General features: G+C 43.1%; 4 protein-coding genes across 6 annotated transcripts; 3 read left to right on the top strand and 1 right to left on the bottom strand.

Moving 5' to 3' along the window:
* Positions 1 to 13,878: 13,878 nt before the first annotated feature.
* Positions 13,879 to 23,497, top strand: LOC106572118 (NSFL1 cofactor p47). 2 transcript variants are annotated; one of them, XM_014145971.2, is made up of 9 exons: positions 13,879 to 14,084; positions 14,810 to 14,916; positions 15,069 to 15,146; positions 20,762 to 20,927; positions 21,062 to 21,157; positions 21,283 to 21,392; positions 21,618 to 21,755; positions 22,374 to 22,544; positions 22,640 to 23,497. In XM_014145971.2, exons 1-9 carry the CDS (start codon positions 13,983 to 13,985, stop codon positions 22,800 to 22,802), a joined length of 1,131 nt encoding a protein of 376 aa, XP_014001446.1. In that variant the 5' UTR covers positions 13,879 to 13,982; the 3' UTR covers positions 22,803 to 23,497. The 2 variants fall into 2 exon arrangements, with proteins under 2 accessions (XP_014001446.1, XP_014001445.1); XM_014145970.2 differs by having other exon boundaries at positions 21,280 to 21,392.
* A 7,423-nt stretch (positions 23,498 to 30,920) lies between these two features.
* On the top strand, positions 30,921 to 38,735 carry fkb1a (FK506-binding protein 1A). Its single transcript, NM_001140014.1, is given in 5 exon segments — positions 30,921 to 31,015; positions 31,137 to 31,184; positions 33,017 to 33,129; positions 35,990 to 36,156; positions 36,312 to 38,735. Coding segments are annotated over 4 exon segments (327 nt in total). The 5' UTR covers positions 30,921 to 30,978; the 3' UTR covers positions 36,119 to 36,156; positions 36,312 to 38,735.
* A 1,979-nt stretch (positions 38,736 to 40,714) lies between these two features.
* On the top strand, positions 40,715 to 54,275 carry LOC106572119 (syntenin-1). The gene is made up of 9 exons (XM_014145972.2): positions 40,715 to 40,949; positions 45,517 to 45,568; positions 46,065 to 46,158; positions 48,111 to 48,211; positions 50,025 to 50,189; positions 51,574 to 51,749; positions 52,921 to 53,092; positions 53,188 to 53,279; positions 53,395 to 54,275. The coding sequence occupies exons 2-9, from the start codon at positions 45,518 to 45,520 to the stop codon at positions 53,447 to 53,449; spliced, it is 906 nt and encodes a 301-aa protein (XP_014001447.1). The 5' UTR covers positions 40,715 to 40,949; position 45,517; the 3' UTR covers positions 53,450 to 54,275.
* A 395-nt stretch (positions 54,276 to 54,670) lies between these two features.
* Positions 54,671 to 97,652, bottom strand: LOC106572120 (syntaphilin). 2 transcript variants are annotated; one of them, XM_045696062.1, is made up of 6 exons: positions 97,417 to 97,652; positions 67,577 to 67,714; positions 64,403 to 66,304; positions 62,418 to 62,528; positions 60,470 to 60,622; positions 54,671 to 60,088 (listed from the first exon to the last, which is right to left on the bottom strand). In XM_045696062.1, the coding sequence occupies exons 3-6, from the start codon at positions 64,480 to 64,482 to the stop codon at positions 58,357 to 58,359; spliced, it is 2,076 nt and encodes a 691-aa protein (XP_045552018.1). In that variant the 5' UTR covers positions 64,483 to 66,304; positions 67,577 to 67,714; positions 97,417 to 97,652; the 3' UTR covers positions 54,671 to 58,356. The 2 variants fall into 2 exon arrangements, with proteins under 2 accessions (XP_045552018.1, XP_014001449.1); XM_014145974.2 differs by having other exon boundaries at positions 64,403 to 64,522; positions 97,417 to 97,651.
* Between the last annotated feature and the right edge of the window lie 46,527 nt (positions 97,653 to 144,179).

The raw sequence follows: 144,179 nt of genomic DNA, 5'->3' as shown, positions 1-144,179 counted from the left end.
ATTGGTAAAGCTTGGTACATTACGACCCTGGACCTGACAAAAGGGTACTGGCAAATTCCTCTGACCCCCAGGGCCAAAGAAAAGACAGCCTTTGCAACCCCTGACGGTTTGTTTCAATACACCGTCATGCCATTTGGCCTACACGGGGCCCCAGCCACCTTTCAACGGCTCATGGACAAGGTCCTAAACCGCACCAAACATACGCCGCAGCTTATTTAGATGACGTGGGGATCTACAGCCCAGATTGGGAATCCCACTTACCCCGGGTACAGGCGGTGTTAGACGCCCTTAGAAAGGCCAAGTGTTATGTGGGGTTAGAGGAAACGGAGTATCTGGGATACACAGTGGGAAGAGGATTAATCAAACCCCAACGTAAGAAGGTGGAGGCAATTAGAGAATGGCCGAAACCAGTAAATAAGAAGCAGGATCGAGCCTTCCTAGGGCTGACCGGGTACTACCGGAAGTTCATCCCAAGTTATGCCACAGTGGCCGCCCCACTCACCGACATGACTAGAGCCAGAGGGCCAAACATGGTCAAGTGGGATGAAAGGGCCACCAAAGCATTTAGGACATTACAGGAGGCCCTCTGCTGTAATCCAGTGCTGGTGGTACCAGACTTTGAGAGAGAGTTTGTGGTTCAGACGGATGCTTCAGAGGTCGGCTTGGGAGCAGTGCTGTACCAAGAGGTAGAAGGGGTGGAACACCCCATCCTGTTTTTAAGCAGGAAGCTGGAACCACGGGAAACCAACTACTCAGTTGTTGAGAAAGAGGCGCTGGCAGTAAAGTGGGCTCTGGAAAGCCTGAAATACTACCTGCTGGGGCGCCACTTCACCCTCATCAGTGACCATGCACCACTCACCTGGATGCATAGGGCTAAAGAGAAGAACGCTCGGGTGATGCGGTGGTTTTTGAGTCTCCAACCGTTTCACTTTGACTTGAAACACAGAGCAGGAAAGGAAATGGGAAATGTGGATGGGTTATCCCGCATGCACGCATATTTTGCTGCGGTAGCCCGACCTAGTGGGTCGGATCTAGGGGGGGAGATGTGTGGCAAAGAAGGGGGTCGAGTGATAAATGGCAGATATGTGAGGGCAGAACTAATAAACGGGCTCTGCCCGATCACTAAAATGGCCACCCCGATCAGAACTACAGATCACAAAATGGGAGACTGCCAAAACTACAATTCCCAGAAGCAAGGGGAACCCTCAGAAGGTGGAGCCGACCCACAGATAAAAGGTCAAGAAAAACCAGGAAGAGAGAGAGAGGGCGGGAAGGATCTATGAACCATAGAGAAAGAGACAATCTACATTGGCTGGATTTACCGTGTACGAGCTGGACTGTTTTGGACTTACCTGTTGGCGTTTAGACCTGGACCTACCGAGAACCAGATTTGTGTACCGAACCCTGCTATCCTTGACCTTACCTGCGGCCTGAGTGGACCAGGACAGCGAAACCAACATACAGGTACTGTCATGTTCGAAATAACTTTCATTCTTGGCTGACAGTTTCCCACTTAATTTGTGACAAACGCTCCTAACTTTGAAGAGGTTTGCCACAGTGTATATATATATATATATATATTACACACACACAGCTGTGGCCAAAGGTTTTGAGAATTACACAAATATTAATTTCCAGAAAGTTTGCTGCTTCAGTGTCTTTAGATATTTTTGTCAGATGTTACTATGGAATACTGAAGTATAATTACAAGCATTTCATCAGTGTCAAAGGCTTTTATTGACAATGACATGAAGTTGATGGAAAGAGTCAATATTTGCAGTGTTGACCCTTCTTTTTCAAGACCTCTGCAATCCGCCCTGGCATGCCGTCAATTAACTTCTGGACCACATCCTGACTGATGGCAGCCCATTCTTGCATAATCAATGCTTGGAGTTTGTCAGAATTTGTGGGTTATTGTTTGTCCACCCGCCACCTGAGGATTGACCACAAGTTCTCAATGGGATTAAGGTCTGGGGAGTTTCCTGGCCATGGACCCAAAATATCGATGTTTTGTTCCCCGAGCCACTTAGTTATCACTTTTGCCTTATGGCAAGGTGCTCCATCATGCTGGAAAAGGCATTGTTCGTCATCAAACTGTTCCTGGATGATTGGGAGAAGTTGCTCTCGGAGGATGTGTTGGTACCATTCTTTATTCATGGCTGTGATCTTAGGCAAAATTGTGAGTGAGCCCACTCCCTTGGCTGAGAAGCAACCCCACACATGAATGTTCTCAGGATGCTTTACTGTTGGCATGACATAGGACTGATGGTAGCGCTCACCTTGTCTTCTCCGGACAAGCTTTTTTCCGGATGCCCCAAACAATCGGAAAGGGGATTCATCAGAGAAAATGACTTTACCCCAGTCCTCAGCAGTCCAATCCCTGTATCTTTTGCAGAATATCAGTCTGTCCCTGATGTTTTTCCTGGAGAGAAGTGGCTTCTTTGCTGCCCTTCTTGACACCAGGCCATCCTCCAAAAGTCTTCGCCTCACTGTGCGTGCAGATGCACTCACACCTGCCTGCTGCCTTTCCTGAGCAAGCTCTGTACTGGTGGTGCCCCGATTCCGCAGCTGAATCAACTTTAGGAGACGGTCCTTGCTGGACTTTCTTGGGCGCCCTGAAGCCTTGTTCACAACAATTGAACCACTCTCCTTGAAGTTCTTGATGATCCGATAAATGGTTGATTTAGGTGCAATCTTACTGGCAGCAATATCCTTGCCCTTTTTGTGCAAAGCAATGATGACGGAATGTGTTTCCTTGCAGTTAACACTGATTGACGAAGGAAGAACAATGATTCCAAGCACCACCCTCCTTTTAAAGCTTCCAGTCTGTTATTCGAACTCAATCAGCATGACAGAGTGATCTCCAGCCTTGTCCTCGTCAACACTCACACCTGTGTTAACTAGAGAATCACTGACATGATGTCAGCTGGTCCTTTTGTGGCAGGGCTGAAATGCAGTGGAAATGTTTTTGGGGGATTCAGTTCATTTGCATGGCAAAGAGGGACTTTGCAATTAATTGCAATTCATCTGATCACTCTTCATAACATTCTGGAGTATATGCAAATTGCCATCATACAAACTGAGGCAGCAGACTTTGTGAAAATTAATATTTGTGTCATTCTCAAAACTTTTGGCCACGACTGTATGTAAATTATAAATATATATATATATATATATATATATATATATATATATATATATATTACATTACCAAAAGGATATGGACATCTGCTCATCATTCCAAAATCATTGGCATTAATATGGAGTTGGTCCTGCCTTTGCTGCTACAATAGCCTCCACTCTTTTGGGAAGGATTTCCACTAGATGTTGGAAAATTACTGCGGGGACTTCTCTTCCATACAGCCACAAAAGCTTTAGTGAGGTTGGGCGATTAAGCCTGGCTCTCAGTTGGCGTTCCAATTCATCCCAAAGGTGTTGAGGGGTTGAGGTCAGGGGTCTGGGCAGACCAGTCATGTTATTCCACACCAATCTCGAAAAACCATTTCTGCATGGACATTGCTTCGTGCACGGCGGTATTGCAATGCTGTAACAAGAAAGGGCCTTGCCCAAACTGTTGACACAAAATTGGAAGCACAGAATTGTGTAGGATGACCTGAAATATTCTGCTTTTACAAAATGTTATGCTGTTTTCAAATGAAACACAATACCTTGCTCTTGTTAAAGCTTTTAGAATTTATTTGTTTTAGTGTTACGATTTCCCTTCAACTAGAACCTCGGCTCAAACCATGAAAAGCAGCCCAGACTATTATTCCTCCTCCACCAAACGTTACAGTCGGCATTATGCATTCAGGCAGGTAGCAGTCTTGTATGCGTCTGCTCGGCCATGGAAACCCATTTAATGAAGCTCCTGATGAACAGTTCTTGTGCTGACATTGCTTCCAGAGGCGGTTTGGAACTCTGTAGTGAATGTTGCAAACGAGCAGTCAATTCTTATGCGTCACGCGCCTAAGCACTCGGCGGTACCTTTCTGTGAGCTTGTGTGGCCTATCCCTTCACGGCTGAGCAGCTGTTGCTCCTAGATGTTTCCACTTCACAAAAACAGCACTTACAGTTGACTGGGGCAGCTCTAGCAGGGCACAAAATTGACAAACTGACTTGTTGGAAAGGTGGCATCCCATGACGGTGCCATGTCGAAAGCCACTGAGCTCTTCAGTAAGGCCATTCTACTGCCAATGTTTGTCTATGGAGATTGCATGGCTGTGTGGTCGATTTTTATACACCTGTCAGCAATGGTTGTGGCTGAAATAGCCCAATCCACTAAATGGATTCTTCGCCTGTCCCCATAGGATAACCTTTTTGTGTTCCAGGTAGAACTCTTTTGAGTTCCATGTAGGACCCTCTGTGGAAAGTGTTCTACCTGGAACCAAAAAGGGTTTTTCAAATGGTTCTCCTATGGAGACAGCCTATCTAGATAGCACCGTTTCTAGGAGGGACATTAATATTTAATTAGCCTCCGTATTTCCAGCATCAACAACCAACAGGACCACATCTGTTTCTCAGATATCGATCCAAGAAATGAATTATCCCAAAACAGAGCTATCAGACAGTAGCAGGAGGACACAGACACAGGTGAGCCTTGGGCCACACTATATCTGCTCTATATTCATAAGTTCAGCTCAATTATGTATTTTTTTTTGCCAGGGAAACTAAACAAAAACGCAAGACAGACATCATTGCTATGTGGCCCAGATGAACTATCATCACTGCTTTTCCATACAGACCCCTCCCCCACACGCATATCAGCACACAGCCAGTTAGACACTAAAGACAGCCAAATGTCAGCTGAGATCTAGGGCATTGGCTTGGGCAAGGGAGTGCTCAAGGCTTTGTAGCACCAATTGACTCCCTTTGTTTCCGAACATGGTTAAATAATTATGTTTTTCTGAGATGCCACTATGAATCCAGATGAGCATATTAGGCGATTATTTTGAGGGGGGAGGGTGTGTAAACTATAATGCATTTTAAATACAGAACAATTGAACCAGAAATGCACATGAACCAATTAAGGGCAGCAGACTAAATATTGTACATGTAAACTGCTCTTTATACGGTTTAATTTGTCCAGTAACACAATTCATACAATTCTGAATAATTGGAAGGAAATTCAATTCGAGGATAATATGTTTTTTAGAACAGCATTGATTTTCTGTGTCTAACATATCATTGTGGTTTTTTGCCATCTCTTCCACCGTAAATCACCATGTTTAATTAAACTTTACAGGGCAGTGATGGAAGGCCAGTGTGTCCTTCAGGAACAATGGTGTGTGCCTAGTGCTTGACCTTCCCTGCTGTTGGAGGGAGCAGAATGTGAAATGAACACTGTGACTTGGTGTTAAATCTGGGCTGAGTGTCTCAGATTTATCGCTGTCTGACTGGAATGGAATGGATCCTCTTATCCCCTCAAACACTTAAAACCGCCCAGAGGGCCTGGATCGGCTGTTTCTCATTGTCTGTTAATCAAATCATGAGGAGACATAGAACTAGCTAAAGTCAAGGGGTACATTGTCCTTATGGCCCTATAACCTTAGAACAAGAGATGATATGGTTGGAATCTCTTTAAAGAGCCATTCTATGTGGTCTAGTTCTGCTAACCAGGATATACAGGAGGACATGTTATATCCTGCTGCCATGGAGATGAGAATAGAACAGACCTCCTCTCAGGTGTGAGATTGTGTTGATGTCGTGTTTGGTGTGAAGATAGACTGTTGTGCATCCCTACTATCCTAGATGTGGGGAGACGCATGGACGGACGGAAGGAAGAACAGACGGGTAGGTTAGTTAAGTAGACTCTGGAAAAATGGTTCCAAAAGGGTTCTTCAGCTGTCCCCAAAAAGAGAACCCTTTGGGGTTTCATGTAGAATCCTGTGTTGAAAGGGTTTTACATGGACCGAAAACGGTTCTACCTGGAACCAAACGGGTTCTTGTACCTTGAACCCAAAAAGGTTTTTAAAGGGTTCTCCTATGGGGACAGCCGAAGAACCCTTTTAGGTTCTAGATAGCACCTTTTTTTCTAAGAGTGTAGAGTAGTTTGGTAGGTAGGTAGATAGATAGATAGGAGAGGGAGTGAGGGAGGAAGATAAGAAAGAGACTGCGTGTGGATGGAGGGGTGCCATTGCATGCAGTTTTGACTCCAGCACATCTCCAGCGCCTTAGTTGGCTCCTTCCTGTTGATACCACACCAGCTCTGTCTGAGCACGTGCAGCAGCACAATACCATGTTAAAACCCAGGGAATAACTTGGGGGACAAGCCCTTCTGTATTTAGGTAATTAGAGCTGAAGATTTACATCACAGTAATTTCAGAGGATGCTAGTGTTTTTGCTTTCCCTACCACATATCTTTCCTCACTCACTGCCGAAGCAAACTCGTTGGACAATGGTGATTCAGACTAGGGTTATGTGTTCCACAAAGCAGTGTAGTTCTGTGTCCTGGTAGTAGTGACCTGATACAGAGACACGCTCCATTTCACCAGAGACTTCTACCAGATCTAACAAGAACAGTTTTTCAGCTGACCTTTAGGTGAAAGTTACAGTAACAAGCTTCAGAGCCTTGACCCCAGCAGCATATCTAAGCCATTGGGCTACCGTTCCACCCAGGAGGGGACTGGAGGAAGATATATAATGACCTTATCTGCATACAGCCACACACATGGGGGATGCACAACAAGGATGGAGAGGGATTCAGAATGAGAGATGAAAATTATTAAACACAAATTCAACCACAGTGGATAAATTGTTCTGGGCAGACAGACATACTTTTTCATATGCTTGAATCATACTCGACGGCTGTAACAATATTCAGTGGTGGAAAAAGTACCCAATTAGTCATACTTGATTAAAAGTAAAGATACCTTAATAGAAAATGTCTCAAGTAAAAGTGAAAGTCACCCAGTAAAATTACTACTTGAGCAAAAGTCAAAAAGTATTTGGTTTTAAATATACTTAAGTATCAAAAGTAAATGTAATTGATAAAATGTACTTAAGTATCAAAAGTATAAATCATTTCAAATTCCTTATATTAAGCAAACCAGACGGCACGACTTTATTGTTTTTATAATTTACGGATAGCCAGGGGAACACTCTAACTGTCACGACTTCTGCCGAAGTCGGTTCCTCTCTTTGTTTGGGAGGTGTTCGGCGGTCGACGTCACCGGTCTTCTAGCCATCGCCGATCCATTTTACATTTGTTTTGTCTTGTTTTCCCACACACCTGGTTTTCATTCCCTCATTACGTGTTGTGTATTTAACCCTCTGTTCCCCCCATGTTTTTGTGTGGTATTGTTTGTTTGTAAGTGCTTGAGCACATGTTGACTGGTCGGGTTTTGTACCCAAGTTGTTATTTTTTTGATGCCGTTGGTTTTGGAATTAAACTGCTCCGGCTATTACCTAGTTCTGCTCTCCTGCATCTGAATACCCTGCCACCAGTTACGCACCCCTTACACTAACACTCAGACATAATTTACAAACAAAGCATTTGTCTTTAGTGAGTCTGCCAGATCAGAGGCAGTAGGGATGACCAGGTGATGTTCTCTTGATAAGTGCGCGAATTGGACCATTTTCCTGTCCTGCTAAGCATTCAAAATTTACTTTTGGGTGTCAGGGAAAATGTTTGGAGTAAAAAGTACATTATTTTCTTTAGGAATGTAGTGAAGTAAAATTAGAAGTTGTCCCCCTAAAAATATTGTAAAGTACAAATACCAAAAAAACTACTTAAGTAGTACTTCAAAGTATTTTTGACTTAAGTACTTTACACCACTGACAATGTTTTTATGTTTCTGAAACAAATCCTATGTGCCCCTCAGGTCATAAGGTCACCACTTTTCCATCAACTGGCAAGTAGGGTGTGGAAGGAAGAGAGAGGGAGGGAGAGAGGAAAGAGGGGCTGGTCTTAAACTGTCAGGAGTCATAAAGGACGCAACGGTTATTTTACGACATGGTGCTATTGCCTGAGGTGGGAATTGAGAGCAGGGTAATTTCACCACTCCTTTTTTGTGAGTGTTGTCTCTTTTTTTTTGCGAGTGTGTCACACTTTTTTTCTCTGGTTTATGGTGCTTGGCAGATGCCCGTATCAACTCCAACAAGCTACTCATGCTGTTTTTAATGTTACTTAATTACATTATACTACCAAAATCAAAGGTTGTACAATCGCCTTACTGTTAATCAGGAATATAAACCCAACCACTGATAATGGTATTTGCTTCCATGTCTGCCTTTGCTACAGTCTCACTGATCTCAAGGCGATCTTCTATATAAACCAATTTATTAAATGAAAAATTCTACAGTGTACATTGTTGTCTTATTCTTGAGTGATAGGTCTATGAATCCTTATGTCTCAGGGGTCTGGAGCTCACTCTCTTGCTCTGTATCTATGCACTGTTGCCTCATTGTTCAGACCCTGGGCAATAAGAAAAACTGAGGCGGGAAAAACAAAAAAAATGTCGTCACTGAAACCACTCCTGAAATGTTAAATAGTTATTTCTGTATGCAAAACAACTTAATCAGTCTGTGTCTCTCTCTCTCTGTGTGTGTACACGTGCGTGTGTTTGTGCATACAGTATGTTGAGGGACGGCGGCTGAGAGGTACTTGGTGACAGCAAGGATTTTTTCCATTTAATTAGCCTTGAAGATCAAACGGCTACCAGCACATTAAAAATCCATCTTTTTATTTCCCTCCAGAAACAATTAAGAAGCTCCCTATCTAAAGCCTGCTTAGCCACGCTGTCTGGCTCCCTGTGGGTGCTCCGTGATGTTACAGATTTGTAATTTAGCAGACACTCTTATTCAGTGACTTACAGGAGCAATTAGGGTTAAGTGCCTTGCTCAAGGACACATCGACAGATTTACACTACACTACATTTACATTACACTGCACAGGTCACGTATTACATGTCTGGAACATAGATGTTTGGGAACAAAGGTGAGCTATATCAAAAATTAGATATTTTTTCTTTAGAATGTTGGTTTAGAATAATCGTTTTCAGAAACAGGGATCTGTGGTGACGTGATAGATTTTCTTTGTGTACATTACATTTCACACAGAGGAATTTCAGTCCAGAGCTAACTTATGGCTGCTGGAGTAGGTAGACAACCATGACAGGTGTCATCAGTGTGCGCTTGTGAGGAGTCACAGAGCATCTCCCTTAGAAAGAGAGTATGGATGTACAATACCTTTTTTTTTTTTTTTACTGAAGACCAGCTATTGAAGCTGCAAACGGTATTTCCAATGTGAGGTAGCAGGTGCTCCCGGTCTAAACCAATTTTTATATTTTGTTGCCATCTAGTGGCGCATTATGACAATGAATTAGTCTAATTATGTGCGGCACATCAGTTTGATTCTAGGTGAACTGGAGGCATAACTCCAGGAATCAAGGAACCAGAATTTATTATATTTATTTATTAGTGAAAACATTGATATATTGAGTATGCTAATCGTTTTGATAAGCTAGTCTTAATTAAATAGTTAAAATGCTCTTTGAAATCTTAACATAAACAAAAATGCCCTGGCCAAGCTGTTTTCACACCTGAGCAAAAGGAAACAGGAAAATAAGTATTTCTCATGGCCTCACAGTGAAAGCATTATGGTCAATTCATGAATCTACACTGAGTATACAAAACATTAAGAACACCTGCTCTTTCCATGACAAAGCCTTCAACTGGATTCACCTGGTCAGTCTATGATCCCTTATTAATGTCACTAGTTAAATCCACTTCAATCACCGTTCAGTGGCAATAATAATAAATTCTGCACAAATTAGTCATAAAATTGTATCTGATCTTCATCTTAGTCACAACAGTAGACAAACACAGTGTGCGTAAACTAATAACGCATACAGTTGAAGTCGGAAGTTTACATACACCTTAGCCAAATACATTTAAACTCAGTTTTTCACAATTCCTGACATTTAATCCTAGTAAAAATTCCCTGTCTTAGGTCAGTTAGGATCACCACTTTATTTTAAGAATGTGAAATGCCAGAATAATAGTAGAGAGAATGATTTTATTTCAGCTTTTATTTATTTCATCACATTCACAGTGGGTCAGAAGTTTACATACACGCAATTAGTATTTGGTAGCAATGCCTTTAAATTGTTTAACTTGGGTCAAATGATTCAGGTAGCCTTCCACAAGCTTCCCACAATAAGTTGAGTGAATTTTGGCCCATTCCTCCTGACAGAGCTGGTGTAACTGAGTCAGGTTTGTAGGCCTCCTTGCTCGCACGTGCTTTTTCAGTTCTGCCCACAAATATTCTATAGGATTGAGGTCAGGGCTTTGTGATGGCCACTCCAATACCTTGACTTTGTTGTCCTTAAGCCATTTTGCCACAACTTTGGAAGTATGCTTGGGGTCATTGTCCATTTGGAAGACCCATTTGCAACCAAGCTTTAACTTCCTGACTGATGTCTTGAGATGTTGCTTCAATACATCCACATAATTTTCCTTCCTCGTGTTGCAATCTACAGTGGGGCAAAAAAGTATTTAGTCAGCCACCAATTGTGCAAGTTCTCCCACTTAAAAAGATGAGAGAGGCCTGTAATTTTCATCATAGGTACACGCCAACTATTTTGTGAAGTGCACCAGTCCCTCCTGCAGCAAAGCACACCCACAACATGATGCTGTCACCCCCGTGCTTCACGATTGGGATGGTGTTCTTCGGCTTGCAAGCCTCACAATTTTTCCTCCAAATATAACGATGGTCAATATGACCAAACCGTTCTATTTTTGTTTCATCAGACCAGAGGACATTTCTCCAAAAAGTACGATCTTTGTCCCCATGTGCAGTTGCAAACCGTATTCTGGCTATTTTTATGGCGGTTTTGGAGCAGTGGCTTCTTCCTTGCTGAGTGGCCTTTCAGGTTATGTTGATATAGGACTCATTTTACTGTGGATATAGATACTTTTGTACCTGTTTCCTCCAGCATCTTCACAAGGTCCTTTGCTGTTATTCTGAGATTGATTTGCACTTTTCGCACCAAAGTACGTTCATCTCTAGGAGACAGAACGCGTCTCCTTTCTGAGCTGTATGACGGCTGCGTGGTCCCATGGTGTTTATACTTGCGTACTATTGTTTGTACAGATGAATGTGGTACCTTCAGGCATTTGGAAATTGCTCCCAAGGATGAACCAGACATGTGGAGGTCTACAATTTTTTTTTCTGAGGTCTTGGCTGATTTCTTTTGATTTTCCCATGATGTCAAGCAAAGAGGCACTAAGTTTAAATGTAGGCCTTGAAATACATCCACAGGTACACCTCCAATTGACTCAAATGATGTCAATTAGCCTATCAGACGCTTCTAAAGCCACGACAACATTTTCCGGAATTTTCCAAGCTGTTTAAAGGCACAGTCAACTTAGCTTATGTAAACTTCTGACCCACTGGAATTGTGATACAGTGAATTATAAGTGAAATAATCTGTCTACAAACAATTGTTGGAAAAATTACTTGTCATGCACAAGTAGATGTCCTAACCGACTTGCCAAAACTATAGTTTGTTAACAAGAAATTTGTGGAGTGGTTGAAAAACTAGTTTTAATGACTCCAACCTATGTGTATGTAAACTTCCTACTTCAACTGTACATTATTGTATTTTTCTTGCCAATATTGAATACATCATTTAAACATTCACAGTTTAGGTTGGAAAAAGTATGTGATCCCCTAGGCTAATGAATTTTCCAAAAGCTAATTGGAGTCAAATCAATGAGACGAGATTGGAGATGTTGGTTAGAGCTGCCCTGCCCTCTTAAAATCACTCACAAAATGTGAGTTTTCTATTCACACGAAGCATTCCCTGATGTGAACCATGCCTTGAACAAAAGAGATCTCAGAAGACCTAAGATTAAGAATTGTTGATTTGCATAAAGTTGGAAAGGGATACAAAAGTATCTATAAAAGCCTTGATGTTCATCAGTCCACGGTAAGACAAATTGTGTATAAATGGATAAAGTTCAGCACTGTTGCTACTCTCCCTAGGAATGGCCGTCCTGCAAAGATGACTGCAAATGCACAGTGCAGAATGCTCAATGAGGTTAAGAAGAATCCTAGAGTGTCAGCTAAAGACTTACAGAAATCTCTGGAACATGCTAACATCCCTCTTGACGAGTCTACGATGCGTAAAACACTAAACAAAAATGGTGTTCATGGAAGGACACCCCGGAAGAAGCCACTGCTGTCCAAAAAAAACATTGCTGCACGTCCGAAGTTCACAACGACCCAAAACACAGAAGTAAATCAACAACAGAATGGCTTCAACAGAAGAAAATACACCTTCTGGAGTGGCCCAGTCAGAGTCTTGACCTCAACCCAATTTTAAAATGCTGTGGCATGATCTCGAGAGCGGTTCGCACCAGACATCGTAAGAATATCGCTGAACAGAAACAGTTTTGTAAAGATGAACGGTCCAAAATTCCTCCTGACCGTTGTGCAGGTCTGATCCACAACTACAGAAAATGTTTGGTTGAGTTTATTGCAGCCAAAGGAGGGTCAACCAGCAAAGGAGGGTTCACAAACCTTTTCCACCCTACACTGTGAATGTTTACACAGTGTGTTCATAAAGACATGAAAATTTATAATTGTGTGCGTTATTAGTTTAAGCAGACTGTGCTTGTCTATTGTTGTGACTTAGATGACAATCAGATCAAATAACCAATTTATGCAGAAATCCAGGTAATTCCAAAGGGTTCATCTACTTTTTCTTGCCACTGTAGATGAAGGGGAGGAGACAGGTAAAAACAGGATTTTTAAGCCTTGAGACAATTGAGACATGGATTATGTATTGAGGCTGTTCTGATTGGGGAGGTGCAACTCAATATTAGGAAGATGTTCCTAATGTTTGGCATACTCAGTGCTCAGTGTATATACTAGATGGTTAGTGTTTAAATGCCTTCTTTATAGAGAGAAATAGTGAAGGCTTATTTTTGTACGGACTAACTCTGCCATGGTTCTTTGGACAAAGCCTATGGGAAAGTAAATGGAGTTTTGTAGGGTTTTTGGATAAATGCTGAAAATAAGGTCTGTGGTAAAAAGGGCTTAGGAGATCCGATACATTTTCATCTATGAACATCTTCATCAGCTAACGTCAGTTTTTGTGAATTTTGAAGCATTTATGTAATAAAAAGAAACACCAAGCACATAAAAGGCGTCATAATTCATAAAGGTCACGCTAACTGACTGATATTATCTTATAAAACAAAACATATAAGATCTCCTAAGCCTGTGTTAAACTCAGACCTTATTTTCGGCGTTTATCCCCATTTATTTTCCGCATAGGAATGGCTAAACAAAACAGAGGTAACTAATTTCTGTTTTTTAGGACTATAAACTGGCGCGCTCTATTCTTGACGAAGAAACAATTAAAATCGAAATTGTATCAGATAGCCTAGGGGAATTCTTGATGAATATAACTTATAAATGCCCAAAAAGTATTTAATAGTAGAACTGATATACCCATCAGAACCCAAAATGTAAGCTTGTTTTGATTGTAAACAAACACCAATATAGATTTAAAAATGTTGATCCCATTCATGGACTGTCTATGAATTTGAGAGTGGTTACACTGCTCCAGTCCAATCCCTCAGCTGTTTAGAAAAACGTTTTTGATTATTCAAATCCCATATTGTCCATTTGTTAATAAGGCAGAAAATACCGGTATATTTGTTATGGTAATACTAGCCTCTACCAGGCTTTCTTCACCTCATCTTTGTGAGTGAGGCCTGGAAGCAGTAACTATGGTAATAGCCTACAGATAATTCCGTTTTAGATATAAATGTCAAATCTATGTGAAATATTATTCCTCCAAATAAAATGTATTAACTTTGTCAGGAAAATACAACACGTCATAAACATTGTTCACATGTAGGCCTGTTTGCCTTACCCTCCTGTAGCCTACTGCATTTTGCTGAGATAGGAACCAAGTTGGTAGGTGTTTCCTCAATTGGAGTCGGAACAGTCATTGAATGGGCATATCAAAATGGCGGACCAAGAATCGTCGGTGAGGGAGTTCGTTGCTGTTACTGATGTTGATGAAGAGAGGGCCCGTTTTTTCTTGGAGTCTGCCGGTTGGGATTTGCAGGTACATGCTGATCACATCGACCTACCAGTTGTACTACATGTGATATTTGAAGTTAACTCACAACAACATACGAATGGCAGTGTCTAGTTAGCTAGCTAACACTTACTAGCAGGCTAGCTATCGTACTAGTTTCTGCTGGCGATTTGTGCAAGTCACTCTTTCTCACAACAATAGATCGAGTGACCATTGCGGTCATATTCCCTGGTATCTAGTTATATCTACCAATCAGTTTCACACAGATACCAATGTTTTACTACCACTGTCTAGTAGCGAGTTTAATGTTAACCCGCTAACAAATCCGTTTCATTTATGAATGGCTCACTGCGTTCAAGCTAACTAACGTTATCTGGCTAGCTAGCAGATTAGCTAGGTGGCTAATTTAGCTAACTATTGTAACTAACGCGTTAGCTAACTATCCGATTGTCAGATATTATGGTCCAGCAGTAAGCTAACTTCATAACTACCTAACAATATTTTCCAAATAGTCACTGAGATGATGGCTAATGTATCAGATGTTTCCCATCCTAACGTTAATTGCTAGCATGTATAGTATGTAGAACATCCTCCTCAGCTAACTGCTAGTAGGTAGCTACTTCTTAATTAGGCAAGTTCACAATTAAGCTCTAACTAGCCAACGTTAGATAGCTAGTAATCAGCTTTAGACTATGACTAGACATTGAGATCTTGATGTTTGAATGACATGGCATCTTGGTCTATTTCCTTAGCTTGCCCTGGCCAGTTTCTTTGAAGATGGTGCTGAGGATGACATAGTGACACTACCTCAGCCAGAGAGTGGTGGATCCTCTGTGCCTCGTTCCACAGGGCCTGGCAGGTACATAGCTAACTGTACCATTAAAACAGGATGCCCATGTCCTTTCAGTGTTGCCTTTGTCATCTTTTTTAATTATTATTCTATGAAACATTTCATGTTACATGATTAATGTTTGACCCTATTGTCATTCATTGTTATTTTGTTATGTAAAGGAGTGAAAATAGAGTGACCTCCTTCAGGGATATGATGCACGAGGAAGAAGATGACAGTGACGAGGAGGAAGGGGAAAGGTAAGTCTCTTTACTTCTATGACTTTAGGGTGTATGCATTTCACATTGCATGTAGGCCTAGGCTATGTGTATTTTGGACAGAGTGTAGGGTGCCTCCAGAATGTACCAAAACTATTTTGGTTTCTCTATTCAGTTCTCTCTAGGCTGGTATTGCTTTCTGCCGCATCAACAGATTCTGCTGGGTGGGAGTGGGTCCCTGTGTTACTTGTCAACAGTAGCTGTATATTTACCATCACAAACCGATGCTGGCACTAAGACCGCACTCAATGAGCTGTATAGGGCCATAAGCAAACGAGAGAGTGCACATCCAGAGACGCCACTTCTAGTGGCTAGTGATTTTAATGCAGGGAAACTGAAATCCGTCTTACCTCATTTTTACCAGCATGTCAACTGTGCAGCTAGAGGTGAAAAACTCTAGATCATCTTTACTCCACACACAAACGCATACAAAGCTCTCCCCACCCTCCCTTTGGCAAATCTGACCATAACTCTTATCCTGATTTCGGCTTACAAGCAAAAACTCAACCAGGAAGTACCAGTGACGAGCTCAATACGGAGATGATCCGATGAAGTGGATGCTAAGCCACAGGACTGTTTCAGGACACACCAGTCACTGCCTTCATTAAGCTGTTTGGCGCAGGCATGCTGCTAGCGACCCACCTTGACAACATCCTGTGAAATTGCAGAGCGCCAAATTCAAATGACAGAAATAGTAATAATAAACATTAATGAAAATACAAGTGTTATACATCGGTTAAAAGATTAACTTCTTGTTAATCCAGCCGCTTTGTCAGATTTCAAAAAGGCTTAAAGGCCTAAGCATAACATGTGATTATCTGAGGACAGCGCCCTGCACACAAAAGCATACAAACATTTTCCAACCAAGCAGAGGAGTCACGAAAGTCAAAAATAGCAATAAAATAAATCACTTACCTTTGAAGATCTTCATCTGGTTGCAATCACAAGGGTCCCAGGAACACAATAAATGGTTGTTTTGATCAATAAAGTACTTCTTTATATTCCAAAAACTCTGTTTTGTTGGCGTGTTTTGTTAAGTACTCCACTGGCTCAAAGGCGGTCAAAACATGCAGACGAGTACATCCTAATAGTATCGGTAAAGTTCGTCGAAACATGTCATGATGTTTATAACTAATCCTCAAGGTGTCAATTATCTAAATAATCAATAATATTTCAACCGGACAATAGCGTATTCAATAGATAGGAAAAAGAACGAAGTACTGCATGCTTCCCCGGTCCCCTGACCAAAAATGTATTTTTCTTCATAGTTTTTCAGAAAACAAGCCTGAAACCATGTCTAAAGACTGTTGACATCTGGTGGAAGCCATGGGAACTGCAATCTGGGCCCTAACCAATTACATAGTCAATAGGCATTCAATGGAAAACCACTCGCATCAAAAAAATCCCACTTCCTGGATGGATTTTCCTTGGGTTTTCACCTGCCATATCAGTTCTATTATACTCACAGACATTATTTTAAGTTTCAGAGTGTTTTCTATCCAATGCTACCAAGTATATGCATATCCTAGCTTCTGGGCCTGAGTAACAGGCAGTTTACTTTGGGCATGTCATTCATCTGAATTTCCGAATACTGCCCCCTGTCACTAAAAAGTTAAGTGCATCAACGATGTCATCCCCACAGTGACCGCATGTACATATCCCATCCAGAAGCCATGGATTACAGGCAACATCTGCACTGAGCTGAAGGCTAGAGCTGCCACTTTCAAGGAGCAGGACACTAATCCGGACACTTATCAAATAAATCTCGCTACGACCTCTGAGCCGTCAATACAGGACTAAGCTCGAATCCTACTACACCGGCTCTGATGCTTGTCAGATGGGGCAGGGCTTGCAAACTATCATTGATTACAAAGGGAAACCCAGCCGCGAGCTGCCCAGTGACGCAAGCATACCAGACGAGCTAAGTTTCTTCTATGCTCGCTTCGAGGAAAGCAACACTGAACCATTCATGAAAGCACCAGCTGTTCCGGATGACTGATCTCACTCTCTATAGCTGATGTAAGTAAGACCTTTAAACAGTTTAACATATACAAAGGCCGCGGGGGCAGATGGATTACCAGGACGTGAATTTGGACCTTTCGCTGACCTGCAAGTGTCTAAACTGACATTATGAACCTCTGCCTGACCCAGTATGTAATACCTACATGTTTCAAGCAGACCACTATAGTCCCTGTGCCAAAGTTCGCCAAGGTAACCTGTCAAAATGACTCTCGGGACGTAGCACTAGCATCTGTAGCCATGAAATGCTTTAAAAGGCTGGTCATGGCTCACATCAACAACGACATCCCAGACACCCTGGACCCACTCCAATTTGCATACCACCCCAACAGATCCACAGATGATGCATTCTCTAATGCACATGCACTCCACACTTCCCTCTCACACCTGGACAAGAGGAACACCTACAATGCATTCTGAAAGTATTCAGACCCCTTGACCTTTTACACATTTTTCTACGTTACTGACTTATTCTAAACTGGATGAAATAAATATGTTTCCTCGTCAATCTACACACTATCCCATAATGACAAAGCAAAAACAGGGTTTTCAATATTTTAGCAAATCTTTAAAAAAAACAAAAAAATACATTTACATAAGTATTCAGACCATCCTTGAGATGTTTCTACATCTTGACTGGAGCCCACCTGTGGTAAATTAATTTGATTGGACATGATTTGGAAAGGCACACACCTGTCTATATAAGGTCCCACAGCTGACAGTGCATGTCAGAGCAAAACCCGAGGCATGAGGTTGAAGGAATTGTCCCTAGAGCTCCGAGACAGGATTGTGTCGAGGCACAGATCTGAGGAAGGGTACCAAAACATTTCTGCAGCATTGAAGATCCCCAAGAACACAGTGGTCGCCATCATTCTTAAATGGAAGAAGTTTGGAACCAACAAGATTCTTACTAGAGCTGGCCACCCGGCCAAACTGAGCAATCGGGGGAGAAGGGCCTTGGTCAGGGAGCAGTGGCAGTTCTAGACCATTTCAACTGGGGGCCAGCTGGGGCCAGTTACATTAGATGTTATTGTTGTCATATCGTTTTCTTCACTGCAATGCAGGCATTAGCAGGCAAAAGACCATGTTCATAATCATCATCGTTGCCACTGTCTAATAACGGATGTAAAAAAAGAACAATAACACATTTTTTCTATGTAAAAATGATTTCATACTGCACATTTAGGGGGGCCACAAGGGGGTCCAAAATTGTTGTCACAGGGTCACTGCCAACCCCCCCCCCCGAACTGCTAGTGTCAGGGAGGTGACCAAGAACCCGATGGTCACTCTGACAGAGCTCCAGAGTTCCTCTGTGGAGATGGGAGAACCTTCCAGAAGGACAAACATCTCTGCAGCACTCCACCAATCAGGCCTTTATGGTAGAGTGGCCAGACGGAAGCCACTCCTCAGTAAAAGGCACATGACAGCCCACTTGGAGTTTTCCAAAAGGCAACTAAAAAACTCTCAGGTCATGAGAAACAAGATTCTCTGTTCTGATTAAACCACTGTTGAACTCTTTGGCCTGAATGCTAAGCATCACGTCTGGAGGAAACCTGGCACCATCCCTACGGTGAAGCATGGTGGTGGCAGCATCATGCTGTGGGGATGTTTTTCAGGGACTGGGAGACTAGTCAGGATTGAGGGAAAGATGAACGGTGCAAAGTACAGAGAAATCCTTGATGAAAACCTGCTCCAGAGAGCTCAGGACCTCAGACTGGGGCAAAGGTTCACCTTCCAACAGGACAACGACCCTAAGCACACAGCCAAGACAACGCAGGAATGGCTTCGGGACAAGTCTCTGAATGTCCTTGAGTGGCCCAGCCAGAGCCCAGACTTGAACCCGATCAATTATCTCTGAGACCTGAAAAATAGCTGTGCAGGAATGCTCCCCAATGAACCTGACAGAGCTTGAGAGGATCTGCAGAAAAGAATGGGAGAAACTCCTCAAATACAGGTGTGCCAAGCTTGTAGCGTCATACCCTAAAATACTTGGCTGTAATTGCTGCCAAAGGTGCTAAAACAAAGTACTGAGTAAAGGGTCTGAATACTTATATAAATGTGATGTTTAAGTGTTTTATTCTTAATAAATTTGCAACCCTTTTGCTTTGTTCTTTTTTGGGTATTGTGTGTAGATGGGGGGGGGGGGAACAATTTAATCAATTTTAGAATAAGGCTGCAACTTAACAATGTGGAAAAAGTCAAGGGGTCTGAATAGTTCCCCAATGCACTGTATGTGAGAATGATGTGCATTGACTAGCTCAGCATTCAACACTTCATTACTAAGCTCAGGACCCTGGGACTGAACACCTCCCTCTGCAACTGGATCCTAGACTTCCTGATGGGCCGCCCCCAGCTGGTGAGGGTAGTTAACTACACATCCGCAACACTGACCCCTCAGGGGTGTGTGCTTAGTCTCCTCCTGTACTCCCTGTTCACCCACGACTGCATGGCCGTGCACAACTCCCAACACCACCATTAAGTTTGCTGACGATACGATAGTGGTTGGCCTGATCACCGACAACGATGAGACAGCCTATAGAGAGGAGGTCGGTGACCTGGCAGTGTGGTGCCAGGACAACAACTTCTCCCTCAAAGTCAGCAAGACGAAGCTGATCGTGGACTACAGAAAACGGAGTTCCGAGCACGCCCCCATCGGCGGGGCTGTAGTGGAGTGTGTCGAGAGCATAAAGTTCCTCGGTGTTCGCATCACTAAGGAATTATCATGGTCCACACACACCAACAGTTGTGAAGAAGGCCTGACAATGTCGCTTTCCCCTCAGGAGGCTGAAAAGATTAGGCATAAGCCCTCAGATCCTCAAAGTTATACAGCTGCACCATTTGAGAGCATCTTGACTGGCTGCATCACCGCTTGGAATGGCAACTGCTCGGCATCCGACCGCAAGGCGCTACATAGTCTAGTGCGTATGGCCCAGTACGTCACTGGGACTGAGCTATCTGCCATCCAGGACCTCTATGCCAGGCAGCGTCAGAGGAAGACTCTAAAAACTGTCAGACTCCAGACACCCAAGTCATAGACTGTTCTCTCTGCTACTAAGTCTGGAACCAACAGGATCCTGAGCAGCTTCAACCCCCAAGCCATAAGACTGCTAACTAAGACTGCTAGTTAGTCTGGGTTAACTAATTATTATTATTATTTTTATTGGTTAACTATTTAGCTATCTGCATTGACCCTATTTGCATTAACTCTTTTGACTCATCACATACGCTGCTGCTACTGTTTGTCTATACCGTTGCCTTGTCACTTTATCCCTACCAATATGTACCTCGTATCCCTGCACTTTAACTTGGTACAGGTACCCCGTGTATATAGCCAAGTTATCGTTACTCATTCACTCATCATCTTATAATATATTTTTTATTGCTCTCTGATTTGTTGGGAAGGGCCCATAAGTAAGCTTTTCACTGTTAGTCTACATCTGTTGCTTTTGAAGCATGTGACAAATAAGATTTGATTTATTTGAATCACAGCACTGATGTTGTAACCAGAGGCTGCCTCTTGGACAAGATCCAAAATTCTGATTGTGTTGTATCCACATTCTTCCTTTGCTTCCCTCTAGGTTCTTTGCTGGGGGTTCTGAACGCAGTGGGCAGCAGATTGTGGGCCCCCCCAAGAAGAAGAGCTCTAATGAGGTGGTGGAGGACCTCTTCAAGGGGGCTAAGGAGCATGGGGCCGTACCTGTGGAGAAGGCTGGGAGAGGCCCAGGAGAGCCTAGTCGAGCCAGGGTAAGAAAAGCTTCTCAGTAATTGTGTCCTGCACCTATGTGTTATTATCCCTGTGTTTTGGAATTGACCTTAAATCAGAGGTAATGGTGTATAATGTTTTGCTTACTCTTTTTCTCCTCTAACCCTCCCTCTAGCCGTTCATTGGCGGTGGCTACCGGCTTGGTGCAGCGCCTGAGGAGGAGCCTGTTTATGTGGCTGGAGAGAGAAGAGCTGCTAACAGCCAGCAGGATGTTAGTGTTTGACAGTGAATTTATTTTAATAGATATTTTGTATTGCTAGTATAAATTTGATCTCGGAAGAGTACATTTACTTTAGTATACTTGATGTAGCCTATTTTCTTTACTACGTGCTGAAGGTGCATGTAGTCCTGAAGCTGTGGAAGACAGGTTTCAGCCTGGGCGACGGTGAACTCAGAAACTACAGTGATCCTGGCAATGCCATTTTCCTGGAGTCCATCCGTAGGGGGTGAGTACACTGTCCATACTGTCTGCTTGTCATACTGTTTATATGCTTGACTGCATGTCACGCATATAATGTCACATGTTTCTAAATCCATTTACTAAGTTAGAAATTAATTTATGGCATACACATTCTGCTCAGCACTGGACAGCTGGGGGACACATGTCTCTCCTGAAGTCTGTTTCCTCATTGCTGAAGCATTGTCATAATATAAGTCATTCCTCCTTTCAGGGAAATTCCTTTGGAGTTGAGACAGCGCTCCCGGGGGGGTCAGGTCAACTTGGATATGGAGGACCATCGGGATGAGGACTTCTCGAAACCCAAGGTTACCTTCAAGGCATTCGGCGGGGAAGGACAGAAACTGGGCAGGTGAGCTTGATCTATTCTGAAAGAATGCATCACCTAGAACAGTGTTTCCTAACTCAGGTCCTCCAGTACCCCCAACAGTACATATAACTTGTGGCCCCCGACAAGCACACCTGATTCTACTTGTCAATTAATCATCAAGCCCTTGGCAAGTTGAATCAGGTGTTTTTGTCTGGGGCTACAACAAAAATGTGTGCTGTTGGGGGTACTGGAGGACCAAAGTTGGGAAATACTGTTCTAGAAGGGTAATGTAAATTGTATCGACTCGCCTGTCTGTCCACCTGCATGGAAGAAATAACCTGCTTTTCATCACTAGTTTTTAGATTTGGTTACAGACCAAATATTCTCAGATTAAATGCTTCTACACCTGCATTGCTTGCTGTTTGGGGTTTTAGGCTGGGTTTCTGTACAGCACTTTGTGACATCAGCTGATGTAAGAAGGGCTTCATAAATAAATGTGATTGATTGAATAGGGTGGCTGTTACACCTTATTACCACAAGGGGGTAGAAAAGTAAATTATGGCACAATGTGATATAGTATTTCATTACCTTTTTTGATGATTTCTAGATATGTAACTGTCAAATACAGTAATCACAATAAATGTCTCTTTTCTGCCTCAGTGCCACCCCTGAACTGGTGTCTGCTCCACGTATGGGGGACCAGGACCAGGTAGCCAGTGAGGCCCAGGCCATCGCCTCTGTGAACCTGGACGCCTCCCAGCCTGTGACCAACATCCAGATCAGACTGGCCGACGGGGGAAGACTGGTGCAGAAGTTCAACCACACTCACAGGTCAGTTTTGGAGCCATTAAGCTCTACATCGCCTTACTCCCACCATTACAAACAACATATAAAATATTCTTATCTATCATTTCTCTTGTCAACAGGGTGTCGGACGTGCGTCAGTTTGTGGTGGGAGCTCGACCTTTAATGGCCGCGACGGAGTTTGTGCTCATAACAACCTTCCCCAACAAGGAGCTGACTGACGAGAGCCAGACGCTGCGGGATGCCAACCTGCTCAACGCAGTCATCGTGCAGCGGCTAAAGTGATGGAGCCCCCTGGTGGCCTGGCTAGTTCACAGCTCTTTGATCCCCCTGAGGGACGAGACACCATGGACTTATGGACTTCTAATTCCTTTTTTTTCTTCTATAGTGATACGTTTTCCCTCTTCAGCAGTTTGAGGGGTAAATGTGGGGAACGGATAGGGCTTCAAAGAAAGGCAGAAGAAACAGTGGATTTGGTGGTAAAAGCTTTTTAGAAAGTATTAGGTGAACACGCACAGTAACAATAAAGCTTTCTTAAGTTTCAGAGATTGCTTTAGATGTTCATAATACTGTCATTCATATTGTTCATCACTTTCTATCTTCCACTTATCTCTCCTTTGGCTCAACTGTTGCCTTTTAATTTGGCTTTTTCCACACAAGTTGCCATCAGGTCAACCCAACCGCAAATGTACCCAATGTATCCCAGTAGCCTTGTGCTCCCATCATATTCAGAATCTCAACAAAGCATCAAAACAGTCCCAACACTAAGGCATTTTGATGCGTAACATGTAATGGCTAGATTGCTTTACTATCAAACTAATGATTGAACAGAAACTCACTTTATAACTTGTAGACAATGGGTTTTAGGGGCAGGTTGATCTCACTGATCTCTACGCAGCCTTGAACAAAAACAGGACAGTTGGAATGATTGTTTGGACCTCTGGAAGGTAATTCAATAAATTTGTTTGATGTATATGGAATTCCTAGTCTTGCTATTTTCTATTATGAAGAGTTATGGAACATATGATTACTTTGATTACATATGATAATTTCAAATTGTTATTAAATCCATTCTTGAAGAAAAATGGTGCTTTGTTTTTCAGCAAGGCAGTCTGATGATATGCTAATGTAATGTAGATGGTTCATTGACCCGTGACTGCGAAATTGGTAACTGTAAGTTGGGTTAGCTCCCCAAGCAAATGGCTTTTACTCAGCGGGCTAACGGTCTTGGGGTATGCTTGAGACCTAGGTTTGAACCATAGCCTAGTCAATCAAACTAATCTGCTGGAATATGGAATGCTGTTTGTCTATCACTATATTATAGTGCTTTAACAGAGTAGGGTCATTAAAACGTTTATTTTTTTACATTTCCAATTTAGGACATTTAAATTAGTTTTTTTTAAACTAGTGTGCAGTTGTACAAACCAGGGGAGGCTCTTCAGAGGAAGGGGAGAACCATCCTAGTCAATAGATAGAACTAATCGGACTATATTCACGTCATCAAATAGCCGATTAAAAAACAGCATTGCAGTTTTGTAGCATTCCACTACCATTCCGTCCAAAAAATAATCTAACATGAATCATGTAGCAGATATAGGATATGGTAGAGTGTGTGGCCTTTTCTGTAGCTGACAGGTCAGAGATAAAATGTATGATAATGTAACGTTAATGACAAACTTTTTACATCGTGCAGGTTTCTTCGATCAAATAGCCTAACCTAAATGGCGCTGTATCAAATAAAAAATATGGTAATGTAACAGTTAAAATACTTTGAATTTCACCAGGTTCATATATTAATATAGCATGTTGATTTGTTATGTATGCCTGCATCCTGGGAATATGGGAGTGTGTACTCACGTTTTGCCCTGCGTGCTCAAATCATTTTGATGCACTATGAAAGGTGGGCCCGCTTTTTCTGTCTTCAGAAAATGTTGATTCCTTTTATGCGCGAAGTCATACACTGTGTTTTGTTCATGAATAATGTTGTATGTTTAGAGGTTACTCATAAGTAGAAGTAATTGTACTTTTTGGGGATATTAACATTATGAATTCAACATGTGGTTACTAGCTAGCTATGGTATTGTTTGAACGATGGCTAGCTCCTCGACTGATCCCAGTCCTTTGTATTTGTGCGTCTGTGGTGGAAAGTGGCGGCGATTCGCAGAACATATTTGTGCTCTACAAATGTTTTGTCTTTTCTTTTGGATGCAGAGAGTGAGTTCTGAGTCATTAAAACAACCTGATCTCCGAAGTCCACGTCTATAGTGTCAATCAACCATACAGAACGCAGAGGTGCAGTACACCACCGGTTACACTGACATGTTAACAAACAACATATCCTAAAAACAGGACAGGTCAAAGTAAAATGGACAATATACAGCGGCGACCCGCCATTCAGGGCAGGTGGGGCAGAGACAGTTTTTTGTTGTTGCATGTTAGTTTGGCATTAATATGTGTCACAGATTGCAAACAAATGTAAAAAAATAAATAATAGTCATTGAATTAATAAAGCCATGGTCTCTTTTTTGCTTTCTTGAGTAAGGCAGCTCCAAAATGCAGGTTCTTCCGCAGAAAATACGTGTGTAGGGGTTGGTAATGTTCTTTAGTTGCGCCGTGATTGGCTCAGTGTTCTGTCGCTCATGGGGACACGAGTGAGCTCAAATTCAAGCCCCTTGGGTGCCATTCCAAGAAGGATCAAGGTCATTGTCAACAGCTAAAATGAAGTCAAATCACATATCTACAGCAGCTTTGATTGGACTGTCAACATCATACTATCAACATCTTAGGTAGCAAGCTAGCAGTCATCATCATGAATCAAGTTGACAATCTATTGGCAAATCCTTTTTAATCCTTGTCATATGAAGAGAAATTATAGATAAAACGTATCAGTGCTTATCGGCCATTGGACATAAACATTGCAGAAGTTGGAAATGGCAAATTTAACAATGAGCGGTTTGGAAGGAATCAGTGGCTAACTGCAAGCTTTGCAAAGCAATCACTAGCCTGCTATTCAGTGGAGTGGATATGTGGTCCAAGTCTGGGTTAAATGGGTCTCTTTTCCAAGTTTAAAAGGATAAACATGCAAAATTGGCCATGCTGTCATTCCAGCATATCTTCTTCCGCTTTCAAAACAACTGGAAACTCTGAACTGGGAAATCTCAGACTTCAGTGAGTTCCACGAAAACTGGGAACTCGGGGGGGAAAAAATGAGCTCCGACTAGGAAAATACGTTTTGAACGGTCATCCAACTCGGAATTCCAAGTCGGGAACTCTGGCCTCTTTCTGGAGCTCCGACCTGAAGATCACTAACGTCATGATTCGACCCTGTTTTTTTCAAGAGTTCTCAGTTGTCTTGAAAGCACCATAAACTTAGAGAATGCCACACTTTGATGGCAAAGTTTGCCCACGAAGGACCACCGCGCCACATTCCTGTTCAAGTGAACACAGCACAACAAGGTGAGTCCAAAAATGTATTGTATGCTGCTGCATAAATGATGCAATATGCCAGGGAGATATGTATACTGTAGCTAAGAAAGTAATACTAAGTGTATGTTGTAGAGGTCGGCTGATTAATCGGCATGGCCGATTTCAAGGTTTCATAATCGGTAATCGGCATTTTTGGACGCCGATTATGGCCGATTACAATGCATTCCACGAGGAAACTGCGTGGCAGGCTGATCACCTGTACTGCAAGTGCAGCAAGGAGCCAAGGTAAGTTGCTAGCTAATGATTTAACAAAAGCGCATTTGCGTGAAAAAAACACAATCGTTGCACGAATGTACCTAACCATAAACATCAATGCCTTTCTTAAAATCAATACACACAAGTATATATATTTTTAAACCTGCATATTTAGTTAAAAGAAATTCATGTTAGCAATATTAAAACTTCTTAAAGCTAGGGGGCAGTATTTTGATGTCCGGATGAAAAGCGTGCCCAAAGTAAACTGCCTGTTACTCAGGCCCAGGAGCTAGGATATGCATATAATTGGTAGATTTGGATAGAAAACACAAAAGTTTCAAAAACTGTTAAGATAATGTCTGTGAGTATAACAGAACTGGCGAAACCCCGAGGACAAACCATCTAGGGGGAAAAAAATTGAGGTCATAGGATTTCCTAATTGGTTTCTATGGGAAACCCTATTTATGAGGAACCTGGTTGCAGTTCCTATGGCTTCCACTAGATGTCAACAGTCTTTAGAAATTGGTCGATGTTTTTCTTTTGAGAAATGAAGAAGTAGTGCTATTCATTCCATGTGTCACTGAAGGTCCCTACTATTTTGGTGCGCGTAAACAGGAACGCGGTCCGTGTTATTTTTCTTCGGTATTGGAAACAGATTATCCCGTCTTAAATTTTATCGGTTATTTACATTTTAGCATACCTGAGGTTGGATTAGGAACGTTGTTTGAAATGTTTGGACCAAGTTTACAGGTAACTTATTAGATACTTTGTAGTCATGTTGGGCGAGTTGGAACCGGTGTATTTCTGAATCAAACGCGCCAAATAAATGGACATTTTGGGGATATAAAGAAGGAATTTATTGAACAAAACGACCATTCATTGTGTCACTGAGACATTTGGGATTTCAAAAAGAAGATCTTCAAAGGTAAGGCATTTATTATATCGTTATTTCTGACTTTTGTGTCGCACCTGCCTGGTTGAAAAATGATTTTCATGTTTTTGTATGCGGGGCGATGTCCTCAGATAATCGCATGGTCTGCTTTCGCCATAAAGCCTTTTTGAAATCTGACACAGCGGCTGGATTAACAAGAAGTTAAGCTTTATTTTGATGTATTACACTTATATTTTCGTGAATGTTGAATATTGATTTTCCTGTAGTTTGAATTTGGCGCTCTGCAATTTCACTAGATGTTGTCAAATCGATCCCGCTAAAGAGATTGGCGCGTGAAGGAATCACTAAGAGGTTTTAACTAGGGAAATTATGTCGCTTCTTTTGCGTTCATTGCATGCGGAGTCAGGGTATATGCAACAGTTTGGGCCGCCTGGCTCGTTGCAAACTAATTTCCCAGAATTTTACATAATTATGACATAACATTGAAGGTTGTGCAATGTAACAGCAATATTTAGACAGGGTTGCCGCCCGTTCGATAAAATACGGAACGGTTCCGTATTTCACTGAAAGAATAAAAGTTTTGTTTTTGAAATGATAGTTTCCGGATTTGACCATATTAATGACCAACGGCGTGTATTTTTATGTTTTATTATAATTAAGTTTATGATTTGATAGAGCAGTCTGACTGAGCGGTGGTAGGCGGCAGCAGGCTCGTAAGCATTCATTCAAACTTTACTGTGTTTGCCAGAAGCTCTTAGCAATGCTTGCTTCACAGCGCTGTTTATGACTTCAAGCCTATCAACTCCTGAAATTAGGCTGGCAATACTAAAGTGCCTATTAGAACATCCAATAGTCAAAGGTATATGAAATACAAATGGTATAGAGAGAAATAGTCGACCCGTCATAATTCCTATAATAACTACAACCTAAAACTTCTTAACTGGGAATATTGAAGAACTGTGAGTATGAACCACCAGCTTTCATATGTTCTCATGTTCTGAGCAAGGAACTTAAACGTTAGCTTTTTTACATGGCACATATTGCACTTTTACTTTCTTCTCCAACACTGTGTTTTTCCATTATTTAAACCAAATTGAGCATGTTTCATTATTTATTTGAGACTAAATAGATTTTATTGATGTATTATATTAAGTTAAAATAAGTGTTCATTGTTTATTCAGTATTGCTGTAATTGTCATTATTGCAAATATATATATATATTTTTTTATATATATTTTTTATGTATATAAAAATCGTCCCGATTATCTGCTTTTTTTGGTCCTCCAATAATCGGTATTGGCGTTAAAAAATCAATCGGTCGACCTCTAGTATGTTGTGTAGTAAGCTGTTAGTAGCTCATGTGCCTCACCCTAATAATTTGGTCCCTTTTCTCCTTATTCTAGAGAAATGTCATCAAATATTGTAAGAGCTTTCATTGTCTGCTTATATGCCACCTTTATTTATTCTACGGTTCTGACTTGGTGAACAGGGAGAATACTGTAAGAACGGCCCATTTTCTGAATTCTGTTGTACATTTCAAAAGTGATGAAAAAATAGTTAGATTGACTACATCTTTCCTAGCTCGCTTCTTATCCGCTCGTCGTCCACTTATGCTATAGTTTGTACATCTCAATTGTCAGTAGAAGCACATTTGTTTAAGCAAGTCAGCCATATCAGATATGTTTTTTTAAAAGGCAGTAAATGAGGCTTAATAAACTGTTTCGCTGCCAAACAAGGCTCTGCTGATAGCCAGGTGTGACAGTGGTAAGGTGTTGAGACTCTGCTGTTGGGACAGCTTTATGTAGGCCCTAACAGTTTGTGTGCACCGTTTGTCACTGGTATAGTCCAATTCATGTATTGTTTAGTGTTGTGTAGTGGCTTTGCTGGCATGCATCTAAAACATAGATTTTTTTTTTAGTTTGCCCCACCAAGATTTACATGCTAAAATCGCCACTGGCAATATGAAATGGACATGCGCTGTTCTAATTTTCGGGACTGTTAGCAGACTCAGACATTTTGTTCTGGTCACCAATTTTCATAATTTTACATAGGACTATTTGAGCCAATCATTATAAAAAATACTTGAGTTAAGTAGATGCTAAAATGCATTTTTTTTATCTTCGAAAATACCACCCAGCTGCTGTAGGCTAATATTAACAAAAGGTCAAGGTCACAGTGATTGAACATGTTCAGTAGGGCCCATATACCCTTACATATTGCTGTAGATGCTGAAATATGCTGCATTTTCTACCTTATAATTATAAGCATTTTGATTGAAATTGGTTCAGTGTGTACTGAGGGACATTGGGTTGAGGGATCATAGGGTTGAGGGAACACAGGGTTGAGGGAACACAGGGCTGAGGGAACACAGGGTTGAGGAAAGATAGGGTTGAGGGAAGATAGGGCTAAGGAAACAGGGTTTAGGGAACACAGGGTTGAGGGAACACAGGGCTGAGGGAACAGGGTTTAGGGAACACAGGGCTGAGGGAACATGTTTGAGGGAACATAGGGCTCAGGGAACACAGGGCTCAGAGAACATGTTTGAGGGAACATAGGGCTGAGGGAACACAGGGTTGAGGGAACACAGGGTTGAGGGAACACAGGGCTGAGAGAACATGTTTGAGGGAACATAGGGCTGAGGGAGCACAGGGTTGAGGGAACATAGGGCTGAGGGAACACAGGGTTGAGGGAACATAGGGCTGAGGGAACACAGGGTTGAGGGAACATAGGGCTGAGGGAACACAGGGCTCAGAGAACATGTTTGAGGGAACATAGGGCTGAGGGAGCACAGGGTTGAGGGAACATAGGGCTGAGGGAACACAGGGTTGAGGGAACATAGGGCTAAGGGAACACAGGGTTGAGGGAACTGTTAAAGATGCGACAGTTCGTTTCTGGTATCAGAACAAAATAGTCAGCACTTAGTAACTTCTGATTTAACTGTACTTTAATTAATGCAAACACGTGTGTGGTAAATGGGTGGTTCGTATACGGTCTCTCTGTGACACCTCGCAGGGCAGACAGAAGAAGAGGGCGTCACATTCTATTGTTCTCTCTTTTATACTCTGACAGAGATAGTTCCCGCTCAATGCTGGCCTGTCAGAGGGAGGAGGAGCGTGGTTTAAACTTGCTCCTCCTATCGTCGGCGTGCAGGCTGGTCCCAGCCTCGTGACGCACTTCCTGTTGCCGGTTGTAGTTCTTCTTGTCTTCACCAGTTGATTTATCCGTAGTTTATGTACTTAGCATAGCTTCCCCAGTATATTATATAAGTTATGCATACAATTAGCCAGTTCAACCCTAACAGAACATAGGGCTGAGGGACCACAGGGCTGAGGGACCACAGGGCTGAGGGATAACAGGGTTGAGGGAACACAGGGCCGAGGGAACACAGGGCCGAGGGAACACAGAGCTGAGGGAACATATCTTTGCATGTGTGTGTGTTTTCTTATCAAACTTTTTTCTATGATGTCAACACCACTGTAATCACTGTTGTGTACCAAATGTAAAGACCTAAGAGTAATATGTTTGCATGCTTTTAATAAACCATTTATTTTCAAAGAGATCAAGTTCAACATTTTATTTGAAGTGTTTTAACCTAGTTTACAGGTCTACTGTAGGGATTCTAGTGTGGGAGGCTGATGCGTTAGATATACTTTTATAAAGAATACATGGGGAAGATAAAAATTACAAACAGATCAAAGAAAAAACACGAAAGCCATTGTATGTTGTGTGCAAAAAGCGCGCTCAAAATGTGACGAGACCCCCCACTTTTCCGCCGTAACGGCTACGTTCAGATCACATGGTAGATGCCGCTGCACGGTGACAGTTATGAACAGCAACTGAAGTAGCAGATTGCGATAGGCGAGTTTCTTGATAGGGTGTAACGAACAAATGGGGGTCGAAATTGAAACAATAACCCCTGGCGATGGTAAAATGTTTTTATTCATATCTTCGCTTCAGATTTATGATGGATTTCCGTTCTTTCAAATTAATTAATCATCGTCTTCTCAACCGTTATCCTGTTTTTCTATGCGCTTTTTCTTCCACAGGAAGGACTTTCCCTAAAAAAGGACAGACGTGTGTCGTGCATTATGTTGGTGAGTTTGGGAGATTTTCTGAGACGTATGCATGCACCTCTGCAAATTCCAATCGTTTCTTTGATTCATTCATACTTTTGATAGGCCGCATGTTGTATCAGTAGCCTTGGCGAATGGATGTATTTTTGGCTCAGCCTCCATTGGCTGTGTAGGAATACTATAATTTTTTATTTCAATGGAATTCCATTAGGATGCAATTGCAAGTACAGCTGTAGCTGGCCACCCATCCATGTGTTGCATTACAGCTTTCTGTACATGGAAGCTGCTTCCTTGTATTGGAATGCAGTTATAGGAACGAGAAGTCTCGACCACTTTGTTACGTTGTTGCTGCCTGTCACCATCGGTGGTTATAGTATGGTAAAATAATGTAATGTGTCTGTCATGAATGCCTTCAGACGTCGGCCGCCGCAGAGTTAAATCCGAGACAGACAAGACAGAGACAGACAAGACGTTGAGGGATTTAAACCTTGTCTGATTTCCTGCCTTTGTTGAAGTTGGATAGAACGGATCATCGTTGTCTGGAGTGACTCGTTTCGTTTTAATTGTTTACTAATTAGTTTAATGGTACAATTTAACAAACCCAATAGGATAATAGCTACAGGCGTTGGTTTATTTTTTTGTTCAGTTAGATTGACATTGCTACTTTACATGTTCTCATACGATTGAGACTATTCAATTGGCAGCTGATATTGTAACACAAATGGGATTATGTAATTTTGACATTATACTCGGATTTTTTTTTCTTTCTGCCCACCTCAGACAGCTGCGTGACTATTTCTGAAATCCTTGGAATCCCTTCTACTGACCTGATTAGATCAGTTTGTCAGTCGCATGTACAGGGTTGCACATGTATTTTTTATTTAACTAAATCAAATCAAGTTTTATTTGTCACATGCACATGGTTAGCAGATGTTAATGCGAGGGTAGCGAAATGCTTGTGCTTCTAGTTCCGACCATGCAGTAATATCTAACAAGTAATCTAACAATTTCACAACAACTACCTTATACACACAAGTGTAAAGGAATGAATATGTACATAAAAATATATATGAATGAGCGATGGCCGAACGGCAAAGGCAAGATGCAGTAGATGGTATAGAGTACAGTATATACAGATGAGTAGTGTAGGGTATGTAAGCATTATATAAAGTGGCATAGTTTAAAGTGACACATTTATTACATCCAATTTTTTTATTATTAAAGTGGCTAGAGATTGAGTCAGTATGTTGGCAGCAGCCACTCAATGTTAGTGATGGCTGTTTAACAGTCTGATGGCCTTGAGATAGAAGCTGTTTTTCAGTTTCTCGGTCCCAGCTTTGATGCACCTGTACTGACCTCGCCTTCTGGATGATAGCGGGGTGAACAGGCAGTGGCTCGGGTGGTTATTTACAATGACGGCCTACCCTGGCCAAACCTGGAAGACGCTGAGCCAATTGTGCACCGCCATATGGGACTCCCAATCACGGCCTGATGTGATACAGCCTGGATTTGAACCAGGGACTGTAGTGATGCCTCTTGCACTGAGATGCAGTGCCCAGAGACCGCTGCGCCACTCGGGAGCATGTAATTGCAGGGTACGGTGACATTTGAAAGAAAAGAGAAATTAATAAAAAAAAACATTTACAACTGTAACAATGATAGATGTCCATTGGGGGACAGTATTTGTATGTCTGCTTAAGCTCAAGTTCATTTCGGTTTTAGTACAGGAATTGCACCCCCAGTTCAGTCCTGACGTTATTGCTTTAAAACGTAATAGACAGACCTTCTCTGTTACAGTCTATAAAAATAAATCCTTTCTGCTCTGTTCTCATTTTCTCCTCCTTCCTGGTCAGGCTCCCTGACGGATGGACGCAAGTTTGACTCCTCTCGTGACAATGACAAGCCCTTTAGGTTTAAAATAGGAAAACAGGAAGTGATCCGTGGCTGGGAAGAGGGAGTTGTGCAGGTGGGTGTACTGTGCAGATGTCTCTGGTGTCTGTCTGCCTCTAATTTTAGGAAGTACATGAGAAGGGTTTTGTGTTGAAATGACCACATATCCTTGTAACTGAGAGGTTTCCATTTAGACATACTGTAACACAGAAAATCCAATATGTATATGTATTTGTAATGCAGTCACTTAGTGCCTTCAGAAAGTATTCACACCCCTTAGCTTTTTCCACATTTTATGTTACAAGGTGGGATTAAAATGTATTTAATTGTCATTATCTGTCAATGATCTACACACTACTCTGTCAAAGTGAAAAATGTAGCATTTTGTAAAAAAATAAAACACAATCTTGATTTTACATAAGTATTCAACCCCCTGATATACATATTAGAATCACCTTTGGCAGTGATTACAGCTGTCAGTCTTTCTGGGTAAGTCTAAGAGTTTTGCACACCTGGATTGTACAATATTTGCACATTTTATTATTTTTAAAATGTCAAGATCTGTCAAATTGGTTGTTGATCATTGCTAGACAACCATTTTCAGGTCTTGACATAGATTTTCAATCAAAACTGTAACTCGGCCACTCAGGAACATTCACTGTCTTGGTAAGCAACTCCAGTGTAGATTTGGCCTTGTGTTTTAGGTTATTGTCCTGCTGAAAAGTTAATTAATCTCCCAGTGTCTGGTGGAAAGCGGACCGAACCAGGTTTTCCTCTAGGATTTTGCCTGTGCTTAAAAACTCCCCAGTCCATAACGATTACAATCATACCCATAACATGATGTGGCCACTACTATGCTTGAAAAAAATGGAGAGTGATAGTAATGTATTTGATTTGCCCCAAACATAACAGTTTGTATTCAGGACAAAAAGTGAATTGCTTTGCCAAATATTTTTTGTAGTTTTACTTTAGTGCCTTGTTGCAAACAGGATGCATGTTTTGTCATATTTTTTTTTGTACAGGCTTCATTATTTTTACCCTGTCATTTTAGGATAGTAGTTTGGAGTAACTAGAATGTTGATCCATCCTCAGGAGAACTATTACATCCATTAAAATCGAACTGTTTGTTTTAAAGTCCCCATTTGCCTCATTGTGAAATCCCTGAGGGGTTTCCTTCCTCTCCGGCAACTGAGTTAGGAAGGACGCCTGTATATTTGTAGTGACTGGGTGTACATCCAAAGTGTAATTAATAACTTAACTATGCTCAAAGGGATATTTGTTTGCTTTTTTTAACCATCTACCAATAGGTGCTCTTTGCGAGGCATTGGAAAACCTCCCTGGTCTTTATGTTTGAAATTCACTGCTTGACTGAGGGACCTTACAGATAATTGTATGTGTGGGGTACAGAGATAAGGTAGGCATTCAAAATTCATGATAAACACTTTTACACAGCGACTCCATGCAAATTATGTCACTTGTTAATAAGCAAGTTTTTACTTTTGAACTTATTTAGGCTTGCCATAACAAAGGGGTTGAATACTTATTTCAGGTTTTCATTTTTAATACATTTGTAAACATTTCTAGAAACACAACTCCACTTTGACATTATGGGGTATTGTGTGTGTGGGCTCAGTGACAAAAAAAAATCGTAATCCATTTTAAATTCCGGCGGTAACGCAATGTGGAAAATGTCAAGGGGTGTGAATAGTTTCTGAAGGTACTGTATATGATACCCTCAGTCAAGGCTATCCAGAGGAAACACATTTCAAATTGCTTGATGAATTTAACTGTTCCAGGTACAGCCTTCCATTTCTGTAGGAAGATAGTTTTCATGCATAACAGTGGTGTAAAGTACTTAAGTAAACATACTTGAAAGTACTACTTAAGTAGTTTTTTTGGGGGGGTATCTTTGTTACTATTTATATTTTTGACAACTTCACTTTCTTCATTACATTCCTAAAATAAAAAATAAACGTTTTTTTCCTCCATACATTTGACACCCAAAAGTACTTGTTACATTTTGAATGCTTAGCAGGATAGGAAAATGGTCAAATTCACGCACTCATCAAGAGAACATCCCTCTGATCTGACGGACTCAAACACACATGCTTCGTTTTGTAAATTATATTGGAGTGTGCCCCTGGCTATTTGTAAATAATATAAATAAAATGGTGCTGCCTGGTTTGCTTAATATAAGGAATTTGAAGTGATTTATGTTTTTGATACTCAACTACAGTATATTTTAGCAATTACATTTACTTTTGATACTTAAGTATATTTTAAAACAAATACTTTTACTGGGAGACTAACTTTTACTTGATTCATTTCTATTAAGGTACTTTTACTCAAGTATGACAATTGGGTACTTTTTCCACCACTGATACATAGTGTTATCTGAACAAATGACATGCTTGGTGGGGTCTATAAAACACTGAAGTAGTTTCATGCGCCATGGGGCAGTGCACACAGTCTGCCCTCTGTTTTACAGCCATGTGATGTATAGCTGCAACAGATTTAAAAGGGAGATATGTGCAACAGGAGGGAGAGACTGAGACCTTGCGTACCTTAAAGCATTTAATCTGGGCTTTTGACAGGAAGTTGATTAGGGCAACAGATTCAGACGTACCCTTATTAGTCTTCGTTTTGTGGGCTAGGTATTCTCCCAGCTAATGGCACTCTTCCACAAGAGCCTTTGGCATTTTCATCAGAGTCACCACACTTACAGCATGACAAACACCTCCCACACACAATCTTCTGTTTAGTATTCAAACAGTGAGCATCTGGGCTTGGGTGAATAGCTGCTAAAGTCCGACCAAAAAGTGATGCATAATTAATAAGATTTGAGCAAAAAAGTTGTCAACAGTGTCAATGAATGTTTCTCTCAAAAATGAACCATAGCTTATCTCTGCCTATGTCCTCTCTCCCTGGTTCTGAAGATGAGTGTCGGTCAGAGGGCCAGGCTGACCTGCTCGCCTGACTTTGCTTACGGGGAGAAGGGCCACCCGGGGATCATCCCACCCAACGCCACCCTCCTCTTTGATGTTGAGCTACTAAGCCTTGAATGAAGCATCCCCACTATCTCTTTTCTTTATTTAAAAAAATTGTAAGTACTTTTTGAAGATTTTCAAATTGTTATGTTATTCTCAGTCGAGGTAATAGTACAAATGCATCTAGTATACAGGACTGAACCACGCAAACGTCTGGTATGGTTTTAGCAATGGTTTCAATCTAATTCCTTTCTCCTCTTTGTCTTTGCAGGTCACTTCCTACCTTGGAAACATATAGAGAAGATAGGAGAGTCTACACTTGATTCTATAAGAGGCTTGAGTCTATAGTTTAAACACTTTGGTCAATATTTTATCCATGTATACAAAATCGGTGTTTTTGTCAGTAGCTAGGTTTCCATCCAATTGGTGACAGAGTTTCATGCGAATATTCTAAAATCTACATTTACTCACCAGAGATGTGTGATGACGTAGTGCACATAATTACTGTTGCAGTTAATTTCCCAGATACCATTTTTTTTTTTAAAGAAAAAAATGGGTTTCCATGCATTTTTAACTCTAATGATGTTTTTTTCACAAATGTTGTATTATAGCAAATGTGCCCACTCTGGTATTGGCACATGTGCTCTAGCCAACAGTTCACAGATACAGTGTGGGTATAGCCTACAAAAGAGATAGATTATATGTATATATTTTTCAAACGGCAGCCAAGCATCGATCATCATGTCACCAGAATAAGACCCTCAATATTTATTGAAAGGAGCATCAAGCTAATCACCGTGCACTTTCACCACCCTGTGAAGTTCATTATGACTGATTTTATTTGTAGCCTAATACACTGCATGCTTTCCCGAGTCGTAGTGGGAAGACCACGCAACATATCATCACGTGACTTCGAGATGATAGTTATCAATATTTGCGCATAAAAGCACTTCCATCGCCATTTCTCGCATAATACATTTTACCGACACATAAAGATCCCACCTTGTGTAGCGTATTTTGTTTTGTCGACATTTGGAAAGTTCACAGAAAAATTAACTGTTTCCACCAGGCCTGTGACATTTTCTAACCGACATAAAAAGGTTGGATGGAAACCTGGTTACTTACTCAGTTATTTTTTTCTTTCAATTCACACTCTTAAACACCTATGGGCCATAACCTTAAAAATCTTGATGTTCTTAGTCTTGTGCTTTATTTTGCTTTGTTTCTCAAATTATTGGTTGTGCATGGTTATGAGTAATACAAAATACCAATGAAATATTAACAGCGACATTCATCTGTTTGTAAGAGTACCTATCACTAACATGGAGGGCTGGTGCTTGAGTAAATCTTAATGGGAAAATGCACTCAAACAATATTTTAAAAAAAAAATTTTTTTTTAGTCCATTGTTGATTCAGTCCCAAAAATGTTTTGCATGTCAAGTTTCAAGATATTGGACTTTCAAGAAATAAAGTGTCACCGGCCATATCATGATTATGAAAATGCTTAGATTTGTTTATGAGTGGATTTTCTATTTTTTTAACTGAGGAACAAAATTAAAAGAATATGAAAAGCACATATTTGCATCCACATCTCTCCCAGCTGAAAGTAGAACAAATATGAATTGATTTGGTTTAGTGTAATGTTGAGTGGCGTAAGTGTAGTAAATAAGTGTAGTATTGAGTTGTGGGATACCTAAAATAAGAACTTTTTTGATACATCATTTATCCAGACCTTTCATAGTGATATTCTTTCATTTTGATTGTTCATTTTATTAGAAGCTAGTGAGCGTTCTGCACAGAGGAACTAGTACAGTAGAAAATTGTTGTATCCTATGTGCCTCTCTTTATCAGACACACAACCACAAACTAGCCCGGTCTGCATGTTAATAATATCCTGATCTATAGGTGTTAATGCTTTGCATCTGAATCAGTTTTTCTTTCCAAGTCAAATCTTTAACCCCATTGAGAGCTTTTAAACATATTATTAGTGCAAAGATGGGGGAACTGTATTGATCCAGTTCTCGGGTGCATGCAGTTCGAAGAGAAACCTCTTAGTTTACTTAGCAGTGGATATGATCAATTGCAGCTAGTGCAAGTTAACAAACATGTAACTAGATGGTTATCATCTACAACATTGCAGATGTCATCTGGAGGCTTGAATACCGAGTCAGCGAGGCAAGGTAAAATATCACAAATAGAGCTAGATAAAGACAGAAGTATAATATACTTCTTAAACAGCTATAACCATCAGTCTTGTATGTTTTTCATGGTCATCACTCACTCGCTGTTAAGTTTTCCAAGGTCCCGACATCGGCATTAGCAATTCTCCTAGGGGTTTTTTTACGTCGGGAAAGTGACTTTGATGGTAAACAGAAAATGGCTCTGTAGTATACTCTCATTAGTTGGAGTAGTGATGATGCTTTTCTTAGAAGTGAAATGCCTGAATTTTGGGGTTGTGGAATCGATTGTAACCTCCCCCACCTTATTTTGTTTCTCAACTTGCCATTATATTTTTCAGGTGCCATCTTAATTGGCATCTGAATTACTTATACTGTACCTGTAATGTAAAGTAATTATTTTGTCAGTGTCATTAGTAAGACTGACCACACTGCCTAAATGAAATGCTGTGTTGTTGTAGTCCAGTGACAGAGGCATCCATGTTTTGTATCACATTAAATAAAGCCTGTTGAAATAATGTTAAATTTATAATGCAGGGAGCACTTTTTCAGATGCTGGCCATCATTGTTCTTGATGTTACAGCTTTCTAGGTGTGGCACAAACGGTCCTCCTATGTATTGTCTATTTGTGTGCCGAGTTACATACGCAGGCAAAACCAATGATGAAATTAAAAGAAATGTGCTGTTGCAATAGTTCTCTCTAAGCTGCTTTGGGAAAAACTATATATATTTTTCCCTTTAGGTCTCTGTGACGTCAATGGTAGGGCATAGAGGGATATTGGGTATCTGGTTGTCAGAAAAAGTGGGACATTGGTGGTAGACTATACTGTTGCGCTGATATTTGTGGGTATATGGGTATGCATACATTTGATTTATCCTGAGTCAATTAATGGATTATCTAGCATCAAGGATAAAACAATTTTAAAGTATCAGTGTTGAATTAGTCTGTTTAGCTATAGAAGCCAAATCTGTGGAATAGCTAAACCTTAAGAATGACCATTCATGTTCATATAGATTAGAACAGGGGTATTCAACTCTTACCCTACGAGGTCTAGAGCCTGATGGTTTTCTGTCCTACCTGATAATTAATTGCACCCATCTAGTGTGCCAGGTCGAAATCAGTCCCTGATTAGAGAGAGACAATGCAAACAAGCAGTGGCACTGGCTTCAAGGTCCAGAGTTGAGTTTGAGTGGATTAAAATATACAGGTAACTTCCAAAATAAAGGAAACACTTGAGTAAATGAGGGAAACAAGGTATATTGAAAGTAGGTGCTTCCACACAGGTGTGGTTGCTGAGTTAATTACGCAATTAACATCCCATCATGCTTAGGGTCATGTATAAAAATGCCCAGTTGCCCATTATTTTGGTTACCATGGCTAAAAGAGAGGTGCGTGTGGATCTTAACCCAATTGAACATTTATGGTATATTCTGGAGCAGTGCCTAAAACAGTGTTTTCCATCAACAAAACACCAAATTATGGAATTTCCTGTGGAAGAATGGCGTCACATCCCTCCAATACCGTTACAGACAGACTGGTGTCTCCTGGTGGCCCAATGCTCTATTAAGGCACTTTATGTTGCTGTTTCCTTTATTTTGGCAGTTACCTGTTTATGAACTATCCGTCATAGCAAGCCTACGGCTACACAGGCAGCCCAATTCTGATCTTTTGCCCAATTACTGGCAACATTTCTGATCTGATTGGTCAAAAGACCAATTATTGGCAAAATATGAGAATTAGACTGCCTGTGTAAACGCAGCCATAGAGGAGTGGCATTTTTCCGCTCTGCACTACTCAATTGTCATACTTGAGTAAAATTAAAGATACCTTAATATAAAATTACTAAAGTGAAAGTCATCCAGTAAAATACTACTTGAGTAAAAGTATACTATCTGGTTTTAAATGTACTTAAGTGGCATACTTGAGTAAAAGTAAATACTATACATCAAATTCCTTATATTAAGCAAACCAGACGGCACAATGTTCTAGTTTTTTTTATTTTACGGACAGCCAACACTCAGACATAATTGACAAACGCAGTATTTGTGTAAAGTGAGTCCGCCAGATTGGAGGCAGTAGGGATGACAATGTGTTATATTGATATGTGTGTGAATTGGACCATATTGCTGTCCTGCCTAAGCGTTCGAAATGCAAAATGTACTTTTGGGTGTCAGGGAAAAGACATGGGTGTAAAAAGTATATATATTCTTTAGTAATATAGTGGAGTAAAAGTTAATGTTGCCAAAAATATAAATAGTAAAGTACAGATCCCCCCAAAAACTACTTAAGTAGTACTTCAATGTATTTTTGCTTAACCACTGATTACTAGCCTATGCCCATATTTTTCACCCATTTATAGTTCTTGTCTGAGCTAACTAAATGCACATATTCTGTCTATAACCACACCAGATTTGTCAATTTCAATATGCTGTACTTGCAAAGATATTCATTTTACATGCATTATGTAGCTAGCTATGCGTTGAGGAAGTAATAATCTTGTGACAAAGTGAACAGCAACTGCTAGGCGGTCATTGGTTTACGTCACAAGTGATTGACTTGCGTTTCTCGACCAGGAAATTAGCGGTGAGGTGACTCAGACTATCACTCCATAGCTCAGTAATATCACTTCTCAGCAGCAGTGGTGTCGTCCAAAGTACGAAGCAGAAAAGGAGAAGTGTATTGGAACTATAGTCGGAGATTTTCTAATATATTGACAACCAAAACTTTTAAGGTGAGTTAATATTTCCAACCACATCTCCCGTTAGCTAGCGTATCTAATTTAGCTAGCTAATGTAAGGTTAATTTTAATCGAATTTAAGTCATGAATAAGGTGTAATATAGCTAGCTACCTATCTAACTTTACCTGTTATCGAAGCAAGGTTGTGATTGGTGAAGCCACGTTAGTGTTCACTAGCGATGTGTTAGCCAAGGTTAGACGAACAAAGAATGTTGTCTTGATACGTTGATTTAGCTAGCTGTCAAACCTAGCTAGTTACTACTAGTTATCGTTTAGCCACGACTTTGTTTTCTTAGCTGATTAAGTCCTATAGTTTAGCTAGCATATAACAGTTAGCTAACTAACCACGTTTGCTAACTAGCTAGCTAATATATGTGCCGTCCATATGGTGTCAAATTGTTAGTCATATTAAGTAATGCTATTAAAGTTAGCCTAGACAGTGAAGTAGCTAACTAGCTAGCTAACAAACTATATAACTAGCTAGTTAGCTAACGATAACTGTCGTTGTTTACAGCTGTTCAACTCAATGTTTCATACCCCTGACTCACGATATTATCTGATTTCTTGACACATTCTGGAGAATGTAAAGTGTCACACTAGAGATCTGTGTAGCGTTATCACTTAAATGTTAAATGTTATCAGCTGTAACCTAGCTCCAGAGCCATATATTTAACGTTAAGAGAGTTAGGCCAAATTTTAGAATGTTGAATATTGTTCAAGTTCTAGACATTCAGTTGCATAGCATTGTTTAAATATTCCCCATGTGATGTTAATGGGGAGCTAACATGGTTGCCATAGAATGTTGAAATGTATCATCCAGAAACTGCATTGGCCCAACTCTAAATACATACCCATACATACCCATATATTACAGGGATCTAACTAGAGCTAGCTGTAACCAGGCTTAGGAAAATGTGGTTAATAATAGGTTCAAGTTTGACAATGTCAACCTTAATTTTTAGAATAATATCAGTCAACCTCTAGACACTGATCAGCACTGAAACAGGTTTATTAATATGTTTATGGTATAGTGCAGTAGGACTTTGAAGAAGATTTTGAATGGGCAGCTAGGCCTATATCTTAAACAACTTGGTATATACTGGTTGAAAAAGAGGGTGAGTGCTGCCATAGTGGTGCACTGGACATAACACAGTTCAAACATAAGTTATAACAGACCTTGTGATCATTGTCATAGTTTTCCTCCTCCCCCACCATCCCTGCTCTCTCTAGCCATGATTACCACAGCTCCCTTTCTCAACTATGTCAATAGACCAGAATACGTTGCCAAGGGGATACCATTCCTCGTGTATCTTGCCAATTTCTTCAGGCTCAAGGAAGTGCTGAAATGTGCCCCTCTGTTTGTTGCTGCTGATGGACATATTGGGGTAGTGGCTAGACCAAAAGCCAGTTTACAAAAATGGATGTTGGTATTTCCTACATAGCGACGGAAGTTGCATCACTCATGATATTTTTGTCAGAAACACATTGTTCAAGACACACACCTTGTGTCCCTATTTGAGTCTTAAAGTTAGTCTATTCTTGATAAGTAATTCCACCCACATCAGTCCTAAAAAAAAAAACCTTGTAGTTCCTAGTTGAGGATGAAAGTAATGTTATTTTCCAAGCTTACCCGGGAATAACCCAGCCCATGTTTCTGAATGGTGAAGGAGATAAAAGGAACAGTTAAAATGAAAACCTGGAAAGTGCCTTGGTGCTCAATGACATAATGGAGTGTTTGTCTCCCTGGTCTGTGAATGGGATGCGTAGTGTAGTCTGGGCCTGAGCGGGAAGTTTCTCAGTAATGTGATTGTGGTCGGCATGTTTAGATTGGCTCAGGGATTGTGCTGAATGTTCACATTATTGTGCTTAGTTTTATCCGTATTACTGTGTAGTAGTGTCAACTAGTTAGTAGGGCTATGTCTTTTCACAAGTGTGTGGTTGTTTTGTATGATGGTCTTTTAGCGGAACAAGGATTTGGTTGTATTCATTTGGCAGTGTTATGCATGTAGGAGTAAGTGTAATTTGCATCAATGTTGTGGGATAGGGTTTATACACGTGTAGGAGTGTTTTTTTTCCTTCTAAGTAAGCTGTGTGTTGTATAGTTTTTTTCATTTAGTCGTGTGTGTGTGATCTGTGGTCATGGTAAGTGTATCATTGTTCCTATTTCCTGTTCCTAGCATACAGCAGATCTTGTGATCTTTTCACAAAAGATGGTATCACTGTCAGTAATAGAAAAGTGACAAAGGAACAGCACTTTTTGGACTTTTCCTTTCTCAACCATATTCTAAAAAATAAGTTGTTCAATGTACGCATACACCAACACCTTCATCAGAAAAGCACAATAGTGAATCAATCAAATGTATTTATGAAGCCCTTTTTACATCAGCTGATGTCACAAAATGCTTTACAGAAACCCAGCCTAAAACCCCAAACAGCAAGCAATGCCGGTGTAGAAGCACGGTGGCTAGGAAAAACTCCCTAGAAAGGCTGGAACCTAGGAAGAAACCTAGAGAGGAACCAGGCTACGAGGGGGGGCCAGTCTTCTTCTGGCTGTGCCAGGTGGAGATTATAACAGAATATGGCCAAGATGTTCAAATGTTCTTAGATGACCAGCAGGGTCAAATAATTATCAGTGGTTGTAGAGGGTGCAACAGGTCAGCACCTCAGGAGTAAATGTCTGTTGCTTTTCATAGCCGATCATTCAGAGTATCTCTACCGCTCCTGCTGTCTCTAGACAAGGTAGCACGTCCGGTGAACAGGTCAGGGTTCCATAGCCGAAGGCTGAACAGTTGAAACTGGAGCAGCAGCACGACCAGGTGGACTGGGACAGCAAGGAGTCATCAGGCCAGGTACTCCTGAGGCATGGTCCTAGGGCTCAGGTCCTCAGAGAGAGTGAGAGAATACTTTAATTCACACAGGACACCGGATAAGACAGGAGAAATACTGCAGATATGACAGACTGACCCTAGCCCCCCCCCCGACACAAACTATTGCAGCATAAATACTGGAGGCTGAGACTGGAGGGGTCGGAAGACACTTGTTCGAATCCAGGCTGTATCACATCAGGCCGTGATTGGGAGTCCCATAGGGCGTCGCACAATTGGTCCAGCGTTAAGCCTTTGTCCGTAAAGGCAAGGTGTGTGTGTTGAATTGCATGATGATTAGTCATTCATAAGTGACAGGGCTCACACTCTTGGGCATGGTATCTACTTTAAACTCAGGTTTTGAGTTTCTGCTGTGCCCTGTGCTACAGCTGATCTCTATTTACTCTGTATACTGAAAGTGTGTTCTCAGTTGTGATGTCATTCCCTCTTTCTCTGTTTTTCATGTCCCACCTTTCCCTTTCTTTCTAATGAGTGTAATATAAGTGAGCTCTTAGTTGCTCATTACCTCTGGCTGTACCACTTCCAGTGAAAGGGAATTTGCAATGTCATCCTGTTCCCCTTGCTATTCAATTAGGCCTAGATCTATTAGTTTTGCTCTGTCTTCCTCAGCCATGTGATGGTAGTTTTCCATGATCATTTCTGTGTTTTTTGTTTTCCAGCTTTGAGAGCGCAAGTACTTGTCTTTATTCACACTCAGTATGTTGCATCACAGACCATACATATCAGGCCAGTCATACCAAGCAGATACCACAACAAGCTTCCTCATATTTTTTCAGTGTTTGCTAATAGGTTTCAGTTTACCTTTCTTGGTTTTAGTACGGTTGCTATCAACTTTTTTTTTTATGCCCGTCAATGTTTTTTTCTTGATAGTAGACGACCAAAGATCAAACGCGGCTCATTGAGATATTTTGGCTGTGTGCTCGTTCAGTGGGGACAAAGCAGAAAGCAGGTTGAGGCTTGCATAACATGTGTTTATAACCAATGAAGTGCCTGAGGGATGGCTGTGTGTGAACGATGACACATTCTGCCTGCTGTGTATGTTTTGACTGTAAGCTTTAGCCTTAGCCTATAGGCTACAGTCAGTTTGTAAATGGTTAGTTCTAGAACTAGCCCAGCCTATGTGGATAAGGGTTTCTCTGACTTGTTTGTTTGGTCTTGTAGGCTGTGAGGTTTCTGACCACCCACCTACTCCTTAGCCTACATCACATCTTTCTGTTGCCATTAGCTACCTTTCTCTTTCATCTCACAATAATGAAAGGATGTGCAATGATAAATGGATGAAGGAAGGAAGGGTGCTGGATGGGCAGAAACGGATCATGGTGGATTAGTGGTGAAACACTTAATTGAAAAACAGGAATCTCATTAAGAGCTTTATGGTTCTGGAGTCCCAATGCCATTCCATGTCTGTCACATGGTCAGAGCTGTGTATGGTCACGGTCTATCGACAGACAGACCAACTGCTGTGCCCTCCAACATGCTGTCTGTGTGGTCGAGACTCCATCGGGCTGTTATCTCAAATACGCTTTCCCCCTCTGCACCTGTCCTCACCCTAAATTTCAGCTATTGATTCTCATCAAAGGTTAGCAGTTGATGGGTGAGATCCCATTTGTATTGATGCAGTTTTTACTCCTCACATGCCAACACTTAAACGGTTTCTTTTGTTTTTTCCCCCACAGAATGTCGCTGTATCCATCTCTCGAGGATCTTAAGGTGGACAAGGTCATGAAGGTAAGGCAAACCAAGTATCAGACAGAATATTCAACCATTTTGAAGTAGGCTATTCTGAGCTCCTCTCAGCTGATCAAGTACTCTTCCTGATAACAGTGAAGCTAGCAAAAACCAAAATAAACATTTAAATGAAATCGGCCTTGCTCTTTGTTAAAAAGAGAGGAAGACAAATTGGAGCAGTACTCTGAAGCTTACGCCAAAGTGTTCTAGGGTCCATTACACTCTCTAGTGACGTTTTGTCTTCCAAATAAATGTTGTAATGGATAAAAGTCCAGCTGCATATTATTGTAAGGTGTGACAACGTTATTACCTTTCCTGTTTTTTCACTTCCAAGAAGAATGAAGTGGCTGTTCTTACAAAGATTTGTATGTGCTAGCTTAATGGTATTTTGTGTGTGTATATAGATACCTGGGAGAGAAGTCCTCTTATACTGTAAGAGTTGTATTGAGTTTCAGTATGACAACTTAATACACTGCTCTACTGTCTTTCTCCCTAGGCCCAAGCTCAATTTGCCCATACCACTGCTACCCCAGCCATCGCTGAGGGGACCTACCAGCCACAGGCTGCTGGCCTGGGGATGCCATCAACAAGTAGGTCCCTGGCTCTGTGAGGCCTGTATCACATGTTAAAGATCACATAGCATATTTTATAGATTCCCTGTTCGTTGCCTTCCTGCAGACCAGGACCCGTATTCACAAAGCATCTCAGAGTAGGAGTGCTTATTTAGCATCTGTTTTGTCTTTTCAATCATAATAAGAGCGGGACTTGATCCTAGATCAGCACTCGGAGATGCTTTGTGAACACGGGCCCTGATCTCTCACTTTCTCTCTACTCTTCATTTTGTCACTTGGTTTCCCCTCTCCATCTTTGTCTCTGTTGGCGGTCTTCCCTGAATCAGTCTATTCTTAGAGGGTAAATTCCTGCCTGCTCTATCGTGTTTTGTGGTATTGAGGGGAGATAGATAAATGCATAGAGAAAGGATGGGAGTGAGATGGGATCTTGGGCCTACCAGGGGAGTGAATGTCATTTCCCTCAGCTCCTACTCCGTGGCTCTCACTCTCCTCTCAGCCTCAGGGTCTTTGAGTGAGGGTGAAATGGGCAGGGAGACCACAGTGAGCACTCCCTCAATGCACGGAGTCCGATTGGGGGAGGAGGATGCAGAAGTACAAGATAAAAGGAAACTAGAAGATGGACAAGGGGGCCCAGGGGGAGGAAAATGTGTTTCTGCTCTTTTTCCACTTGTTCTCCTCTTTCACTCTTGCTCTCTCTCTCCAGTTCTCTCTCAGGATGGGATGTCCTCTGGGCTTTTGTTTTCTTCCAGTGGAGCTAGTTTAGGGTTGCCATGGAGAAGGCTGGCCTAGCAGCAGGGCTGAGGAGGGGGAAGGGGTGTTTTTTTCTTAGGCCTGAAGGGGACAGACCGGAAAGAAGGTGAAGGAAATGGCCCTGGCATAATCACTGGACTACAGCTCCCACTCCTGCCCCCCCTCTTCCCCTCCCTCTTCATAGGAAGAGGTTGTAATGATGCGTGTAGGCGGTGGTTGGGTGAATCACTGTCTGCAAATCCTTCTCACATACAGCATCTGTGGTCCGAGTGGGTGGTGGTCTCTGTGTGTCAATCATGTGTTCCTTTGCTTGAACCAAAAATAGTGCCCTATAGCCAGTATGACTTTTGTTTATTGCTTGTGTACTGTTTGACTGTCTCTGTCTTATCATATCAGTCTACCATGTCTTTGCATCTGTGTACCTTTTGCATGCATGTCCTTTTCCTTTCCACCCTTCCCACTGTGCTCTGTGTGTGGGTTTGACATAGCACAGGTCTCCTGTTCACTAGGCAAGTGCAATACTCTGAGGGCAAGAGCCAAAACATGTTGGTTTTACTTAATAAATAAGAATTTTTATTAATTTACTTCCATTGTCCTCCAAGAGTTGCTGAATCTCCTCTCTACTTCTCCTCTATTCATGCACCTTGTTTGGAGAGAGAGAGGGAGGTAGCGGCAGTGCGGGCACTCCAGCCCAGCCTGCTCCTGCCAGAAAAGTGGAACAGGGAAACAGCCTTTTCTTTCAGAGCCATGAAGAGAGGGAGTCATGTCAGGAAATGATAGCTGTGCTAAAGCACAGCAGCCAGGATATTAGTAGCATTCCTCCAGAGCAGCTCAAGACTAACCCTGCTCTAGTGGTCAGTGTGACTGTGAATACAACCTATGATGTACTCCCCTGGACCCCACCCATCACAATGTATGAGCGTTCAATGCGTCTTATTGCTCATTATGTAAATATTGTAACACACACCGACTGAAGAGACATACAGTAATGTTTTTTGTCAGTATTATGTTCTGATTTGTTGACTTCTGAATATCGCATGTTTATTTTAAGCGGATAGTCAATGCAAAATGTATATTTGAGTCAAATTCCCCTGACGTTGAGTTGTCTGAAGGCACATAAGGACAAAATCCACATTAATCCATTGTTTACTTTTGCCACAGCCAGGAGTCATAATTAGCATCGTCCGAATGCATTATTGTATTCATGTGTTCTCTTCTAGCCCTGTACCCTAACCTGGAGGATCTGGGAGAGTACATGGGCCTGAGCCTCAACAGTGATGAGGTGCAGAGGAACATGGCCCTGTTGCCCATGGCAGACAATGTAAGTGTTGTGGGTAGTTTTAATCCACCAAGCACTACGAGAGAGAGCCCGCCTCTTGTTGGTGTATGTCAGATGGTGTGTTTGTGTGAAGGATGTCAGTGGTGATCTAAGTCAGAAGTGTTTTCTCCTCATTGGCTGAGTGAGGGTTAAGAGGAGTTGTCTGTGGATGCCTGAATATTTTGTAAGGTCTATATCTATTGCTTCTATCTGATGCTTAGATGTCAGACAGAAGACCTCAGTGCCATCAGGCCAGCTCACACAACACATCCTGTTAGTCTCTAGTGAAGACAGCACGGTCCTGACTGAAGCTTCCTCCGCGTCACAGAATAGGTTGCATTCAAAAGGGTATTCGGAAGTGCAGCTAGTAATTCAACGGATGTAGTTAGTAAATGCAAACCACAAGGCTTCAACAAGAGCTGTATGGTACGATTTCCCCCCCCCCTTACATATTTTGTCAAGAGTTGTACAAGAATGAGACGTGTAGCCTAGTTTTTTGGGGAGATGAGGGGGAGGCAGGAGGGACATTGATTTTGAAGGCGCTATGAGGCTGAGTCATAGACTCTTTAGAAACCAGAGTGCTGTGTAGCACTGTGTTCCAAGAGCACCACTGACTCACTCAGCAGCAGCCTGGAGTGTGAGTGGGTGTATGTGAGGCCTCTGCTCCCCCTCAGTGTGTAGGCCAGTGTGTGTGAGCTCTCATAATGCCCTGTATTATGTCCACTCACATTTAGTTCTCTCATTCACTTTAGAACACCAAAAAGAAGATTCAAGAAAATGCCAAATAAACAATGCAGATTTAGTCTTCTAACATATGAGTGAGAGAACAAAAAGTAATGTCAAAAGCAGGTCTTATCATCTTTATTAAATTCTAGGTGGTCTAAGCCTCCTGGCTTAGCAAGTGGAAGTTTTCCAGGTGATGCTGGGAATTGAATCTACACTGAACAAAAATATAAATGCAACATGTTAAGTGTTTGTCCCATGTTTCGTGAGCTGAATAAAAGAGCCCCAAAATGTTCCATATGCACACCAAGCTTATTTCTCTCAAATGTTGTGCACAACATTTACATTGAGTTTACCTCCCTGTTAATTAGCATTTCTCCTTGGCCAAGATAATCCATCCACTTGACAGGTGTGGCATATCAACAAGCAGATTAAAATGCATGATTATTACACAGGTGCACCTTGTGCTGGGGACAATAAAAGGCCACTCTAAAATGTTTTTTCACACAACACAATGCTACAGATGTCTCAAGTTTTGAGGGAGAGTGCAATTGGCATGCTGACTGGAGGAATGTCCACCAGAGCTGTTGCCAGAGAATTTCATGTTAATTTCTCTACCAACGTCGTTTTAGAGAATTTGGCACCATGTCCAACCGGCCTCAGACCACAACCGCAGACCACGTGTATGGCGTTGTGTGGGCGAGCGATTTGCTGATGTCAACGTTGTGAACAGAATTCCCCATGGTGGCGGTGACTGTTTTTCTGATCAACTCCCCTACCTTGTTTTTGTAAGGTATCTGTGATCAACAGATGCATATCTGTATTCCCAGTCATGTGAAATCCATAGATTAGGGCCTAATTAATTTATTTCAATTGACAGATTTTCTTACATGAACTCTAACTCAGTAAAATCGTGTAAATTTGTTGGGTTGCGTTTTTATATTTTTGTTCAGTATACCTCCTCCCATGGACATTCCATTCCATCTCCAACTGCTTATTAATGTAGCATTCAATTCCACCCCTGCCATCTCTCTTCCAATCTCTGCCCTCTCTCTCAATTTTATCTGCCCGTCTCTTTCCCCTCCCTCTACAGCAGGTGGCAGTGCCCTCAGGCATGGGCATCGGTGGCATGGTGAGTCCTGTGACTGGGTCAGACGTGGGGATCAGGAGGGCAGAGATCCGACCCGGCCTGCGTGAGATCATCCTCTGTAAGGACCAGGATAAGAAGGTCGGCCTGAGGCTGAGGGCCATCGACAATGTGAGTCATCATGATAGCCTTACTTACCACAACACTAAAGCTTAGGGTTATCTATCCTCAGGCCAGTCTATATCTGGGGCGCAGGCACTTGTTCTAAAGAAACTTAAATCCCCCCCCTAAAGCATCGCTGAATATTTATTAAATAAGCAGTCTAGCCTATATAAATGTACAGTGCATTTGGAAAGTATTCAGACCCTTTGACTTTGTCCACATTTTGTTACGATACAGCCTTATTCTAAAATGTATTAAATTGTTTTCTTCCCTCATCAATCTACACACAATACCCCATAATGACAAAGCAAAAACAGGTTTTTAGAAAATATTTACGTAAGTATTCACACCCTTTACTCAGTACTTTGTTGGAGTAGCTTTGGCAGTGATTACAGCCTCAAGTCTTCTTGGGTATGACGCTACAAGCTTGGCACACCTATATTTGGGGAGTTTCTCCCAAAGAGTTCAATCTTGGTTTCATCAGACCAGAGAATCTTGTTTATCATGGTCTTAGAGTCCTTTAGGTGCCTTTTGGCAAACTCCAAGCGGGCTGTCATGTTCCTTTTACTGAGGAGTGGCTTACGTTTGGCCACTCTCATAAAGGCCTGATTGGTGGAGTGCTGCAGATGGTTGTCCTTCTGGAAGGTTCTCCCATCTCCACAGAGGAGCTCTGTTAGAGTGACCATCTGATTCTTGGTCACCTCCCTGACCAAGGCCCTTCTCGCCCGATTGCTCAGTTTGACTGGGCGGCCAGCTCTAGGAAGAGTCTTGGTGGTTCCAAACTTCTTCCATTTAAGAATGATGAAGGCCACTGTGTTCTTGGGGACCTTCAATGCTGCAGAATTCTTTTGGTACCCTTCCCCAGATCTGTGCCTCGACACAATTCCTTTGACCTCATGGCTTTGTTTTTTCTCTGACAAGGCACTGTCAACTGTGGGACCTTACATTGACAGGTGTGTGCCTTTCCAAATCATGTCCAATCATTTGAATTTACCACAGGTGGACTTCAATCAAATTGTAGAAACATCTCAAGGATGATCAATGGAAACAGGATGCACCTGAGCTCAATTTCGAGTTTCATAGCAAATGGTCTGAATACAAATGTATTTTTGATTTATTTTAAATACATTTGCTAAAATGTCTAAACCGGTTTTCGCTTTGTCAGGATGGGATATTGTGTATAGATTGAGGGAATTTTTATTTAATACATTTTTGATTAAGGCTGTAACGTAACAAAATGTGAATAAAGGGAAGGGGTCTGAATTCTTTACGAATGCGCTGTATCTAATTTCCACTGCAGACCTAAGGGGAATCTGTTATTCCAGCAGGGGAGACTATGCAGTGTGTTCATGATGACTCCAGTGGAACATGTTGTATTTCCTCTCCTCCTCAGGGCGTGTTTATCCAGTTGGTTCAAGCCAACTCCCCGGCCGCCCTGGGGGGTCTGCGCTTCGGGGACCAGGTCCTCCAGATCAATGGGCAGAACTGTGCTGGCTGGAGCCTGGACAAGGCCCACAAAGTCCTGAAGGCTGCGGCCGAGACCCGCATCGAGCTCATCGTCCGGGACAGGTAAGGAGATGAAGCAGCACATGTTGCACTTAGATGTAGACGGAGGGAAAGTGTCAGTAACATGCATGTCAGTCTCTCTTGGGTCAAAGTTGAGATATTGACTGCATCACTATTGGTCTTTGTGCATAGTATTGATGTGTTGAAGGTACCGAACTGTCTGTTCAATCAGTTGGCACACAGTTTGAACACTCATCGGTACAACACAAGGCATGCAACCAGAGGTGTCTTCACAGTCCCCAGGTCTGTATTAACTACATGGAACTCTCTGCCACCCCGGGTAACTCAATCTAGCAATAAAACCAGTAAAAAAAAGAAAACGGATAAAAGAACACCTTACTGCACAAAGTGGACTGTGAAGAGACATCTTGTATTATAATTTGCACTGTACTATGTATTAGACCTAGATATTGTGTGTATGTACTGATATGCAGGCTATGTGTGACGTTTTAAATGTATGTATTTCAGTCCTTGACTAATAATGTTCTGCACTAAGTATTATGTCATGTTTCATGGAAGAAGAAAGAGTAGCAGCGGCTAATGGGGATCCTAATAAATACCAAATGAATGACGACCAACATTTTTTATCAATCAAATGTATTTTATAAAGCCCTTTTTACATCAGCAGTTGACACAAAGTGCTTTACAGATACTCGGTCTGAACACCGAAACAGCAGCACAATGACTAGGAACAACTCCCTAGAAAGCAGGAATCAAGGCAGACCTCCAGAGAGGAACCAGTGTAGTCCAGTTTGATCAGTTTCCTGGATTATATCATGGGGTTTTGCTGTTTATCAGTATGTCTGGCCATTAGGGGGAATGCTAAAAGATGAGGAGATGGAGTGTAAAATGTCCTTAGTTGCTCTATGAAAATCTGACTGTAGCTCTGGCTCCTCCTGCTGGACATATCACCACACTTGATGTACTTTTTTGCTGTTAGGCTAATTTGTATGCAGTTTCTCAAAAGATCATTCTGATCAAAGGACATGGTAAAAAAAAAACAGGCCAAAAGTCTAAAGCAGGAAAATAAAAGAATGGGCCTTGATAGAAAAGCAGCTTTAGGCCACTACCAACCCTAATTCATTTGAGAGATTTTAGGAGGAAGTGGACTGCACTACTATTAAGTGCCCTTCATTGAGCACCTAATTTGTCTTTGTTTGTGGTCTGACTTCAGGCCGTTCCAGCGTACTATCACCATGCACAAAGACAGCTCGGGTCACGTTGGGTTCATCTTCAAGTCGGGCAACATCACTTCGCTGGTCAAGGATGGTTCGGCCGCTCGCAATGGCCTTCTGACCGACCACTACATCTGTGAGATCAACGGCCAGAATGTTATCGGCCTCAAGGTGAGTTTTGACTTGTAACTGTTGACGGAGACTTCTCCGTAACGATGAATGTGTCAAAATTGTCTAATGTATGCTAATACTCTGTTTATGTGCAGGACGCTCAGATCAAGGACATCCTGACCACCTCCCCTACAGCCATGACCATCACCATCATGCCCAAGTTCATCTACGAACACATGATCAAGAGGTAACCAGTCAGGAGCTGAGTGTCTAAGGAATAGCATTACACTGTTTCCTCCGATCAGTAACGCTGGTAAAATACTTAGTCATTTAGATTAATAGAATGTGTTTAATGTTTTTAGAATGTCCAGCGGTCTCCTGCGATCAGCCATGGACCACTCTGTGCCAGAGGTGTGAGGACCAGAACGTGACCACGTTCTCCTGCTGGATGCCTACAATGTCCAGAGTTCCCATTGGGCCCCTAAATGTCCAATGGGGTTCTTTCTCTTTCTAAAAAACCTCTTGTATCACAATCACCTTCATTGTAACAATAGTTATTCAATGTAGTTCCTTTTCTACTTCATCCCTCTGTCTATATTTACATTTCATCTTTTTATATAATTCTTGTAGTCAAGTATTACATTATGTATGTGGCATTGCATTGAGTACACCTTTTATTTTAAAGACATGAATGTTACCACGAGTCCAGAGCTTCCTCAAATATAGCATGGAAATGGATCATTGGCTCGAACTTTCACCCTTTTTGTCAAAATGCTGTAAAAGCCAATGACCCCCATGGTTGTTGATCATAACCCTGTTCCCCTATGCAGCTGGGATATTACGCTGGGCGGATCCACTAAGTGCACTTTCCACTTCCTGTTAGAGGTAGTCTTTCCTCTAACCATTTCAGTGTTTTGTTATTGTTCAAGTGGAGTCAAAATGAACTAGGAAATATGTCAACAAGTATGGAGAAGTTAACTCTGGGAATTGATTTGTTTAATGCACAAAGTAATCAACAAAAGAAAACGCATCTAGGGTTCAATCATGTTTAGTGCATATGTTCCGTGATTGATGTGCACGGCGAGGCTGAAAGCGCGGAGTTTCTCTGAATGTTTGGTTGCGTTGTTTTTGTAATCTTTGATAAATCACACAGCCTTCATTCTGAATGCTAGAATCTAAAAGTTTATATACAAAATAACTGTAAAACAAATAAATAATCCTTCTGTTCATTCATTCTGCTATATCAGTGTGTGTGCCCTCCCTTTACTCACAGAGGATATATCCTTCACCATATCAACTGTCTACTCTAGTTTAGAACACTCATCTGGATTATTGGAGGGATTAAATCACTTAATTGTACAAAGGCCAACTTAATAACCAGCCATAGTGCTTAGGTAATCTTGGCAGTATTGCTCTAAAGTATGGATGGACTCGGGCCACATTCCTTCATATCAGGTTTCATACTTTCTCAACAGGTGACATTATGCTTTAAAGGCTGCCAGAACACAATAGTGGAATGCCCATGAGACTCAACAAAAACCTGAAACTCATTTTATGACAATTTGGTTAAATTACCTCCATTTAGTGAAAACATTTGAAAGTACTTGATGGATAATTGAACAGAGACACAAAAAGGAGTCAGTTTTACATCATGCGGTTTAATATGGGGGCTTTTGGTTTTGCTTTATACAGTATGGTGGGAGTGAAAATGCATCTGTACTCATGAACAGTGATGACTGCACTGTACACACTATTGCCATTAAGATAATTGATCTATAGCTATTAATAATGATGGCTACTTGATCCCCCATACAAGGCATTTAGGAGGGAAAATGTCCTTCAGGTAAAAATGTCTCTGATATAGATCCCTTTACATACAACAAATAATCTGACAATTAGACAAAGGAAAAACAAAAAATATGATACTGCACATTCAATACAATACCCTCAAAGAGAAAACGTCATGATTTCCACCAAGATTGTACTGTATATCCCAGAGAAACCCACACAATATCACATGACTATATCCTCACACATCCCACATTAATGCACATGTACTGTACACTGACAACCTATCTCAGACCAACAATACAGTGCACCAGGTCTCCTTGGACTGAATGTATAAAAAACAATATTTCTGAGGTACTAATATCACATTCCAATCACATTGTAAAATAAAGATGAGTGACATGGATGTAGGATACAGTAACAACCCTGTTAAAACACTGCTTTCCAAACAAAACACTCTAGACTACCGCTTTATCAACATTAAGTGCTATATATATATAGCAATGACCTACAGGTATGTCCAAATGCGAGGTCCAATGACCTACAGGTATCTCCTAACGTCAGCGCCAATGACCTATAGATATGTCCTAACGTAAGCTCCAATGACCTACAGATATGTCCTAACGTAAGCTCCAATGACCTACAGGTATGTCCTAACGTAAGCTCCAATGACCTACAGGTATGTCCTAACGTAAGCTCCAATGACCTACAGGTATGTCCTAACGTAAGCTCCAATGACCTACAGATATGTCCTAACGTAAGCTCCAATGACCTACAGATATGTCCTAACGTAAGCTCCAATGACCTACAGGTATGTCCTAACGTAAGCTCCAATGACCTACAGGTATGTCCTAACGTAAGCTCCAATGACCTATAGGTATGTCCTAACGTAAGCTCCAATGACCTATAGATATGTCCTAATGTAAGCTCCAATGACCTACAGGTATGTCCAAACGCAAAGTCCAATGACTCCCAATGTGATTTGGGTAGTTCTTTTGAGCTATAAATAAACCCATCACCCTGATCATCTTTGTTGATGCTTAAAGCATTTCACACAAAAACGGTACACTGTGGGGAAAGGGAATTATCCCAAAATAAAATGTCAAAGGACAGATACACTTTAACGTCATAGCAGTGCATTATCAAATCAAGCATCTGGTGGTGCGATGGAGAGAGCTGGGCTTGTTAAAGTACTATGGTGGCAAGACCAGAACATCAGAAATCTAATTATGCTTCAAAACTCAGGAAAATACGAAGACGTGGGGCAATAACAAGCAATTAGCAGACGGTAACTACAACATAAGCATGACCCGTTAGCCTTTAGTAATTCACTTAACACCACAGACACACACATTACTGTTAAGCTTGATTTGTTGTGCGTAGAGGTACATAATGAAGGGGTGTTGTTTTACTGTTAAAACACCAATGAAATTGCTTGACAAATACAAAATAGTCCAGTACAGGTTTAACAAGCCCACAATGGCTTTGTTTACACAGGTAGCCAAATTCTGATAAATTGCCACTAATTTGTAATTTGACCAAACAGATCAGATGTTTTTCCAATTATTGGCCAAAACATCAGAAATAGTCTGCCACAAACACTCCGGGGGGGGGTTGCGGAGACTTCAGGTGAGTCATCTATAAATGCATATCAATATGAGTATCATTCACACTATTTTCATCATTGTGTTTCTGCTAGAGACATTCTCAAACACATTCACCTTACAGGAAGGAGTATGGCTTTTAATTTAAAAATGCAGAGGCTTCCTCACCACTTACACCAAGCAGGTTTTACAAACGGCAGGGGGACCATTCACAGGTCACGATGATGAAACATGAAGGGGACGAACTACAGCAACGCACAATATCAAGACACATTAGAAATTCCAACAGGGTTGTGGAAAGTGTTAAAATCTAAAGCACATGACAACAGTGAAAGGTGTGTAAGACAACTCCAAGCATTTCATTAATTCACCAGTCAATCTATTTTGTCAGTGCTGCTCGTGTGTTTCACTATTCATAGGTGCTGGAAGTCATCGTGAAGAGGTTAAATGAGCAAAAACACGCACAGAAGGGATTGTCAAGCAGCAGAAATGAAGAGGAATAGAGAAACAACACCACAAATGCACATTCCAGAAAGCAGCAAAACATTTTGAGAAGGATATTCCCTATGGCTAAAACACTGTGCACAGGAAAATAAAGTTATGGACGGAAGGCAACAGTTTTCAGTGTTCAAAGGAAAATGGCACCTTTACTTTGAAACATATTCCATTATACAGCTATATCTGTTAGAAAGTATATTGAACACAAAAAACCCTCAGAAGCAAAACTGTGGCCGCTTTCGACTTTGGAAACACACAAACTTGACTTCAAGTAATTGCTTAACCTCATAAAGTGAATAATAGTGCAAAACATTGTTAATACATTACTAAAGAAATAAGATCTATCCTGTTTCTTCTCTAAAGAACTCAATATACTTCAACTCAAAGGACTGTTCTTGTTGGTTGCATCACAATCTTGTGGACATCAGTTAGCCCTTGTTTGGCTCATAAATCGCTAACAAAGACTTATATTAAAACATTACAGTACAGTCTGCTTGCTCAGTCTTTCAACTATTTCACATCAATGACTTTACATCTATTACAGTCCAAAACAATAAGACACTCAGATTCTTCCAACTCAGGCATAACACTGCAAACACCCCAATAACAACAAATTGCCATCACAATCCTCAAAGTCCATAATCCCTTCCCTATTGTTGAAAGAAAAATAAACTTAGTTTCAATTATTATATCTCTATTTGCTTCCTTCTTGAGATGTTTCTGGTTCATGGATCTGGAATGACTAACTCTTGGACAATGGACATGGACTTAATGCTACAAGAGTGATTGTTAATCTAGGACACCAGTGACAGGAAGCAGAAATGTACAGCAGCAGCTTGCCTGGTACCTTTAGGGGGCAACTGCCATGTGTCAAGACTCCAGTCATTCACTCGTAAATGAGCATACCAACGTCTGCACAACCATGGCTACGATTGCCTCCAGACATCTAGGTGCTTTGGCTACACAACGCAATACAACACAGAGAAGAACACGCATGCTGCACACTCACAACACACATGTCGTGTGATCACACACATACTTACACACGAGTCAAAATGGAACTGGACCAATAAAGAGAGCCACAGTGACGGACAGACCTTTCAGTCTCCCTGCACACAAGAGAGAGTGGTTACAATCACCATCAGTCACACTCAGGTCATTCAGTATCCATTGAATCGTTCAGTTCCACCATTTCGTGTCAGTTCACCACATCCTGGTGTCCCTTCTCAGTCTAGCAGAAGAGGTGGAAGAGGCCACCACCGGAGAGGGTTATACGGTTTGCTGGGGCTGTCCTGTCTTCAGAATAATTTATTCAAAATCATTGCTCCCCTCTTTTCTTTACCCAGTACTTCAGGTGGAGGACAAACCCAGGACCCAGGACCAGAGAGGGTAGTGCTGTGTGTGTGCAGTTCCCAGGGTGTCATGGGGCCTTTCTCAGATCTCTGTGCCCCCCATGGCTCCCCCACCCGTGCCCACGGGGTAGTGCCTGACTCCCCCGCCCCTGCGCAGGGAGGAGAGGGCCACTGTGCAGCAGCCACGCAGCAGTGAGCCAAAGTGGTAAATTGGCAGTCCATCGCGCCGTGCTCCCTGGCACAGCCATGCCACCGTGGGCACCACGGGCACTGCCACTGCCAGCAGGTCCACCAGGAAGTGGCGGCTCCAGTAGCTCTTCACTGCGGGTCCAGACTCAGAAGAGGTAGACTCCTCTGCTCCCCCTACTGCTCCCTGAACCTCAGCCTCTTCATCATCATCAACCTCCACCACTGTCACCCCAGCTATCTCCTGTAGTGAGCTGCTCCTGGGCTGGGAGGTGTGGGGCCGCTCCTCCACCTCCACTGACCTCACCTCCTCAATCTCTCTCTGATTCTTCACCTCCAAAACCTCCTCCCTCTGATTATATAGATCTAACTCCCTGACCTCCCCTGGCTTCCCATCCCCCACCAACCCCAGCACCTTTACCTCCTCCTGCTTACACAACTGTACCAACCCCACCTCCTCCTCCTCCTGCTGCTTGCCTACCTCTACCATCCCCACTGCGCCCTCCCCCACTACCTCTATATGCCTCTCCAACTCTCCCACCATCTTCCCATCCTCCTTCACTGATAGGGAGGCCATATCCACTGCACAGGAGACAGAGGCAGAGCAGGGTAAAGGAGTACCAGGAGCGGGCTCAGCTGTTGTAGCTGTGAGGGTTGTCATGGTGACTGACGTCATGGTAACCGAGTCCAGGTCCTCTCCCTCGTCTGAGACCCAGGTGGAGGTGGGGCTGCAGGCCTGAGAGCGGAAGGTGCGCTCGGCGATGGTGTCCAGGTCAGAGGCGTAGCCCAACCCCACCGGGACGGGGCAGCTCTCTGTCTGGACGGCCTGCTCCCTGAGGTGGTGCAGGTAAAGGTGGTGGTGGGACAGACAGGAGTGGTTGGTGCTGCCCGCCCCACCCATGGCACAGCGCAGGGGCACCACCCTGTCCTGCCCGGTGCACAGCTTCTCGTAGGTGGAGGAGTGTGGCAGGTGGGAGTAGGTGCTGAGCAGTGAGGCTGTCTCCTCAGATAGGAATGCTGCCTCCAGGAGTAAGTCTGCCCTGTGACTGCTTGCTGCACTGTGACTGCGACTCTCCCCACAGCACACAAAGCCGCTGTCATGGTTCTCCTCCCCTGACAGGCCATTCCCGTTCTTATCCCCCAGCGCATTGTCGCTCAGCTTGGTGTAGGTAGAACTATGGGTCAGAGAACGGGCGGGGGAGCCGTCACAGGACCCACACAGACTCTTGGAGCCACCCCCTCCAGTCCCTGATGCAGCGGGACTACTCCCAGGCCATGATCCCGCAGTCCCAGGCCTCCCAGCCCGAGAACCCCCTGCCACTCCTCTTGCTGCAGCAGCCTCCTGCTCCTTGGCCACCCCGTTCTGAGCCAGCTCCATGCTGAGCAGCAGGGTCTCCAGCTTGTGGTTCTGGACGTTGATGTCCTGGAAGTATTTCTGGACACCGGTGTCGGTGGAGTCACTGGAGCTGAGGTTGGTGCGCACTACGTCCACCACTTCCTTGAGCTGCTGGATCTCCCTGCGCGCCTCTTTCAGAGCCAGCTGGGCCTCCACGCGGTGACACTCCTCTTCAACCCAGTCCTCCTGCATCCGACACAGCTGGGTCTTCAACGCATCGATCTCAGAGTCCCTGAGACAGACAGAGGAGAAGGAGGAACGAGTGAACAAGGGAGGTTGAGAGAGACGGAGGGAGTGAACAAGGGAGGTTTAAAAGAGAGAGATTTAGTAATAATGTTTAGCGATTTAGTAATTTGCCTCCAAAAAATGATGTTTAAATATCAACATAATTACAAAATGAAAGAGTTATGAGGGTCATTTGATGGAAATGGGGTAGCAATTGACATTCAAATCTATATTTCAAAAGCGCATAACATTTCCAAAACAAAAAATGCTCAAATGTAAATGTACTTGTTTGAACGAGACCAGAGTAAATGTGAAAATGTAATGGTCCAAGTCAAGATCTTCCTTTTGGCTAGAGAATCACACCAGTCTGTCCTTCTGTGTGTCTCACCTGTCCTGCAGCCTGTCGACTGACTCCTTGAGGCGGGCCCGCAGGTGCCTGATACACACCTCCTTCTGCTGCAGGGGTGTGAGGTACTGCTCTGGGGGAGGGGGGCGGATGCCATGGTTATCTGTACATGAGGCGTATGCCTTCATGTGACGCCTTGGAGAGAGAGAGAGAGAGAGAGAGCGGAAACAGGAGAAACAAAGATCTATTGAAATCCATTATCTTCTATAAGCTTCATTATAAGACATTATTAAAACCCCTTACACTCGTTGGAATTGGCCTATATGGATAGCGATAAATTGAAATGTTTCTTACAGAAGAAATATGGAAAGCATTTGCATACCCATGGTAGCAATTAAAAAGGGAACAGTTTAGAGATTACGGGAAAATGATTAGACTAAATGTGAGGAGACAACAGTTCATCTAACACAAGACTGAATCCAAACATTACACTGTTGATTTTATTAGCATTTTACATTTACTGTACTTTTCACCACATTTGTTGATAATGAAATCTGAAAATACTTTGGGGGTCAGTACAACATAAACCCTTGCCATTTTTTGTCTTGAGTGACAGGACTAACTGGCGTCTCCAAGTGACCACACACCTCTCCAAAATGTGCACAGTTCTCAAGTAATTTCAATGCACTTTTATGACTCAAAGAAGAATCTTCAACTACAGTGGGGAGAACAAGTATTTGATACACTGCCGATTCTGCAGGTTTTCCTACTTACAAAGCATGTAGAGGTCTGTAATTTTTATCATAGGTACACTTCAACTGTGGGAGACGGAATCTAAAACAACAATCCAGCCCGGCAGGATGCTCTCGATTGTGCATCTGTAAAGGTTTGTGAGTGTTTTTGGTGACAAGCCGAATTTCTTCAGCCTCCTGAGGTTGAAGAGACGCTGCTGCGCCTTCTTCATCACGCTGTCTGTGTGGGTGGACCATTTCAGTTTGTCCGTGATGTGTACGCCGAGGAACTTAAAACTTTCCACCTTCTCCACTACTGTCCCATCGAGATACGATCTTACAGTGTTAGGTTTTCACAAGGCAATTAAGAGAAGCGGATCATAATTTTGGTGCAAATAGAATAGAGTCATGAGTGTATTCAGATGCGTGGTCCACGGCAGATTTTGTTCACAATACAACAAACACAGGCTCATTGTGTTCAGGACAACCCAGGGTATAACGCCATGTCACCTTGTAACTGTACATCAAACATAGTTATCATAAACGTTGACACCGGATACGACGTGAGTCTTATGATATGTAAATGTGAAGTGCACATTTGGGCTCATGTGTGTTTAGCTTGCTTGTAGGACATCAGAGGTATTTATTATAATCTTCAACATCTCATCTTTCAAAATACAGAGAGTCCTCGTAATTTACACCTTCTCTCAGTCAGACAACAAACATTTTTCAGAAGTTGCCCAATTAGCGGGAGGGATGGGGGCAACTCCTTGTCGTGCTCAAGTTCAGAACGGCTGTCAGTCAAAACCCTTACAGAGCTGTGAAGCGGAGACCCTGAGCTCTGATGTCATGTATAGCCACTGCGTTCCAATTTAGGCGCTGATCAGTGTCAAGGGCTATGGCTCATACATTCTTCTAACAAGTTATAAGACCTTTAAAAACATGTCCTTATAATACAAAACATAACACTTTGTAGGCTACTTTGCAGTAGGCACTCATTCTCCCATGTTGGAGAATGATACCAACATGGGGCATAGCAGGCTAGCCATAGGGTTCTATTCAATCTGTATCGCTGAAGAAATGTAAAGGTAAGTTCCTATTAAGCGGAAATCGGCAGTGTTTATCTTGAATGCAGTCTCAGCTAATGCGGGAACATTGCCTTTAAATTTCAATCACCCTGGGACGCTGAATTTCCTCGATACGGATTGAATAGAGCCCTTAGTCTTATAGATTGATGGGGTAGCCAATTTCTGTCTTACCCCTTGGTGGGGCTGCAATCACTGCCCTTGCAGGAGCCAGAGTTGGTGCTGCTGCTGCTGAGAGAGGCGTTGCCATAGGGATCTCTGTTGCTGACTGGGGCAGCTGTCCTTCTGTACCAGAGTGAGAGGGACTGTTAATACATCAGGCAATATAGACAGACAGAGTACTATTAACTGACATTATCAAACACCAGAACAAATCCTGCCTCAATAAAACTCAACCAACATTAAATCATGCCCAAAACTCACCCACAAACATGCCCACTAAAAAACACAGACTCAAAACATGCCAAGACAGACACATACATTAAAAGGCCATGATGAAGGAGGACATATAGTATGCTCTGTAACACAGATGATATTACATGATGGCTCAAAGATGCCATGCACTTTGAGTAGATGAAAGCTGTCAAGAAAACCAAAAGCCAAGACAAAGTAGAACTTCAATCATGTCTGCAACGCCTATCAATAAATGAGAATGCCAAAAGTGAAAGGTTACTCCCAGCCAACAACAGATCAGCTTGCATGTGATGGTTTAGAAAGTACCTGGATTCAATCTACATGCCATGGACTTTGTACCATAACGCTCTAACATCCCACATCTAGTGATGCTCAACAACAGAACAAGTTATCAAAAGTTCCAATTAAGACTTTAAAAAGCATATTGAATGACAATATACATTTGTCATTCAATAAATTGGCATTAAGACTAAATACAAGCTCTGTCAGGTTGGATGGGGAGCGTCGCTGCACAGCTATTTTCAGGTCTCTCCAGAGACGTTCGATCGGGTTCAAGTCTGGGATCTGACCGGGCCATTCAGAGACTTGTCCCGAAGCCCCTCCTGCGTTGTCTTGGCTGTGTGCTTAGGGTTGTTGTCCTGTTGGAAGGTGAACCTTTGCTTCAGAGCAGGTTTTCATCAAGGATTTCTTTGTACTTTGCTCGGTTCATCTTTCCATCGATCCTAACTTGTCTCCCAGTCCCTGCTGCTGAAAACCATCCCCACAGTATGATGCAGCCACCACCATGCTTTACCGTAGTGACGGTGCCAGGTTTCCTCCAGATGTGACGCTTGGCATTCAGGCCGAAGAGTTCAATCTTGGTTTCATCAGACCAGAGAATCTTGTTTGTCATGGTCTGAGAGTCCTTTAGGTACCTTTTGGCAAACTCCTGTCATGTGCCTTTTACTGAGGACTAGCTTTCTTCTGGCCACTACCATAAAGGCCTGATTTGTGGAATGCTGCAGAGATGGTCATCCTTCTGGATGGTTCTCTCATCTCCACAGAGCTCTGTCAGAGTAACCCTTGGCCCTTCTCCCCCGATTGCTCAGTTTGGCCGAGCGGCCAGCTCTAGGAAGAGTCTTGGTGGTTCCAAACTTCTTCCATTTAAGAATGATGGAGGCCACTTTGTTCTTGGGGACCTTCAATGCTGCAGAATTATTTTGGTACCCTTCCCCAGATCTGTGCCTCCACGCAATCCTGTCTCGGAGCTCTACTGACAATTCCTTCGACCTCATGACTTGGTTTTTGCTCTGACATGCACTGTCAACTGTGAGACCTTCTATAGACAGGTGTGTGCCTTTCCAAATCATGTCCAATTAATTGAATTTACCACAGGTGGACTCCAATCAAGTTGTAGAAACATCTCAAGGATGATCAATGGAAACAGGATGCACTTGAGCTCAATTCCCAGTCTCATAGCAAAAGTTCTGAATAAGGTATTTCTGTTTTTATTTATTTTTTATAAATTTGCAAACATTTCTGAAAACCTGTTTTCGCTGTGTCATTATGGGGTATTGTGTGTAGATTGATGAGGGAAAAAACTATTAAATCCATTCTAGAATAAGTCTAACGTAACAAAATGTAGAAAAAGGGAAGGGGTCTGAATACTTTCTGAATGCACTGCACATGCCTAGGGAACGAAGTCAGAGAGATACAACAACAAAAAATTGACGGAGTGAGAGGGATAAAGGGAGAGTTGTGCTAACCGAGAGTGCCGCTCCGGAGACTTGGTAGTGAGATATCCTCGATCCGTTGGGCGCATTGAAACCATATAGTCTGTCTCCATTGGAATGTAGTCTAGCTCTATGAACCTGCAATAGTCAAACCTAACCAAAGACAACAAGCTATTATAGTGAGGAGATAGTGATGTCTGTCAGACTGAGATTCAGGCTAGAACCCAGTGACAAACATCAATAGTACTTAGGGCTTATACCCTGTGGTGGCCAAATACATCAACAATGGTCATCATGGGGTAAGTAAAGTGAGTACCTATCTAGTTTGATAGTGAGACTGTTTAAAGTAAAATAAAGACCGTAGCCTGGATTGTTTAGAGCAGAAACACTGGCTAATGATGAATGAGAAATTAATTTAGAATGAAATGGATTAAAGTATTACTTCTCCTTAAAAACGGGCTCATTAGAACTTAATCCTTGGCTCTGGGAGATTCCTCTACACTGATGTGTGTAAATACAGCTTTGTTCTTTAATGAGAGAGAGCATAGGCATATTACAACTACTAACGAGACATGAACTTGCCCTGTCGAGGTCTGCTATAGGCAAACAGGGCATCTGAAGATGACTTCATCTAAACATTATTCTCCTAAACAAAGAAATGATTAAACCATGATTAAGATGCTGACATGTGGACCAGACACATTTCTGCCTTCTTACCCTGCCCCCCTACTGTCCCCCTCAGGACGAAAGGTGAGCAGTGGCATCAGAGACCACACCAAAAAATATACACAATTACAGCCTGCAATCTGGGGAAATTCCTACCTCACATAACCCTTAACAAAAACAACATCAGAGCAAGAAACCCCAAAAAGTCAGCAGAATTAACAATTGGGAAAAGAAGAAAACAAAAGAAAGTAGAATGAAATTCTGTTGAAATCATATTCATGTAGTTTCTACATTTTATTAGTGAAGGAATGGGGAAGGGGCACTGTGATGGGCAACTCCTGTCCTGTACTAGTGTTACTGTTGTCAAATTGGTACATTTACTAATGACAGGCAATTAAACAAAGCAATCAAATTCTGGCAGTTATCCAGGAGGACAGTAGTGTTGCCCAATCAATGGCTTCCAGACTGGGTGGGAGGAGATAAGCAGTGCCAAACAGATAGAACCAGCTGTTGGAAGCAGTTTTATTTTAGGAAGGGTTATGTCAGGTTATGACAAAGGCCAACAGCATACAAACAGAAAACGGTCAAGCTGAGAAATGCAGCGGAAGCAAGCCTGGAAAGAAAGGTCTAGAAAATGTAAAATGTGTGGGCTAAATAAGGTTCGGCACAATTTCAGTCCATCATTACATCTCTTCTCCTTTGAGATGGACCCTGGTGTGAAAGTGCCTGATGTGGGGCAAGCTGGTGTTATGATGTGTACGCAGGCTGTGCTGACGCTGTGTGAGGAATAGTCCTGTACAGAGTGGTTGCAAGAAGTGAGAGGAGAATGTGGTGGGACAGAGAGACTGCTCTTATAAACTACCACACAATAACTACGGTCCGGTTTGAAGATGGTTTGAGAGATCGTCCAGCGTGACTGACCAGCCAGCACTACTACTTTAACAGCTGTACTCTTCAGTAAATGCACTGTTAAATCAGTCAATCACCTCATCAAGCTATTGGCTATAATATTGGCATATGTCAGTGTACCACCAATTCTGTTTGGTGCATCTGGAGGGTTTATCAGTGAATGTCAAAGATCAATGGATCTCTGTCTGTGCCGGTCTGTCCAGCTATGACTACGGCACATGAGCATGCTCTCTGGGACAGTATAACTGAAGGGTGTCTCACGCAGGGGGCGCGGGCACGGGTACAGGCACGGGCGAGGAGGAGGACGACAGCATTTGCTGCAAGCGCCGTTTGGGCTGCAGAGCCTTCAGAGGGTTGAATCTAGGTAGAGAGACGACAGAAAGGACCAGAGCTGGGTTCTATCTTTGCTCCAGTTTTCCAAGCCGGCTGTAGCTAGGACATTGGACATGAGTAATTCATTGCAGTGAAATACAGTATCAACGTAAAGACAACTTTAAATAGACAGAGTGCAAGTTCACAATATAGTTGCAGTGTGTTAAATAAACGGAGATCCAATCATTCACTCCCTTTATAGCAACTCTTACCATAATCCCAACACACCACTGCATTCATTTTAGCTGACAAAGCAGTTACATGGTCAAACCAACCATGTTGGAAAAAAAGAGAGAAAAGCAAAGCTCTAAAGTGCTGACGCGACTGTGACGAGAGAGAGAGAGAGAGAGAGAGAGAGAGAGACAGAGAGAGAGAGAGAAAATTGTCCTGTAACCGCTTATGGAGCTCAGCAGCTGATGGGACTGAAGCAAAACTGAGCCTCAGCTCACCCAGGAGATTGTGAGCCCCTGTAGCAATAAAGACAAACACAAGTTCACACACAGCATTCAATACTCAGCGAGACATCACATCATTAAACATGTTCTCTGGGAGGGACATACCCACATTCTTCACCCCTGACCATTTCTTGTGGCTGATGATAAGAAGAGAAAATGGATGAGGTAGAGAGAACAACAGAGAGATGCGAGAGAGAGAGAGAGAGAGAGAGAGAGAGAGAGGTTGACTGAAAAAGTTAAAAGGAGAAGGATTTAGAGCAAAATAGGGCTGTTCAATAGAAACGGGAGATTAGTAAAATGGAGTACGAGGGATTTTAAAAGGACGAGTCAAAAATAAATGAGGGTGTACTTATATAAGAGATGGGGTTAAGTGGAGAACATGAGAGTGTGAAGGTAATCTAAAAAGAAGATGAAAGGAGAGCGATAGAGGATGAATTAGAAAAATTAGGACAGACTGGTTGAATCAACATTGTTCCCACATCATTTCAATTATGTTTTTTACTGTCACATACACCGCATAGGTGCAGTGAAACGTGTTGTTTTACAGGGTCAGTCGTAGAAGTACGGCACCCCGGGTGCAAATTAGGGTTAAGTGCCTTGCTCAAGGACACATCAGCAGATTCTTAATCTTGGCGGCTTGGGGATTCGAACCAGTGACCTTTCAGGTTATTGGCCCAACGCACTAACCGCTAGGCTACCTGCCACCCACGTTGAACCAACGTGGAAAAGACGTTGAATTGACGTCTGCGCCCAGTGGGGAGAGAGTAGGAGTTTCAGATGTGTAGGTGTGTATGCAGTGCTGTACCTGCGTGAGCCCAACGCAGACCTCTGGGTGGAAGGCGCAGGGGCAGACATGGAGCCAGACAGCCTCTCTCGCCCTCTCTTTTCGTATTTCTCTGTCTCTCTCTCACTCTGCAGCTTCAGCTCTGCAGTGACAGCCAGCCTGAGAGAGGAAAACAGACAAATGAACACAGTGAGTTCTATACAAGCACACAAACAGGCACCGACTCGGTGGCACTGTGGACCAGGCATGACACACTGTTCTGAACCGACAAAACATGCAATTGTTTTCAAGTATGAATAAGTCAGTGAGGTCACACACACACACACACACATATTTTGTTTTTCTATCCTCGTGGGGACCTAAAATTAATTTCCATTCAAAATCCTATTTTCCCTAAGCCCTCCCCTAATTCTAACCCCTAAACTTAAAATAGCCTTTGTCCTCATGGGAATGTGGGAAATGTCGACACGAGGAAGAATTTTCTTTGTTTTACTATCCTTGTGGGTAGTAAATCTCACACACACACACACACACACACACACACACACACACACACACACACACACACACACACACACACACACACACACACACACACACACACACACACACACACACACACACACACACACACTTTTGCTGACTTCCTTGGTGATAACTATAGATGTTTCAGCTTCGTGCTTTGTGCTGACTAGCTGGCAGGAGCCAGGGATGGCACATATCTGGGATCAGCCCAGCCAGACAGAGCACCAGGGAGAGTCAGCCAATCACCACTTACTAGTCTGGCCACAGGCCTGAGACGGTAGAGAGCAGTGTTTGTGCTTCAACAGCAAATGGTTTATGGATTTGATTCAGTGATAAATAACAATCTAAGTCAGGCAAGCCCTGCGACTGTCGTTGCGGTCTATCGATACGACCTAATTAACATGCTATCAAAGCTCAAGTTGAAATATATTGCAATGTTGCGCAAATGCCGATTGCAAAATAAGATATGGGTCTCAATGTCAACAATGTGCCAAGTATGTCTATTCCTCATAATCTCTTGGCCATGCACAGTCAGTGGAGATAAGCAGTGATGATTGAGAGACACATACCTGATTGGGGAGGTAGAAAGGGAGAGATCAGCAGCAGGTATGATAACAGAGGTAGATGAGGAGAGACAGAGAGAGGGGGAGAGTACATGAAGGGAAAGAGGGGATTAATCCCATTAATCATAGAACACAGGATTTAGTGAGTTCAGGAGCCAAGTATGCACCATAAGCCTGGCCCCTAAATCTCCCTCAGGCTTCTCCATAAACCCACCCATCCTTCTGTCTGTGTGGGCACAGAGCTACCTCTCATTATTGGTCTTGACCTCCTCCTCCTCATCTGTCATCCCCTCTCCTAAAATACACTCCCATATAGTTATTCCTTTACTTTTCCTCTGTCCCTCTGCCCTGTGTTTCTGATCATGAAAAAGGACCCTACCGTTATGTGAGCAAAGCCAGTCCTTCAGACTCTCAAAGACAATGCTACACTGTACACACTGTAGTTTATGTTGTCCCCATTTCCTCTGTCCTTGCCTGACAGGGTTGGGCAGTAGTGTACTGTTTGTCCCAACCCTGCAGTGTAGGGTGAGTAACCATGTTGAATCACCCCTCAGCAGCCAGCCAGCCAGCTGGCCAGACAGACGCCCACTCAGCCTGCAATGCTATATATTTATTTATTATTATTATTTTTATTTTACCTTTATTTAACTAGGCAAGTCATATAGACAGACAGACAAAGAGTCAGCCAGCCAGCCACCCAGAGAGACAGACAGCCTGAGACAGATACCCACTCAGTCTCCACTGCTACAGACAGACAGACAGACAGACAGACAGACAGACAGACAGACAGACAGACAGACAGACAGACAGACAGACAGACAGACAGACAGACAGACAGACAGACAGACAGACAGACAGACAGACAGACACCTGTCTCATTGCTACAGAGAGACAGCTATAGAGAGACAGCTACAGAGAGACAGAGAGCCTGCTACAGAGAGACAAGGAGACTGCTACAGAGAGACAAGGAGACTGCTACAGAGAGACAGAGAGACTGCTACAGAGAGACAGAGAGACTGCTACAGAGAGACAGAGAGACTGCTACAGAGAGACAGAGAGACTGCTACAGAGAGACAGAGACAGCTACAGAGAGACAGAGAGACTGCTACAGAGAGACAAGGAGACTGCTACAGAGAGACAGAGAGACTGCTACAGAGAGACTGAGAGACTGCTACAGAGAGACAGAGAGACAGCTACAGAGAGACAGAGAGACTGCTACAGAGAGACAAGGAGACTGCTACAGAGAGACAGAGAGACTGCTACAAAGAGACTGAGAGACTGCTACAGAGAGACAGAGAGACTGCTACAGAGAGACTGCTACAGAGAGACAGAGAGACTGCTACAGAGAGACAGAGAGACTGCTACAGATAGACAGAGAGACTGCTACAGATAGACAGAGAGACAGAGAGACTGCTACAGAGAGACAGAGAGACTGCTACAGAGAGACAGAGAGACGGCTACAGAGACTGAAAGACAGAGAGACTGCTACAGAGAGACTGCTACAGAGAGACTGCTACAGAGAGACAAGGAGACTGCTACAGAGAGACAGAGAGACTGCTACAGAGAGACAGAGAGACTGCTACAGAGAGACAGAGAGACTGCTACAGAGAGACTGCTACAGAGAGACAGCGAGACAAGGAGACTGCTACAGAGAGACAGAGAGACTGCTACAGAGAGACAAGGAGACTGCTACAGAGAGACAGAGAGACTGCTACAGAGAGACAGAGAGACTGCTACAGAGAGACAGAGAGACTTCTAGAGAGACTGAAAGACAGAGAGACTGCTACAGAGAGACTTCTACAGAGAGACTGCTACAGAGAGACAAGGAGACTGCTACAGAGAGACAGAGAGACTGCTACACAGAGACAGAGAGACTGCTACACAGAGACAGAGAGACTGCTACAGAGAGACAGAGAGACTGCTACAGATAGACAGAGAGACTGCTACAGAGAGACAGAGAGACTGCTACAGAGAGACAAGGAGACTGCTACAGAGAGACAGAGAGACTGCTACAGAGAGACTGAAAGACAGAGAGACTGCTACAGAGAGACTGCTACAGAGAGACAGAGAGACAAGGAGACTGCTACAGAGAGACTGAAAGACAGAGAGACTGCTACAGAGAGACAGAGAGACTGCTACAGAGAGACAGAGAGACTGCTACAGAGAGACAGAGAGCCTGCTACAGAGAGACAGAGAGACTGCTACAGAGAGACTGAAAGACAGAGAGACTGCTACAGAGAGACTGAGAGACTGCTACAGAGAGACAGAGAGCCTGCTACAGAGAGACAGAGAGCCTGCTACAGAGAGACAGAGAGCCTGCTACAGAGAGACAGAGAGACTGCTACAGAGAGACTGAAAGACAGAGAGACTGCTACAGAGAGACTGCTACAGAGAGACAGAGAGACTGATACAGAGAGACAAGGAGACTGCTACAGAGAGACAGAGAGACTGCTACAGAGAGACAGAGAGACTTCTAGAGAGACTGAAAGACAGAGAGACTGCTACAGAGAGACTGCTACAGAGAGACTGCTACAGAGAGACAAGGAGACTGCTACAGAGAGACAGAGAGACTGCTACACAGAGACAGAGAGACTGCTACACAGAGACAGAGAGACTGCTACACAGAGACAGAGAGACTGCTACAGAGAGACAGAGAGACTGCTACAGATAGACAGAGAGACTGCTACAGAGAGACAGAGAGACTGCTACAGAGAGACAAGGAGACTGCTACAGAGAGACAGAGAGACTGCTACAGAGAGACTGAAAGACAGAGAGACTGCTACAGAGAGACAGAGAGACTGCTACAGAGAGACTGAAAGACAGAGAGACTGCTACAGAGAGACAGAGAGACTGCTACAGAGAGACTGCTACAGAGAGACAGAGAGACTGCTACAGAGAGACTGAAAGACAGAGAGACTGCTACAGAGAGACAGAGAGACTGCTACAGAGAGACAGAGAGCCTGCTACAGAGAGACAGAGAGACTGCTACAGAGAGACTGAAAGACAGAGAGACTGCTACAGAGAGACTGAGAGACTGCTACAGAGAGACAGAGAGCCTGCTACAGAGAGACAGAGAGCCTGCTACAGAGAGACAGAGAGCCTGCTACAGAGAGACAGAGAGACTGCTACAGAGAGACTGAAAGACAGAGAGACTGCTACAGAGAGACTGCTACAGAGAGACAGAGAGCCTGCTACAGAGAGACAGAGAGACTGCTACAGAGAGACTGAAAGACAGAGAGACTGCTACAGAGAGACTGAGAGACTGCTACAGAGAGACAGAGAGCCTGCTACAGAGAGACAGAGAGCCTGCTACAGAGAGACAGAGAGCCTGCTACAGAGAGACAGAGAGACTGCTACAGAGAGACTGAAAGACAGAGAGACTGCTACAGAGAGACTGCTACAGAGAGACAGAGAGACTGCTACAGAGAGACAAGGAGACTGATACAGAGAGACAAGGAGACTGCTACAGAGAGACAGAGAGACTGCTACAGAGAGACAGAGAGACTTCTAGAGAGACTGAAAGACAGAGAGACTGCTACAGAGAGACTGCTACAGAGAGACTGCTACAGAGAGACAAGGAGACTGCTACAGAGAGACAGAGAGACTGCAACACAGAGACAGAGAGACTGCTACACAGAGACAGAGAGACTGCTACAGAGAGACAGAGAGACTGCTACAGATAGACAGAGAGACTGCTACAGAGAGACAGAGAGACTGCTACAGAGAGACAAGGAGACTGCTACAGAGAGACAGAGAGACTGCTACAGAGAGACTGAAAGACAGAGAGACTGCTACAGAGAGACAGAGAGACTGCTACAGAGAGACTGAAAGACAGAGAGACTGCTACAGAGAGACAGAGAGACTGCTACAGAGAGACTGCTACAGAGAGACAGAGAGACTGCTACAGAGAGACTGAAAGACAGAGAGACTGCTACAGAGAGACAGAGAGACTGCTACAGAGAGACTGAAAGACAGAGAGACTGCTACAGAGAGACTGCTACAGAGAGACAGAGAGACAAGGAGACTGCTACAGAGAGACTGAAAGACAGAGAGACTGCTACAGAGAGACAGAGAGACTGCTACAGAGAGACAGAGAGACTGCTACAGAGAGACAGAGAGCCTGCTACAGAGAGACAGAGAGACTGCTACAGAGAGACTGAAAGACAGAGAGACTGCTACAGAGAGACTGAGAGACTGCTACAGAGAGACAGAGAGCCTGCTACAGAGAGACAGAGAGCCTGCTACAGAGAGACAGAGAGCCTGCTACAGAGAGACAGAGAGACTGCTACAGAGAGACTGAAAGACAGAGAGACTGCTACAGAGAGACTGCTACAGAGAGACAGAGAGACTGCTACAGAGAGACAAGGAGACTGATACAGAGAGACAAGGAGACTGCTACAGAGAGACTGAGAGACTGCTACAGAGAGACTGAGAGACAAGGAGACTGCTACAGAGAGACAAGGAGACTGCTACAGAGAGACAGAGAGACAAGGAGACTGCTACAGAGAGACAAGGAGACTGCTACAGAGAGAGACCCAGCTGGTTATCACCTCACCTCATCACTCATAATTCATCTTCACCCACAGGGTGTGACGTAGCATGGTTAAAACAGCTGTTAACTCTTATGAATACAGTTAATACACACATAGGAGAGCAGCACGCAACATAGAAAGAAGATAACAATTTCACCTACGCCGCTGCCAAATCTGGCACTTTCCTCAAACAGTGCAGTTACGCAAACATTTCTATTACATTTTAGTCTTTCAGGGGCGGCAGGTAGCCTAGTGGTTAGAGTGTTGGGCCAGTAACCGGAAGGTTGCTAGATCTAATCCCCGAGCTGACAAGGTAAAGAGCTGTCGTTCTGCCCCTGAACAAGGCAGTTAACCCAGTGTTCCTAGGCCGTCATTATAAATATGAATTTGTTCTTAACTGACTTGCCTAGTCAAAAAAAATGTACAACTTTTTTGCAGACGCTCTTTTCCAACTTACAGGAGCAATTAGGGTTAAGTGCCATGCTCAAGGGCACAGCGACAGATTTTTCACCTAGTTGACTCGGGGATTCGGACTAGTGACCTTTTGGTTACTGGCCTAATGCTCTGATGTGATGCATTTGAATTATCTGTTGCACCAAGCATTGATCTAACAAGGTCCTTGTATCACACGTTAATTATGTGGCATTCAATACAGAACTACAAATCGCTATTTCATCCATTCATTTGTTGTTTAAAGAGTAGCCCTATAAAAGTAAAGCTGATATGAAAACAACAGACAAACAACAATCCCACAATCAAAGATCGTAGAAACAAAGGAAGAAATGAATCAGTGCCACGCAGCAGGAAGACACACCTGTGTCCATGATAGCTTTCCTGTTAATGGCTGTCACTAAGCAACATCAAGCCCTCTGGGCAATCAAGGCCTTCTGATGCGGAACACAGGGGAACATGATTAAATACGGAAATAAACAAACACTCTTACCTAACACACGCACACACACAAAATAATAGGGCAAAGATAACAATAGGAACTCTGTGGAATGTTTCCAGACACTGGAAAAGCCTTTCCTGTCCTCTTCCTCTCTGATACAGCCTAGACCTATCCCTGGTTTGACAGGAGCAGGTAGACAGGGAGGGAGGCAGAGGCAATATTTCCTACTACAGATGTAGGAAATTAAACACTTGTGTATTTGAGGTTTTAAAAAAGGCTTATGAAGTTTGTAATTTCCACTTTGAAATTTCAGACTTGATTTTCCTTTACATTTTTCGTACCAACCCCTAAAAAATGTCAATTACTTATAATCCACATAATAGTTAACATTTCCTGTTGCTGCAGGATTCATTTCCTGCTGTAGCAAACTGGCTCAAACTAAGATCCTACACTACTTGACCAAAAGTATGTGGACACCTTCTTGTCGAACATCTCATTCCAAAATCATGGGCATTAACATGGACTTGGTCTACCCTTTGCTGCTATAAAAGCCCAGTCTTCTGGCTTTCCACTAGATGTTGGAACATTGCTGCGGGGACTTGCTTCCATTCAGCCACTAGATCATTAGGGAGGATGGGCACTGATGTTGGGCAATTAGGTCTGGCTGGCAGTCAGCGTTCCAATTCATCCCAAAGGTGTTCGATGGGGTTGAGGTCAGGCCTCTGTGCAGGCCAATCAAGTTCTTCCACACCGATCTTGATAAATTATTTTTGTATGGACTTCAAGTCAAATCAAATTTTATTGGTCACATACACATGGTTAGCAGATGTTAATGCGAGTGTAGCGAAATGCTTGTGCTTCTAAAGTAGTTCCGACCATGCAGTAATATCTAACAAGTAATCAAACAATTTCACAACAACTACCTTACACACACAAGTGTAAAGGAATGAATAAGAATATGTACATATAAATATATGGATGAGCGATGGCCGAACGGCATAGGCAAGATGCAGTAGATGGTATAGAGTACAGTATATACATATGAGATGAGTAATGTAGGGTATGTAAACATTATATAAAGTGACATTGTTTAAAGTGACTAGTGATACATTTATTACATCCATTTTTTTATTATTAAAGTGGCTAGAGATTTGAGTCAGTATGTTGGCAGCAGCCACTCAATGTTAGTGATGGCTGTTTAACAGTCTGATGGCCTTGAGATAGAAGCTGTTCTTCAGTCTCTCGGTCCCAGTTTTGATGCATCTGTACTGACCTCGCCTTCTGGATGATATCGGGGTGAACAGGCAGTGGATCGGGTGGTTGTTGTCCTTGATGATCTTTTTGGCCTTCCTGTGACATCGGGTGGTGTAGGTGTCCTGGAGGGCAGGTAGTTTGCCCCCGGTGATGTGTTGTGCACACCACACTACCCTCTGGAGAGCCTTACGGTTGTGGGCGGAGCAGTTGCCGTACCAGGCATTGATACAGCCTGACAGGATGCTCTCGATTGTGCATCTGTAAAATTTCTTCAGCCTCCTGAGGTTGAAGAGGCGCTGTTGCGCCTTCTTCACCACGCTGTCTGTGTGGGTGGACCATTTCAGTTTGTCCGTGATGTATACGCTGAGGAACTTAAAACTTTCCATCTTCTCCACTACTGTCCCGTCGATGTGGATAGAGGGGTGCTCCCTCTGCTGTTTCCTGAAGTCCACGATCATCTCCTTTGTTTTGTTGACGTTGAGTGTGAGGTTATTTTCCTGACGCCACACTCCGAGGGCCCTCACCTCCTCCCTGTAGGCTGTCTCGTCGTTGTTGGTAATCAAGCCTACCACTGTAGCGTCATCTGCAAACTTGATGATGGATTTGGAGGTGTGCATGGACACGCAGTTATGGGTAAACAGGGAATACAGGAGAGGGCTGAGAACGCACCCGGTGATGAGGATCAGCTGGGTCGAGATGTTTTTTCCTACCCTATGCTGAGCTGTAGTCGATGAACAGCATTCTTACGTAGGTATTCCTCTTGTGCAGATGGGTAGGGCAGTGTGCAGTTTGACCGCGTCATCTGTGGACCTATTGGGGCGGTAAGCAAATTGGAGTGGGTCTAGGGTGTCAGGTAGGGTGGAGGTGATATGATCCTTGACTAGTCTCTCAAAGCACTTCATGATGACGGAAGTGAGTGCTACGGGGCGATAGTCGTTTAGCTCAGTTACCTTAGCTTTCTTGGGAACAGGAACAATGGTGGACCTCTTGAAGCACGTGGGAACAGCAGACTGGGATAGGGATTGATTGAATATGTCCGTAAACACACCAGCAAGCTGGTCTGCGCATGCTCTGAGGATGCAGCTTGGGATGCCGTCTGGGCTGGCAGCCTTGCGAGGGTTAACACTTTTAAATGTTTTACTCACGTTGGCTGCGGTGAAGGAGAGCCCGCAGGTTTTGGTAGCGGGCCGTGTCGGTGGCACTGTATTGTCCTCAAAGCGAGCAAAGAAGTTGTTTAGTTTGTCTGGGAGCAAGACATCAGGGTCCGCGACAGGGCTGGTTTTCTTTTTGTAGTCCGTGATTGACTGTAGACCCTGCCACATATCTCTCATGTCTGAGCCGTTGAATTACAACTCTACTTTCTCTCTATACTGACGCTTAGCTTGTTTGATTGCCTTGCGGAGGGAATAGCTACACTGTTTGTATTCGGTCATGTTTCCGGTCGCCTTGCTCTGATTAAAAGCAGGGCTTTCAGTTTTGCGTGAATACTGCCATTAACTTTTTATGGATAGGGGGCAGTATTTTCACGGCCGGATAAAAAACGTACCTGATTTCATCTGATTATTACTCCTGCCCAGAAACTAGAATATGCATATAATTATTAGCTTTGGATAGAAAACACTCCAAAGTTTCTAAAACTGTTTGAATGGTGTCTGTGAGTATAACAGAACTCATTTGGCAGGCCAAAACCTGAGAAGATTCCAAACAGGAAGCGCCCTCTCTGCCCATTTCTTGGCCTTCTTTGTTATCTCTATCCAAAACAGGGGATCTCTGCTGTAACGTGACATTTTCTAACGCTCCCATAGGCTCTCAGAAGGCGCCAGAACGTTGAATGATGACTTTGCAGGCCATGGCTGAAAAACAGTAGCGCATTTGGTAAGTGGTCGATCTGAGAACAATGAGACTGGGGCGCGCGTGCACGAGACGACTCCATGTTTTCATTTTCAGTCTTTGAACGAAAACAACGACTACCGGTCGGAATATTATCGCTTTTTTACGAGAAAAATCGCATAAAAATTGATTTTAAATAGCGTTTGACATGCTTCGAAGTACGATAATGGAATATTTTGATTTTTTTTGTCACGAAACGCGCCGGGCGCGTCACCCTTCGTTACCCTTCGGATAGTGTCTTGAACGCACAACAAAACGCCGCTATTTGGATATAACTATGGATTATTTGGAACCAAAGCAACATTTGTTATTGAAGTAGAAGTCCTGGGAGTGCATTCTGACGAAGAACAGCAAAGGTAATCCAATTTTTCTTATAGTAAATCTGAGTTTGGTGAGTACCAAACTTGGTGGGTGTCAAAATAGCTAGCCCGTGATGGCGAGCTATCTACTCAGAATATTGCAAAATGTGCTTTCACCGAAAAGCTATTTTAAAATCTGACACCGCGATTGCATAAAGGAGTTCTGTATCTATAATTCTTAAAATAATTGTTATGTTTTTTGTGAACGTTTATCGTGAGTAATTTAGTAAATTCACCGGAAGTTTTCGGTGGGAATGCTAGTTCTGAATGTCACATGCTAATGTAAAAAGCTGTTTTTTGATATAAATATGAACTTCATTGAACAAAACATGCATGTATTGTATAACATAATGTCCTAGGAGTGTCATCTGATGAAGATCATCAAAGGTTAGTGCTGCATTTAGCTGTGGTTTTGTTTTTTGTGCCATTATATGCTAGCTTGAAAATGGGTGTCTGATTATTTCTGGCTGGGTACTCTGCTGACATAATCTAATGTTTTGCTTTTGCTGTAAAGCCTTTTTGAAATCGGACAGTGTGGTTAGATAAAGGAGAGTCTTGTCTTTAAAATGGTGTAAAATAGTCACATGTTTGAAAAGATGTTCGAGGACTTTGTATTTCGCGCCACGCCCATCATTGGATATTGGAGCAGGTGTTCCGCTAGCGGAACGTCTAGATGTAAGAGGTTAATCCACGGTTTCTGGTTAGGGAAGGTTTTAATAGTTGCCGTGGGTACAACATCACCGATGCACTTGCTAATAAACTCGCTCACCGAATCAGCGTATACATCAATATTGTTGTCTGACCCTATCCGGAACAAATCCCATTCCACGTGATCGAAGCAATCTTGAAGCGTGGATTGAACAGACCTGAGCACGGGTATTTCCTGTTTTAGTTTCAGTCTATAGGCTGGGAGCAATAAAATGGAGTTGTGGTCAGATTTCCCGAAAGGAGGTGGAGGGAGGGCTTTGTATGAGTAACAATGATCCAGAATTTTGCCAGCCCGGGTCGCGCATTTGATATGCTAATAAAATTTAGGGAGCCTATGTGGTTTCCAGTTTACATAGAATCCAATGAAGTTCTTTCAGGACCGTCGAGGTGTCTGCTTGGGGGGGGGGGGGTAATATACACGACTGTGATTATAATTGAAGAGAATGCTCTTGGTAGATAATGCGGTCGGCATTTGATTGTAAGGAATTCTAGGTCAGGTGAACAAAAGGACTTGAGTTCCTGTATGTTGTTATGATCACACCATGACTCATTAATCATAAGGCATACACCCACGCCCTTCTTCTTACCAGAGAGATATTTGTTTCTGTAGGCGTGATGCGTGAAGAAACCAGGTGGCTGTACCAACTCTGATAACATATCCAAAGTGAGCCATGTTTACGTGAAACAGAGAATGTTACAATCTCTGATGTCTCTCTGGAAGGCAACCTTTGCTCGGATTTCGTCTACCTTGTTGTCAAGAGACTGGACATTGGCGATTAGTATACTCGGGAGCGATGGGCGATGTGCCCGTCTACGGAGCCTGACCAGAAGCCTGACCCCTTCTGCGGCGCCGTTGTTTTGGGTCGCCTGCTGGGGTCCGATCCATTGTCCTGGGTGGTGGACCAAACAGAGGATCCGCTTCGGGAAAGTTGTATTCCTGGTCGTAATGTTGGTAAGTTGACGTTGCTCCTCCCGGCTGTATGTAATAAGACTTATGATTTCCTGGGGTAACAGTGTAAGAAATAATACATAAAAAAAGAAAATACCGCATAGTTTCCTAAGAATGCGAAGCGAGGCGGCCATCTCTGTCGGCGCTGGACAATGCCCCCATGAAGGCTTTGTGCATGGGGGCATTGTCATGCTGAATCAGGAAAGGGCCTGCCCCAATCTGTTGCTACAAAGTTGCTAGCACAGAATCGTCTACAATGTCATTGCATAATGTAGCGTTAATATTTCCCGTCACTGGAACTGAGGGGCCTAGACCGAAAAAGAAAATCAGCCCCTGACCATTATTCCTCCTCCACCAAACTTTACAGTTGGTAAAGATTCATCACGCCAGAGAATGCGTTTCCACTGCTCCAGAGTCCAATGGCGGCAAGCTTTACACCACTCCAGCCGAAGCTGTGCATTGCGCATGGTAATCTTAGGCTTGTGTGCGGCTGCTTGGCCATGGAAACCCATTTCATTAAGCTCCTGACGAACAATTATTGTGCTGACGTTGCTTTCAGAGGCAGTTTGTGACTCGGTAGTGACGATTGCAACAAACAGACAATTTTTACGTGCTTCAGCACTCTGCGGTCACGTTCTGTGAGCTTGTGTGGCCTACCTCTTCGCGGTTGAGCCGTTGTTGCTCCTAGACGTTTCCACTTCACAATAAGTTACAGTTGACCGGAGTAGCTCTAGCATGGCAAACATTTGACAAACTGACTTGTTGGGAAGATGGCATCCTATGATGGTGCCACACAATGTTCCCTCAAATCTTTTGCATTGCTGAGCACATTTCAGGTCTGCTGAGTGCAAACTTGAGCGTTGTGAAAATTCTGTGCAACTTCAGGTGTGCGTTTACTGTGAACACTGAGGCTGTACCCACTTTTAGTTAGTTTTGACAGTGGTCAAGTTGGCTACTGTGGCTATTTGATCATAATGTAGGTCTACCAGATTGGCCTACCATCAAAAACAATGGAGAAAATGCATCCCAGAAAATTTTAACATGGAAATAGCTGTTCTATTGTGCAGCCTACAGTAGTAGCCAATGTGTGGTGTTCAATGGAGGCCTACATTCCATTAGCCTTTTATAAAAAAACATGCAGGGCTTGACATTAACCTGTTCATCCACTTGTCCTTCAGACAAGGAGGTGACTGGAAATGTTGTTGTGCTGTTTGATGCAAGAAACCACTTTACAAAATAAAATGCATCATTATTCCCATACTATTATTACAGAGAATCCGAAAAATGATTCTACCCTCTGCCTATTGGTCACTTAGCTTATTCAAGCCTGTCTCAAAATACAACACTGCCCCTTTAAAGACAAAAAAAGCTCTTTACCTGACTCACTTTTCAAAGATATCTAGAAATACACACGTTTTGTGCCCTTGTAAGAAGCAATCACTCCCCTATTGCTGACTACAAATTGTCTATAACTGGGCTAATAACTCACTAGCAAAGAATATGAACAAATGTGCACATCGCTACATGTAGCTCTAGCTTTGATCTCAAAACAAGCGCATCTCCTCACGATCGCTCATGCTGTAAACACAGTCCAGTTCAAAGTGAAGGACATAGATCCATATATGGCAATTGTCTAGTTGAATATACAGTAGGCCTACTTCAGCTCTGATTGGTTATGGTGCACCGGTCTATGTAGAGTACGGGTCTGAGTCGTGCCTGTCAATGCAATAGAATCCTAATCCGATGCGTTCTGTCTTTAACAAAATCTCTTGCATAGTTAGTTTTGCATACTAAGTCTGGCATTGTTTGTTTTGTTTCAGTATTTTACATTGAAAGTGGATAATATTGTGTTGATTCGATCACAATTCCCACAGTAAAGGGAAATGTTGATTGTGTTGACGAACGGGGAAAACTCTAGAAATTGAGTGAAATTAAATCTCGTGCTTCTCTGCGCAAGCTGATATTTCTTCTGCATGGCAGTCCAGCACGCGTGCAGTTTAGAGGGAACATTGGTGCCACGTTGAAAGTCACTGAGCTCTTCAGCAAGGCTATTCTACTGCCAATGTTTGTCTATGGAGATTGCATGACTGTGCGCTCAATTTTATACACCTGTCAGCAACGGGTGTGGCTGAAACAGCTGAATCCACTCATTTGAAGGGGTGTCCACATACTTAAAAAAAATATATATTGTGTATATCTGTATGTACATCACAAGGCATTCATACAGGATTTATTAAGCCCTATTATATAACGCCATCCCCAGCCAAAGGTACGGGCAGCATCAGACAGGTACAGCAGCACGCAAGCAGCTTCAAAGCTGATGAAAGTGACAATGACGTACCGCAATTTCATGAGGTTCCCCTGCAAGGTACCATGAGGTCCCCCCAATAATTCTACATATTTTGCCATGGGGCAAAGATAAAATATTGCCGTTTTAAAGCTAATTTCCTGTAATTCTAAAATTTTTGCCATGGCTTATGAAGTGTTCATATGCTATCCGGGGGGGGAGAGCCCCCCAAACCTTGGTATGATACACAAGTGGACAGAGACATGTTGACAGAGGGGGAAGAGAGGGAGAAATGGAGGGCAGAGATGGAGTGTGAGCGAGGGAGGAAGCTAGACAGAGAAGTAGGGAAAACCTTAATCTACCATCAAGCCTCATATGCGTATCTATCCTTCTCATGTCTAGTATCTGTAGTGACCGCCAGTATAAATTTGCACCTTCGTGGGAGTCACAGTAAAAGCTCTTTACATCCTTGATGGAATCTAACACCTTGGACACACACACACCCCATGGTTATGTTTATCACGCACACACCGGTACAGTCGCACATGAACACACTGTCACATCTCAGCATGGTCTCTCGCTCACATACACTCGGGAAACAGAATGTCCTTGCTCTCTCAAGGAAAGGTGACCTTGACTATTCTCATATACACCCAGGAATTCCATGTACAGGACACTGTAGCATGTGTTAAAGGAAGAAAGATAAGAGAGTGTGTCTTTCCTGCGTCACTCACTAGTATGTATGTTGTACATCAAGTGAGAGTCTGAGAAGTGTGTTAGAATTGTGTGCTGCTGAGCATACAAACATGCGTATATTAATGTATTTGAACAAGAAACAGTGAAAAGCTCTGAGATTCTGACTCACAACTTACATTACAGCCTATGGTTGGGACAGAGACACAGAATGAGTCACACCGGTTCAGTGACAGTGTAAGTGGTGCGTAACCGGTGGCAGGGAAGTCAGTCGCAGGAGAGCAGAACTAAGTAATAGCCGAAGCAGTTTAATAGCAAAACCAACGGCATAAAGAGTAACAAGACATGGGTACAAAACCCGTCGCGCACCAGTCAACATGTGCACAAGCACTTACAAATAAACAATACCACACAAAGACATGGGGGGGGGGGGGGGGGAGAGAACAGAGGGTTAAATACACAACACGTAATGAGGGAATGAAAACCAGGCGTGTGGGAAAACAAGACAAAACCAATGGAAAATGAAAAATGGATCGGCGATGGCTAGAAGACCGGTGACGTCGACCGCCGAACACCGCCCGAACAAGGAGAGGAACCGACTTCGGTAGAAGTCGTGACAGACAGTAATAATGTCCCTGGGCACACACACACTTTCTCAATCACTGTCTAAATACTCATAATCATTCTTTTAAGAATATGAGTCTGGTATTTATGAACCTGTATGAATTTACTTTAATAAATGTAGTTTTACAGGGGCAGTGCACATTAAATCAACATTACTGTAAATGTGCCAGTTTTAAACCAGTCAGAATTGAGCATGGCTGTTTTCTGAATATTTGAGCAGTGGTGGCTACAACAAATGCTGTGGAATAGGTTATTTGCATATTAGGCCCAACGGTTGATCTGACAGTTTTTCTGCATAGCCATGGAATCTCTAAAGCAGTTTGTATACAGTGCCTTCAGAAAGTATTCACAGCCTTGACTTTTTAAGCATTTTTTGTGTTACAGCCTGAATTTATACCCCATAAAAAGTGTAATTATGTATTTTTTATTTTTTTTATGAAAAGCTGAAATGTCTCAAGTCAATAAGTATTCAACCCCTTTGTTATGGCAAGCCTAAATATGTTCAGGAATAAACATTTTGCTTAACAAGTCACATAATAACTTACATGGATTCACTCTGTGTGCAATAATAGTGTTTAAGATTATTTTTGAATGACTACCTCATCTCTGTACCCCACACATACAATTGTCTGTAATGTCCCTCAGTTGAGCAGTGAATTTCAAACACAGATTCAACCACAAAGATCTGAGAGGTTTTCCAATGCCTCACAAAGAAGGGCACCTCTATTGGTGGATGGGTAAAATAAAATAAAAAGTAGACATTGAATATTCTTTTGCGCAAAGTGAAGTTATTAATTACACTTTGGATAGTGTATCAATACACCCAGTTACTACAAAGATACAGGCGTCCTTCCTAACTCAGTTGCCAGAGAGGAAAGAAACCGCTCAGGGATTTCACCGTGAGACCAATGGTGACTTTAAAACAGTTGTTACAGAGTTTAATGGCTGTCATAGGAGAAAACTGAGGATGGTTCAACAACATTGTAGTTACTCCACAATGCTAACCTAGTTGAAGGAAGCCTGTACAGAATACAAATATTTCAAAACATGCACCCTGTTTGAGTACCACTGTTCATATTTTCAATCATGGTGGTGGCTGCATCATATTATGGGTATGCTTGTAATTGTTAAGGACTGGGGAGTTTTTCCAGGATAAACAATAAACGTAATGGAGGTAAGCATAGACAAAATCCTAGAGGAAAACCTGGTTCAGTCTGCTTTCCACCAGACACTGGGAGATTAATTCATCTTTCAGCAGGACAATAACATAAAACACAAGGCCAAATCTATACTGCAGTTGCTTAATAACAAGACAACATTGAATGTTCCTGAGTGGCCGAGTTACAGTTTAGACTTAAATCTACTTGGAAATCTATGGCAAAGACCTGAAAATGTTTGTCTAGCAATGATCAAAAACCAATTTGACAGAGCTTGAAGAATTTTGAAAAAATGTAAATGTGGCACAATCCAGGTGTGCAAAGCTCTTAGAGACTTACCCAGAAAGACTCACAGCTGTAATCACTGCCAAAGGTGAATACTTATGTAAATGAGATATTTCTGTATTTCATTTTCAATACATTTGCTAACATTTCTAAAAACATATTTTCACTTATGGGGTATTGTGTGTAGATGGGTCAGAAAAAAATGATATTTAATCCATGTTGAATGCAGTCAAAATGTGAAATAAGTCAAGGGGTATGAATACTATGACGGCACTGTATCTTGTAACAGTAGCTCTACAACAGTATGTACAGTATCCAAGGCCCTAGACGTCCTCCCATTCCCCATGAACAACACAGTGGAATAATTATCCACTGAGTTAGTTAAATAATAGATATATGAGTCTGTTGGTTTGCAGCAGCTTATGACTCACACTTTCTTATCAGGCCAGCCCGCTCAGTCAGAAGCTAGGGAAATGGCCCCATGCACTCACAACCTCAGCCCAGAACTGCTCATAACGCGACAAATACTAACATTATTATAACACTGACAAAATTGATAAATGTGTGCGAGGAGAGTATACTCCTAACCAAATGATCAAAACAACTTTAAGAAGGACCCCCATCTCCTCTAGAATCCTACAGGCAAGGTTCAGCACAGACAATATGACTGCACAGGACACAACAGCTCCAAAGCAGTACTTGTAACTGGTTCCAGGTAGCCTTTCCCTGTATGCCCAATGAAAAACATAGTTTTTAATTCTCCATAAATTGTGCTCCAAAAGGGTTAACAAATGATCTAAATTATGATTTCTTAACTAAATATTAAAATTAACATTAAGAACATTTCGTTTTTGATTTACATGATGACCACCAAAAGGCAACTATATCCTCTATAGATACGAAAGTAAATCCAAGCACTTGTTCAGTTTACCTTCTTAGGTAGAACTTAAACATGTGTCTAAGGCAGTAGATAAGAATGCAGAAGTGTTTGTGTTGAAGCACCACAAGCACACTAATAAACAAGAAGGGCTGAATGAAGTCAATCTTGAAACTGCAACGTCGACAACTTCACAAACTATGCAGCTGAAATGCAGTAAGATGCAGTTTGTAATGTCACCACTAGATAGCAGCGTCTGTATTTAACGGTGTTATTTTTGTATCAAGGATGAGTCAGTGTTTACTTTGGCGCCAGTCCAGTGTTCGCACAAAAGTAGCACAGATTGCTAGCTCGCTAGCTAGCCTAACTATCTTGCTGGCTAGCTTGTCAGATAACGTTGACTAAGTAAGCATGTGATCAGGACAGGGCTGCTTGCTTGCTGAAGTGTACTTTTGATTATTTACTTGTTCAAATATGCTGTCGCTGGCTGTGGCAAGCTACTCACCGTCAAACCACCATGACCACTCTCTCACGCCGTGACTTACGGGCTGAATGTTACTCAATAAGCAGCTCGTTGATCGCCCTACTCAGGCAATCATTGAACAAAAATGAAATGGCACCGCTTTATCTGTGAAGGATCTGTGAGGCTTCTTTCACAAGATGGGTCCACAGGCAAAGGCTGTGCCATCTAGAGGAGGACAAAGGTAACACTTAGATATTGTACTAGGCCTAGGGGCCTGAAAGGGTCACAGAGGCATCTATAATTACCTCACTAATGACAATACCATCAGTACCATTATCATAGTCATTAACCACTCATAACCAGGCCAAAGACCTAGTTTCGGCACCACAACTGCGACATCAGTGCTTTATCTGTGAAATAAAATATTTCAGTGAGAGGCTAATATCAGCCGATAATATTGGTCAACCGATTTATCGGTCGGCCTCTAGACAGGACAACATTTCATTACCAAGAATCTCAAAATCCTGCCTAGTCACTGCACTGCAGAGCAGCTTACAGCAGCAGAGCTCTGTCCATTTAATCAATCAGTCCGACTATCCACATAATCCTGCGAAAGAGTGTAGCGAGAGAAGGAGAGGGAAGGGGGGATACAGAAGCAGAGCACTGCATCTGCCACAACACTAAGCAGTGAGGATCTGTGAGGCTTCTTTCACAAGATGGGTCCACATGCAAAGGCTGTGCCATCTAGAGGAGGACAAAGGTAACAAATAGATATTGTACTAGGCCTAGGGGCCTGAAAGGGTCACAGAGGCATCTATAATTACCTCACTAATGACAATACCATCAGTACCGTTATCATAGTCATTAACCATTCATAACCAGGCCAAAGACCTTGTTTCGGGACAACCTCAACTGCGACAACATCACCATCATCAAAATCATTATCGTCATTATGACCTTTCATGTCAGAAAACTGCAGCATCATCTCCACTGTCCCAGGCAGTGGAGGTGTCCTTAACAGAGGGCCTTTACCCCGGAGTGTGAGGGAGGAGAGGTTGAGGAGAGGGGAAGGGAAGGCATGCTGGATATCACATGTCAGGAGCCAGCACCCTTCCCTCTCCCCTCCTGAGATGCAGCAAGAGCACCTCCACTTTAGCTACCCGACGAGCTAAACACCTTCTTCGCCGTCTTTGTGGAAAACAGAGCCGCCGACATGGGCGCCCGAGGCTCATGAGGACTGTGCGCTCTCGTTCTCCGTAGCCGACCTAAGAAAGAGTATTAACCCTCGCAAGGCTGCCGGCCCAGATGGCATCCCAAGCTGTGTCCTCAGAGCATGTGCAGACCAGCTGGCTGGAGTGTTTAGGGACATATTCAATCTCTCCATATGTCTGTTGTCCCCACTTGCTTCAAGATGTCCACCACTCTTCCTGGACCCACGAAAGCGAAGGGAACTGAACTAAATGACTATCGCCCCATAGCACTTACTTCTGTCATCACGAAACACTTTAAGAGGCTAGTTAAAGACCATATCACCTCTACCTTACCTGATAGCCTATTCACATATCGCCCCAACAGATCCTAGGATGACACAATCGCAGTTACACTGCATACTGCCCTATCCAACCTACGTAAGAATGCTGTTCATTGACTACAGCTCAGCCTTCAACACCATAGTGCCCTTCAAGCTCATCACTAAGCTCAGGGCCCTGGGTCCGAACCCCTCACCTGTGCAACTAGATCCTGGACTTCCTGACGGGCTGACCTCAAGTGGTGAAGGTAGGCAACAACACCTCCGCCACACTGATCCTCAACAAGGGTGCGTGCTCAGCCCTGTCCAGTACTCCCTGTTCACCCATGACTGCGTGACCACCCACGTCTCCAAATTCCAACTCAATCATCAAGGTTGCTGACGTCACAACAGAGATAGGCCTGATTACCAACAACTACAAGACAGCCTACAAGTTTTACGTTGTTCATTTCACGTGGACAAGTAAAGTGAAATACCTTTCTTGCAAGCTGAAAAATCCAACAATGCAGTAATCAATATAGTACTAAAATAAAACATCAGCTAGAACAAAAACACACAAGAAATACAAATAAGTAGAACATGAGAAGTAAGTAAGCTATATACAGGGTCAGTACCAATATCATATTAACAATGTGCAGGGATACTCGAGTGATGGAGGTAGATATGTATGGGGTAAGGTCACAGGGATACTGGAGTGATGGAGGTAGATATGTATAGGGGTAAGGGGACAGGGATACTAGAGTGATGGAGGTAGATATGTATAGGGGTAAGGTCACAGGGATACTGGAGTGATAGAGGTAGATATGTATAGGGGTAAGGTCACAGGGATACTGGAGTGATGGAGGTAGATATGTATGGGGTAAGGTCACAGGGATACTGGAGTGATGGAGGTAGATATGTATAGGGGTAAGGTCACAGGGATACTGGAGTGATAGAGGTAGATATGTATAGGGGTAAGGTGACAGGGATACTGGAGTGATAGAGGTAGATATGTATAGGGGTAAGGTGACAGGGATACTGGAGTGATGGAGGTAGATATGTATAGGGGTAAGGTCACAGGGATACTAGAGTGATGGAGGTAGATATGTATAGGGGTAAGGTCACAGGGATACTGGAGTGATAGAGGTAGATATGTATAGGGGTAAGGTGACAGGGATACTGGAGTGATAGAGGTAGATATGTATAGGGGTAAGGTGACAGGGATACTGGAGTGATGGAGGTAGATATGTATAGGGGTAAGGTGACAGGGATACTGGAGTGATGGAGGTAGATATGTATAGGGGTAAGGTGACTAGGTACCAGGGTATATGATACACAGAGTAGCAGTAATGTATATGATGATTGTATGTGAGCGTGCGTGTGTGTAGAGTCAGTATAAATGTGTGTGCATGTTAAGTGTGTATGAACAAATTAAGTGAGCGAGTGAGTGAGTGAGTATGTGAGTGAGTGTGTGTGTGTGTTGGAGTGTCAGTGTGTGTGTGTTGGAGTGTCAGTGTGTGTGAGTGTGTGGAGTCCTGTGAGTGTGCATTGAGACAGTGCAAAAATAAAAATACAATACAATACAGGGAGGAGGTGAGAGCCGTGTTGGAGTGGTGCCAGGAAAATAGCCTCTCCCTTAACATCAACCAAACGAAGAAGCTGATCGTGGACTACAGGAGACAGCAGAGAGAGCATGCCCCCATCCACATTGACGGGGCTGCAGTGGAGAGAGTCAAAAGCTTCAAGCTCTTTGGCGTGCACATCACTGACAACCTGAAATAGTCCCACAGTGCCTCTTAGACCTCCGGAGGCTCAAGAAATTTGTCTTGGCTCCTAAGAACCTCACAAACGTCTACAGATGCAATATCGAACGCATCCTGTTGGTACGGCAATTGCACCGTCCGCAACCGCAGGGCTCTCCAGAGGGTGATGTGGTCAGTCTAACGCATCAACGGGGGCACACTGCCCGCCCTCCAGGACTTCTACAGCACCCGGTGTCACAGGATGGCCAAGAAGATCATCAAGGACCTCATCAACACAAGCCACGGTTTGTTCACCCCGCTACCATCTAGAAGGCGGAGACAGTACAGGTGCATCAAAGCTGAGAAACAGCTTCTATCTCCAGGCCATCAGACTGTTAAACAGTCAACACTAATCGGCCTCTGCCCAGTACCCTGCCCTGAACCTTAGTCACTGTTACTAGCCAGCTACCACTCGGTACTCTACCCTGCACCTTAGAGACTGCTTCCCTAACTACATAGAGTCATTAAACACTGGTCACTTTAATAAGTGTTTGCATACTGTTTCACACATTTTATATGTGTACAGTGCATTCGGAAAGTATACAAGACTCCTTCAGTTTTTCTTACGTTACAGCCTTATTCTAAAATGTATTATTTTTTATCCCCCCATCAAATAACCCAGGTTTTTAGAAATGTTTAAAAAAAAGAAGGTATTTACATAAGTATTCAGACCCTTCGCTTTGAGACTCGAAATTGAGCCCAGGTGCATCCTGTTTCCATTGATTATCCTTGGGATGTTTCTGCAACTTGGAGTCCACCTGTGGTAAATTCAATTGATTGGACATGATTTGAAAGGGAATGAGTTAAGGAATTGTCCTTAGAGCTCTGAGACAAGATTGTGTCGAGGCACAGATCTTGGGATCTTTTTTTTGCAGCATTGAAGCTCCTCAAGAACACAGTGGCCTCCATCATTCTTAAATGGAAGAAGTTTGGTACCACCAAGACTCTTCCTAGAGCTGCCCGTCCGGCCAAACTGAGCAATTGGGGGAGAAGGGCCATGGTCAGGGAGGTGACCAAGAACCAGATGGTCACTCTGACAGAGCTCTAGAGTTCCTCTGTGGAGTTGGGAGAACCTAACAGAAGGACAACCATCTCTGCACCAATCAGACTTTATGGTAGAGTGGCCAGACGGAAGCCACTCCTCAGTAAAAGGCACATGACAGCCCGCTTGGAGTTTGCCAAAAGGCACCTAAAGACTCTCAGACCATGAGAAACAAGATTCTCTAGTCTGATGAAACCAGAAATCTTGAACCTGGCACCATCCCTATGGTGAAGCATGGTGGTGGCAGCATCATGCTGTGGGGATGTTTTTCAGCGGCAGGGACTGGGTGACTAATCAGGATCGAGGGAAAGGTGAATGGAGCAAAGTACTGAGAGATTCTTGATGAAAACCTGCTCCAGAGCACTCAGGACCTCAGACTGGGGCGAAGGTTCACCTTCCAACAGGACAACGACCCTAAGCACACAGCCAAGACAACGCAAGAGTGGCTTCGGGACTAGTCTCAGAATGTCCTTGAGTGGCCCAGACAGAGCCCGGACTTTGGAGAAACCTGAAAATAGCTGTGCAGCGACGCTCCCCATCTATCCTGACAGAGCTTGAGAGAAGAATGGGAGAAAGTCCCCAAATACAGGTGTGCGAGGCTTGTAGTGTCATACCCAATAAGAATTAAGGCTGTAATCGCTGCCAAAGGTGCTTCATAAAGTACTGAGTAAAGGGTCTGAATACTTATGTAAATGTAATATTTTTTTTATACATTTGCAAACATTTCTAAAAACCTGCTTTTGCTTTGTCATTATGGGGTATTGTGTGTACATTGATGAGGGGATAAAACGTAACAAAATGTGTAAAAATTCAAGGGGTCTGAATACTTTCTGAATGCACTGTATACTGTCTTCTAGTAATGGCTCATTCAATATAACTTTTTTTTTTAAATTCTGGATTATGTGTGTATTATGATTATTTTTTATTGCAAGTTATTACTGCACTGTTGGAGCTATAAACACAAGCATTTGGCTGCAACTGCAATAACATCTGCAAATCGGTGTAGTCGACCAATAAACTTGAATTTTGATTTGACAAAGATCATCATAAAAAATGCAGCCACATGCAATATTTAACTGTGTTGCCATCTTTGTAAAGATATTCAGGAATTAGCATGTTCTTAGTTTACATTGTTCTATTTCAAAATGTATAAATTAATTTCAAATTGTGGTTTAACCTCCCCCTCTGTCTGGGTGGCTGGTACAGAGGAGTCAGGCGCAGGACAGCAGAGATCAGTAACACATGTAACTTTACTCAAATATTCCAATAACATATCGTAATACCGAGCCCACAATAACGGACCGAACATACATAAAACAATCACGCACAAAAACCATGGGGAAAACACAGGGTTAAATAATGAACATGTAATTGGGGAATTGAAACCAGGTGTGTAAAACAAAGACAAAACAAATGGAAAATGAAAAGTGGATCAGCGATGGCTAGAAGGCCGGTGACGTCAACCGCCGAATGCCGCCCGAACAAGAAGAGGGACCTACCTCGGCGGAAGTCGTGACACCCTCGAATGATGGTTTTAGTAAGCAGTGTATACCTACACTGTAATTACATTATATGCCTATTTAACTTCCATATGTGTTTATTTTATTTATTTATGTAGGTTGTGTTTTGAAATCACCCAAAACACTTTGGTTTGGAGAAGGAAATTCCAACAATTGGACAGAGGAGAAGATCCTAAGCAGATGAGTCACAGCCAACATTTGTATTGCAAACCATGATTTGCTCTAATCTATAGGGTTCAGGCTTAGTCTTTCAATTTGAGTGCTCTCAAGAAAGGTCATGAAAACCAGTAGCAGCAGCATTCTGCCCCTAACTGACCAGAGTTACTTTTCCATGAGGGGTCTAGCTGTGATCTTATCAGGACCTCTAGAAACCCTGCTGATCCAAAAAGACAGGTTCACAGGAAATTAACCTATCAAAATGAACAAATCTGGAATACTGTGAAAAAGTGTAAAAGATCCAATGTTGAAACAAACCAAATAAGTGATAATAGTAGCAATCAGTGGTTTAGCACCATGGACAGCTATAGGATCGGCATTCCGGAGTTCAGCACATGGACTGTGGACAGCGACTGACTCACAGGAGTAATGACAAAGTAGGCTTATCCAGGAGGGAAGAAGCCTGGTAGGGAAAGCTCCTCTAACTAGCCCATTTCAGCCATATTAACTTTTATCAAACTTTAGAATTGTAAATATTAGAGAAAAATAGACTTCTTCATTATTTATTTGGAATCTGTATCCACAAATGCAGAACTTCCAGATACTATGAGTGTGGTTCAGTGGTTAGAGTGGTACAGTATATGACAGAGGGTTACTGGCTCAGATGACATAATTTTGCCCTTCAGCATGTTTGCATTATAGTTGGATATCATTGCATGCAAATCCCCACTGAAACAAAGACCAAAGATTCCATCATATAATGATCATGAAATCAACTATCTGTCAGTAATCTGGACTGCTATAATTTAGCATGAAATGTCATCCCCTTCCCTGGAGTCAAATCAAATCACATTCTATTTGTCACAAGCAGGTGTAGACCTTACCGTGAAATGCTTACTTACAAGCCCAACAATGCAGTTCAAGAAATAGAGTTAAGAAAATATTTACTAAATAAACGAAGGAAAAAAAAAAAGTAACAAAATAACAATAACGAGGCTATATACAGGGGGTACCGGTTCCGAGTGAATGTGCGGGGGTACAGGTTAGTCGAGGTAATTTGTACATGTAAGTAGGGGTAAAGTGTCTATGCATAGATAAAAACAGCGAGTAGCAGCAGTGTAAAAACAAAGGGGGAGGGAGGGGTCAATGTAAATAGTCCAGGTGGCCATTTGATTAATTGTTCAGCAGTCTTATGGCTTGCAGGAGAAGCTGTTAAGGAGCCTTTTGGACCTAGACTTGGCGGTCCGGTACCGCTTGCCAGGCATTAGCCGAGAGAATAGTCTATTACTTGTTTGGCCTTCCTCTGACAGCACCTAGTAAATAGGCCCTGGATGGTAGGAAGCTTGACCCCAGTGATGTACTGGTCCATACGCACTACCCTCTGCAGCGCCTTACGGTCAGATGCCGAGCAGTTGCCATACTAGGTGGTGATGCAACTGGTCAGGATGCTCTCGATGGTGCATCTGTAGATCGTTTTGAGGATCTGGGGACCCATGCCAAATCTTTTCAGTCTCAGGAGGGGGAAAAGGTATTGTTGTGCCCTCTTCACAACTGTCTTGGTGAGCCACTGCAGTATTTGTGCTAAATGCTGTAATTATAGTCAGCAGTTTCCAGGCGAAAGCTAGGAGCACATTGTGAAAATAAGGCCTGTGGAAAAGAAAACTGCATGTGGACTAGCAAAGGGGCTTATGGGTCTAGGAGGAGCAGGGTTGTAGTGCTGCAGGAGGGCTGTGCAGCGGCGCTCCCTCACTTTTTACATTTGAGTATACACAGAGCTGGTAAAATTATTTCCGGAAAATTCATTCTGATGAATTCTAAATAAATTATATTTAATTACCACAAAAATTCCATTACAAACGATAGAATGACAACCCAAATAAATCTGTATAGCAGCCTAGAGGTAGGTAAACGGTGGTTTCTTCCGTCTTCTCTCTGGCGGTGGTGGGAATGATGAAGAACTATAGGCTACGTGTGTGAACTGCGGAGGCCCGTCGGAGGCTTGACCACTTTGGCCAATCAAAACGTTGATAAAAGAAATCTGCTGCTCAGCAGAGTGTGAGGGAGTTCAGCGACATTATCATCACACCAACGAGATCGAGGAAACAAATTCACTGTGTCTGCCTCGATGTTCATAAAACTCCACGGACGTTCTCTTGTGCAGTGGAACCAGAGCAATACGTGACCACTTGGTTACGACACCATTCTACCGCGGACACCTAAACCAGAGTGGCCACCGCAAAGGTCAAGGAGCCTGACTCTCTGCAAGTTGCAGTAGCCCTGGTTGGGATATTTAGCCTACATTGGTTGTGACGCAGGGCCCATTCTAGCTTGATATGTCAGGGTGGGCAGTTGGAAATGTGAATTGGGCCAGTTGGGGGTAATAATGTGTTTATTGAGATGCATGAATAAACCACACCATAAGCTTGATTTTATGGCTGTTTTAAAACAAATGTCCTGCAATTCTACTTAGCTTAGTAATGATTTATGTTCACTACTTGGTCAATTGATTTGATAGCATGTTTAATCTTTGTAAATCAATTATATGAATTGATAGTTCACCTCTGTTTTATTTTATTCTGTAATAGGGAAGGCCTATATTGAAACCATGTGTTCAAGCTAGTCAAATCAAAGTTTATTTATGATACAGTGTAGTGTAAGCTACACAATACAATGAAATGCCTACTCGCAACTAAAGCTCTCCTCGCAAACAGTGCAATGATATTAAGCTATATGTATTTACATTAGGCTATAGCCTACAAATAACTATTCCATGTAGTCGTAGGACTATTAGGCTATAGGCCTACTGCTAATTGTTGTTTGGTCCTGAACTGGCCGAATGGCAGAGCTGTCCTTCAGTTATCGGTCAGCAACCAAAGTTGGTTCAACTTCTTTAAAAGGACCAAAAAAAATGTCAACTTCATATTCATTATCTCCAGCACAACCCCAACATATGTGAAAATGGTGCGTTTCTATGTCTAATGGAAAAAACGATAGAGGAAGTGTTTCCAATGATGTCGGTGTGCATCATGTGATTTGAACCAATCATGAGTAGCAATTGCCTACTAATTGATTGATGATGTCATTGGAAACATCATCTTCCTCTATCTTTTTAACTACTAGACATAGAAACGTACCATTTTCACATATGTTGATGTTGGGATGGTGCTGGAGATGAGGAATATGAAGTTAGCATTTTTTACATTTCCCTTTAACATCACTGTGCGATCCTGGTGCTGTCCTTTTAGCACCATAAAGGGATCTCCAATCGTTTAAAATTACACTCATCAAGACGTTGCCTATGCCTAATAGCCCTACTCATCACTTTATTACAAATAGAAGATTATCACTTCTCACAAGGGTGCTCGTTTAGTAAAGTTAGATCAAAGCTGAATCAATGTCTCCCAATATCACATAATGATTAATTTGCATTTTACATAACAGAACCGAATATGATAGCATAGCAGGCCTATAACGTTACACCAAAACCCCCTCATTTCTAATGAGATTTTAAGATGGTTAGGTGAAGCTGAATAGTATTTTTCTCATGCGCCAAAACTCAATATAGCACACCACGAGGCAGGATATTTGCTTTGATTCAAAATACAAGATAGGCTAATAGCTTGTTACCACCATCTGCTCTTATTTGCTCACAAAACACTAATTCAATAAGATTGACAGTGATGATGGCCTATTTTGAAATTAGGCATGCCTAACTTGATGTTTGAGGGTATTAAAAATAAAAATAAATGTATTGAGACAATATGTGTGGGCATAGGCAGAAGTTTTTATGCATATTCTATATTGATATGCTATTCAATAGGCCACATCTGTCGGTACAAACTTAGATTGAGGATATGACGACATCATTAACATTATTTGTTTAGCTCTAACTGACCTATAGGGCTATAAGGCACTGCATCTCAGTGCTAGAGGCATCACTACAGACCCTGGTTCGATTCTAGGCTGTATAACAACCGTCCGTGATTACGAGTCCCCTAGGGCGGCGCACAATTGGCCCAGCGTCGTCCGGGTTAGGCCGGGGCAGCCTGTCATTGTAAATAAGATTTTGTTCTTAACTAAACTTTGAAAAAACCTATAAAAAGAGCACTTTACCACTGAGGAGATGAAAGGAGGATTTGGAGAGAAAGATCTGCACAATGGGGACTGACAGGAAACAGCATGCTATGACAGTGATCACCATGGAGATGGTCAATCTGCCAATTTTCCAGAACGTGAGCTGCTGATATGTGTAACAGGCTGGATCAGGGGTGGGATTTGAATATTAGAATGTGTGCAGCTAGCGAATATAATACTGGCTTGGTCATTCGTTCACTGGGATGGTCAGCAAAATGGTCAGTGCTGACCAAAATGCTGACCATACAGCCGAGGTACCTGGTCCAGTAGGCCTAACAACCTCTAGCCCCTACCCCTTTTGTATTTGCAGGTCTGAATGGAAAGCATTCATTTTTCTATAAGGCAGAGGCTCGCTTTATCCAACTGAAGGTTATAGGTCAGGGGTGTCAAACATACGGCCTGCTTGCCAGAGCCGACCCGTGAGGGGGTTCAATCCGGGAAGTGGGTGGTTTGAGTAAAGAAATTATAATACCAAAAATATATGTTTTTCCCCCAAAAAAACATTTTTTTTCCCCCGAAACAAACTCAGTATACTTTAAAATTGCTAAACCCCAAAATTGGTTATATCAACCAATGTTCAGTGCGGCCCCCTGAATCTTGTTGAAGACCAAACAATTAGACATCCCTGATTTAGGTGGAGCAATGATCATGTTGCTGACCTCAGTCTGGTGACAGTCCTCTACAATCTGCAAACACTAAAGAGGAGGCGGCTAGAGAAAAAGGCTCATCTAGGTGTTGTTGTGGGACCAGGCAATGTGGGGTTGACAGTGCTCTCAATTGGGCAGAACCGGGCCTTTGAAACCCATAGGCAAAGACCATAAATACACACTTAGGCCTATATCTATAATGCAAAGCTGAACCACTGCAGATTCCTGGGAAAACAACATCTATTTCTAGTGGACATTTGGAAAGAGTGTGAGTAGGGTATGCTACCTACATTCTAAAATCCCCAGACCAACAAACACAAAGTCAAGAGCTCTTTTACAAGACAGATGGTTATATTTCTGACATATGCCGTCAGATTGACTGTTTTACTGAAAATAGCAAACTGCTGCAAGGTCGAATTGCAAGCCAGAAGACCAGTCACGATATAGGGTACCAACATGGCAGGTGTTTGTTTGGCTTGAGATTATTGTGCATTTTCCCAACGCTTAATGAAACCGCCCTCCATATGCGTCATCTCTATCAAAAGCTTACCAAATACATTGCGGCAATAGCCTAGTAATGTATCAAGCCAATTCGCAAAAAAAATCTACGTGTAATTTCTAATGGTTGTGATCACCTGGCCGAAGAATAGCCTACCGCTACCACGAACGAATACCGAAAGATGACATTGTACACAAACATCTGCGGTGCATCCTTGGAACAGCAGGCTCCTGCTGGACAGCGACACACACACAAAACATCAACAACAACCATCATGACATCTGATATGTGCTATATGTGCGTACATAACTCTTTATAAACAAAATCCTATTTTAGGTTTCCCTACATCTTGCAGCTCCCCCTGCATGTCTCAATTTCTAGAATTCTCCATTCTTACTTATTCACAGTGCCTCATGTGGAGCATCCTTTGCAAAATTACAGTTAAGACAAATGACATTAGGCTACAACGTCTTGAATCTAAAAGATTGAGGTTTACCTGTTCCCCCCTTCCGTATTTATTTTACAGTTCCATCGTTATCCCGGAGATGGTTTACCGCCTCCTTTCTTGATTACACCGCGATTCCAGTCTCTGTTTAGGTCTCCGCCAGAGCTGTGTGCATTTGCTCGCGTGCACGGGGCTGGTCTGAGATGCATGAGATCCGTTTGAGAGCAGCCGCGTGAGGAAAGACAAGTGCATTGATGAAAACTGATGCGTGGTGCTACTTTGGTTCTTAAAGGGAAACCCCAATCTTCAAAAAGACAAATAGTGAATCATTCGTGGATTCATGTCTGCACTTGATGCAGTTTTTATGATTAGTTATGGTCTGGATTCGAATTAATAATCTTTTCACGAGCCTGCATGTATTTTCATCCCCCCCACACACACAGAGGGAGACACACACACTGTAACAGAAGTGCTCCCAGGGGTGACAGTAAGGAAATTCAACATTTTCAGACTTCTGTAGTAAAATATTATACTTTATTGAATTACAGACTTGAATTCACTTGAATTGTGTGTGTGTGTGTGTGTGTGTGTGTGTGTGTGTGTGTGTGTGTGTGTGTGTGTGTGTGTGTGTGTGTGTGTGTGTGTGTGTGTGTGTGTGTGTGTGTGTGTGTGTGTGATATTTAGCAGTCTCGGCCACGTACACAGGCTTGCAGTATGTGGCCTCCAGATTGCGGGCCTGACAAAAACTATGGCAAAGCAATTGGCTAGGTGCTGCTCTGTTTCAGCTGTCATGGGCAGTCTAGCTGTTTGGAGAAGGATGTGCTTTCTGTACCCTTGAGTGCCATTCATACAGGGACCTTTGAAATGTGTTTGGATCCTTTTTTTGTACATTTGATTGGTGGATTCAAATAAAGTATTTAAATTGTGATCCAAGTATCCTCTAATAAATAAATGTGCACTAAATGCTCTCAAAGCTCCTTGTCTTTGACCCCCAGAATGTGACATTTAGATACAACACTATAAATAAAAGTTCTATTATATATATATATATTAATTATAATTTATCAAGCTTTGATGTAGGCTATATTTATGTTCTGTAAAATCATAATATCAGGATTAAGGTTAAAACCATTTAATCCAAATGAGCATGATGACAGTGCTTGTTCACTATCCACAATAGCTTTGGTTGATGAGTAATAGACAGTGATCTACGCTTTAAGTTCCTTTCACCTTGTATTCTTATATTTCAATAGTAATTTCCAGAATGCTGCCCATATAAACAAAGTATTAAAGGCCTTCCCCTGGTCCTTCTCCTTTTTCCTGACAATGCTGTCATCTAGTGGAGGTAGCCATAAACTTTCAGCAACTTAGCCATAAACTTTCAAAAAGCAGTGGTTCCCAAACTGTGGGGAGCGCCTAAGGAGGGAGCAGGTCAAATATTAGACATGGCAAAATGTAGAAAATTGCAAGAAAATTTGCTTTGAAATGGCAAAATGTACACATGACAAAATGTGTAGAATTGCAGGAAACAAGCTTTAAACCTGATAAATGTTCTCTCGGCCAACAAGAGCAGTGTGAACAGTGTGTGTCATGAACAGTGCTTGTGCCCATAGAAATACTGTAGATGTGGCGCAGGGATGTTCCCCAATGCTGGAAGGGGGGCCTGAGTGAAAAGGTTTGGGAACCCCTGGGATAAAGAGTAGTGCTGGTATTGGTATTGCCGGGATAGTGTTTTTGGGTGGGTGAGGCGGGGGTTGCTATTTGTCAACGGCCAGGCTTTGAACCCGGGTCTCCTGCATGCCACAAGACTGTGTAAGCCTGTCATTACAGATAGTCCTATTTATTTTTGGTGCTGGGAGTGTTGCAGGGAACAAAGAGTTTGGAGCAGGGAGTAGTGGTTATTCCAATGTATTGATTACATGCAAACAGCTGTAAAATGTTGTGGTCCTGAACAAACCCCCAGTTTATAACCTAAAGTTCTAAGTACCAACTGCTCAACTACCAGTAGATGTCACTATATGATCATTCTCATACTCACGTCTCCGTTCACAGCCAAGGCGTCTGCCCTGAACATACCTGTTGACAGACACAGGGGTGTATTCATTCCACCGATTCTGTTGCAAAACGTTTCTAAACGGAGTGACTTGCTGGAATTTTTCCAATAGAACCTCTGGAACTGTTTGGACAAATGATTACAGCCCAGGTGTTAGTTTCCTTTGAACTGGAGTTAAAAGGTGACCTGTTCTGGATTACAATTGTTTATTTCAGCTAAAATCTTTAATGTCAAGCACTTGGACTTTGTGCAATAGGCCTACATAGGCTGTCTGCACTAATGGGCAAACAAGTCTGAGCAATTTGACAATATTTCTCCCAACCCATGTTGTCCTCTATCATTAATGCTATGAATTTTTTTTAAAGTGCAATTCCACCACTTTTCAACCTCTTGTTCATTATCTACATCACCATACCAGTGTCTACATTTGTGAAAATGGCATGTTTCTATGGTCTGTGGTTAAAAAGATAAGAAGAAATGTCTTCAAAATGTTTTATCATCACTGGGTAGGATTAAAAGTGATTTTCTAAACCTGCAACGAGTTTCTGGCCAGAGGGAGAGTATTTTTTTGCTCCCCACGTCACCGCGAATCTCATAGTGTTTGAAAATCATATATTTTTTAAATGGTTTAACTTTTGATGATGTCATCGGGTAGAATTTAGTAACTTTATATTTTTTTCTAGAAAACGTAGAAATGGGGGCCGTTTTCACATATGTAGACACTGGTATTGTGCTGGAGATAATGAAGAGGAGGTTGGAAAGTGGTGGAATTGCCCTTTAACATTGTCTTTAGTTTTTCATCTACGTTTTCTTGACAATTATTTGACCTTTATTTTCTTTCTATGGCACCTGGGAGCAACAATCCAATCAAGCTAACCCACCAACCATAACATACAGGAGCCAAGCCCCTTTCATTACATCACATGGCAGATAATGGGTGAGTTGAGAAAAAAGCCAAAATTAGACCACATGACCAGCAGAATCCATCCTCTTACTAGTTCTTCTCATCATGCTATTTTTATATTAATGGAAGAGAACCATTTTTGCCCCTATAGCATTACGATCATCCTTTAGGCTACAATACCTGTAGTACTGAGTGTTCATTTTTGCATACTTAATGAATCTAAATGAATCAATCTTCCGCTACAACTTTCCACTGCTCTCTGTTGTGAACCCGTGAAGGTGGTGGATGTACTCTTGGCCACTCGCCTTGTACTAACCTCCGCAGCAGGCCTTTTCATACATATTAGAGGATTGGATATCGTTGGTACAGTAGTTGAGGTGAAAAGGTAGAGAAAGAAGCAAATGGATTGGCTTTCTTCCTGTTTACGGTTCAGATGAACTCTTCAGCCACATGCTACTATTGGTGAAAGTGAGGGGACATGTTCTGAGAAATGGTTGAAACAGAGCAATCAGAGAGGTAGGTATTATAGGCCTGCTGTAAGTCTGTAGGTCTACTGAATACTGTCGTTCTGGGAAGCCGTCCTTGACAGACATGTGACCTTTGGCAAGCATCTCTTGCGAGGAAATGTATAAAACGAACACAGGAAGGAAATAGTTAAGTTGTTACCCATTATTTACTAGTGGATAAAATGGATCAGCCATACGATTATCATTATGTGAGCCCAATATAATTGACTATGTGTATAATCTACAACTTGAATTAAGTCTGTATAATCAGCGTTCTGAACCCGGAGTCTACATACATTTGTATTTATGTGTGTGTATCTGTGTGAAAAGAGATCGCTTATAGGTCTACTCCCTATATTCAACACATGCATTTAACAAATTAATTTTATACTGAACAAAAATATAAATGCAACATGCAACAATTTCAAAGATTTTACAAAGTTACAGTTCATATAAGGAAATCAGTCAATTGAAATAAATTAATTAGGCCTTAATGTATGGATTTCAAATAACTGGGCAGGGGTGCAGCCATGGGTGGGCCCTGGAGGGCATAGGCCCACCCACTTGGCAGCCAGGCCCACCCACTGGGGAGCCAGGCCCAGCCAAACAGAATTCATTTTTCCCCACAATAGGGCTTATTTACAGACACTTTACATGTTGAGTTTATATTTTTGTTCAGTGTACATTTTAGTCATTTAGTAGACGCTCTTCTCCAGAGAAACCACCTGTTACAGTCATAATAATTACATTTTTCCTCAATAAAGTAGTTATCAGCAAAGTCAGTGCTAGTAGAAAAAGACTAGTGTGAATGTTATTACAGCCTGGATTCATATCCCATCGCCTGGCCACTGGCAGCATTTTGAATGAATAAAATTTCATGGCTGATGTGTGTTGCATAAATGTGTGGGTCTTGGCACCAGTGTTGTGCCCATCCCCCTGTGCATTCCTTGGATGTGGACAGGCAGGGATAGAGAGGCTCATCTCAACCCTAATGGAAATGGGAGAACCACTAATGCATAGGAACACATGTTGTCATTTTAGGAGTGGCTATTACACTTCACCCTGGATACTCTACGATACCTTGTCTCTACACAGCTAATGGGCAGAACCACAGGCATCTGGAGTCCTCACTCTGTTTATTTCTCTAGCTTTCACGAGATCAACATTTCCAAAACTCAGTCCTGGAGACCCCAAGGTGCACCCCTTTGGGTTCCCAGGACCGAGTTTGGGAAATGTGGCGCTAGATAGGGACTACAGGGACTTGAGATGTCAGGGCTGATGAAACCTCTATTGTCCCCAGTGTCATAGTAATCAAAACCAGGACAATTAGCCCCGGGTTTATATCAAATGTAATGATATTCCCACTTAATTTCCCCGACATAAACAGAGGGTGTTTGGGTGGAATGAGTATACCAGGGGTTATGTATGACTCTCTGGCAGCCCTGTTGATCTGAGTTCCAGTCATAATGACATGTTTACTGCCTTAGGCACCACAGTGCCACCTCCTATTATATAATATTTTATGAGCTGGAAGTTATAACTTTGCTTTTAAAAACTCAGACACTCTATGGCTGAGCATAGCAATTAGATTGAGCCTATCAGCTAAAACGAGCAGAAGATTAATATAAACAATTTTGAAAGAAAGAAAACGATCAGAGAGGGCATCTAGAGATCATATGGATCATTTTGTGGTATGTACAGTGCACTTTCAAAGATAAATTGAATGACAAAATTACAGTTATGTTGGTAGATGTACATCACAAATTAGTCAATCTATTTGTCCCATGGAAAAACATCTTGGGGAAATTCAAGGGAACAACATTCACTTAAAAAAATTAGTTGTTTTTCAAAGCACATAATTATTGGGTCTTATTTCTAGTCCAAGTTTCTGTCCTTAAACTATTTTAATTTGCCAGATATATCAAATGAGATTGTTGTTTTGAAGAGACTGTTTAATTTTTCCAATTATGTTAGAGTAATTATCTGGGGATTTCCCGTACCACCATAGGGGTCAACTGCAGGAGTTTGGTGTGGACTAATTATAATGGTTTAGGAGGAAAGACCTTGTAGTGACAATGCTGCTAGGCCTGTGGTGAGATTACGTGTTTGATAGGTCATCCGGTGTGTGTGTGCTAGTAATTTCCCCCCACTCTGTGGGAGACGTGCAGAACGATGGGAAACATTCTCCTGGCTTTGGAAGGCATATCCCAGTCTCTGTTTCTCTCTGCCTGTCTCCTTGACTCTCTTATCCCACTACAACATTCTGATCAATTTTTACTCTCTTTGTTTCTCCCCCTTTCCATCTCTCTTGCTCATGTTTTTCTCTTATCTCTCAATTCTCTACCCTCTCCCACTTTTTCTATCGCTGTCTTCTCCTTACAAAGATTCTAAAAGGACATAAAATAACTCAAAACTTTCATTTCTTTGAACTTCAAACTCTTTAAAAATCTTTCAGTACTGCTTTGTTTATCTTTTTAAAAGTGGCTACGTGATTTGCGCTAAAACACTCCTGATTAACATTCAGATGGTTAAATGGACACCAGCTGGGTGTTGTTTGTATCCCAGTCTAACATACATCCTATCCACCTGGATGAATATTCCATCAGCAGTCCTGTTTGTCTCTGCCCTCTGTGAACAGAAATAGCTCAGTGGTGGCCTTTTTCTCAGCACATACTGGGTAGATAGATAAAACATCACGCCATAAGGTGTTGAGAGTGTTAAGGTTACCGCATGCTTCCCAGTCAAAGCAGTTTGAGCAGATATTATGGCGAAAGTTTGAGATGTTTTAGTCTTCGGTAGTGTTTTTTTTGACTGTTCATGCGCACAACATTTTTTCATCAGTAGACGAAGTCTACGTCGCTTCGTCAGGGATTGGTCAACAGTACTATCAAATTTCAACCAATGAAATGTATTTATAAAACCCTTTTTATATCAGCTGTTGTCACAAAGCGCTTATACAGAAACCCAGTCTAAAACCACAAAGAGCAAGCAATGCAGATGTAGAAGAATGGTGGTTAGGAAAAACTCCTTAGAAAGGCAGGAACCTAGGAAGCAAATACCTGAGGAGTGAATGTCAGTTGGCTTTTTCTAGCTGAACATTCAGAGGTTGAGACAGCAGGTGCGGGAGAGAGAGTGAGAGAGAGAGAGAGAGAGAGAGAGAGAGAGAGAGAATTGAAACAGCAGGTCCGGGACAAGGTACTACATCCGGTGAACAGGTCAGGGTTCGATAGCCTGTGGGGGGGGGGAGGAGAATTAGAGGGAGCATAGCTAAGATCGCACAGGACACCAGATAGACAGACTGACCCTAGCCCCACAGCACATAGACAATTGCAGCGTAGATACTGAGGACTAAGACAGGGGGACGGGGGACAATGTGGCCCCCAGACAGGGTCAACAAGGCAAGATATAACCCCACAAAGGAGAATTAGAGGGAGCATAGCTAAGATCGCACAAAGGAGAATTAGAGGGAGCATAGCTAAGATCGCACAAAGGAGAATTAGAGGGAGCATAGCTAAGATCGCACAGGACACCAGATAGACAGACTGACCCTAGCCCCACAGCACATAGACAATTGCAGCGTAGATACTGAGGACTAAGACAGGGGGACGGGGGACACTGTGGCCCCCAGACAGGGTCAACAAGGCAGGATATAACCCCACAAAGATCTCCCCCACCGCGCAAGTCCAAGGGGGCCATAAAACCGGACAGGAAGATCATGTCAGTGACTCAACCCACTCAAGTCGAGTCTAGCGAAAGCCTGGCATGACGTAATGCACCAGTCCCAGGGACGGCATGGGAGAGCATGAGCAAGCCAGTGACGCAGCCCCCATAATAGGGTCAGAGGCAGAGATTCCCAGTGGAGAGAGGGGTGCCGACCAGGCAGAGACATTACATTTACATTTACATTTAAGTCATTTAGCAGACGCTCTTATCCAGAGCGACTTACAAATTGGTGCATTCACCTTATGATATCCAGTGGAACAACCACTTTACAATAGTGCATCTAAATCTTTTAAGGGGGGGGGGTTAGAAGGATTACTTTATCCTATCCTAGGTATTCCTTAAAGAGGTGTCTCCGGAAGGTGGTGATTGACTCCGCTGTCCTGGCGTCGTGAGGGAGCTTGTTCCACCATTGGGGTGTCAGAGCAGCGAACAGTTTTGACTGGGCTGAGCGGGAACTGTGCTTCCTCAGAGGTAGGGGGGCCAGCAGGCCAGAGGTGGATGAACGCAGTGCCCTTGTTTGGGTGTAGGGCCTGATCAGAGCCTGAAGGTATGGAGGTGCCGTTCCCTTCACAACTCCGTAGGCAATCACCATGGTCTTGTAGCGGATGCGAGCTTCAACTGGAAGCCAGTGGAGAGAGCGGAGGAGCGGGGTGACGTGAGAGAACTTGGGAAGGTTGAACACCAGACGGGCTGCGGTGTTCTGGATGAGTTGTAGGGGTTTAATGGCACAGGCAGGGAGCCCAGCCAACAGCGAGTTGCAGTAATCCAGACGGGAGATGACAAGTGCCTGGATTAGGACCTGCGCTGCTTCCTGTGTGAGGCAGGGTCGTACTCTGCGAATGTTGTAGAGCATGAACCTACAGGATCGGGTCACCGCCTTGATGTTGGTGGAGAACGACAGGGTGTTGTCCAGGGTCACGCCAAGGCTCTTAGCACTCTGGGAGGAGGACACAAGGGAGTTGTCAACCGTGATGGCGAGATCATGGAATGGGAAGTCCTTCCCCGGGAGGAAGAGCAGCTCCGTCTTGCCGAGGTTCAGCTTGAGGTGGTGATCCGTCATCCACACTGATATGTCTGACAGACATGCAGAGATGCGATTCGCCGCCTGGTTATCAGAAGGGGGAAAGGAGAAGATTAATTGTGTGTCGTCTGCATAGCAATGATAGGAGAGACCATGTGAGGATATGACAGAGCCAAGTGACTTGGTGTATAGCGAGAATAGGAGAGGCCTAGAACAGAGCCCTGGGGGACACCAGTGGTGAGAGCGCATGGTGCGGAGACAGATTCTCGCCACGCCACCTGGTAGGAGCGACCTGTCAGGTAGGACGCAATCCAAGCGTGGGCCGCGCCGGAGATGCCCAACTCGGAGAGGGTGGAGAGGAGGATCTGATGGTTCACAGTATCAAAGGCAGCAGATAGGTCTAGAAGGATGAGAGCAGAGGAGAGAGAGTTAGCTTTAGCAGTGCGGAGAGCCTCCGTGACACAGAGAAGAGCAGTCTCAGTTGAATGCCCAGTCTTGAAACCTGACTGATTAGGATCAAGAAGGTCATTCTGAGAGAGATAGCAGGAGAGCTGGCCAAGGACGGCACGTTCAAGAGTTTTAGAGAGAAAAGAAAGAAGGGATACTGGTCTGTAGTTGTTGACATCGGAGGGATCGAGTGTAGGTTTTTTCAGAAGGGGTGCAACTCTCGCTCTCTTGAAGACGGAAGGGACGTAGCCAGCGGTCAAGGATGAGTTGATGAGCGAGGTGAGGAAGGGGAGAAGGTCTCCGGAAATGGTCTGGAGAAGAGAGGAGGGGATAGGGTCAAGTGGGCAGGTTGTTGGGCGGCCGGCCGTCACAAGACGCGAGATTTCATCTGGAGAGAGAGGGGAGAAAGAGGTCAAAGCACAGGGTAGGGCAGTGTGAGCAGGACCAGCGGTGTCGTTTGACTTAGCAAACGAGGATCGGATATCGTCAACCTTCTTTTCAAAATGGTTGACGAAGTCATCCGCAGAGAGGGAGGAGGGGGGGAGGGGGAGGAGGATTCAGAAGGGAGGAGAAGGTAGCAAAGAGCTTCCTAGGGTTAGAGGCAGATGCTTGGAATTTAGAGTGGTAGAAAGTGGCTTTAGCAGCAGAGACAGAAGAGGAGAATGTAGAGAGGAGGGAGTGAAAGGATGCCAGGTCCGCAGGGAGGCGAGTTTTCCTCCATTTCCGCTTGGCTGCTCGGAGCCCTGTTCTGTGAGCTCGTAGTGAGTCGTCGAGCCACGGAGCAGGAGGGGAGGACCGAGCCGGCCTGGAGGATAGGGGACAGAGAAAATCAAAGGATGCAGAAAGGGAGGAGAGGAGGGTTGAGGAGGCAGAATCAGGAGATAGGTTGGAGAAGGTTTGAGCAGAGGGAAGAGATGATAGGATGGAAGAGGAGAGAGTAGCGGGAGAGAGAGAGCGAAGGTTGGAACGGCGCAATACCATCCGAGTAGGGGCAGAGTGAGAAGTGTTGGATGAGAGCAAGAGGGAAAAGGATACAAGGTAGTGGTCGGAGATTTGGAGGGGAGTTGCAATGAGATTAGTGGAAGAACAGCATCTAGTAAAGATGAGGTCAAGCGTATTGCCTGCCTTGTGAGTAGGGGGGGGAAGGTGAGAGGGTGAGGTCAAAAGAGGAGAGGAGTGGAAAGAAGGAGGCAGAGAGGAATGAGTCAAAGGTAGACGTGGGGAGGTTAAAGTCACCCAGAACTGTGAGAGGTGAGCCATCCTCAGGAAAGGAACTTATCAAGGCGTCAAGCTCATTGATGAACTCTCCAAGGGAACCTGGAGGGCGATAAATGATAAGGATGTTAATCTTGAAAGGGCTGGTAACTGTGACAGCATGGAATTCAAATGAGGAGATAGACAGATGGGTCAGGGGAGAAAGAGAGAATGTCCACTTGGGAGAGATGAGGATTCCAGTGCCACCACCCCGCTGGCTCGATGCTCTAGGGGTATGCGAGAACACGTGGGCAGACGAAGAGAGAGCAGTAGGAGTAGCAGTGTTATCTGTGGTAATCCATGTTTCCGTCAGCGCCAGGAAGTCTAGGGACTGGAGGGTAGCATAGGCTGAGATGAACTCAGCCTTGTTGGCTGCAGACCGGCAGTTCCAGAGGCTGCCGGAGACCTGGAACTCCACGTGGGTCGTGCGCGCTGGGACCACCAGGTTAGAGTGGCAGCGGCCACGCGGTGTGAAGTGTTTGTATGGCCTGTGCAGAGGGGAGAGAACAGGGATAGACAGACACATAGTTGACAAGCTACAGAAGTGTTGTTTCTTGTATTATTGTCTCTTGTGTCTTTAGAGAACTGTTTCACTTTGATATCCTAAAGACATCAAGGGTGGTTCATCACAGCAGTGCCTTTCCATTCACCTTCGCACCCCTGGGACAGACTACACCCAATCATAGGACCTACTGAAGAGATAAGTCTTCAGTAAAGACAGAGTCTGCGTCTCTAGAATGGATCGGCAGACCATGCCATAAAAATGTAGTTCTATAGGAGAAAGCCTACAGCTGTTTTTAGAAATTCTAGTGACCGTAGCGTATGTGTAGGTACGTACGGCAGCACCAAATCAGAGAGATAAGTAGGATCAAGTCCATGTAATGCTTTGTAGGTTAACAGTAAAACTTGAAATCACCCCTAGCCTTAACAGGAATGCTAGAACTGGAATAGTATAACATAATTTTGGGGTTCTAGTCAAGATTCTAGCAGCTGTATTTAGCACTAGCTGAAGTTTATTTAGTGCCTTATCTGAGTAACCGGAGTGTACAGCATTTCAGTTGTCTAATTGTGAAGTGTAAAAAGCATGGATTAGCTTTTCTGCATTCTTTTTTGACAAAAAGTTTCAAATTGATGCAATGTTACGAAGATGGAAAAAAGCTGTATTCTTTTTTATATGTTCGTCAATAAAGAGATCAGGGTCCAGAGTAATGCTGATCCTTCACAGTTTTATTTGAGACAACTGTACAACCATCAAGATGAATTGTCAGATCCAACAGCAGATCTTTGTTTCTTGGGACCTAGAACTCACATGTCTGTTTTGTCGGTGTTTAAAAGTAAAACATTTGCTGCCATCCACTTCCTTATGTCTATAACACAGGCTTCCATGGTAGACAATTTTGGGGCTTCCTTATGTTTCATTGAAATGTACAGCTCTGTGTCGTCTGCATAACAGTGGATGTTGACATTGCGTTTCCTAATGACCACCAGGAGGTAGCATATATAGTGAGAACAATAGAGAACAAATGCCTTGGTCTGAAGCCATGAAAATGTAATTTACCAATTTCACGAGTATGGAAAGATAAGCTGTAGACCACAGTATCTACATAAAGAGTTTTCATCTGTATTTTTCGTAGCTGTTTACATACCACCACAGTCAGAGGCTGGCACTAAGACAGCATTGAATGACCTGTATTCCGCCATAAGCAAACTTCTAGTAGCCGGGGACTTTAATGCAGGGAAACTTAAATCCGTTTGACCAAATTTCTATCAGCATGTTTGTCACGTATACTCCCTCTCTGGCCACTAGGTCATCAGGCTGCTGATTATCCCTCACACCTGTCACCATCGTCAAGCGTACCAGCGCCTCATGACACTCACCTGGACTCCATCACCTCCTTGATGATCTTCCCTATATCTGTCACTCCCCTTGGTTCTTTCTTCAAGTATTATTAAGTCTGTTTCATGTCAGTGCGTTGTTTGAGGTTTGTGTTTATTATTTTGTTTATTTATTAAAACACTCACTCCCTGTACTTGCTTCCTGACTCGCACTCGTTACAGAATAACACCTCACCTAAGGGAAGCATCAGGGAGTGTTTTGTTTTGTGTCAGTTTAAATGAGGTCAGGTCCGGGAGCCGCTACAGGCTCTCACTCCTCAGCCAGATCGCCAGGCTCCCCTGCCTCCGCAGGCTCTCATGCCACAGTCAGATTGTCAGGCTCTCCTGCCTCAGGCTGTTCGCCAGGCTCTCCTGCCTCAGCCGGTTTGTCAGTTTCCGGCGCCCCAACCGGCTCGACAGGTTCCCGCGCCCCAACTGGGGTGACTGGTCCGCTCCTGATCCCCGGGTTCGTCCCCTTTGTCGGCGTCCTGTGTTCAGGTGAAGCAAATGCTAAGCTACAGGACTGTTTTGCTAGGACAGACTGGAATATGTTCCGGGATTCCTCTGATGGCATTGAGGAGTACACCACATCAGTCATTCGCTTCATCAATAAGTGCATCGATGACATCATCCCCCACAGTCACCGTACGTACATACCCCAACCAGAAGCCACGGATTTCAGGCAACATCCGCGTTGAGCTAAAGGGTAGAGCTGCTGCTTTCAAGGAGCGGCACTCTAACCCGGAAGCTTATAAGAAATCCCGCTATGCCCTCCGACAAACCATCAAACAGGCAAAGCGTCAATACAGGACTAAGATCGAATCGTACTACATCGGCTCTGACATTTGTTGGAAGTGGCAGGGCTTGCAAACCAATACAGACTACAAAGGGAAGCACAGAAACCCTAGACCCACTCCCAGAAACCATAGACCCACTCCAATTTGCATACCACCCTAACAGATCCACAGATGATGCAATCTCTATTGCACTCCACACTACCCTTTCCCACCTGGACAAAAGGAACACATATGTGAGAATGCTATTCATTGACTACAGCTCAGCGTTCAACACCGTAGTGCCCTCAAAGCTCATCAATATGCTAAGGACCCTGGGACTAAACACCTCCCTCTGCAACTGGATCCTGGACTTCCTGACGTGCCGCCCCAAGGTGGTAAGGGTAGGTAACAACACATCTGCCACACTGACCCTTAACACAGGGACCCCTCAGGGGTGCGTGCTCAGTCCCCTCCTGTACTCCCTGTTCACTCATGACTGCACGGCCAGGCATGACTCCAACACCATGATTAATAACCTGGGGCACCATGGAAGCATTCATTTATATAGAGCGGTATCTCCCGAATCCACTCTCTTAAAGATCTGAAGATCTTTTATATCAATAGCAGTCAATTATTAATCGTCACCTCCATCGATCACATTCTGATTGTCGTAAGTGCTTGGTTATCTGCATGAACCCTAGCTAATAAGTTGAATCAGCAGTACACAAATTAGCTTAATTATTTATTTACTAAATACCTAAATAATCACACAGAATGACATATATATACACACAGGATAGATCATACATCGATTACCTATCATGTCATTAAAAGCCCCTAGTGGGCTAACCTGATATGACGGCTGATTACACAAAGGAAAGGGGTTGGGTTTGAATGAAAGAGCGGGAAGACTGAGGGACCAAGGGATTGGGTCTCTATCGGCCCTTGAGAAGTTATGCTACTGTAAATACAGAATCTTATGCATTCTAATAACCACCCATTCGGAAAACGAAAATGCAAGATATATATATATACTCCAAACTGCATTTCCACAGATGGGTCAAAGATCTGATGTTTCCAAGGGTATGGAAGTCGGCCATAATAATGGCCATCTTTAAATCGGGTGACCATACTGATGTGAGTAACTACAGGCCCATTAGTATGCTACCTGTGGTGTCGAAGGTTGTTGAAAAGTGTGTAGCAGAACAACTGATTGCCCACCTCAACAACAGCTCCTTCACATTACACTCCATGCAGTTTGGCTTCAGAGCGAAACACTCCACAGAAACGGCCAACTGCTTTCTTCTGGAAAATGTGAAGTCCAAGATGGACAAAGGGGGCGTTGTTGGGGCTGTGTTTCTGGACCTAAGAAATGCTTTTGATACTGTTAACCATGAGATTCTCATCACAAAATTGTCCAAGTTCAACTTTTCCCCCGATGCCTTGAGATGGATGAAATCATACCTTGAAGGCAGAACTCGTGTGTCAGAGTGAGCAATGAGCTGTCGCCCACTCTTAGCTATGATGTGGGCATGCCCCAAGAGTCAATACTGGGGCGCCTCCTGTTCAGCCTGTACATTAATGATCTGCCTTCTGTCTGTACTGGGTCTGAAGTTCAAATGTATGCAGATGATACAGTGATATATGTGCATGCAAAGAGCAAACAACAAGCTGCACAAGAACTCACTACTGTAATGGTCCAGGTCACAAAGTGGCTCAGTGACTCGTGTTTGCATCTCAATGTGAAAAAACTGTCTGCATGTTCTTCACAAAGAGGGCAACAGATGCTACTGAGACAGATGTCTATGTGCCAGGGGAGAAGCTCCTGCTGGTATCTGATTTTAAGTACCTTAGCATCATACTTGATTCCAACCTCTCTTTTAAAAAGCAGGTGAAAAAGGTAATTCAAATAACCAAATTCAACGTAGCTAATTTCCAATTTATACAAAATTGTTTGACTACAGATGTAGCAAAACTACTTCAAATCTATGATACTCCCCCACTTAACATACTGCTTTCCTAGTTGGGCCCAAGCTTGCTGTACAACATTAAAACCCATTCAGTCTGTCTACAAACAGGCTCTCAACGTGCTTGATAGGAAGCCCAATAGCAATCATTACTGTTACATCCTCAGAAAGCATGAGCTCCTGAGTTCGGAAAATCGTGTGCAATACACTGACGCATGTCTTGTATTCAAGATCCTAAATGGCCTGGCTCCCCCTCCACTCAGTATTTTTGTTAAACAGAAAACCCAAACATACGGTGTCGTGGAAAATTGTCTTAAGAATAACACTTCTTACAAGAACTTGTAAATTCAATATAGACTTTAATACAAAGTAAAAAAGCCGAGCCGGTCCGCGGACAACAACTGCCTTCCTTAGGCCCCGGCTCTGCTTTTATGCATATACAATACATAGGTCCATCCTTTATGTAAATGAAGTAAAACCCCCTATGCGTTCTGCCATCATTTTCTTTCAACCCAATGGATAACGCCCTCATCTGCTTTTAGCTCTAACATTGTAGTGGCTGGATAACGCCCATATCTGCTTTTAGCTCTAACATAGTAGGGGCTAGACTCTCCTCATATGGATATGAAAATAATGCATGCATTGCAGGCTTACGCTTGGCATATATTTAGTCATGGCCATACATACAGCTTGCCTGGCCTTTGCGTGGTTCCTGCTTGGGGATGTATAGCCATCTGTTATTTCCACTCAGGGCCTGCTGTCAGTCTCCTCTTTCGCTAGCTAATGTATTTCTATCTTTCTTTATAACTTCAATTTCTCAAACATATGACTATTTTACACCATTTTAAAGATAAGACTCTCGTTAATCCAACCATATTGTCCGATTTCAAAAAGGCTTTACAGCGAAAGCAAAACATTAGATTATGTCAGGAGAGTACCCAGCCAAAAATAATCACACAGCCATTTTCAAAGCAAGCATATATGTCACAAAAACCCAAACCACAGCTAAATGCAGCACTTACCTTTGATGATCTTCATCAGATGACACTCCTAGGACATGTTATACAATACATGCATATTTATATCAAAAAACAGCTTTTTACATTAGCATGTGATGTTCAGAACTAGCATTCCCACCGAAAACTTCCGGTGAATTTACTAAATTACTCATCATAAACATTGACAAAATACAAAACAATTATTTTAAGAATTATAGATACAGAACTCCTTTATGCAATCGCTATGTCAGATTTGAAAATAGCTTTTCGGCGAAAGAACATTTTTCAATATTCTGAGTACATAGCTCAGCCATCACAGGCCAGCTATTCAGACACCCGCCAACTTCGGGGCTCACTAAACTCAGAATTACTATTAGAAAAATTGGATTACCTTTGCTGTTCTTCGTCAGAATGCACTCCCAGGACTTCTACTTCAACAACAAATGTTGTTTTTGTTCCAAATAATCCATAGTTATATCCAAATACCTCCATTTTGTTTGTGCGTTCAGGTCACTATCCAAAGGGTAACACGCGAGCGCATTTCGTGACAAAAAAATTCAAAATGTTCCATTACCGTACTTAGAAGCATGTCAAACGCTGTTTAAAATCAATTTTTATGCTATTTTTCTCGTAAAATAGCGATAATATTCCAACCGGACAATGTTGTATTCATTCAAAGAGGGAAAGAAAAAAATGGCGAGGTCTCGTTAACGCGCATCTCCAGTCTCTCTGTCACCAGGCAGACCACCGACAAACTGTGCTGCTGTTATCTGCCCAGAGACAGGAGACGCCTCAATCCGGTTTCTGAAGGCTTTAGAGAACCAATGGAAGCCTTAGAAAGTGTCACGTAACAGCACAGATACTGTAATTTCGATAGAGATGCAACAGAACGACTACAAATTGTCAGACAGGCCACTTCCTGCTTGGAATCTTCTCAGATTTTTGCCTGCCATATGAGTTCTGTTATACTCACAGACACCATTCAAACAGTTTTTGAAACTTTAGAGTGTTTTCTATCCAAACCTAATAATAATATGCATATTCCCGTTTCTGGGCAAGAGTAGTAACCAGTTTAAATCGGGTACGTTTTTTATCCGGCCGTGAAAATACTGCCCCCTATCCCAGACAGGAAAAGCACCTTTAGTAAATCCGCTTTCTCTGTGAGAGCTTCCCATGTCTGGAATACACTGCCATCAGACACACATAACTGCACCAACTATCACACTTTCACAAAAACATGAAGACATGGCTAAAGGTTAATCAGATTTATGAACATAATCCCTAGCTGTGTATTGCCGCTTTCCATGTCTGTTATCTGTAGCTTGTGAGGGGAGGAAACAGTGTTGCTTTTATGGATTTTGTCTTGTTGCTTTTTGTGCCATGTTGCTCTGTCTGTATGCTACGTCTTGCTTGTTCTATGTTGCTCTGTCTGTATGCTACGTCTTGCTTGTTCTATGTTGCTCTGTCTGTATGCTACGTCTTGCTTGTTCTATGTTGCTCTGTCTGTATGCTACGTCTTGCTTGTTCTGTTGCTCTGTCTGTATGCTACGTCTTGCTTGTCCTCTGTTGCTCTGCATGTGCTCACTGCTCATTGATTGTCTGTCTTGTAATTGTTTTTAATAACCTGCCCAGGGACTGTGGTTGAAAATTAGCCGGCTGGCTAAAACTGGCACTTTTACTGAAACATTGATTAATGTGCACTGTCCCTGTAAAAATAAATAAACTCAAACTCAAACTTTCGTCAACGGGCTTTTGTACTGAGGGAGAGAAGTTCTCAACCAATGTCTGTTCACTTAGGCGTGGCAACTGATGTGAGCATAAGTTTACTTATGAAAAAAACTCTCTCATTTAGAAGCTAAAATCAAATTTCATCTTCTCACAAATAGTTTCATATTTAGACATTTAATTTGCACAACAATTCCATGTGAATCTGATAACTAGAATATTGTTCCATTCCCCAACCTTTTGGTGTTACCATACTTTCTCTATGTTATCAAAGGGCTTTCCAAGAGTCCATTCTGTAGAGTGGAGAGAAAAGGGGGAAAGGTATTTAGGGGAGGGGGGGGGTCATAAACCTCACGCAACAGGGCAACGTCATGACAGCGTGTATTAATACTGCTGTACGACTCATTGCGGCCAGCACTAGCAGGTAAAACGAATTACTAAAGTGAACGAGTCACTTCGAAAAACGAATCATGACACTCGAGTCAGTAATAAGAGTCGTTCTAAAAGAATGAATACTTCCCAAACTGCACATCACTAGTGCCGACACATCTTTCTAGCTAAGTTATACGCTATATTGCGCTTGGTGATCTCTGACTTTTCATCCTAACATCATTGGTGTCGACATGGATAACAATAGGCTAGTAGGAGTGGGAACATGAATTGTTTCTTGTCATTCAACGAGGAACTACTAGTTTTCATGCACATTTTTTCAGTTCAGAGTTACTGCACCATTTGCTAGTTGTAAAATTGCACGGCTAAGACCTCCTCGTCAGTAACGTCAAAATGTTTTACGGATTAATTCTGCCTATTTTGAGGAAGTGTTACTGGATATATTGTTGCTATGGTGGCTCAAGAGGGATAAACAACAGTAATATTGCCACTTTTTTATTGTTTTTTAAGCAAAGGTTTTTTAAGGGAGTATGCAAGCACAGACGTTCGCTTTCGCCTAGCCGAGTTCTGCTAGGAGCAGTAAGAACCTAGTCTGCGGGCGCCTTTACAGCTTGATTTGGCTGTGAGAACAAAACAACAAGAAGATACATAAATAGACACCTATTAGTTATTAGTACAAGGTGGGAAAGTAGAAGGAGAGTGAAAAAAACGTTATAGTTTTGGTTTGTGAAGTGTTTTTGAATGGGTTCAACTGGTGTGTTTGTGTGTGTGTGTGTGTGTGTGTGTGTGTGTGTGTGTATGGATGTGTGTGCCCCTTAAAGTACTGTATTGACCTAATTTTTCTTAGTGAGTGAGAGTATATTGTGTCAGTGTTTTGCAAGAGAGGGACAGTGATAGCTATGCTAGACCTACGCGCAGTAGCAGCAGCTTTTGACGCAATCAGAATACTCAGAAGCCAAACGGAGGCCATTTATCAAGGCAGCTGACTGTGAACTTGTATTGTAGTGCTAGAAAAGCGAACAACGTGATTCCCAGCACTGCACGACCTTCAGCAATGCCTCTAATCAAAACCACAGTTAATACTTTCCACTACAGAATGAGTGGGTGTGAGAAGGAGGAAAGCAGGAAATAACATTTCAAAACACTGTCGGGACCATTAGATGAATGGTGTCACTGTAAAAGTAATGGAGGAAAATAAACAGGGACTTACACTGATGTTCCACAATACGCTTTGTTTTTGATTTGTGCTTGAATGTATTCAACCACACTGCAATTCATTTTTGACATATCATGTTAACTGCCAAAATGTATTTGTGGAACATGCTTGAGAAATTAACCAGATAAGTCCCTGTCTGTTTATTGAGTCTTCCATCATCCTAATGTGAGAGTATTTCTAATGTGACACTTCATTACAGTTGCGGGAAATTCAAAGAAATATGTACTATGAACAACAAATCTAATTGATTTCGCAACAAAGTCTAGGTCTGGATAGTATCTCGTGACATGACTGTCATCAGTCTTATATGTGTAACCTTATTGCTTGAAGAGTTCTGCTGCTGTGTCTTTGAGTACTGCTCTGATGCATTGAAGTGCAAACGAAGTGATCTGACAGAGTGACAGGCGGGAACTAATGAAGGGTTAGGTAGGAACATGGGAGGATGTCAAGAAGACAGGCAAGAGAAAGGTGTGTTGATGCCGCTATAGTAGATTAAAGAGTTTGTGACGTGTACATGTCCAAAATCCCAGAGAGGGTGAAAATCACTCTCTCTTTTCTTTTTAAAATAATACAAAAAATATTAACGCATCTACCCTCTTCGGAGGAAACATATATTATTTTGTTTTTACTGTTTTTTTGCTACATGTACTGTACATACATTTGACATACATGGTACTTTTATATACAGCGATCACATAACAATAATACATTACCGAACACGAGCTCTTTAATCCCAGCCCTCAGCCACTCTCAGCACATCCCACCTGTCACCGTAGACCACCCTCTTTTGGTTTCCATGTGCCATATATTTTTAAATTGTGCTGTGGTGTTTTACAGGAATTCTGAACCTTTCAAATCACATAGTATCCGTAGATTGTGAGCTAAAGATGAAACACTTTCCTACGAGTATTATTATATTATTGATTGACTATGGCTTTCCAAATCGCTTAGAGAAGTGCTTCCATCTCTCTCTCTTTTCCCTATCCCCAACTCTTCTCATCTTTCATTTGATGTCAACTGCTTAAGCTCCGTGTAAGTTCATTCATCTCAGGTGTTATGGTGTGTGTTAGTCTCTGCTTTCATCTTCCGATCAGCTCATGTTTGTCTGCTATCGGCACTGACAGTTTTGAAGGTTCTCAAAGACCCCGTTTGTTATTGCTCTTTACTGCATTTTGATTCATAGTACCAGTCAAAAGTGTGGACACACCTACTCATTCAATGTTTTTTCTTTATTTTTACTATTTTCTACATTGTGCAATAATAGTGAAGACATCAAAACTATGAAATAACACATATGGAATCATGTAGTGACTACCTCATGAAGCTGGTTGAGAGAATGCCAAGAGTGTGCAACGATGTCATCGAGGCAAAGGGTGGCTACTTTGAAGAATCTCAAATATAAAATATACATTGCTCAAAAAAATAAAGGGAACACTTAAACAACACAATGTAACTCCAAGTCAATCACACTTCTGTGAAATCAAACTGTCCACTTAGGAAGCAACACTGATTGACAATACATTTCACATGCTGTTGTGCAAACGGAATAGACAACCGGTGGAAATTATAGGCAATTAGCAAGACACCCCCAATAAAGGAGTGGTTCTGCAGGCGGTGACCACAGACCACTTCTCAGTTCCTATACTTCCTGGCTGATGTTTTGGTCACTTTTGAATGCTGGCGGTGCTTTCACTCTAGTGGTAGCATGTGACGGAGTCTACAACCCACACAAATGGCTCAGGTAGTGCAGCTCATCCAGGATGGCACATCAATGCGAGCTGTGGCAAGAAGGTTTGCTGTGTCTGTCAGCGTAGTGTCCAGAGCATGGAGGCGCTACCAGGAGACAGGCCAGTACATCAGGAGACGTGGAGGAGGCCGTAGGAGGGCAACAACCCAGCAGCAGGACCGCTACCTCTGCCTTTGTGCAAGGAGGAGCAGGAGGAGCACTGCCAGAGCCCTGCAAAATGACCTCCAGCAGGCCACAAATGTGCATGTGTCTGCGCAAACGGTCAGAAACAGACTCCATGAGGGTGGTATGAGGGCCCGACGTCCACAGGTGGGGGTTGTGCTTACAGCCCAACACCGTGCAGGACGTTTGGCATTTGCCAGAGAACACCAAGATACTTTTTTCTTTACATAGTTGAATGTGCTGACAACAAAATCACACAAAAATAATCAATGGAAATCCAATTTATCAACCAATGGAGGTCTGGATTTGGAGTCACACTCAAAATTAAAGTGGAAAACCACACTACAGGCTGATCCAACTTTGATGTAATGTCCTTAAAACAAGTCAAAATGAGGCTCAGTAGTGTGTGTGGCCTCCACGTGCCTGTATGACCTCCCTACAATGCCTGGGCATGCTCCTGATGAGGTGCGGATGGTCTCCTGAGGGATCTCCTCCCAGACCTGGACTAAAGCATCCGCCAACTCCTAGACAGTCTGTGGTGCAACGTGGCATTGGTGGATGGAACGAGACATGATGTCCCAGATGTGCTCAATTGGATTCAGGGGAACGGGCGGGCCAGTCCATAGCATCAATGCCTTCCTCTTGCAGGAACTGCTGACACACTCCAGCCACATGAGGTCTAGCATTGTCTTGCATTAGGAGGAACCCAGGGCCAACCGCACCAGCATATGGTCTCACAAGGGGTCTGAGGATCTCATCTCGATACCTAATGGCAGTCAGGCTACCTCTGGCGAGCACATGGAGGGCTGTGCGGCCCCCCAAAGAAATGCCACCCCACACCATGACTGACCCACCGCCAAACCGGTCATGCTGGAGGATGTTGCAGGCAGCAGAACGTTCTCCACGGCGTCTCCAGACTCTGTCACATCTGTCACATGTGCTCAGTGTGAACCTGCTTTCATCTGTGAAGAGCACAGGGCGCCAGTGGCGAATTTGCCAATCTTGGTGTTCTCTGGCAAATGCCTAATATCCTGCACGGTGTTGGGCTGTAAGCACAACCCCCACCTGTGGACGTCGGGCCCTCATACCACCCTCATGGAGTCTGTTTCTGACCGTTTGAGCAGACACATGCACATTTGCGGCCTGCTGGAGGTAATTTTGCAGGGCTCTGGCAGTGCTTCTCCTGCTCCTCCTACGCTGACAGACACAGCAAACCTTCTTGCCACAGCTCGCATTGATGTGCCATCCTGGATGAGCTGCACTACCTGAGCCACTTGTGTGGGTTGTAGACTCCGTCTCATGCTACCACTAGAGTGAAAGCACCGCCAGCATTCAAAAGTGACCAAAACATCAGCCAGGAAGCATAGGAACTGAGAAGTGGTCTGTGGTCCCCACCTGCAGAACTATTCCTTTATTGGGGGTGTCTTGCTAATTGCCTATAATTTCCACCTGTTGTCTATTCCATTTGCACAACAGCATGTGAAATTTATTGTCAATCAGTGTTGCTTCCTAAGTGGACAGTTTGATGTCACAGAAGTGTGATTGACTTGGAGTTACATTGTGTTGTTTAAGTGTTCCCTTTATTTTTTTGAGCAGTATATAATCCTTTTGGAACAGTAATTTGTTACATTTTATTTCAAACCTAGACTTTCAAATCTGTTATTTCCCAACATTGGGACAATTGGGGAACCAACCCTCCCAAAATAATAATAACAATACAAATGAACGTTCATTGTAGCTTTTCTTCGCCTGCTGTTACTCTGGCTCTGTAATAGTTACATTGTTGCCTACACCTGAGTCAGAACCCCACAGTTCTCAACTTTCTAACAGTACTAGGCATTTGTTTGTAGGACTTATATTTTTGAAATCTAAATGTATTTCATGAAGGTAGTATACAATATGTGTTGCTTAAAATGTGCCAGTAGAGGGCGACAAAGTTTAACAGGAACATGAAATTTGAGAGTGACTACATGCAAGAGATCATTAATTCATTCACTGCTATGATAATTGATCCCCTGAAGAACCTATCCCTTTTGCTTTCTTTCTGTGCCCCCAAATATTTGTATATAGCCTACTAGTAAAGTTACCAGGTTGTTAGCTAGCTAGAACCCTCTAGAGTCTATTGACACACAGGTGCATCAATATTAGTAACATAATACAAAAATATCCATAGAAATGCACCAGTTTAAGCTATAGATATTTTTTGCATGGGCTGCGTCTCAATCCATCACATCCTCCTGCCTTCTGCATCTGCGGTGGAATGTGGCCGAGCTACAGCCGCGTTTTTCAGACCATGAGACATCCTGAAAATTGGTCTTCTCACGAAAACAGTTGTAGCCTCCAAACTATTACCACTCAATGGAATGGGGAGATTCTCTCTAACACAATGGTGGTCTTTGTTTTGCTCTACAACCCCCGCAAGCCTTGATGTGGCAACTTCTGTTTGTAGCGTCTGAACCGTTTGGGCTACAAACTAATGTGACCCCACAGTGGAAAGGGGAGATTCTCATGAACACGATGGTGTTCTCCATTTTTCTCTATGATCCCCGTCTGAAGGAAACCAGTAATGGTTTAACCCTTGTGTTGAGTTTGGGTCTGTGGGACCCATTTTCAATGTTTACTCAAAGAGAAATAATACAATCAATTATTTTTTCAACCTGAGACTCATTGTCCTTAGCTAATTTTCTATGAAGAACATGTAAAAGAACACATTTTCATTGAGTGCACACTGTGCACCCCCCTACACATTTCTATTACATATGCGGTGTTCGGGTCCCCTGGGCCGTTCGGTAATAAAAGTGTGGAAAAGTGTGTGTGTAGGTGAAAACAAGTAAAAATGAAACAAAAGGTTTGCTGTGTGCCTTCACTCTGTCTTCCTCCTCCCTGGGCCTGCTGTTTCAACATAGCACCAAGAACCTGTCTGTCTCCCTGCTTGTCTGCCTATCTCCAGCTTTTCTCGCACTCTTTACCCTTTGTAGTGTGTGCAACTACCCAATGTCTTGCGGGAACCTGCACAATGATATTACAATACATTATTTTGATACATTATTTCGATACATTGTAAAAAATGTTGTATTTCCCCACACTCTACCCCAGCCAGGTGCAAATTGGGGGAGGGACACAACAAATAAATAGCTTGCATGTGTGGCCCCTTACTACAATCAATCAGTATGTCAGTATGGCAAAAATAATCTCTGCTCAGAGGGCCTTAGAAATTATTTTTGCAGAAAGAGAAGCTAGTGTGGAAGGAGCGTCTCTCACTTTGGAAGATGAAGAATTTTCAGAATATGACAGTGAGTTGAAAGAAGAGGATGAGATTGACCCAGGACTAGCCCATAAGCAACCAGCTCATCAGCAGCCTGCAGGAGGAGAAATATGGATGTCAAAAAATTGTCGTCTTGCCCAAGGAATGAGCCACCTCGCATGGCTGCCAGTGTGATAAGGATTCAACCAGGTCTGATGCGGATTAAACAAATTTACTAGGCAGGTCAGTTAAGAATAAATTCTTATTTACAATGACAGCCTATCAGGGAAGAGTGAGTTAACTGCCTTATTCAGAATAACAGATTTTTACCGTGTCAGCTCAGGGACTCGATCCAGCAACCTTTCGGTTTCTGGTCCAACGCTTTAACCGCTAGGCTACCTGCCACCCCAGCATGATGATTGCTCATGTGCAGGACATAATGTCTTCTTTTGAACTGTTCATCCCAGACACCATCCAGAAAATCCTCATTTTTTTGAGGAGCTGGGCAAGGAATTGGTAAGACCTCAAATCCGGAGGAGGCAACATATCCCAAGGATCCAAGCTTCTGTAGCCATTGTGAGGAGGATTCAGGAGGAGGATGCTGGTGCCCCATCTGCCCGACCAACAGAACCAACAACTCCAATACCGGAAGTAAGTGTGAGTGACGTTGTTGCATGTGTGTGTCTGACTCTCCCATCTTGGCCTGCTGTAACTATATATGTGAGTGAGTGAGTGAGATGTTAGTAATATTCCTGAGCTAAGTTTTTTCGGCATTCTAGATTGCTGCTGGTAGCAACAAGAAGAAGCGCTCCGATGTGTGTGGATCCAAGGACAGGAAGACATTTGAAACACACACACACACACAGTAAAACTCAGTCCCTCATGTGGTGTGGAGACCGGCCTTAATTTGTGTTCAATGGGGCTCATTTATCATTTCCATAAAATGCTGTATGTAAAATGTGTTATTTTAGTTTGTTCAGTTCAAAGCAAAAACATCAATAGTGATGAAAACATTTGTCAGGCATGTGCGTACTTGTGCTGAAGTCAGGTGCAGGAGAGCAGAGAATTGTGAACAGGTGCACACTTTATTTCGGCAGGAGAGAATATACAGACGGACACAGCTGCGTCCAAAAACCTCCAACCAACAAGGCAAAGTGTAAAATGCGCAACACCGTCACAACCATCAAATGTATACAAACGGCTTCGTGAAATAACACGAGAGAAAATGCACGCAAGCCTAGTGCGGACAAAAACACGTACCACACAAACAATCTTACAAAGACATGAGGGGGAACAGAGGAATAAATACATGTAGTGTGATTGGGGAATGAAAACCAGGTGTGCAGGGAACAAGACAAAACAAATGGATACATGAAAAATGGAGCGGCTGGAAAGCCGTTGACCGCCGAACGCCGCCCGAACAAGGAGAGGAGCCGACTTCGGCGGAAGTCATGACAACCTTGTTTCATTTATTTTTTATTAAAAAAATAAAACAAATAGCACCTTTATTGATAAATGTGATCTAGCAGAGGTAAATGGCAAATATTAACCATGTTGGCTGTCTATATTGCTTATAATTGATATAAGTCAACATCTAAGTATTAAGTATTTTTACGTAAATTGTTATGGCTGTATTGTTTTAAAAACCCTATAATGTTGTTGGTCCATCAGACCTGTGAACATTGGGTGAATAACAAAAACATGAACACCACACAAGGGTTAAAAAATGTTATGGAAGTATGGAGTTAGTTTTGTGCCTACTCCCAAAAAGGTGTTAAATATGTGTACACGTTTCTTTTTATATATATTTCCTGAGCTTTCTTATATCTCCTAGGCATAGGATAGACACTTCCAAACCTTATTCCTTATGATCTTTTTTATTTTTTATTTATGAATGTGAAATTCAATGCCTTTCTATGGGATTTGGTACTAAAGGCCAAATTCAATATTTTATAGATTTTTTTTGCATATATCTTCAGTTTCAGAGCATTATTTGTGGAATAGATGGACAGCACTAGCTTAATTGCTACAGTTAGTCCAGCTTTTGCTAGTTGTCAGTGTGAGCAAAATATCAGGTTACGTTCATATCTAGTTTGTATTTTAGGACAGATTGCATTGTCTAATGCATACATTATTGTCTATGTGTTTTGGTTTCACACTGTTTTAACTCAATAAATCTTGTGAACATTGAAATCATGCTTTGAGGATTATTGATGAGAAGGCGTTTATCTTGCTGTCAAAATATGCACAGTAACTCATACAGAGGACAGTACAGTGACATGACAGCTCTCTAGTGGGCAGGACCACAAGTTGGATCAAGCAACAGACACTGCTAACCCGTCACAATGCCAAGAGAGGCCTACGACAATTACGGCAGTGTTCAGACAACCTCCAACACACTATGGCTGAGGAGCAGGCATCCACCTTCAAGTCCAGGTCTCATGCCTCAGCCTCATCCTACCATTCAAGCAGCTCACCTACAGGAGCCGCAGCCGCCATAGCAAGGGCAAAAGCAGAAGCTGCAAAAGCTTGCCTCTCCTTTGCGGAGAAAAAAAGGAGAACGAAAATAGAAAAAGCACAATTAGAAGCATCTATGGATGTGCTGAAAGAGGAAAAGGAAGCAGCTGCAGCAGTGGCTGAAGCTGAGGCTCTCGAGGCCGCTGCTGATTTTGGCAGTCAGAAAAGTAGCTTCAGACTCAAGCTTGACTCCACCCAACTCGACCCCAGCAAACTAAGGAGTATCTCATGGAGCAAGCTAAATCCTACAACACTCCCAAGCCAATAACAGGAGTAGAGCCGTCCTCTGATGACGAGACAAGACAGGGATATACCAGGCCAGAGCCCACACGTACACCCTATTACAACGTCTCAAGCCTGAGATCAGTTCTCCTCTCTTTGACACCACTAGCGCTGTAGACCGGCGCTTCCCTAATCCGGAGTCAAGGCCAGCCCAGCAGTTTCACCTCACCCCATACGTACACGGTTCCCTTCAAGGCCAGAACAGCAGCTGGACCCAAAGAGGTATGCACAATGATGGAAGTCATCTACCTGCTCCACATTACAAGCGGACATGGGAAGACACCCAAAGTGAGAACCCAAACGTTACCAACTTTGTGAGGTACTTCGCTCGTCGCAAGCTCATCACCATGGGGTCTACTCCAATTTGATGACCTACCGGAGAGCTACAGGGCTTGGTAGCACTCCTTTCACAATGCCATTATACTTAACCTACAGTGAAGAAATTGATCTTCTAGTTAAATGGCTTGGAAGAGAGGCTGCTGAACATATAAAACGAATCCGAGCCATTCATGTAAACCATCCAGAACAAGGTCTGGTTTGGGATAGACTTGAGGAGTGCTACGGTTCGGCAGAGGTGATAGAGAGTGCGCTCACCAAACGAATTGACAGTGTCCCCAATATCTCCAACAAGGATTATCCAAAGCTGAGGGAGTTGGGCGATCTGCTTATGGAGCTTCGGTCCGCCAAGGCCGAAGGAGACCTCCCTGGCCTAGCTTTTCTCAATACAGCTCAAGGTGTTAACCCTACAGTCCAGAAACTGCTCTTCGGGTTACAAGAGAAATGGATCTCCATTGGTTCCAACTACAAGCAACAATATCATGTTCTGTTCCCTCCTTTTGCCTTTGTTGACTTCATCATCCAGCAAGCCAGAATCAGGAATGACCCCAGTTTCAACCTTGTTGCCAATGTTCCTGCTAAAGCAGACAAAGTTCCCTGGAAGCAAAGCAGACAGAGAGAAGTCTCAGTTCCCAAAACAGAGGTATCCCCCACTACCTCCGCCGACTCAGACAAGCCTATCAAGAAAGCCAAGAACTCCGAACGGTAGTGCCCTATCCACAAGAAGCTTCACCGCTTAATGGATCTAAGGCTCTCAGAGAGCTTTTTTGGGGAATTGTTTCCTGGTTCCTGATGCACTCTAACTCTCTTTCCTCTTGGACTGTCTGTATGATTATATCCTTTGACTGAGAAAATCTGTCTGGTGTGCATGCTGTCTGACAGTAGTGCCAGCCCTTACAGTTGCTGTTTTTTGCTCTGTAGTGTTGTTGAAGAGACGAGCGATGTGGACGAGGTGAATGATGGCACGAGTCAGCAACGTGGAGAACCTTGAAAAGCGTAAGGATCCAAGCTGCTTGGGTGAAGTTGTTGTCTTCAGTGTGGACACTTGTGGGTGAACGTCAGCATCTGAGGAGGGGTTGATGAGCTCAAAAGCGTCCCTTTCAAGACGAAGACTGGCATGTCAGAAATGCTCGGCCAGAGAGCCAGGTTGTGTCTGAGAAGTAAGCTACAGGGATGAATCTTGTCGCATGATCTGCAGGGTTCTGGGCTGTAGGTACATAGCACCACTGTTCTGGACAAGTAGATTTCCTTATCCGATGGACTCGATTGCTGACATAGACGTAGAAACGCTGGTTCTCATTGTAGATGTAGCCTAACACCACCTTGCTGTTGTATCATCAAGCTCAATGTCTATTTCTGAGGTGATGAGCTTGGCCAACTCGACGGCCAAGACTGCTGCGCAGAGTTCCAACCTTGGAATCGAGTGTTCTGTGCGTGGCGTTAGTTTTGCTTTACCCATAACAAAAGCCCATGTGACTCAATCCTTTGACGTCTATCACTTTGAGGTAGGCAACTGCGGCTATTGCCTTCGTGGATGCATCCGAGAATATGCAAAGTTCTCTTCGTCTCGCTTCTGAGGGAGAGACCTTAGTGTAGGCACTAGGGATATGGAGGTTACACAGCTCTTTCAAAGACTCTTTCCTTGCAACCCATAGCTCCTCCATTTCTGGAGGCAGGGGGGTGTCCCATTCGCCTTTGGCCATTGTGAGCTCCCTGAGAATAGACTTGCCTTGAATGGTGACAGGGGCCACAAATCCCAGTGGGTCGTACAGACTGTTCACAGTTGATAGCACTTCTATCTGTGTGAAGGGCTTCTCATCTTTGGCCACCTTGAAGGTAAAAGTGTCGGTCCTGAGGTCCCAGTTGACACCCAAGCTGCGCTGCATAGGCAGAGTGTCTGACCCTATGTCGAGATCTTTGAGGTCGTTTGCATGATCGAGATGGAAATGCATCCATTACCTCCTTGTTCGAGGCAATCGTGTGTAACCTCAGATTAGAGTTGGCGAGAATCTCTTGTGTTCTCTTGAGCAGGGTGACTGCATCTTGGACTGTAGGAAATTACTTTAAGCCATCGTCGACATAGAAGTCACGTTCCACAAACTGTCAGGATTGTACTCTGGCTCTCCTTGTTGAATAGACTGTCTGAGGCCGTAGATGGCCACTGCTGGAGAGGGACTGTTGCCAAAGACATGGACCTTCATCCGGTAGTCGATGATGTCTTTGGACAAGTCGTTGTCCTGAAACCACTGAAATCTCAGGAAGTTACGGTCTTCTTCTTTCACCAGGAAACAATCGAACATTTGGTGGATATGCACTGTCACCGCGACAGATTCCTTACGGAAACGAGTATGCAGCCCAAGGAGTGTTGTTGAGGTCGGGCCCTGTCATGAGAATGTCATTGAGGGATACTCCATCGTATTGGGCACTAGAGTCAAAAACCACACAGATTTGACCATGCTCCTTTGGGTGATAGACACCAAATGTAGGTAGGTACCACCGTTCTTCTTCTTCTTTCATGGGCAGAGCCACTTCAGCATGACCCTTCTCGAAAATCTTCTTCATGAAAGAGACAAAGTGGTATTTCATCTCGGGCTTCCTAAGGAAGTTGCATCTGAGGAAGGAGAAGCGTTTCAGCGCTAGAGGTCTATTGTCGGGGAAACAACGTCTTGGTGACTTGAATGGTAATGGTGAGGCCTTGTACCCTGAAGATATCGAAGAACTCAGAACGAACCAATGATCTGTTGCTTTGCTCATTGAGGATGGCATAGAATTTCACTGCTCTATCTCGGTAGCCTGTTGGGTAGACTTTGACGAGGCAAATCTTAGAGCAAGACCTGTCGGTGAGGTTCCCACCGCAGACTTGCATACACTGAGACATTGCATTGGAAGGAGGTGTGAGCTCTTCCTCCCCACCGTGCTCTGTAGGAAGGTCTTCTTTTTTGACCCAGGGGGGTGGTCCTGGATGAAGAGCGGTGTTATGACTCTCGCTCTCACATTCTGCGCAGCTAATGCTTGACTTGCAGTTCCTGGCAATGTGAAAAGAGGATGAACAACATCTAAAGTGAATGCCATTCTCTTTCAGGAAAGCCTTGCGTTGGTCCAGGGGTTTCTCACAGAAGGCACAGGACTTCCTTAATTGATAAAGACGGCCTTGGGAGTTGCATCACAGAAACAAAACTCGGACATGACGAGAAGAACCCCCTGATCATCCCGGGGAAGCATCATATAACAACTTTACTAATGAGGCATTACCACGAAGTGACCCAACACCAGGGATGCCTTTTCACAGAGGGAGCCATCCGTACAGCTGGTCTTTGGATAGTTGGCGGTAAAAGGTGCGTGAACAGCATCATCCACCAGTGTGTCACCTGTTGGAGACTTTGTGGTCCTTCTCAGGCACCGAAGATGGCCAGCCTTCCTGCTGATCGTCTCTCCACTGAACCTCCGTTCACCCATGTCGGCCTGGACATATTTGGTCCATGGACCATCGCCTCTCGCCGGACAAGAGGAGGCCTTGCCAGTAGTAAGCGGTGGGCTGTCATAAGCACCTGTATGAGCGTGATATCTGTCCATATTGAAGTCCTTGAGTCACTGGATACATCAAGCTTCATCAACGCCCTGAAAGCATTTCTTCTCGATCCGAGGCCCAGCAAAGCCGATTTGTTACGACCGTGGGACCAACTTCATTGGGACCTGCCTGCAAGGAACTTAAGATCCCCTCGAACATCAACGATGACTCCGTGGATACCTACCTGTCAGAACAGGGCTGCACCTGGATATTCAACCTGCCTCATGCCTCTCACATGGGTGGTGCCTGGGAGAGGATGATTGGCGTAGCAAGGAGAAACTTGGATTCTATGTAACTCCAACAGGGTCATTTAACGGTAAGTCACAAAACGCTCATTACTCTGATGGCAGAAGTGGCTGCCATCATCAATGCCAGAACTCTGGTTCCAGTCTCTACAGATCCAGATCTCTCGGAGGACCTGAGCCCTAGGACCATGCCTCAGGACTACCTGGCCTGATGACTCCTTGCTGTCCCCAGTCCACCTGGTCATGCTGCTGCTCCAGTTTCAACTGTTCTGCCTGCGGCTATGGAACACTGACCTGTTTACCGGACGTGCTACCTGTCCCAAACCTGCTGTTTTCAACTCTCTAGAGACAGCAGGAGAGGCAGAGATACTCTGAATGATCGGCTATGAAAAGCCAACTGACATTTACTCCTGTGGTGCTGACCTGTTGCACCCTCTAGAACCACTGTGATTATTAGTATTTGACCCTGCTGGTCATCTATGAACATTCGAACATCTTGGCCATGTTCTGTTATAATCTCCACCCGGCACAGCCAGAAGAGGACTGGCCACACCTCATAGCCTGGGTTCCTCTAGGTTTCTTCATAGGTTCTGGCCTTTCAAGGGAGTTTTTCCTAGCCACCGTGCTTCTACACCTGCATTGCTTGCTGTTTAGGGTTTTAGGCTGGGTTTCTGTACAGCACTTTGTGACATCAGCTGATGTAAGGAGGGCTTCATACATACATTTGATTGATTGATTCAAAGACAAACAAGTCAAGATTAATGAATGGCCTGATCACTCAGGTCTTTCCCAGCAAGGATGGTAAAGTCTGTAACGTCGAGGTTAGACTCCGCAAGCAAGAAGGAACTAAGAAGTCTAAACAAACAGGGTCTCTTATATGGACATTCCATAGTTATCAGAGTGGCGTTCTATCCCGCCAGGTGGGGAGTGTTCTGTTTTAGTTGTAATACTTATCTATATTACTTACCTTGAATTAGGCTCCCCCTAGTGTTGATCTGGAGTATTTTCCTTAAATTGACCCGTCATGTGACCTGTTAGGAAGAAGTTGGTCATTGTTGCCTCATGTCAGCTCATATCAGGTTACGCTCATATCTAGTTTGTATTTTAGGACAGATTACATTGTCTTATGCAGACATTATTGTCTTTGTTTCAGTTTCACGCTGTTTCAACTCAATAAATCTTGTGAACATGGAGATCATGCTTTGAGGATTATTGATGTGAAGGCATTTATCATGCTGTCAAAATATGCACAGTAATGCATACGGAGGACAGGACAGAGATACTTGCTAGTAGTTTTATAAAACTACACACAATCCTCAAAACCTAACTTCACAGCTTGGTATTATGGAGAGGATGTACAGGTAACTGCCAAAATAAAGGAAACACTTGAGTAAATCAGGGATGCAATGTAGCAGGTGTGTCCGCACAGGTGTGGTCCCTGAGTTAACCTAGCAATTTACATCCCATCATGCTTAGGGTCACTATAACAATGCCCGGTTGCCCATTATTTTGGCTACCATGGCAAGAAGAGATCTCAGTGACTTTTAAAGAGGGGTCTCAAAGGAGAAAAGGGGCTTTAAAGGGTGTGTGTGTGTGTGTATGTTTGTGTGTGTGTCTCAGTCACCAGATCTCAACTGAATTGAACATTCTGGAGCGGCACCTGAGACAGCGTTTTCCACCACCATCAACAAAACACCAAATTATGGAATTTCTTGCAGAAGAATGGTGTCCCGTCCCTCCAATAGTGTTCCAGACACTTGTAGAATCGATGCCACGGCTCATTGAAGCTGTTTTGGCGGCTCATAGTGGCCCCACGCCCTGCTGACACTTTATGTTGGTGTTTCCTTTTCTTTTGGCAGTATCCCTCTCTCTTCTCCATCCTGGTCTGTGCTTTCTTTTGATCTTATATTCCTATTTTCTTCTCCTTTCCTCTCACAATAACCTCTCTCCTGTCAAAAAGGAAGCCAGTTTGGGATGGTATGCCTGAGTGGATTTTTTTTTTCTCTCTCTCTCGCTCGCTCTCGCTCTCTCTCGTCAGATATTCTTGTCAGGTATCTAGGAGCCCTCATCACCACTCCTAATCTTTCCATTCTGTTTGAGAAGGTCAGAATACTGTCAGAGGAACAGCACCCCTCTGTCTTCATATAGAAACGAATCAATCAGAGACACTACAGTGTAGCATGAAAGGGCTCACAATCACAATTCACTTATGAATATTTTTGGAATGGTGTGTAGTAGATGAGGCAATAGGACAGTTATTTTATGGTACTGGGTTGTGATGTCACATACATCAGAACATTACTCCCTTAGCCATCTATCCAGCTATAAAAAAGTCAGAGCAAACGCCAACAGAGGATTGCACAAAATACTTTCCCATAATAGTATATGCTAAGAAGTTCTAAAGAAAATATACTAACCCCCTTCACAGATGTTTCCGATGAGGAGATAGCGTGCAGTGAGTCAGCCTGGAGCCTGAGGGTTTGAAGACCGAGTGTTTGTTTGCTTAGGTGTTCACACTCAAGTAACTGAGGCGTTAACAGCAGTGGTCGTAATACAGCTGGCCCCTGGTTCAGTCCTGTCCTCTCTTGTCTGGGCACCACACTGCCTGTCTCTCTGTGGCACTTACTGCTTCCCCCTATAGAACCAGGGAAGCACAGTCTTGTTCCTCAGGACTCTGTGTGCTAGTGTACTTGACTCCAGCTTCGCTCCGACATTTACAGCCTTCCCCACTGTAGGCAACTGGTAACAGACAAAATAAAATAAACGCTTGAGTAAATGAGGGATACAAAGTTTATGTTATTCCATTTTCATGGAATGGTTTAGCTCTGCTTGTAGAATCTATGCCAAGGCACATTGAAACTGTTCTGGCAGCTTGTTGTGACCCAACACCCTTTTAAGACAGAAGCCTAATCCTGTGTTAGTCCTATTGATCACGCCAGGCTTGGTTTCTTATTACTGGGCTGGATGCTACACCATCCCTTCTGTGATGAGTGTGTGTAGCTGTGTCCCCCTCTGTGTATTGTTTTTTCCAATGATATAGTCCACCATGGTCACCAACAGCTAATATGGTCCAGTTGCGCCTGAGGTAGCTGATGTGGAGTAGAGTATGATTGTTAAGTTTGTGCAGTGTGAGAGTGGTAACGATTTGAAAGGAGATCATACTTTAGATAGGGAAGTGATCCATAAGGGCAGAAACACAGTTTACACAAGAGCATTAGTGATATTAGTGCTGTGTTTGTTTGTTTCTGACTTCTACTCAATTTGAAAAACATTCCACAAAGCACAGAGAATGCTCTTTAAGTAGGAATTCTAAGGGTGCAGCACTCCCTGATAAATTGAAATTAAAATAAAAAATGTTTTTCACAAAATTAGTGAACTAGGCCTTTATTACTCCTGTATGAGTGGAGTAAAATACTCCTAAGCAACTTAACCTCCTCCCCCATCTTCCAGCAGCCATGTGTTTATGTACTGTCTGATTGAAAACATTCTACACCTTCATTAAATTTCAGCGGTGTTGCAACTGTTGTAATTCAGCTATCATTTGGTATTTGACATCGTTCAGCTCCTATCATTTGGTATTTGACACCTTTCAGCTCCCAGTCTCCGAACCATTTATAAGTGTGTTTTTCCCCCCTCATCAATACACATTTCTTTGCCAGACTTTCCTCCCTTCCATCTTACACACTCTTTCGGCTTCCACAGCCAATGTGAAATGTACAAAAGGTCACTCTGTGTGTCAGAAAGGAATGGAGAACACCTCTTACATTTGTGAGACAAAAAGACTCCAATTCAAACATAATGTTCAGAACTGGAGGATCAGAAACCTTGTGTTTGTAGTCTCACAGATTGAAGGCTTCAGATGAGTGGGTAATTTGCAAGTTCTTTATGTCTGTTGGTTGAAAAGATAGCGTCTGCCTCAACACGTGCCTCTCCATCACAACCAGTTAACTTCCATCACCTCATCTGCCACCATCATCTCCTTCCCTCTCTTTTGTTCCCTCTGTATCTTACCTTTCAAGCACTCCCTCTGTCCTTTTCTCGCTTCTTTCCACTCTCTCTCTCTCTGAACCTGAAAAAGGATCAGGATTATTACAGCCGTTTACTGAGCAGAGAAATGGTTTGAGAGTAGCAAGTCATTAGTGCACATAGTTGTGTGACAGCTGTGATTGATTAAAGTCTATGGAACAGGAGCAGAGAGTTCCTGGGTGGAATTAACTCTCTCCATTATGAAAGTGTTGTAGAGTGGGTACGCTACAAATCACAGGAACACTTTTGCATTCCTTGAAGAGATATGCATCGAGAAATTACATTTCGTAATTTCTCTTGACATGGTATTATGGTGACGTCAAATTGCTGAGTCGCCCTTTAATAGGATTTTCCTCCAAACAACAACACACAAAGGAGTCACAATCTTACATCGCCCAGCTCTCTCCCAGCACACGGTATTTGATATTTGATTTGATAAATTGATTCCAAACAAAGATCCATTAGCCTGTATGCCCCTGCCCTTTCCCTACCAGGCTAATCTGATTCCCCCACTCTCAGGGATATTACGTTTTCATTCATCACATAGAAAGCATAAATACCTGGAGGCAGCCCGTGCGCATGTCTTCAGGCCACTCACTCTGTGTGTCCCCCTAGCCTGTTTCTGCATCAGGTTGTTCTTCTGTGTTTCTCAGATGGTGTCATGGAGTAGAGATGCATTTTGCAGACACCCTGGCAGTCCTATTGCCTCTAATTGTGATGGCTGGAGGCATGTTTGAGAAAGTGAGCTGAGGGTTTATACAGAAAATCTGATGCATTGCTGATCAAGCCATTCATTACATTGATAAAATGCTCCACTTGTCAGACAGTCAGCCTCTCTTGACAATCATTTTGCTTGAGATGGAACGCTGGGCAGGCAGGGTGAGTAGGTAGCTAAATGGTCAAATACTTAGCACAGCCGACTTGTGGATATGAATGATAATGCCAAAGGGGTTAGCGAAGCAATTTAACTACCCACAAATCAGGTTTTATTTCAACGATTCATGCCTTACATGAACACACTGATCCCTGCACTGTAAAGTATGTGTGTGTTTACCTCACCAAACTTGCTTAACACTGGTAACTTGGAAGAGATTCTGGACACTGATAAAGGGCACACTGTCCAATCCCTGATATTTCTCAGTAATACCAACCTCTTAATAACCTTGATAGAAGTTTGAGCTTCGGGTTTGATAGTTTTCTCTGATACAAAAAGATTGAGATCGAACGTTTCTAGGATTGAAACGTTTTTGCATGGAACCCACTCAATGCTGGCTTTACACAGACTTGGCAACCGCTGTCCTTCAAACTAATGTAACTGAATTATCTGTATGTGCAGAACCAGATTAATGCAGGGCTTAACAGGGCCCATGGGGGCCCCCAAGAGGCAGCAAAAATAAGCTACAAAATGCAATGTATATTACACATTATATATTAGATATGTAATATATAAACTCATTAAAAAAAAGAAACGTCCTCTCACTGTCAACTGAGTTCATTTTCAGCGAACGTAACGTGTAAATATTTGTATGAACATAACAAGATTCAACAACTGAGACATAAACTGAACAAGTTCCACAGACGTGACTAACAGAAATTGAATAATGTGTCCCTGAATAAAGGGGGAGGTCAAAATCAAAAGTAACAGTCAGTATCTGCTGTGGCCTCCAGCTGCATTAAGTATTGCAGTGCATCTCTTCCTCATAGACTGCACCAGATTTGCCAGTTCTTGCTGTGAGATGTGAGACCCGGGCTCTTCGCTGGCCATGGCAGAACATTGACATTCCTGTCTTGCAGGAAATCACGCACAGAACGAGCAGTATGGCTGTTGGCATTGTCATGCTGGAGGCTCATGTCAGGTTGAGCCTGCAGGAAGGGTATCACATGAGGGAGGAGGATGTCTTCCCTATAATGCACAGCGTTGAGATTGCCTGCAATGACAACAAGCTCAGTCCGATGATGCTGTGACACACCGCCCCAGACCATGACGGACCCTCCTCCTCCAAATTGATACCGCTCCAGAGTACAGGCCTCGGTGTAACGCTCATTCCGTCGACGATAAACGCGAATCCGACCATCACCCCTGGTGAGACAAAACCGCGACTCGTCAGTGAAGAGCACTTTTTTCCAGTCCTGTCTGATCCAGCGACGGTGGGTTTGTGCTTATAGGCGACGTTGTTGCAGGTGATGTCTGGTGAGGACCTGCCTTACAACAGGCCTACAAGCCCTCAGTCCAGCCTCTCTCAGCCTATTGCGGACAATCTGAGCACTAATGGAGGGATTGTGCGTTCCTGGTGTAACTCGGGCAGTTGATGTTGCCATCCTGTACCTGTCCCGCAGGTGTGAAGTTCTGATGTACCGATCCTGTGCAGGTGTTGTTACACGTGGTCTGCCACTGTGAGGACGATCAGCTGTCCATCCTGTCTCCCTGTAGCGCTGTCTTAGGCGTCTCACAGTACGGACATTGCAATTTATTGCCCTGGCCACATCTGCAGTCCTCATGCCTCCTTGCATCATGACTAAAGCACGTTCACACAGATTAGCAGGGACCCTGGGCGGTTTTCTTTTGGTATTTTTCAGAGTCAGTAGAAAGGCCTCTTTAGTGTCCTAAGTTTTCATAACTGTCACCTTAATTGTTAATTGTGTACCATCTGTAAGCTGTTAGTGTCTTAACGCCCGTTCCACAGGTGCATGTTCATTAATTGTTTATGGTTCATTGAACAAGCATGGGAAACAGTGTTTAAACCCTTTACAATGAAGATCTGTGAAGTTATTTTGATTTTAACCAATTATCTTGGAAAGACAGGGTCCTTTCTTTTTTTTCGTATTTTTTTTTTACTGCAACCACAAACTACAGGAGTGTAGACAGCGTGCTGCTGCCTACTGCCACTCTGCTAATCATCAAATGGGGGAGGAGAGGAGGTAGGGGGCCCACGTGGATAACTGTGGGGCCCTTTCTTGATTGGGTAACTGATTTAATAAAATAAAATCAACTGCATAATAAATAAATGGTTAATTGTGTGAGTCAGAGGCTGGGCCCAAGCCCATAGGCGGCCCAAGAGGCAAAACAAAACCCCAAAAAGATTACATTTTTTTTAATATCCAACAACAGGAGGACAATAGATAACGTTTTATACACAGTATTTTTTATTTTAACACAAGCGCATACAGGTAACTGCCAAAATAAAGTAAACAACAGCATAATGTGTCTTTAAAGGGTGTTGAGCCACAACAAACAGCCAGAATTCCAGAATAGATTCTACAAGTGGTGTCACGACACCTACGGAAGGTGGCGCCCCTCCTCGCCCGGGCAGCGCTTGGCGGTCATCGTCGCCGGCCTACTAGCTGCCACTGATTTATGTTTCACGTTCTGTTAGTTAGGCCTAGGTTAGTTACGCGCCTGTTTTGTATTAGTTGTTAGTGGGGAGGAGTATTTAGGCTAGCTAGTTAGGTTTGTGGTTTGTGCAAGATTGTTTGTTGTCAGGGTTGTATGTTGTTTATGAGGATCTGTGTTTTTCCCTCTTGGGATTACGAAGTATTGTATTTGGGCTGCGTCCCTGGTTATCGTTCGTAAGAGGGTGGTGCCTTTTATTTAGCACACCCTGCACTCCGTTCTTTTCATTTTTTCCGTGAGAATATTTATTAAAAGTTTATTCCCGGAATCATCTGTCTCCTGCGCCTGACTCCACCTCTCCTGATTCCTCAGGCCACCCATTGTAACAAGTGGACCTTAACCATGCCAGGAAAATGCACCCCACACCATAACATAAACTTTGTAGCCCTCATTTACTTAAGTATTTCCTTTATTTTGGCAGTTACTGGTTGCCTACAGTGGGAAACACTGCAATTTGGGCAGCATGCATGCTAAATATACAGCTAAATATACAGTTGCCTTGTGGCCAATTGTATTTGTATTTATTAAGTATCCCCATTCGCTGCTGCTAAGGCAGCAGTTACTCTTCCTGGGATCCAGCAAAATTAAGGCAGTTACTGTATATACAATTTAAAATCTAAAGATATTGCAACACAGACTGTATAATCCTTAGATTATATCAACTTTTTTCAACAGAACCAGCAGAATGAATACACCCCTGATCACACGCAAACACAGTTCACTTTCATAGCAGCCACATAAAAACAGCATTATCACTTTGCATGTTGAATATATCATTCCTTCTCACAACAATCTACCCGCTTTCCTCCTCACCTTTTCCCTTCGCTTGTGGAATTCAGTGCACAACACATCAGCTGTCTGTGACCAGGCAAAAAAACCTTTCCAAGCCAAACCTTTATAGCATGACCGCTAAACACAGCCTACATCGTTGTCACTTCATAGTCAACATACTAAAACTAATGCGTTAGTAAACCTGCTACAATCATGCAGTACAGTGTTCAGTCAGAAAGCAGTTTAGCAGGTACACCGACGGGCCCCGGTAGCATTAAATTAATAAAACCAAAAACGTACCTTTTCTTGGAAGAGTACCAGTGTTGGACAGCCATTGCCAGCTAGCTAACATAGAATCACACTTTGTTTGAGTCAGGTGTTTCAGTAGGCTAAACTAGCTAGCTGCATTCACTAGCTAAGGGAAAGTGAAAGTAAAAAAAAATAAGACGAATTATAAACTGGGTGGTTCGAGCCCTAAATGCTGATTGGCTGAAAGCTGTGGTATATCAGACCGTATACCACGGGTATGACAAAACATGTATTTTTACTGCTCTAATTATGTTGGTAACCAGCTTATAATAGCAATAAGGCACCTCTGGAGTTTGTGTTATATGGCCAATATACCATGGCTAAGGGCTGTATCCAGGCACTCCGCAGCCATATGTCACACCCCCTCGGGCCTTATTGCTTAAATATAGATAGCTTGCTCTCTCTCGCTCTCTTGATTCTCCTTAATTCTGGAAGAAATTAATTTGTTCACGACTGTTCAACTATTGTCTTTCTCTCTCTTTGAGTCAACTACTCACCACATGTTATGCACTGCAGTGATAGCTAGCTGTAGTTTATGCTTTCAGTACTAATTCTCTGATCCTTTGATTGGGAGGACAACATGTCAGTTCATGCTGCAAGAGCTCGGATAGGTTGGAGGACGTCCTCTGGAAGTTGTCATAATTACTGTGTAAGTCTATGGAAGGGGGTGAGAACCATGAGCCTCCTAGGTTTTGTATTGAAGTCAATGTACCCAGAGGAGGACAGAAGCTAGCTGTCCTCCGGCTACACTATGGTGCTACCCTACAGAGTGCTGCTGAGGCTACTGTAGACCATAATTGCAAAACTGTGTGTTTTAATCAATTATTTGGTGAGTATAGTTTTATCTATACTAATTTAAAAATGTTTTTTTAATGAAGTCTTCCTCTGAGGAGCATCCACTGCTGTTTATAATCAGGTTCTACTTTAGGTGACAGTGTGACATGTTGTGTGGACTAAAACAGCATAAAACCAGGTGTCTCACAAAGCATGATCAAAGTAATTAGACTGCTACAGTAATTTTTTTAAATATTGAGAAATAGTTTGTGCGATTGTTGGGTCAAATTAACCAATTATCTACCTTTGATAAGTAGCTTGCTAGCTTCCATGCTAATTTCAAGTCTTTCTAAACTAATATCTGACTAAATTGAAAATATGAAGTTATTTCAGAATGATAGTTAACTGGCTAGCCCATCATGCTCTGTGACATTGTTAGCTTGCTGTCCCTAGTTAGATAATGTGTTTTCACCTATTGCATCTGCATGATTGTTGCGTTCTTCCTGGGGCACGCATTTGTTCGTGAGCTGACTGTTCATTGTAAATAGTATAATCTAATCTGCTCAAACAGTAGCAGGAGTAGTTCAAAAACTTGGCATCATATTTCTGTCATGCTGCATTGTTGACAACTCCAACCACCTCGTGCCCCAGGTATTCAGCCAATCAGTGGCCACCACGGATCCCTATACCGATTTTATATAAACATTTGGTAACACTTCATTTTAAGGGTCCTTATTACAGTGTAATTACACTCCAACAATTATTATAGTTAATTGTATTAACTCATAGTTACACTGTAATAACAAAATATAAATGGTGGTAAATGGTCTAATTACATAGTGGTAACAACAAATGCTTGTTTCAAATGGGAACATTTCTACTAAATTCACCCATTTAGTGTTTATTTTCTTCTCAGCTGCATCCAATTCAATAATAACTGTCACAAGGTTGTAATCTCAGATGTGCTGGGTGTCCGAGATTACAAAGGTTGGAGGCTCAATAGGCTCTAATTACCCACCCGTGAATGCACACTCTTAAAAATCTCCACTCAATGTTGTTGTTGGCACTTGCCCCTCAAGATTGTACCATCTGGGTTAACTTGGTTGAGTTTACAAAAACAGATCAGATATAGGTCAACCTCACTGACTGGGATCTATCATGTAATTGTCATCCCAGGTGGCGGCAAGTAGCCTAGCGCTTAAGAGTGTTGGGCCAGTAACCGAAATGTCACTGGTTTGAATCCCTGAGCAGACTAAGTGAAAAATCTGTCGCTGTGCCCTTGAGTAAGGCACTTAAACCTAATTTCTTTGGATAAGAGCGTCTGCTAAATGACTAAAATGTAAAATTATGACAAAAAATAACATCTTCAATGTGCACATTACCCATTAGGACAACCTGAACCTCCTTGTCATCCAAGTGAGAGGATAAACCCATAAGAATAGTATATATAATATCTGCATTGGTGCATATGTAATTACTAGGTGCTACACAGGATTTTGCTAGTTAAAATGAAGTGTTTATTTTCGAGGGATAATTACGTGTAATTAATATGTACTTCTTTAGTACATGACCTATCCTGTCCTTTATTTTAAGACTTCTGGAAGTGCCATCCAAGTTGGAGGATAAACACACTAGTTCCCCACAGAGCGCATGTAATGTCTGCATAATTACAATGTCATTTACAAGTTAATTTTATGCTGCTATACTGCCCACATTGCTTCCGTCCTTCTCTTTGCCCCAGCCTATGCTGGAACCAGGGACCTTCTGAACTCATCAGTCACCCAGGAGGCATTGTTACCCATCACTGTTTCACACCTGTTACATGTACTGAGTGACTGCTATGTAGACCACCTGCACTCATCTATCAACCTGATCTCCCACTTCTCTCACATGGTATTTAGATCAAATTTCTGCCACCACACTGGCTGGGAGTACCCACAGAGAATGGGAATGCCTCGACCGAGACATTCTTCCCTCAGCATCCACTCCAAAGGGATCCTGTAGGAAACCAGTATGTATTGTCTAGACAAGAGACAGAAAATAAATACATGACAATGTAATACACAACACTCAAAAAAACATATAGGCCTATACAACATAGAATATAACGCTAGGCCCAGGGATCATTATGCCTATTCATTTATAATCTGTATTGATGATGGCACAAAACTATTGACAGCTCTCTTGGTCTTGTATAGCCAACTCATTGTTAAAAGTGTGTTAGTGGTCAAGTGTGAGGCTGTTTGTCTTCCTCTTTAATGTGTGGGTTTACTGGCTAATCAGGACAGTAGTGGATATCGACGTCTTGCTCCCAGACATACTGTATTAAACAACTTCTTTGCTCGCTTTGAGGAAAATACAGTGCCACTGACACGGACGGCTACCAAAGCCTGTGGGCTCTCCTTCACCGTGGCCAACGTGAGTAAAACATTTAAACGTGTTAACCCTCGCAAGGTTGCCAGCCCAGACGGCATCCTTAGCCGCGTCCTCAGAGCATGTGCAGACCAGCTGGCTGGTGTGTTTACGGACATATTCAATCAATCCCTATCCCAGTCTGCTGTGCCCACATGCTTCAAGATGGCCACCATTGTTCCTGTTCCCAAGAAAGCTAAGGTAACTGAACTAAATGACTATCGCCCCATAGCACTCACTTCTGTCATCATGAAGTGCTTTGAGAGACTAATCAAGGATCATATCACCTCCCCCCTACCTGCTATCCTAGACCCACTCCAATTTGCTTATCGCCCCAATAGGTCCACAGACGATGCAATCGCCATCACACTGCACACTGCCCTATCCCATCTGGACAAGAGGAATACCTATGTAAGAGTGCTGTTCATTGACTACAGCTCAGCATTTAACACCATAGTACCCTCCAAACTCGTCATTAAGCTCGAGACCCTGGGTCTCGACCCCGCCCTGTGCAACTGGGTCCTGGACTTTCTGACGGGCTGCCCCCAGGTGGTGAAGGTAGGAAACAACATCTCCACCCCGCTGATCCTCAACACTGGGGCCCCACAAGGGTGCGTTCTCAGCTCTCTCCTGTACTCCCTGTTCACCCATGACTGCGTGGCCAGGCACGCCTCCAACTCCATCATCAAGCTTGCAGACAACATTACAGTGGTAGGCTTGATTACCAACAACGACGAGACGGCCTACAGGGAGGGGGTGAGGGCCCTCGGAGTGTGATGTCAGGAAAATAACCTCTCACTCAACGTCAACAAAACAAAGGAGATGATTGTGGACTACAGGAAACAGCAGAGGGAGCACCTCCCCATCCACATCGACGGGACAGTAGTGGAAATGGGGGAAAGTTTTAAGTTCGTCGGTGTACACATCACGGACAAACTGAAATGGTCAGGAGGCTGAAGAAATTTGGCTTGTCACTTAAAACACTCATAAGCTTTTACAGATGCACAATCGATAGCATCCTGTCGGGCTGTATCACCGCCTAGTATGGCAACTGCTCTGCCCACAACCGCAAGGCTCTCCAGAGGGTAGTGCGGTCTGCACAATGCATCACTGGGGGCAAACTATCTGCCCTCCAGGACACATACAGCACCCGATGTCACAGGAAGGCCAAAAAGATAATCAAGGACAACAACCACCCAAGCCACTGCCTGTTCACCCCGCTATCATCCAGAAGGCGAGGTCAGTACAGGTGCATCAAAGCTGGGACCGAGAGACTGAAAAACAGCTTCTATCTCAAGGCCAACACAGGCTGACTACACCGCTCGCATCGCATTGGTTTATATAAGCAGGTACCCACGTGCCATCTCCTCATTGGTTATACCCAGGTGGGTGACTGAAAGACGAACGAGGCCAGTGGAGGTAATGCACCTAATTTATGAAAGTTGCCAATCGCAATATAAAGTAAAGAGAAGAAAAAGCCTTGAAGGAGGAGAGATGATTAGAAACAATTCGGTTGACCATTTTATGTGTGGATTAATTGGTGCAGTAGAGGACCTTGTGCATTTCAGGTAAAATAACAACTCAATGTTTATATTCCAGGACAAATTAGCTAGCAACAGCAAGCTAGCTAAATAGGACAAATTAGCTAGCAAGTGCAAGCTAGCTAGCTAAATTTCCATAAATGTTTAATGCTTTTCGACCTTTCCCCAAATTAATATACTTGGTTCAGAGTTTGTTTTGATATTTTAACCTGCGTGTCGTGAAACAACATTCCTCCTTTAGAAATGTCATCGTTTTCCCAAGTTACTTCAATGTACTTTTGACTAAATCTTCATCAGCACATGGCGGCTCAGAGAAGGTCATTGAGAAGCTAGTAAAATGTTCATTTGGGCATCAGTCCTCAAGACAACGTTCAGAACAATATTGTGCCAAAGCATGCAACCCATGAAATATACGTCCTTTACTTATAATAGAAAAATAACTATCTAGATACTTCATGAATGGTTGCTACTACCGACTTCAAGATCCATTTTATAATTGATGGAGCTGCTTGGAAATCCACATGTGCCTAGCCTGATTTGCAATGTAGTCCGATACAAAGTATGCCGTGCCGGAGGTTCCGCTGAGGCGTCACTACAGACACCCTGGTTCGATTCCAGGCTGAATCACAACCGGCTGTGATTGGGAGTCCCATAGGGTGGCGCACAATTGGCCCAGTGTCGTCCGGGTTTAGACGGTGTAGGCCGTCATTGTAAATAAGAATTTGTTCTTAATTGACTTGCCTAGTTAAAGGTAAAATTTTTTGTAAATGTTTTAAAAAACTTCTCTGACAGTTGATTATGAAAAATAAATTGAAGCCAAATCAGACGAAGTGATTGTTCGGATGGAATACAGTGCAAAGGCAGCCATACCTCACAATAACTCTTTATTTGGGGCGGGACCAGCACCAAAAGTAGGAGCGAAAATGCAAATAAATTAACGTTAATTTATCTATTATAATCAGATCACCAGGTGACGTTATGCGGCGGGCCAAAATTATATCTCACCTGAACAATTTGCAATTCCAGGTGTTTTTTTTTTTCAAGCAGCTCTTACACAAAAAAAATGCATATCATACTGAACAAAAACATAAACGCTACATGCGACAATTTCAACATTTTTACTGAGTTACAGTTCAGGCCCTAATCTATGGATTTCACATGACTGGGAATCAGTGGTGGAAAAAGTACCCAATGGTCATACTTGCGTAAAAGTAAAGATATCTTAATAGAAAATTAGTCAAGTAAAAGTGAAAGTCACCCAATAAAATACTACTTGAATAAAAGTCAAAAAGTATTTGGTGTTAAATATACTTAAGTATCAAAAGTAAATGTAATTGGTAAAATTTACTTAAATCATTTCACATTCATTATATTAAGCAAACCAGACAGCACGATTTTCTAGTTTTTTAATTTACGGATAGCCAGGGGCACACTCCAACACTCAGACATAATTTACAAATGTGTTTAGTGAGTCCGCCAGATAAGAGGCAGTAGGGATGACCAGGGCTGTTCTCTTGATGTGTGTGAATTGGACCTGCTAAGCATTCAAAATGTAAAGTGGTCTCCAAAACTCCTTTATTGAAAATGATTTCACTATAATTGATTTCCTCAGGGTTGATCTATTTAATTAGCATTTTCTCTCATCAAGTCTGTACTTAAAATCAGGCATTGATTTCTAATGAGTATTTTCTCTCGATTGAAGATGGCAGCATTCTTGGTCTCAAGTTTGATGATAATATTATTTTACGTTTTTACATTTTTTTTTAAAGCCTTTAAATATGGAGTAAGTTTGGGAGTCATGTTACTCATCATCAGAATGAACTCCTCTGTAGTGTGTTGTTGTAGCCATGTTAATAGTTTTTGATATTTTACTTTGCAACACGCTCTTTCTCAGTTGTACTGTTCTCTCCACAAAGGAAAATGCTTATTTTATTGCACATCTTTTGTTAAGCTGCACAGTAGTCCGTCTATTGGCCCCTTTGTGCTCATGCCACAATGTGATCATTGTACCCCATCCTTCTCGTTCTCTCAGATTCAATTGTTGTTTATTTCATGTCTTATGAATCTGTAACAGATTGCCTCATTGAAGGTCTATATGTTTGACGGCAAGCTGCGTTATGAATTGGCTCTATAATTGATTGATGGTTCCTTGGGGTTGCTGGTGTGTACGTGTGTTCTTATGCATCTATGTGTTCCAATATACATCTGCATTTGTGTCACGTGTATTCATAGCTGAGGGAAGTAGGGGTGCTCCCCCCCCCTACCAAATTAGTGCACTGAGCCTTTATGACTCCAGTATGAGCTGAGATGTTGTTGTTTTTTTCACCAAATTAGTGCACTAGGTCTTTATTACTCCTGTATGAGTGGAGAAAAACAGTTGTTAACAGCGCCTCCCTAGTTGAGGCTTCTAATTGTAACTCCAAATCGACTGTATTTATCTTACTTTTTTTGTCTGAGAAGTTACATTTTAGGGTGAGTGGGAGGGAGTATGCGGGGGATGATGGTGATGGGGATGGGAGATAACGAAGTGTGTTGTGTCAGCGATCAGTCTACACGCTCTCATAAGTAATTCCCCCAACGCTCTGCTCTGCCTTGTCCTGCCTCAGGGAAAAGGAGCATAGCAGTGACAGTGAT

The sequence above is a fragment of the Salmo salar genome, chromosome ssa15 (assembly GCF_905237065.1).
Source record: "Salmo salar chromosome ssa15, Ssal_v3.1, whole genome shotgun sequence".
Classification (NCBI taxonomy): Eukaryota; Metazoa; Chordata; class Actinopteri; order Salmoniformes; family Salmonidae; genus Salmo; species Salmo salar.
This window is presented reverse-complemented; position numbering and strand designations above follow the sequence as displayed.

Coding starts and splice junctions, on each gene's coding strand:
- LOC106572118 (XM_014145970.2), top strand. CDS start 13,983: ATGGCGGACCAAGAATCGTCGGTGAGGGAGTTCGTTGCTGTTACTGAT. Junction 20,928..21,061: donor GAGAGCCTAGTCGAGCCAGG/GTAAGAAAAGCT, acceptor CCCTCCCTCTAG/CCGTTCATTGGCGGTGGCTA. Junction 21,158..21,279: donor CTGCTAACAGCCAGCAGGAT/GTTAGTGTTTGA, acceptor TACTACGTGCTG/AAGGTGCATGTAGTCCTGAA.
- LOC106572119 (XM_014145972.2), top strand. CDS start 45,518: ATGTCGCTGTATCCATCTCTCGAGGATCTTAAGGTGGACAAGGTCATG. Junction 51,750..52,920: donor GAGCTCATCGTCCGGGACAG/GTAAGGAGATGA, acceptor GTCTGACTTCAG/GCCGTTCCAGCGTACTATCA. Junction 53,093..53,187: donor AGAATGTTATCGGCCTCAAG/GTGAGTTTTGAC, acceptor GTTTATGTGCAG/GACGCTCAGATCAAGGACAT.
- LOC106572120 (XM_014145974.2), bottom strand. CDS start 67,626: ATGTCTGCCCCTGCGCCTTCCACCCAGAGGTCTGCGTTGGGCTCACGC. Junction 64,523..67,576: donor TCTGCGTTGGGCTCACGCAG/GTACAGCACTGC, acceptor GTCTTTGGTTAG/GTTTGACTATTGCAGGTTCA. Junction 62,529..64,402: donor TCTCCGGAGCGGCACTCTCG/GTTAGCACAACT, acceptor ACTCTGGTACAG/AAGGACAGCTGCCCCAGTCA.